At 37.4% G+C, this 144,179-nt stretch overlaps 1 protein-coding gene and 1 pseudogene across 1 annotated transcript; one reads left to right on the forward strand and one right to left on the reverse strand.

Annotated features, from left to right (window-relative positions):
* Positions 1-14,234: 14,234 nt before the first annotated feature.
* MDFIC2 (MyoD family inhibitor domain containing 2) lies at positions 14,235-118,665 on the forward strand. The gene is made up of 4 exons (XM_023510719.1): positions 14,235-14,309; positions 14,894-14,981; positions 109,480-109,701; positions 118,406-118,665. The coding sequence occupies exons 2-4, from the start codon at positions 14,894-14,896 to the stop codon at positions 118,663-118,665; spliced, it is 570 nt and encodes a 189-aa protein (XP_023366487.1). The 5' UTR covers positions 14,235-14,309.
* On the reverse strand, positions 30,621-30,781 carry LOC111723755 (annotated as a pseudogene).
* Positions 118,666-144,179: the final 25,514 nt, after the last annotated feature.

Here is a 144,179-nt window from a genome sequence, read left to right on the forward strand (position 1 = left end):
TGTTAGGTCTATGCAGGCTAAGCCAAGGTGACAATAGTAGCCTGGTCGTTCAGTTAAGATTTTTCCTATACTTTAATAGAGATGTGATTTACAATCTAAAGTACTTAGTCTTTCCCTTTAAGTGCTAGCCTTTTGTTTCTATAAGCATCTATTATAACGGATAAAGGTTGATGTTATGTAGGTGTAATATTAGCCCTATACATTTTATTCCTTTGGAAGGAGGTGGTGGTGTGAGTTGAGAGACAGAGAGAAATTACAGAATTTGAAATGAGCAAATTGCAAAGGAAGACAATGTCTCCAAATTTCTCCCCCTATTAAGGGAACTACATTACTATTCTAATAAAATATTTTAATATATTTTTGGCTAGAGACAGCATTGGTTAGAGACTATTTTGAGTTGATTAGCTCCTCTTTTGAAATGTAAATGAACACTTGAAAGTTGAGCCTTATCCAATCTGCCTATAACAACTTTTGTCAGCTAATCAGATCCCTACCTGTCTGAGATACACACCCCATATGGGGAAAGTGACTGGAATGGAAAAGGAAATACACAGAATCCTGGAACTCATGGAACTGAGTACGATCAGCACAGTGTGTCTCAGCAAAGAGGCAACTCATTTGGGACGGGTCATTTCTTTATTGTGCAAGATCTAATTTGCAGAACAGGAAGTTTAACAGCCCAGGCTCAGTTCTTCAATACACCAGTAATGTTTCCCACTCATTACGCAACCCAAAGCACTCTCTTTGAGACTCACTGCTTGCTTCACCAAGAAACCAGGTGCATCAAAAATAAACCGTGTCTACTTCACAACTGTGCTTGAGTTGGCCTTGTAGCAACTAATCTGCTACTGAAATATCTCATCTGCACGTCGACCCTGGAGTTAAGATACAAATGAAATGTGTGGACTGCCCTCAGCCTCGTGTTCTTCCATTTCACTCAAAGCTTCCATTTCACCTGGTTCTGATTTTCAATATTGAAATGTTATTGAAGGAAGAGGTCTGACTGCCTGTCACTGTCCAGCCCATAGGCAGAGGTGGGGACAGGTCCACCAAACTTTTATCTGTCAGAACCAGCAGTTCTTGAGAACCCCAAGAGTAGTTTCTCAAGGACTGTTGTGCCTCAGTTACAATTCTAATAATTTTTATAATGGGAATACAAAGAAACCACCCTAGAAAATTTCAACTTTATCTGACAGAAAACATCAAAGTAGTCTTTACGCTAACAATGCAAAATGTTTAAACAACATAAAGGTAATTTTCACTTTAACAAAGTGTCTAAGAGAACCATCAAATAAAACATCATATTATCAAAGTAACTTTTTATTCTACCAATATCACAACACCTCTTGTCCATGTGTGACTACCTCCTCAAGTCTCCTGAGACAAACATCCTCACGATCACGGTGCAGCCTTAACTAGACGATCAGAGCGGGTGTAGGGTGGAATGTGAGCTTAGCAGACTAAGTCAGCTGCACTAAGCAGCTTCTGAGACTCAATCTTGCAGACGGCTTTCCTGGCTTCACCATGTGTTTTCTTTCTGATCTTATTACAGGTTTTTTTTTTGTCCTTCACATACTCAACTTTCCACTCCTTCTAAGAGGAGAAAGGAATGGAGAGAGAGGGAAAGACGACCTCCCTCACCTCTTTACGGTGTTACATCACGGTGGGGCTATCCCCTGTGCCTTTTCTATGTCCGGTTGTGTTTTCTACCACTTGCCTTTTTCTGTGGTTTTAGATCTTCTGAAAAGCGCTGGAAGGAATTACACTGCACATCAGCAAGCATTGTTCTTCATTACATCCTTGTTATCACATTCTCTGGCTGCATTTAATTTTTGACTGGCTAAGTGAGATTTTAAGTTACATCAACTTGTACTTGGATAGCACTTAGGAAGGCTGAGAGTCAAATGCTCGATGACTGAGCTTATCAGAATGTATTCTAGGGTTTCTCGAAGTGTGTTTTGTTAGACCACTAGAAAGTGATTCCACAGTGAAATAAGTTTGGAGAAGTCTGGACTGAACAAATGACTGAGCACATCATTTCACAGAGCCTTGACTATATAAATATGTATCAGGCTCTCAGAGCAGTGATGGGGAATGGTTTCCATGTTTCCCAAATACATTTGACCATAGTATCAAATTTCCCCACCTATTGCTAGAACAATAAACAAGAAGCAAAAGATTCTAGTCTTCCTGATACTTAAGCTATGGTAATGCAGACCCTCGGGCTTGCTGGGGTGGCTCCTGGGCTGTACATAAGAGGGTGGTGCCCTCATATAAACTGAAGCCTGAATGTCTTCAACATAACGGGGCACTACATTGGTCATGGTTGAGTGACAGGAGCAGAACCACTAGAAGGTTATATGTGTGTGTACACATGTGTGTGCATAAAAGGATCTTTCACAGAGATTTGACCTCATACAATCCGAGGAGCTAGTTCAATAGTAGGCCCCTTGACATTTTAGTACCCCAGCATTTTTAGTGGCCAAAATAATGTAAAATTGGGCCAAGCCCTGGGTTGTTGCCACATGTTAACTGCTCACCTCCTGCCCACACCCCTTGTTCTCCCAGCAGTTATTAACCACTCATGTACTATTTCTTTGTCAAATAGGAGGAGATAACTCCAGTGTCAGAAGAACATAGGACCTTGTATTGCAGAAGGAATGAATGTCTCTAAAAAGCCGTGACGAGCTGTTGATGCCCAGGGGCCTGGTTACTGGACATACTGTGTGAGACTAACAGCAACCCAGACTTCCCCCTACCTCACCCTCACCCTGCAGGAAAGCTCACTGCCTCATCTCCGTGACAAGGCTGGTCTGAGAGGTTTCGCGCTCCTGCCTTCTCGCTTTGGCCAAATTTCTATCTCCAAGCATGTGCATCACAACATTTGGCTGTCGCTTCACATCTGGTGCACCAGCCTGAATTTAGGGTTCAGCAACAATCTTTGCAAAACTAGCATCTTTGTTTTGGACTCAGATGAGGGGATCAGAGAGGGAAGGACGTGTGTCAAGTGGTATGGGCCGAGGTTGAGCTGTCGGGGTTCTCACGCATAGAATGACTCTGACAAGCTGGAACAAGCTTAAACTGGAATGTAGGAGTTTGGACTGGGTCAAGCTCTCCGTCCTCCAGCCTGGATGAAGTGGGTGTCCTGCTGGAGAAGCAGATGCCGTCATCATGGAGCTGAACACACAGCCAGCCTCATGGGTGGAGAAGCTGAGGGAGGATCGAGGGAAGATGAACAGCCACAGATTGGCTGTTGCTTCACATCAAAAAGATGAGCCAGTGGATGAACAAAAATGGCCATCCTGGGAGTTACAAAAGCAGTGTTTCAGCCCTCCCAGTGTAATAACACAATGTCGCTGCTACTACAGCTATACCTATCTTTCAAATCTCCCACAAAAGTATGTGCTGTAGCCCTGCCTAACTTAGTTGAGCATAGCCAAGTTGCCTCATTCCAAAGCCACCTCACGCACTCTGGAGTTGTGCAGTATACAGCCTGTACCACCGCCTCTGGCACCTTGAAGACATAACCCCCTGCCACATTCTCACCTAGGTAAAGGCTGCAAGGAGGAGTAACATGCTGATGTAGGAGACCAACCTAGTGTCACTGCACAGTTGAGCAGTCAGCAATTGGGAGACAGCAGCTGGCAGTGTGGGAAATTTCCATTTTAATATTAACTTTAGGATTCCGGACTGCATGAAATCCCAGTCCTGCCACGTAGTACAAAATGAACACATTCATTTCACCTTTCACAATGACACGCACACACAAAAACATGGATTATGTTATTTTTGACTTCAAACAAGATTTGCGAGAGAAAGCACAGCTTTTCTTTTTCTTCTTCTTATGTCCTATGCATCTGAGAAGAGATTCACAATTCAAGAAAAAGAGCCTTGTACTTTTTATTTATTAGAGGAGCAAAGAAATGTCATTTTCAATCTCCTCTGTGAAAGGGTAAATTTCCCTTTTTATTTTCATCATTTTATCCTTTTCCCATATTAAACCATGCTTTTAAAAAAATCTTTGCCCACTAAAATTTTCTCCAGAAATCTCATTTTCTTGTCTTTAGAATTTGTATAACTTTAATACTTGTATATTTGCAGATTACTGTGGCACTACCTAAGTAGGACCTATGTGGTTTAATTTTATTAATTTCATAATTTAGGGACATACTGATATTCTTTTCCAATTAGTTTCTATGGCTCTTCAAAGAAGTATTTCATCTCAGATAACATCAAATAAAACTGCTTACAATTTTTTATTTGCTTTATAGTTCTTTAAAAGATACAAAGACATCATTTGTGAATAGCTGATCAAATGTTAGAATTTCCTTTTGGATCCAAAAGTCCTGTTAAACTCAGATTGTATTTGAAGTTCAATTTATTTAAATATCCTGCTTTAAGACTGACCCATGAGAGGTGGTCTAGAGAAAAGACAGATCAAGATAACATATTTTTTTTTCTTTCTCTTCTGGGTTAAAAAAAAAAAGTACTTCTGACTGATGTAGATGGAAGACTAAGTACTATATAAAAGAACTTATGGTGGTCTGTCCTACTTGGCAGAGAAGAAGTTGGAACTACAAAGCAAAGACAGAGGATGACACAAAACTTGACAATTAGGAGACTAAAACAAAAGGAAAATAACTATAAGCAGTCAAGATAGGCCCTTTCCCCAAAGAGAACATTTATAGATGTTAACATTTTAGACTAACTTTCACTGACATGTATGGATTAAAAAAATCTTTATTTTAGGCATCACTATATTATAGTCAATAATATCTATTGGTTTATATAATTATTTTACATAATTATTAAGAATTTTGCAAAAAGAGAGGGTGATTGGTGGGATCTCACCTAATGTCCACAAGGTGAAGGTATTCAGCATGCCCTCTGGGTAAGGGGCTTAACTACAACTTGAACTTTACCTTAGAAATGAAAATAATTAACCAGTTTGATGGAAGTGTTTCGGACTGTGTGTGAAAACCCCACACTATACCCCAGAAGTGCATTAACATACATAGTTACCATTCAATAAAAAAAAGAAAGAAAAAAAAAAGAAATGAAAATAATGTAACATAAACATTTTGTATCCTCAAGCTAATCTGAAATTTTAAAAAAGAATGTTACGAAAGGCACTAAAAATCTAATAAATTAATGTTTTCTTATTAATAAATAAGTAATTTATAATATAAATTCAGTGGAGCACATATATGAAGGGTGAACTTTTCATATTGCTGCAATTACTGTTGTGATTATTTTAAGTGAGAAAGCAGTGCTGCTATTCTATAATTTGTAAAGTAAAATAAACTTAGCTTGCAAATGTACTAAAAGTTGAATATCTTTAATGAAAATGATACTGTTCAAAGGAAGATAGTCTAATGGCCAACAAACACATGAAAATATGCTCAACATCTCTCATCATCATGGAAATGCAAATCAGAACGAAATGAGATAGCACTTAACTTCAAAAAGTCCCCAAACCACAAGTGCTGATGTAGATGGAGAGAGACAGAGAGAAAGGAACACTTACACACTGTTGGTGGGACTGCAAACTAGTACAGCCTCTGTAGGAAGTAGTATGGAGATACCAGAAAGAACTGCAGAAGACTTACCATTTGCTCCAGCAATTTTACTACCAGGTATGCACCCAGAAAAAAAAAAAAGACATGTTAGCATAAAGCTCTTACACTTGAATGTTTATAGCAGCACAATTCACAACTGCAAGGATGTGGAAACAACTCAAATGCCCATAAATACAGGACTGTATGAATAAAATGTGGTATTTGTGTACCATGGAGTACTACTCAACCATAAAAAAAAGTGATCTAGTATTTTTGGTAAGAATCTGGATGAATCTGGAGACCATTCTTCGAAGTGAAGTCAGAATGGAAAAACAAACATTATATGTACTCAATCCTATATTGGGACTAGTCAATCCACACTTAGGTGCACATAGGGAAGTAAAACTCAACAGGAATCAAGTAGGTGGGAGGGATAGGGTTGGGGTTAATTCATACCTAATGGGTACCAGGCACACTTTCTGGGTAAAGGGCACACGTACAATTTTCAACCTAAAATATACAACGCAAACTATGTAACTAAAACATGTGTACCCTGTAAGATTCTGGGAAAAAAAATAATACTGCACATTGACAGAGAGACAGTATTTTATCTCTACAATAGAATTTTGAGAGGTTAAGAAGTAATATCTAGCTTATTGTCTTGAATTTTATAAGCCATCTATTTTCCCCTGTAGAAAGTTTTCTAGCATATTTTAATTAAGCAAAGACCTTATCTAGTCAAATACTAAGAAAACTCCATCTGGATGTCAGCTAACTTTTTAAAGGTAAGATTTTATTCTCTAGGATAAAATTAACTCTACAAGATAATACAGACTATTTTTAAAACTGTATTTTCTTTTCTTTCTTTCTTTCTTTCTTCTTTTCTTTTTTTGAGACAGAGCCTCAAGCTGTCACCCTGGGTAGAGTGCTGTGGCATCATAGCTCACAACAACCTCCAACTCCTGGGCTCAAGTGATTCTCTTGCCTCCACCTCCCAAGTAGCTGGGACTACAGGCGCCTGCAACAATGCCCAGCTATTTTTTGGTTGCAGCCATCATTGTTGTTTGGCGGGTCCAGGCTGGATTCAAATCCACCAGCTTAGGTATATGTGGCTGGCGTCTTAGCTGCTTGAGCCACAGGTGAAAAGCCAAAACTATATTTTCTAATTGGTGGTATTTATTTCAGGATTGTTCTTATTTTTGCCCTTAAAATTTCTATTGAAAATTACTGAAACTATAAAAAGTAAAATGACAAACTTGTATACATACATTCATGAAATTTCATTTATCAAAGACATAATCAGAAACCATTTAAATATCCATTAACAAGTGAATGGATAAACAAATTGTGGCATAGCCATACAATTGAATGCAATAAAAATAAATGAACTATTGATACACACAATCATATGAATGAAACTCAAGATTATTGTCCTAAATAAAAAAGAAATTAGGCAGCAAGGACATATAATGCATGGCTCCATTTATGTTTAATATAAAAAATGCAAACAGGGAGGCTAACGTGGGAACATCACTTGAGCCAGGAGTTTGAGGCCAGCCTGGGCAACATAAGATCCTCGTCTCTAAATAAAAAGGAAACTAAGAAAAAATATTAAGTGTTAGAAAATGCAAATGAATTTACAAGGAGTGATATAGAAGATCATTGTTTAGGAATGTGGATGAAGGGAGGGTTAGATTACAAAGGGATGAGGAGACTTTTAGGGTTATGGTAATGTATATGTCATTTGTTGGACCAGAGCCAGTGTCAGCTGTACTTTACAGCTGTACTGTAAAGTTGCAAAAAAAAAAAAAATTACTCATAGTAAACATAATTGCTAAATTTTACTGAGTAACCCATGCCCAAGCTGTTTTTCAAGCTCTTTATATTTATTAATTTATTTAACACTATCCTCCTCCCAAACAACTCCTAAGTAGAGACCATTATTATTTCTACAGATGAAAAACTGACATTTTGCTCTCCCACAACTGAGTATTTTTGTCTACTTTCCTGCATCCAAATAGGCTATTCTAGCTGCCTAAGACCTCCAGTTAACCTAAGTTTCTAGATGCTAACTGATTAGATCCCAATTTCAAATTTTGAGAAAGAGGATTGGACTGGCCAACTTACATTACTCATATCTACTAGAATCTGTTGTGGACAAAGAGTAGGGTTGCCTGGTGGTCCCGAACCATCTCTGTGAGTGATGGTGGCCATTATCTGAGAAAGAAATAGTTCTAAATGGGCTTCTTTAGGTGCTGACTACACTGGTAAACTCATACTGTGGGTCTCCAGAGAGAAGGGACTGGAAATGGAAGAGCAAGGCTATGTGTTCAGGTCAACAAAATAGGTGATATCTTCATTTCTCCATAACCAATATTAACTTAGCATTTGAGCCCCAATTTCTGCTGATGGTGGAAAAAAAAAAACTTGCAAGTTCAAGTTAACTCAATCTCTTCCTGCATAAAAGAGAGGCTTTCAGGGGTCATATAATTCCCCCTTGCTATGCTCCTGGGTAGCACATCAAGTACATGCCAATTCTCTGTCATTGCGCATGGCCTTTACTTAGGTGGAGCACTTCCTGCCAACCTTCGGGACCATCTTTTTCCTCACCACTGCACTTTCTCACAATGTCTAAAACCCTGCATTGCCTTGAGCGTATGTCATCTCTGCAGTGTCCACTAGTAGCATCTCTTACTGTGATCAAGAGCCATGGTCCTTTTTGCTAGCCCTTCGTGCCTATCTTAAGTTTGAAGGGAGTTTAGAATTCTCCCTGGAGATTCTCATGCTACCTTGATCTCAAGTATTTCCACTTAGACGTCTCCATCTGCCACTGATGCTCAGATGCCCTATTAGATGCAGAGATTATCTATAAGTCTTGAAATACTCTCATGTATTTCTAGGAAACTGGGCAAAAATCTATTCTGTTCCAATACTCCCTAGATTATCTTAGGATAGTACTGTCCTAATCTTTCTAGGAGGCTAAGATAATAGGACATCAAGTCCCCTTTTAATGAACACCCAGCATCTAAACCATAGTCACAGATCTCCTTCAAGTCTCCTTCATACCTACTTGTGAAGATTTAATTTGGTAAAGTGGCTACCTCAGACACTATTTTTAGGGGAATTTAAATTCTTACCTAATATATGATTTATGGTTAAAATGGAATCTCAACTCTTTGGTACTTGTTATAAAAAAGATCTGCTTTCAAAACTACTGATTCTTCTATGAACAAAAAATAAAAGGAAATTTGAATCTCAAAGCTGAGCACCCTTTGTTCTAGGCTATCTTTGCCCTTCACAAGAGGACAATGAAAGAAAGCTATCTCTACTGTCTAACTGATTGGAAAGGTTGTGGTAAAGGGATTTAAGATATTTCTTCTGCTTTTGGTCATGATGAAATAAACTGGACTTATATTATTCATATAAGGTTATAAAGCAAAATATATGAAAAGCTATTTTCAGGGATAGGACAACTGGAGGAACAGGATTATAAGTTTTGAGAGTAAGGAAACTCAAAAGTTGAGCTACGTATTTCTTCCAGTTCCTAACATGGCAGCCCTGTCCCTACTGTAGTGTAGGGAAGCCGAAGTCTAATAGAATGTCAGCCTGGCTGAGCTTAGGAGGCAAAGACTAGAGGTTGGGCTGTTGAGGTGGCCAGAATTTGTGGTGCAGGGTTATGAAGAAGAGGGAACTTTGCTCAAGGTAGGGAAGAGGCAGGGTCATACACATACTGTTGGCTAATGACTGGGCTTTGCATGCAAAGGATAAGACTTAGACAAATCTTGTAAATAATAGCTTTTGTGAGACTGAGCACTGAATATGGGCACCACAGTTAATACAGCTCTAGAAGATACACTGGCCTAACTGGAGTCAATATATCTCCCTGAGCACTTTGGGCATTCAGTTGTCACCTAAAAAAGGACATGCCTTCAGCATAATAACCAAGTCCTAGAGCAGAGAGTATATCCCACGATAAGCAAAAAGTGGAATATGACCCACCATTGGAAAAAATAAAATCAAGTCTGACAAGATTAAAAGTAACACTAATAATTTAGCTATTTGCTGGGGGAAAATCTTAACACTCTTTAAAAAGAATATAGCATATGAGATCTGATGATTAAGTTCATAAACTCATCCTAGAAAAAGTGCTATGTTCCTCTTTGCTGAATATCACTACAGTCACCTTTGAAGTCCTCCCCTTGGGAAGCTGTGCACTGAAACTAGTCCCTATTCTACCCTTCAAAGCAATTTTGGAATTCTTTTTCTGGAATAGGTGTCAGAGCTGTTGTTGAACAGCACACAACAATAATGAATGCCGTTCAGCAAGACACTGCCACATATCAACACAAACACAACTGTGAGACTGTCTAGAGGTTGGGCTGTCATACCAAGCTTGGGCTGATATACTAAGATTATGAAACCTAATAGAGTTGTTTGTGTAATGCTGCTAATGTAAGTGTATGGTGGAAAGTTTGTGAACTTAATTGTCATACTTTCTATGGTAGCTCTGATGGTCATTCCAGAAGAAGAGTTCCAAAATTACTTTTAAGGATGGACTAGGTGCTGGTGTCCATGTATATCTTCCCAGATAGGAGTCCTTTGAAGGTAACTATAGTGATGTTTAGCAATGAGGTATGTAGCTCTTTTTCTAGGATGAGTTGGGGAACTTAATTGCCAGACCTAGTAGTCTATATTCTCTACAATGTATCATTTCCAATGTCCGGAAAACAATGAAAATATTAGACATATGAAGAATCAAGAAAACGTAAACCATTACCAAGAAAAGAAGCAGTCAACAGAAGATGAGATGTTTTAGTTGCCAGATAATGACTCTGAACTAGACATAATAAGTATCACCAAAAAATCAAAGGGAATAATGGTGATGATTTTTGGGAGTTCAATAATATTAGCAAAGAAATAGGAACTATACACACACACAAACATAAATTCTTAAACAAAAAGTATATCTAAAATGAAAAATATACTAGATTGCCTTAAGAGTAGACTAGGGACCTTGAATCAAATCTGTTGCAATTATTTTATCTGAAGAATGGAGAAAAGGGACTAAAAAAAAAAAGAGTTTAGGATCTGTGATGTACCTGAAAATATCAACTGTTGTAACATAGGTATAACTAGAATCCTAGAGACAGAATATATAGAGAATGGGACAGAAAAATAGTATTTGAATATATAATGAGGGCCCTAGTCTAGAAATTGTCGTCCCAAAATCCAATAATTTGAATTGGTGACATATCTACACATTGACCATGTTTCTACATCATACATATAATTTCATTGTTTTGCAAACAACATCAAGTGATAATGGATATTTTTAAGATAATCAAAAAGCTTAATATGATAGAACTTATTTGTTAAAATTCTCTAATTTAATGCATACAATTCTAACATAAACAAGAGCATGAAATGTATGATAATCTTACAGGTTTTTCTCCTGGCAAAGTATGCCTTCTGCTGGATAATTTGCCCTTATGGATTCTATTTCTGAATCAGACTTTGATTAGGAATTGAAAGTATTTAAGTTTTAAGTGAAAATAAAAAGGTTCAGAATTATTTTAAAAACAGAATACATTCATACTACCTCCAATTTAAAAAGAAGACAGAGTTTAAGAGGAAACCTTTACCTTTGAGACCAAATCCTTGGTTATAAATTGTTCAGCTCATTATTTAAATGGCCACGATGAACATTATTTGGAAAGGGGATTCTTTCAAAAGGATGTTCACTCTCCTTGGATTTTAATCAGACCTACCTAACTTCTGTGACTGGCCTGTTACTTTTAAACTTCTGGTTGGACCACACCAATCTGTCCTGCCTGTGGTCCATCATACTGGGGGTTCACCTCATTCATTCCAGAATCCAGCCCAGCTCAAGGCATTAAAATATTAGTTGATATTTTCAAGTAGGTCACAGATCCTCAGCTCATTTTTCTAATATGGTCCAAACCATACCCAGCTGGAGAATTCTGTGGCCCAAGGACATAGTTAGGTGGGTGACTAAATGGTCTGAAGTTTGGCATCAGTATGGAATACCCTTAATGCAATGTCCAACCAGTGAATTTTCAGGAAAAATCAACCATATGGCACTTGTCCAACTCAGTGCCTATTCTTATCTTTCTAATGAAATGGATAAAAAAATTGAACACTATACTTCTTAACACCCTTACCTCTCATAAGGAATAATTACAAATACTCATTAAGACAGCTATAGAATTCAAATTGGATTTGTCTAACTTTGAAAAATTGTGCGCTCAGAATGAAAGAAAATTCTACTTAGGAAATTCAAGTAACATCACATAGTCTTAAGAACAAAAGCCAGTTCAAAGGGCCAAAGCAAAACAAACAGCAGTGAAAGGCCAAGCAGAGAAAAGTGATAAGGCAAAAAATAGAAAGACTCCAAGGGTTAGGACTAACCACATATTTAAATTATATCAGCCAAAATTAAATATTATTTCCAAATTAGTTATGACATTATCATCAGAAAAATTCCTGCTCAGAATGAAACTACACAAAGATGTTAAAGGTTGCAATTTATTTAATATTGGGCCTCAAATATGCAATTATGGTAGTTGCAAAAGTTAAACAAGTGGAAAGCATATGTAAGTTAAGAATAATCAAAAGATAAACTGTAATCAAAGAATAATCCATAATTTCCAAGGTTAGAATTATGGATAAGGGTTTGAGTAATGAGTTGTCCTAGGATAAGAAATTGGAAAATAGTGAAGTTAAACATAAGTTTAAAATTTAGAAAAATGATCAAAGAATCTTACAAAAAAGTCAGAATGAGCCTCGAAGCATCACATGTTCATTGTTAGGAATGGGTTGTTTGTCTTAGAAAGTATCCAGAGAGAAGGAGTTATGTGATCTGTAATCTTACAAAGATCCAAATCCAACTATGAAAATTAAAAGCATAACAAGCATTTCCATTGAGCAAAGATATTAATAATCATGTGATCTAACACTAAAAGAGAGCTAAAAATAAATTAAGAGGAGTGATAGCGTCAATATGCCCCTGTCTCATTCATTCTCTCCCAGCGGCTAATTGCCTCTTCTAATCTAGATATTTTCATCTTAGATTTCCTTAGCTCCTGTGTGCTCATTGCTTTAAGATCACTGTGATTATTATTTATCAAATGTCTTTCTTGCCCCACTAAAACATAAAATTTCGATAATTTACTTCCCAAAAGACAGCGATTAAACTATCAAGAGAATAAGATCTGGTCTCCAAATGCATGAGGAAACGACATCAAACACCATCATTATGTATAGAAAAGAGACAAATTAAACGAATCTGGTTGTATTCTACAACCATGGAACAAACTAAAACACTATTATCTGGTTTTGATATGCTTGTTTAATTTATACAACAATTATTAATCTGTGATAATCATGTCAAGTACGGAGCAAGAGATATAAAATACAAAGATAGAGGCTGAGCCCTCAGAGGATCAAAAGTCTTGTCAGGAAGGAAAAAAACAGAAGACTAACACGAACGAGAGGGATCAGAGAAGGAAAAGATGGTTTCCAGATGAGCGAGATCAAGAAGCCTTCAAGGTAGGGGTGGAGACGGAATTTGAGGAAACATTTCTAGGAATGTTAATAACAGAAACAAGTCCGTTCAAGGAAGGGCACTAATGCCATTAGATGATAGCAAACAGTTTGGAACCTCTATGAAATCCAAAGACTTTGTGGGTCACAGTTTGAACATTAAGGTATAGAATATGACCACTCAAGGTCTTTCTTGGCTATCTAAGAAATCTGTAATTATTTTATTCATAATGGGTGAAATTGAAAACTATTTTAATGTGAGATTTGACGGATGGAGGTAGTATTTAAAAAATAATGATACTAGGAGCAAAGTACAAGGAGAAATGAAGTTGGGAAAGAAGGTGAAAGGGACACAAAGCCGTGAAATAATGAACAGCTGTCTAGTTAAGAACACTGCGGGGGGGTAAACTACTTTCGGACAAAAAATAAATATTATTTTTCATGATGAAAAAAATGACAATTTTTAGGAATGGTAATCTGTTTGTCAGCATGCATACACAAGGGTTATGGGGTTTTTTTTGTTTGTTTCTAACCTTCCAGTGAAAGTAGTATCATCCTTAACTAAGAATCTAATAATAAATCTTCTTTGGATTGTTATTCTGAACCCTCTTTGGAATATCTGTGGATGATCAAAAGAACTTGAAATGCTTCTTTGTTGCTTAGAAAATCTTAGGGGGGAAATTTGCTTTTCAAAATACCAGCTGCAGGGTGAACTTCCAGAAAATGTAGCTTTAAATGTTTCCCTTTCTTTCTTTGAACCCAAATAATCTGTGTATATTTTCACTACTTTTTGACATATACCTTTAATATTAACCATAAGGTGATGAATGGTGGGGAAGGAAGGAAGGGGAGGAAAGAAACTTTGTCCATGTGAAAAGAGTTCTTTTTTTTTCCCCCTCGATTTTGCAGAGTGTCATTTTAAATGAGTGCTAGCCTGGAGAAGGTTTTTATTGTTTTGAACCACAGGCTTTATATTACCTTAAAAAAAAAAAAAAAAAAAACTCTCAGCCGCAAGTTGGATGCTTCTGGCAGCAATACAAATGTAGCACCACCCAGGGAGGGAGTGTATTTGTTTCTTCGCTCACTTCTGTCATAGTTGAGGAATGCTGGACATCCCAAGATAAGGGAAGCCGCAACACGCTGCTCCCCAGCCCCACACCTCGGGCCTCCTCCTCCTGGAATACACAGGTGAGTACATTGCGGTGCTGCTGCTTCAAGCAGAACATCCTCTCCTTCATTGTGAGCAAGCCGGTGAAAGTCAAGTGCACTGCACTGAAGATGCAGAATGGGTCTCCTCCCGCCTTCCCGGAGCTCACCTTGGCCTGGCTTAGGTCATCAGGTTCTCACTCTACCCAATAAATTCCTGCAAAGGTCCTTTTGTGTTTTCTTGTTATTCATATCTTTGCAGATCACTTTGCAGCCTGTTTTTTCTATAGGCTATAAAAAAACAGGAAAACAGCCACTGATTGTTTGTTTGTTTGTTAGAAACCCATGGCTTTTTGTGAATCTATTGTTCTTTCACATTCAGAAGTTGTAACATAGCCATCTTTATTGTTGAACAATGAAATGTCATATGAAGTTTAGTTTTCAATTCAATATTTTAAAATAACACAAATGGATAAAATAGACGACTTAGCACAGGGCAGTGAACTGAGAAACGCTGGAAGTGAAATTTTCCCATAATGTGGCAGTAGTCTCTAAATATAAAACTCAATGTTATAAATTTGGGTTCTTAATGAATTTTTTATATCACAAATTCTGCTTCCACTTAGATGTCAGAAACTGAGCTGGAAAAGATAAAAGTAAGAACAGCTGAGCATTTTGAAAATGATAAAAATAACATTTCTTGGTTGAAGGAAGGTAAGTTTTCTTGCTCTTGATTTTCTATTGGTGTGAAAAATTTGTTTTTGTTTGTAAGCAAGGAATAGCAGGGGGGATGAGGGAAATGCCCGGGCACTTCAAATGGTCTTGGTATTGCTGATCTGCATTAGTACTTAAGATTTGCCTTCCTTTTTTTTTCTTTTTTCTTTTTGTTAACACAGTTGGCCTAAGTGGTCGTTTGAGGATCTTTAATATTAGAATGCTTCTTATAGCCCTCATGTTTCAGGAAACATAGATTACTTTGTTGGTAAGACTTAACATGCATTTTCAATTTATATACGTATCATCTCTGAGATTCTCGTAGTGCTGTAGTTTTTTTTCCTTTATAGCCAAGAAGACTAAATAATTTGAGGACAAGTATTTTTAAATAATAATCACAGAAAGGGATGCATGCTGTAGGAAAATACGTCTACAAATAGAATCACCATTCACTGCAATTAGAGAAGCCACCTTCCCAGGGGAGAATGCTGTCAGCCAGGGGCACCGCATGCTTAAGAGGGTTACTTGAAATACACACTCAAATCAATATGTTCTCCTATGATGAGTACAAATTTGTGCACTTTCGAAATTACCTCTAAAACCATGATTATTTACTAGAAGGCTTGGTTTTATAATCTTTTGATTTTATGAACACCTTTATTGTCTCCTAAAGGAAACTGATTTGACATTTTTTCTAAATGAGTATGCTGTGCCTTTCGCCCCATTTTATGCATCTGTTAAATTGTAAAGGGACAACTCTTAAGTAGTTGAAATTTTTAAAAATTGTTTTACGAGGTCATGGGAAACGGTAATAAACATGTCGAGTACGTTATACAACACCAAAATAATAATAATTACACTAACCACATCTACAATGTGTATTGACATTTATTGATGATTATGCTTAGTCATCATGACAACTCTGTGAAGCACTTAACTAGCCCCAATTTACCCATAAGAAAACAGAGCCTTAAAGAAGTTTAAGTAACTTGCCTGCAATTACAAAATTAAGAAGTGCTGGAGCTGGGATTCAATTCCAGGTTATATGAGTCTACAGAAAGTGAACAGAACCACCACCTCATCATGTTCCAAAAAAATGTTTAAGTTACTTGTCAGAACATGATCTGTGCTCAAAAATGTTTTCCTACAGTGTTTAAATCAACACCTCCAACTTCATTGTACCTCATGCTCACACCCACTCTCTTCCTAAACCCCATCCTATCCCCACTTTCATTTTTTAAATGTTTACTTTTCTAAAAAAAAATCATTCCTTTTGCCCAATGGCCCAGACACCACATTTAATAGTGGGGGATAAAAGTTAATACAGACATGAAGTGTTCTCAGAATCATTTCCTTTAAAAAGCCACAGGGCTACAAACTTCTTTTTATTAAAACATCTTTTATATAGAATTCTTTAGAATCAAAGTAGAGGGAAAAAATTTCACTTACATAAAGTTCCCCCTGTGTTTTCTTACAAATCCCAAATCCATGAAGACAGAAATGTTCTTTATTACACTTATAAAGATTATATTATTTATTTTTACTTTAATTGCTGCATGCTATAGATGTCATATAGAAATTGATGGAATAATCAATTGTTTCCTGATGAGTTTTCTTTTTAAAAAAATCATGTCCGTTAAGTACAACTTGGGCATTGAATTCTTGTAATCTATAAAATCTAATTTCCCAGGTGACCTGTTTTATCTCATTTGGACACTTCATTTGAGCTACACTCAAATTATGTTTACTATATTTCATAAAAGGAAATTGAGCCAGATGCTAGATGACAACATCTTAATTGGGAATTATCAGGATGAGTTAGTTTTCAAACATAAATGTCTTTTGTTTTAAATGTTAAGAAAAAGTATATTGGTCGGTTTATTAAAAAAAAAAAAAAAAGATAAACTGGCTTAGGGGAAAGATCATGGCATTGGAAGTCAGGCAGGGATGGTTTATAAATCTCAGTTCAGCTACCTACTAGCTATGTGCAGTTAACTACACTTCCCTAAGCCGCAGTTTCATTAGCTGGGGACCAGAATACCAGCTTTATGTGGAGACTAAAATACCTGCTTTGTGAGACTATGAAAATGAGATTTCATTATTTCTGTTTCTTTTCCTCTTAAAATCAGGCTTCCCAATAGTAATGTTTTCTGAGAGTTTGGCTCATACTTTGAACAATCTGGAACAGCACTGTATATTTTTATAGCATTTTCAATACATTCCATCATTTGGTATCTACAACCACCAAATGTACAGTAGTCTTGTCCCCATTTTATAGATTAAAGGACTGAGGCTTAGAGACACTTTGGATCTTGTTGAAATTTACAGACCTGGTTAGCAGCAATTTGCATCTCAAAACCAGGTCCCCCAGTCCAAATTCTGTTCTTTTTATCAAATCCCTTTTTTAGTATATGACCTGCCCAACAGTTGTCAATCAGAATTTTAAATTTATCAACCTCCCCCTTCCTCTATCCTTGCTTTAAAAAAATTAAAATAAATGCTTTAACTTGTTCTAAAAATCCCCCCTATGAATAACAAAAGTGGTGGTTGCATCTCACATCTCAGTGTCTGTGTTGCCCCCTTTGGTGTGTCGTCTGAACACTCCTCATTGTTAACATAGGAACAGTCATGGCAACACCTTATTGCAGTTGGGGTAAGCATTTCACTCGAGTGATCTACACAAAGCACTGAGGGCAGCATGTGACCTCAGAGTGAGCTTTCAACCAATAGTAGTTGCCATCAGCATCACAATCACCATTCTAAGAACTGCTACTCTTCCTAGCTTCTCAGCCCCAAACATTTATCGACTTTGTCCAGTTCAATGTTTATTAATTGTGGCATGACTAGAGACAAGTTATGAGCATGACAGAGAAATATATATATATATATATGTATATATATATATTTTAAAAAGGACGCATACTCTTGTGCTCAAGGCACTTATTCTTCAATTAACTCATTCAATTTTTTTTGCTTTTTCCCGAAAGGCACCAAGGCTCTTATTTGCCCTCCACATTTATTCAGTTAGATTAGAGGGCTGTCAAAGTGATGGTAGAAGGCACTGGAGGACCTGAAACTGTGTTCATTCCGAAGTAAATTGAACCTTGTTCACCCCCTTCAAACCATTAGGCAATCTTCTGCCATTACTGGTCATGTTGTCTTTAAATTCTAGACGTCCTGAGTTTTAGATTCATCAGATTCCAAGTCCCAACTTAAGGGATATAGGAGACCATAGGTGGAGCCAAGGAATAAATGCTTAAAAATAAGAGGTGATTCTGAACTAAGATGTCTAAGGACCATAGTTGGGGAAATCCTGTCTTAGGAGAATCAGGAAAACAAGGTATGATTTTGAGATAAGCACCAGGTGAGATGAAATGCCTTGTGCAACTGCAGACTAAGGTGGGCTGGGAAGTCCAGTCCTGATGGCAGTCACAGTCTGAGCAGGTAAGGAGGAGGTAGTGCTGGGAGCTGGTATCACAGGCGGGAAGATGCCGAATTTGGTGGTAGGGAAATGGGCATATTGGCTGGTTGTTTGTGCATGAATAACACGAAACGGCAGGAGGGAAAGGATTGCGTGCTGACTACACATTCAGTAGATGGACTCTGGTTCTGTGTGTCACTTCAGGTCTGAGGGCAGCTTTGGGTGCAGAAATCTGTAAATCTGTAACAGGTGTGCAGAGTCAGGCAAGGCAGGGGGAGGCCAGGTTAAGGGAGGAGGGATGGTGATGATTAAGATAGCAATACATTCAGAGGCCCTGAAGGGAGAAAAACATGACCTGAATGAAAGTCATATCAAAGAGAGGAAGCAAATAGGCCCAAATGTGAAAAACTTTATGGAGGAAAAATTGATATAATATAGAAATTGGGAGAAAAAATTGCAGGTGGAATAGGATGGCATGTAATACCCCATTAAGCCAAGGAGTATTCTGGGTAAGCATTTCAGTGCTTGTAGCTTACACCATTTGATACGGAAGAGAAACAGCAAGATGAAGGGATGGAAGCCCTTAAATTGTTGTCATTTGCAGTTTAAAATCACAGCATCGCCAGCGATCGAAATGCACACAATTTCTTACAGTGTCTCCTGATTTTTCAGGAAATCTGAATTTCTGTATGAAATCTTCTGATTGGTAAAGGTTAGGTAATGATAATAATAATAACAACAACAATGACATGTCATTTGGGACAAAGGAAACCGGGTTCTATGGTCTATTTCGGCACATAGGCTGTTAGTTCGTAACTTGTGTTCTAGGAATGTGCATTTCCAAACAAAAGGCAATGCAATTTCCTGAAAATTGGTTTCTCAGAAACATTGCTGCATCAGTCTATCTCTGTCTATCTAACTATCTATCTATCTCTATCTCTCTACACACATCTACATATCTATATATCTGAGCAGAGTCAAGCAAAGCCAATGTGTATATACGTGAGTCACTCTTTATATAAAAGTCAAGACACTCATCATTTAACCTAAAAAATATGAAGTTAAGAATATTGAAATGAAACTCTTGTCCTTTAGGAGACCAGCTACCTGTAATTGTTTTAGTGGACTATTCTCCTCATGGTTATAACAAATAGTGCATAGCAAAAATCACCCCTAGTTATGAGTGTACCCTCAATGCACCAGAGGAGTAGTTTTGTAGTCTTACCAGGTGTTGGTGCTGTCCGATAACTTCAAGTTCAGTGGTACCACAGTGGGAAAATTCATGCTTACAGGGAAAAAAAAAAAATTGACCAAAAAATAAGAATGAAGGAAATAAAAAAGATTTTCACCTTCTATCAATGCTAAGAAAGGAGTATAGAAGATGAGAATTCTATAGTTACTTTGACCTAAGTATAGCATCTTTCTATAAACAGTCACATGGTGATCACAGTCTTTAGGAGTTTAAAAATCATTACTTAGGTTCATTACAGAGGACACTCACCTAAACTTACTACTGAAGTAGAGGAGTTGGGTTACCAATGACTTGGCACATTGAATTCCCTGGTTATCATTTAATCAAGATTAATAAATATTAGAGACTCATAATCCAAGATACTAGGAAAGAGTCTAGAGCTTCAAAAACCCAGGTTCCAAAATTTCTCTTTTCAATATAATGCAAAACCTGAAGTGCAAAACGCAAAAATCCTTTCTCATTCCTGAACTTCCAAGTTTGTTTTCAAATGAGATGGATTGAGAATCTTTCTCACATTCATTGACATTCACAAATTCCCTGGATTTCCTTTTAATTCTAAGTGAAGTCAACTTTACTTCATTTGCTCAAAAAAATAATTTCAGATTGTGAATATTAAAACAATTCCAAAGTACGCATTTTATTCAATTCAGCAACCACTTGGTGTGGCTCCTCTTGAACTTACAGACAACATTCAAGGCAAAGAAACAAAGATGCCCCCAAGGAAAGTGTCACAGCTCCTGCCCTCAAGGAACTCCTGTATACACGTGCTTAATTATAATGACTGAACATTAATCCATGCTAATTCGCTCACAGACAATTCTCATTTCTAAAAGGGCTATTTTTGTGTGTGTGTCTAGCTTAAAATTAACCCACACTAATGCCCATTTTAAATTGTTAATTTCCACAAATAGCTTATCTTGAGATTCTTTTTATAAGCAAACACAGAAAATGGAATCATTAGCTCTTATTTCTGAGTTTTCATTGACCTGAGAAAGTGTGTTACAAAATAACTAAAACAGGAGTGAAGAAAAGGTAATACCCAAATAGGGTGCTGTTTTGTTTTGCTTTAAAGATAGCCAGTAGGAAAAGTTAGATGTGAAAATGTGCCCTGGCAAGTCATATAAATAAGTAAAACAAGGACATGGAGAAGATAATTTCACAAGGGTAATTGTTCTGAAGTTTGGAAACAAGATGATGTGACAGAGCTTGGCGTGAGAACTATTATTTAGAATCAGCAGTTGAGGAAGTTCTCTCTAAGGGAAAGTCATTTGAGCTTGAGATTTAAATAACAAGAAAGAGCCAACCGTGCAAAAATCTGGGAAGAGCATTTGTTCCATCAGGGAGAAGAGGCTGTACAAAGAGAGCAGGTCTCAGGATGACTGGACAGGAAGGAGGACAAAAGGGGAGGGGGGGGAGGAAAAGGGACGTGTTTCAATTGGGGGAATAATGTAGGTCCTTGCTGGCCAATCAAAAGATTGAATATTCTTTTTCCTAATTGGAATTAGAAGCCACTAGCCATGCTAACCAGGGAATTATCAGCACTCCTTTAGGAGGAAAAGTGAAATAAACTAGAAGACAGTGGCAGCTCCCAAACAAAAGGTGATGATGGGGACAGGATGCAACTGTGAAGGTGGGTGGAGCAGAGGTAATTGGATTAGAAACAACAAAACTGTCTGGTGCCTTGGTATGGGGTGATAGAAAGAAAGGGGGACACTGCAAAGTTGTAATATTGAATGGAGGAGTGTGAGAGAAACCAGTTAGAAAAGGGAGAATCAGGAGATCTGGGTGGGGCTGGTTACATGTGAAATGCCTCCAAAATCGCCCCTTGAAAATTATCCATTAGACAATAGGATATAGGAGATTGGTTGATCTACTTGAAGGAATATAGACAAGGGAAGTCTTCCTGAGATTTTACTTAGACCTGAAGCATTAGAAGGCAGCTGATGAAGGGGCGAGTAACGGAAAGGAAATAAAATTTCTGGTAGAAGGAATGGCAAGTACAAAGGTACGGGGCAGGAAAGGAGGTGACATGCTCCAAGAAGTGAAAGAAAACAAGAGTGGCTGGAGCCTCTTACCCAACAGAAGGCTACATGAGTGAGAGGAGTCTGGCTGGGAACAGGCCCTGGGACTCTTTATAAACCCTGGTTGACATTTTGAATTTCAGTAGACACTTTGCTTTGGGAATACCTACTGAAGTTATGTTTTATGCTATGGTAGTAAAATGTATGTGTATCCCACTATATTTTATACTCCAAAGAATGTAAGGTGAAGAACTATCAAAGAATGGCACACATTACTTACAAAATGTAGCAACATCAAAAGGGGAGCTTTATCTGTTTTTGAGTAGAAAATAACAGACACTGATTCAAGCTTAATTAATGAAAAGGGAAATTATTGGAAGTCTTGGTGGAAGCTCACAGGAAAGGAAAGAAGGAAAACCGGGGTCCAGGAGAGGCAGGAAGTAATCCAGCTCAGGAGAGCCTGACAGCAGGACTTACTAATGCAAGGGCTTTCCAGAAAGTATTGAGTCGTGCATATCTCTAGTTTTGTATTATATGTCTAGACACTGTCTGGACAGCCCACTATGCTCAGGTAACACATCTGCAATAAATTAGGCTCATATAATCTTTCTGTTCTTGAATTTCCCCCCTCAAGACTCCAAGTCCACAGGAAGAAAACTCCATAGCTTTGGCTGTGAATCTACTTCCTGAATAAACAAGGCAGGGGACCTTGACCAATAGTGCCACAAGGTTACATACAATGACAGTTTCTAGTACCAGAATAAAGGGAGAATGGATGCTGTGTGGCCCCAGCATAATGTCTAACAGCCAGTACCTGTGATCCACACTTTTCTCCACAAGATATAAGAATCTGATACGTAATGCTGATAAAACACTGAACATTCAGGAAGGGCAGTACTTATTTGAAATGTACTGGCCTTCTACTGCAGTTCAAATGTCAGAATAATTTGATTCTCTGATAACCTTAATTTATGTTTAGAAAGATCAGTAAAAGATGAGATCGTCTGGTGTTCTCATAGGTCGACAAATTAAATTCCAGTGGCACATCCTAACGCTGATGTTTAAAATTTCTCTCCAACTAAGCCTATAAAGTAGTAAGTGCATTTCATATAAAATGATGATGTTGATTCCAATGGAATGGAGGGCTGAGAAGATGCCATGTCAGCCTTGAGACCATGACCACACGAATTAATCAGCACAAAGTTGCTATAAGTTGTTAAATTGCAGATTTAAAGACTCTCGCTCAATGATGATAGAGCAGTTCATCAAATCCAGAATGATCTTAGCTCACCATTATTAACTGCAATTTTATGAACTAGGAGTGAAGCAATCTGTAGAGACCAGGAACCAATCCCTCCTGCCTCAACAGGAATAAGAAAATTGTAGATAACTAGAAATTTCAAGAGATTTACACCTTGCAAGGGAGATTTTCAGTAGAATCATTCATTTTCCTAGACGTCACAACAGCTGTTGATGTGATACACTTAATCAACATTATTATAAAGAGCAATCTTCTACTGAGAGGGAAAACGTCTTTTATGTTCTATGCTTCAGGAATAAGGACATTCCATTTCTTGTAAATTCTACAAAGAGATACTTTACTTTTATATGATTATGGCCCATTTCTTTCAGCATAGGAACAGCATTTAGAGGGAATATACTCTCTAATAAAATGCACCTACACTAGATGTTCACCAGACCATTAGGATAAAAAAAAAAAAAAGAAAGAAAGAAAGAAAGAAAAAGAAGGGATTGTGAGTAGAGCAAATGAAGACATCACTCTACAGGCATAAATCACTTCATCCATTTTAGCCATTATTTAAGCCTGTCGAGAAGTAAATGTGCAGCAAAGATGAAAAGCAAGGGCAATGACAGTCCTTCTGCCAGTGTATAACTTCAAGAAAAAGCAGAGAGGACAACTCACAGAGGCGTAGTATTAAATAAGACATCAGGCGATTCTTCACCGTGAGCGAAATTTCCACTCCAACGTGGATCGCTCCACTGTAGAAGGTAAGAAAGGTGCTTCCCAGTGTCTGATCTCAAACCACAGAGAACGGGAGAGGAATCTCTGCATTCTAGCTCCTCTTCCACTTACCAAATTTAATTTCTTTTCTATTTAGAAATGTCAGCATCACAGATAAGGAAATCGTATTTCTTCTAACATTAGTAAAGGACATATGTTAATACTGAAACATATTCAATATGAATTTCATAAAAATATAAGATGTATATATTAAAAGATCTCCTGGAGAATAAAGAACATATATAAAATCTGTATTTGGACCAAATTCATAAAAAAGGATTTCACTGTTCACATGTGTCTTAAAACTAATTTATTAAACCCATTGGTAGAAATCCAGATCAATAAGAAAAACCACTCCTCCTTTAAAGAAGCATTTGTTTTACATAATAATATAAAATTAAGTAAACCAAATCAACAAATGTTTTCATTTCTTATAAGGCACAGACTTCCACAAGTAATATATACTAATTCCCATGCTCAGGGAACTTGATAATTCAGTTGGGGAAATAAAATATCAACAACATGTCCTGTTTAAAACCATAGGGTTCAGAAAAGCACAAGCTCTTCAGCTGTACTTGCAATACTGTAGAATATGCAAAAACAATTTGGATGGAAGTTTTCAGTATCAAAGCTCACACCCCCCAAACCCTATGAATACCTCCAATCCCTTAGATGCAGATTTATCTTAAAATTAAAACAGAAGGTTTTTGTTTGTTTTGTTTTTAATGGACTTAGCAGGTTTGTGTTAAAACAACTATATACCAAGGGGTTATTTGAAACAGGGTTAATTTAAAACAATTCGGTTAGATTTCTTAACGTATGTCTCTTAGAAGAAAAGACCTTTTGAATAAATATTCTTTATTGCTCAGGCTTTTTCTTTGAAGGGAAAAAGGAAAACAGCTGATATCCTCTTTTAAAATGAGGAAAAACTACACCATAAACAGACAGAGATACTTAATACACAGTTCACGTTTCCAAGGGAATTTCCTAAGTGAATCATTTATTTAGTAATGAAAGGAGGAGAAAATTACCTTGAGGATTTTTTTGACTTTTAAAACAACAACAACATAACATGGACACATAGTCCGAGGCATGAATACTTTGGAGTGTTCACATTCAGTATATCATTAAACCTCTAAACTATGTAGGTCAACACCCACTAATTAAAAACCAAAAAAAGTTTCTGATATGAGAGAAATCTAGCTCTGTGGAATTAGTCATTATAAGATAAGTTCTACATAAACAAACCACAAGAACTTAAGAGCTTAACCTGTTTACTTAAACAAGCTAGGGAAAGTTGAAATGGATAGAGGTTGTATGGTGCTTACTCTAGGCCACAAAAAGACTGGCTATCTTGGTGGAAATTAAGAGTTTAGATATTTGAGCTACTAGAAGGCTGTAATTAGAAAATGCAAATAGAAAAAAATTACTCTAAATCCCCACACCTGTATATAGCCACTGTGCGTGTTTTCTGTTCGATATTTGAACTTATATATGTATACAGGCACATAAATTTGTAGTTTTAATAAAATTTGATTATGCAATGTATTTATCACAGAACTTGATGACTCACAAACGACCACAAATACCTTTCCAAGGCAAAAAGTATAGACGTAAAGCATCATTTCAATGGCTATTCACGTGGTGTTCTGTGAAGGAACAAAATATATGTAACCAGTTACCCATTTGTAGATATTCAGGTTGTTCTATGTCTTTTGCTTTTAAATCTCAAAGAAATACATTAATAATACAATGTGTTCCAGAATTTTCTTATTCACTGACTAACCAAAACAACCTGTAAGGCCCTCACACCTAACCTTTGGTTTTTGTGCATCAGTTTAGAATCTACTCACATCAGTATTTCACCGTAGTTGCATAAACACCATATGCAGAAGGTCTTACCATACTTTTCTACAAATTAGGAAGTAGAGGTCAGGGATATTTAACTAATTTGGTCCAGAGTCACAGAGTACTAAACAAAAGGATTCCAAATCTCAAACCGGGTATTCTGATTCTAAATCCAGCGATTTCTCCATCACAGACTCTGCTTTGAAATATACTTGAAGATAGATAACCAATAGCCTCATTTGCACTCATTTGGACAAGTAAAATTAAAGAAGACTGGAAAATTGGGGGAAAGCTGATACACCTTTAAACCTGTGACTCATTTAGTTGTATCCTGTAACCACATATCTCTAGCACAGTCATGGCAATTTGAATGGGAAAGAAGACTTAGTTATAAAATTAAGCCAAGATTCTGAAGCCAACTTATCTATAGATTGCAGTGATTAAATAGTTGAGAGTAAATTACAACTTTGTAATATTGCTGCATTCATATTTGAGAGATAAAAGTTGGAGCTCAGCTCTCATAATATCCAGTCACTTAAGACACAAATGAATTATAAGAATGAATCATTTTAATATCTCCTCACAACGCTGGCTAAAGAAACAAAAACATGGCTACTGAGGGGAGGGAAGTGGAAATCTTATTTTGTTTGCTTATCTTTGTGAAACAAGCACTTGAAAATAAAACATATCATATCAAAGTGAGGGGAAAAAATAACTCCAGTGGCAGCATCACCTACGATCAGATTAAGAAATAGCAATATATTTTTGCATGGCTAATAAACAGATCAAAACCCTGAACACCTTAGGATATTTGGATGCCAGATCTAACTTTAATTTTCAAGTATGCCTATCTGGTCAAATTATCTCTCCAGTAATAAAATTATATTACATACAGCCACGTTTTCTCATATTTAGCAAGTAACACCCTTCCATCAATTTAGACAAGATCCTCCTGGTTTTCCTCGTTATATTTAGAATTTTCAAAAATTTGTCCCCTTAAATCGTTAAATAGCAGAAAGTAGCCAAGAATAAAATATACCACTGGGTAAAAGCTTTAAATCAGAAACAAACATAACATTTTTCAGGTAGCCGTCATGAATCCATTGGCGTTGATCATACTTTTCAATCACAAATTCAATTCAATTATATTTTGGGCATGAGAAGCCAATGAGTTTATGATAAAAAAAATTTTTAGTGAAAGCTTTTTTTTTTTTTGGTTAATCAAATACTAATTTACAAATTGCCTGATTTCTTAACACATAATCCACAAAAGGAAAAAAACAGTAACAAAATGAATTAAAGAGAAAATATTTTGAACTCCTCATTTTATGAAAGGAAACTAAATCAAATATTTTTCCACCCTTGAAGAAAGAATTTGATGCAGTTTAAAAAATCCTGATTGCACAAATGTACAAATTGCTCCACAGGGCACCCAGACATATGCCATAATAAGCATCTATGTTTGTGTTTAACCAATTGAAACTATTGAGATTACATGAATATGTCATTAGTAATAAAAAAAAAAACTAAATAAACAATTTGAGAGAAGTGCAGAAGTAGTCAAATTACAGCCTTTTATTGGCTGAAATATATAAACTCTTAATTTCCATTAAGATGTCGAGTCTTTTTTGTGATCTCGGGTAAGCATTGTACAACCTCGATACAGCCCACCTTTCCCTAGCTTATTAATTTAACTGGTAAGCTCTTGGATTCTTCTGCTTTGTTTATGTAGGAACTTGCTTTATAATAACTAGTTACCCAGAGCTAGGCAAAATAATTTGTACACTTATTTAAGTTGTCTAATATTAAATTTGACAAGCGAAGTATTTTGCTTAAATATAAATTTGCTTTGTTTTCTTTTTAAAAGTAAGCAAGTTTCAGAGAGAAATAGATTTCTATCTTGCTCTTGTGCAGGCTGGTCTCAAACTTCTAAACTCAGATGATCCTCCTGTCTTGGCCTCTCACAGTGCTAGGATTACAGGCATGAGCCCCCATGCCTCGTCTTTTGAGTTACTTTATTTGTGAAAGTATATTAAGCAACATCAAGGTGTTAGAGATGATGGGTTCTAGAAACTGGTGCTCAGTGTTTCTTGAACTTTGGTTACCTCCAACTAATCCATCATATTTCCTGGTAGGCTCTGGAAGCAACAGTTAATAGTAAGAAAGCATTATGTTTAGACTTTGTTTTGGTCTGTTACTCAGACCAAAAAACAATAAGCTGATTTGGAGAGTGAACAAAATACAGGATTTAAATGAAGTCTCGTGTTTCAAACTACAACTTATTTGGGAGCTGATCAGAAAAGGAAATCTATGGTTAGTAATGGGGTAGAACTGTGCCTTGTTACAAAGTGAGGACAATGGCTGTCCTCTTTTCCACCAGTAAAATTCTGCTTCTTTGAATAAAATATGAGTTATAAAAAAAAATCAGAATTCTGTTGATATCTCTAACAAGTTGATGCATACATTAGACCCAGTCATAGATGCCATAAAATAAGCAGTAAGGTTTACAAGTGGGGGTTGGTTCTATTTTGACCCATGGTTTTAGCTTTGTTGTTTCCATGAAGATTAAGGAATATAATAAGAAAGGAGGAGATAAAGTAGGGAGCACATTTTTATCAAACCATATTTGGTTTTGCAAACATAAAGTTCTACATGGATACCAAAAATGCAACATCTTTGCCTTACACGTTCAACATGAATCAGATGTCAACATACAACACGCTAAAATCCTTCCATTATAGTACCATTGGGAATGACACAGTTAGAAAGGCTGAGTCTTTGGGACTCGCAGACTATTACCGTATTTGATATCTGGATCTGCTAACTTATTAGATATTGATCATGGTAAAATCACTTAACATTATTGAAACTCAGTTTCAAATCTATAATTCAAAAATAATAATGGCTACTGCAGAAGGCACTGTTGGATTGCCTTCCTAATACCCTTATTTTTCTTAAGGACTCCTGATTTTGTTCAGGAATCTACCCAAGTTGGTGCAGTCATGCATTTTCAGGGAGGCTGGCCTCATCACTCATCTCATCAAGTGGGACAAATTCAGATTGTTCTAACCCAATTACAGTGATCCCATTGCCCTTGCCAGTGATCCTTTCAGGCAACAATTTAGGAAATAATTCTGGATAAAGAAACACGAAGGCCCATCTGCTAAGGGATTCAAGTAAAGGGTTTTACTTTGTTTTATCTTGTTGAAAGGGGAGGTTGGTTGCTTGGTTGTTTTATTTTGCTTTGTCTGGGGATGGAGGGGGTGGCTCCTAAGATAGTTCACAAGAAAAAATAGTCTCCTCTTTTGGGTACTGTCAAGTTGCTGTACGATGCTTGAAGTTGAGAAACCATCTTATCATAAGACCAGCAGCACTGAGCAAAAAGCCACATATCTAACCTAAAATGACCCAGAAAAAGTAAAGATAAAAAACCTGGGCTCTTAAAAGTGTTGTTGAGCCATTGATTTAATCAATCCTCAAGCTGCCCTACCTCTAAAATTGATATGTGAGTAATAAATTGCCTTATGTTTTAAGTTACTTTGAGTTGGAATTTTCTGTTATTTACAGCTGAAAGCATCCTAAATGACCCAGCTACCTTGCAGAAAGAGCAATAATGAATGACGAGCACTTAGTACCTAATAATAACTACTATTATTACCAGACCTTTCTTCTTATAGTTTTTTTTTTTTTTTTTTTTTTTTTTTTTTTTTGGTCTTTCTCTCCCTTTTCCTGACTTTCTGAACCAGCAGGGAACGTGTGATTTCTTAGTCCTTTCTATATTTCCCTACATACCTACAGCAGTGTCTAGCGACAGTAAGTGCTTATAAATATTTGTTAAATTGAAATTGAATTGAATCTAAATATCCTCAGATGTTATACTGCAAGGTCTATTGATGAGCTATGGTGGACAAGTTTCATTTGCAAAAATAGAGATATTTTATAAAGAATAATATTAGCAACATCAATGTAATTTTCATTCTAAACACTATGTTTTTCATTATAAAGAAAAATTAATTTCTAGACACTTATTTTTAAATACTCGAGCAGTATTATTTTGAACTGACATTTCTATAGTACTGAGAAAAAGAAAGTAAAATGATAAAACTTAAAACATGGCAATATCTTTTTAAAACCAAGTTGTGTCCTTAATAAACATTGTCAAATATTAAAAATTCATTCGACTGTTACCCAAGGTACATCCCAGATCCTCTGTTCGTATTCCTGAGTGATAGCTTCGACTTGTATTTATAGGCTCCCTCTTGCATCCGATAACTTTGCTCTTTTTCTTTTTTTCTAGTTCCACGAGTATCTTTAGGCCTCAATGTACAACACAAAAATAAAATAATAAAATAGAGAGGTACAGAAATTTTACCGATTAATAAATATAACCGGGCTCAGAAAAAGGTCCTTTTTTTCCTGACAATAAAAAGATGCTCATTATATTTTCCCTTAAGACTACCTGAATGAATATTAATGTAATTTTAAAAATCCTGTTACTTCTAATGTAATAGAAGGTTGTGCTAGAAAGAGGAAATGGGAAGCGAAGGAACGGCCCCACAGTAAAATCTCATCAGTGGCAAAACTAACCTAACCCCACCTCGGATCACTGAGTTAAAGTTCAGTTGTTTTGTTTTTCACAACTTCAAACTAAAATGCAAAATGTCTTCTAGTCAGAAATATAGGCAACCTTACCTAATACTGGCAACCTATAATAGTAGGATCAGCAACATCTGTGATTTTGTCACCAATAAAAACAAAAGGTATTTTGTATTAATTTTGTATTAGTTGCTGTTGACATTACAAAACACCATTTAGTTTCATCCCAAATTCAGTTCTATGACTTCCAGGTTGTATTGTTTAATGTATTTATTGATGAAGGGGCACATGTTACTACGTGACAATTTAAAAGATACCAGATAACCGTATGTAATTGTTTTTCTTTATAGTACTACATATGGTATTTAAGAGCATTATTTCTGAAAGGTGTTGGTAGGCTTCACCAAACTTACACAGGCACCTAAACTAATGGAATGCAAATGAACTTCATGCTCCTAGAAATCTAAAAATCCAGGAGTGTGGTTAACACTGATTTTCTTTCCTTGCTATCAAAGTTCTGCAAAGGCACCAGCTAGGAAAGCCTTTACTTCCTTCAAAAACTTAAAATCTTGAATTTGTCAGTAAGTAGTTGTATGTGTATTTCTACACTTGATCTTAGCCAAAAGACCGAGAAGCGATGTCGTTGCATATATATTTCTCTTGTTTAATAACAACATACATATTACTAAAAATTTATCTTGTTAGATCAGTTTGAATCTTAAATATTCTAAGCCTATAACTGAGATTTTACAGGATTTTTATCAATGTGAGTTTACCTTCAAAGACAAACATTTGAATAAAGTTGCTGTTTTTATTACAATTTTATTGTGTAATCATGAAAAGAAAATAATTATTTTCTCTCTATATACATGTTATGTACAAAGGTAGAATTTTATATATGTGTACATCATGAAAGAAGAAAACATTTGGAAATGAATCATTTTTTTGTCAAATTATTAGGAAGTTTAAAGGGCTTTTTTCCATAGGAAAAAAATGTATCCCAACATAAGACAGATACAAAACAGTCAGAGATAAAACATAATCATAAGTTCATGAACTTTCCTTTTTCTAGGAAACCAAAGGAGTAAGATACACGTGGCTTGACTTCCAGCTCTGTCTTTTCCATTGCTTTCTGGGTTCTCCTACATTACTATCACTAATAGTGGCATCATGATTAATAATATTATTATTACTAATAGTGGAATTGTGGTTAATAATACTGAGCAATGGCAGTTGAGTTTGCTGTGTGTTAGGCATGGTGGTTGAAGCTGGACTGTCACAGTCAATAAGTATCAGCTCTGCAAGACTCGTCTACAGGCAGATATCACATATTATATGATCAACTAAATACGATCATTAAATACAATTCTTATTGATATTATGGAAGAAAATCACAAAGTGTATTATGTCACTTTATCTTTACAAGAACTCTGTGAAATAAGTATTATCTCTGATTAGTCAAAGGCAGCATGAATTCAGAGACATGGGCTAATGTGCCCTGTGTCACATGACTGGAAGGAGTACAGAGGCACCAGTTTAACAAGAGAGGTCAAAATGCACAAAGCTAATCACAAAGAAATAGCTTTAATATTTCAGATAATGTTTACCTTCTCAAAGTCTATTCATCTTTAAAACCATCCCAGGTTATATATGCTAGATAAAGCTTAATTGAATAATGAATCTTTTTTTTTTATTTTATGTATATATATATTATATATGTACATATATATTTGGGGGAGTTATAGAGTCTCACTTTGTTGATCTGGGTAGTGCTGTGGCATCTTAGCTCACAGCAACCTCAGACTCTTGGGCTCAAGCAATTCTCTTGCCTCAGCCTCTTGAGTAGCTGGGACAGCACCCACCACAACACCCAGTTAGTTTTACTATTTTTAGTATAGACAGGTTCTCACTCTGACCCAGGCTGGTCTTGAACTCCTGAGATCAAGCAATCCACCCATCTAGGCTTCCCAGAGTGTTAGGATTACAGGTGTGAGCTGCCACACCCTGCCCAAATGAATGTAGAAATAAAAGCAGAATCAATGAAAAACATTGCACAAAATTTAAGAAAATAGTGAAAGACAAGAGAACAGAAAATATTAGACTCCAATAGTCTTCCAGGAGGACCAAAACAAGATCTACAGTTATACACCTTGGAAAAAAGGTATGAAAAAGGCAATATAGTATGTAAAGTTTAGTCAGCATCTAGTATACGGGGGACAGATACATGTCCTCTTGAATGGTCTATTTTCTATTTGTTGTCAGTGACTCCCAAAAGTACTGGTGAAAGAGTAGCAAGTCTGCCGTGTGTACCAGAAGGCTGAGTAAGAGCATGTGTACCAAGGATTTGCCATTCCTGGCCTCTGATGTTTCTGGCACTAGCTAAGGGTACTATTATTACAGGGAATATTGAGGGAATCTCAGAGTGTCATGATAAATAAGATCAAAAAACAGAAAAGGCAGAAAACACTGTTAAAAAGGCAAGAACAGCTATGTACAAGACTCTAGGTCCACCCAGAGATGGAAGTTAGGTGTTCTGCTTAGAGGAATTAGTAACACGATTTATTAGTTATAATAACAATAAAAGTGTTCACACAGCACTGTTCAAGCACTTCCATGCAGACATTCACTGAAGTCTCTCAGAAATCATTTGAGATGGCTGCTGTTATTATTCCCATTTTATAATCTACAGATGAGACAGCTGAGCTGTAGATCATGTAACCTGTTCAAAAATCCACTCCTGGTAGGTAGGGGAGCTGGTTTCAAATCCCAGACTAACCGGCTTCAGAGCCCTAGATGTTAACCATTACAATATGCCCCAAACACTTTTTCTGGCAAAACTGCTTTAAGGATATTCCTTCCCCTAGAAAAAAACAAGTAAGTCAAAACTACAATGGTAGGTTTAACCCACAATACTGTCAATGAAACTTCAGAAACTCATAGATCAGCTAAACTAACTCCATGTACTCTGATATTTGTTATTCTTCAAAGTCAGAAGTTGTTCATTTTTATGTTTCTGCTTTCTGTTTTTAGAAAGGTTAATAGAGTTTTATTGGAAACATATGAAGAGTCAAATGCAAATTTTGTTAGTTTATAGTTTGGAATTAGGCTAACTTCACTCTATTAAAATTATGGGGCAGGATTACAGAAATAAATTACAGGGATTAACAAGTACAAATATAGTATGTAAAATTAACAAGTACAGTAATTTTAACAAAATACTGTCAAATCACTGTTAACACGTTTCCTGCTAGTTAATGTTCATTAAGTCTCTCTAGTGAGATAAAACATAAATGAAAGATAACATGACCTTTGCTTTCATGGAAATTTAACTAAAACAAGGTAACAGTTTTAGGAGTTGCATTCATGAAAACGGGTCTAACTGAATTTTAAAACTAACTTCATTCCAGAATTTTTAAAAGCCAGTAGCCAGTATTTCTGCAACCCAAAGGCACAGACAGCCCTTTTGTCTGATAGTGGAGTACTGGAAGACTAGAGATCAGGGATCAGAAGTGAAGTGGAGCTAATAATCTTGTAAGATTATTAACAGTATGTATATTAGCTGATTGATTTTTGACATTTTACATATTCTTTCAAAAATATATTATGTAGTCACTATCCAGATTTAACAGATGTTAACATTTGGCCATATTTACCTTTTTCTTTTTCTTTCTTTTTTTTTCAAGAAGTGAGCATCACATACCCTTTATTCTGTCTTATTCTGTATAAACTCAAGATTCTAACTTGAAACTGTTTAGCCAGACCCTAACTGTTATGATAATAGGTACTAAGACCCTTATCCAACTATGGATCCCTTTAATTTGACCAAGCAGCAGGTAGGTGGGAATGCAAGCCCATTGTACAGATGAGCCAACAGAGGCCAGGGGAGGCTGAGAAACATGGGACTTGAACCCAGATACTTCTAATTCTGAGACCGATGACCTCTAATCTCAAAGTGGTTAAGTAACGTCACATGTGGGATTGAAACCCTGCTTTCAATGCCCCTTTACTTTGCTCAAATCTACAGTAGCTGAAAAAAAATGATGGTAGTCATCAGTAGGAACTGTGATCGTCCCGTTTCAGCTTCTGCTATTCCAGAACCTATTTATTCCGTCATTGCTGAGCATTTACTATCTACCAAGCACAGGACATTGAAAACGCTCCCCAGCCAAAAAACAATCCCTTGGTGGACTATACAAATTTACAAAGGTCCTGCAAATCTATTCCAGTGCCTGCCTTCCTAATAAAGTTGGAAGTCACAGGCATCTTCTGCCACAGGACTGCTGCACTCCCAGCCACCCGGTGCTGCTGTTGATGCCAAGATAAATACGTCCTATTATTTAATTATTAATCAACCAAAAGCCTTTTGTGGAGAAAATACACCACAGTCCCCAAGCCTCCAAGCCGGATGACCGGGATGTATTCAACTGCTTCCTCAGTCTCCCTCTCCACCTCGTCTCATTCCTGAAGTTAGCCTGGATGGCAGGTCTGTCTAGATACACAGTGGTTATAAAACTCATCTTTTATTCACCTGTAGCTAGCTAATCAAAGGAGAATCAGAGTCCAGCAGATCTGGCTTCAAATCTTAGTCCTACCATCCACTCTGAATGTGATCAAGGATGATTTGTTTGATCTCTAAGAGTCTTAGTTTCCTCCCTTCTGTAAAACGTAAAACAAATAATAATAAGTACTTTGCAGGGTTCTGACGAGACACTATGTGTCGAGCATTTGGCTCACAGCACTTGTTAAATAAACAGTCAGAATGGTACTTACTGTGGTCATTGCTGTCTATGGTGAGTGGGCAGAGGAAAGACTCCAGGGTGACATTCAGGAGCCTGACTTGGGCACCTGAGATGATGTGAGGGAGGCGAGAAAGCTTGCAAAGGAGAAAATCGGGTGCTGATTGGAAACTATGTATAAACAGATCTTTTCAGAGTAGCTTCATCATTTGGTGTGAATAGTATGAAGAGACAACTAGGGAGAAAATAAAGGAGTTACTCATCGAGACCCAGACACGTCAAACACTAGCCCCTGCTTTACATTTATGACTTCATAGGTCTTCACAACAACCCTTTGATCTGAGGTGGTTTTCTTTGCTTTATAGAAGAAAAATCTAAGGCTTGGAAAATAGAAGTGACGTTATTAAGGCCATCTGGTTATTAACCGGTAGAGTTAGAGGTGACAACCTAGATCTTTCTGATTCCACGGCCTGTGTTTCCACCGCCTCCAGAGACACCAGCATATTCATCACACAGGCTCCACTGCACATAAAAAAACCAAACCTATTTTCTTGAATTTTCTGTGCGCATCATATATAATGACATTCAAATATATTACAACAACATGACAACTTGACAGTGCCAAGTGATGGCAACAACATCCCTAACTGGAATTCTGATAATCTACTGATAGGTGTATAAATTGGAATCATTCTGAAAAGCTGCTAGGTGGTATCTACCTAAAGCTAAATATCTGCCCATCCTACAGCCCACCAATTCTCAGTCTGGGCTTATACCCAACAGAAACGGATGTATAAGACCACCAAATGTATAATAATATTCAAATCAGCTTTATTCATGATGGCTAATTACTGAGAATAGCCTGTATGTCCCCTAATAATGGAATGAATAAATAAATTATAGTGTAGAATAGAACACAAAAACATGATTAAAAATATAAACTACTGGTATACTAAAAAATGTAAATGAATCTTGCAGACACAGGTTGAAGAAAAAAATTAGATATAAAAGAATATACATTATATGAGCCCATTTATAAGGAGGACAGACAAAAGTAATCTGTTGTGATAGAAGAAGTTATTCTTGGGGCAGAGGTTCCGAATTGGGGGGAGTAGGGGCATCAAGGACCTGTCTAAGGTGCTGAAAACATTTTTATTTCAATGGGTTTTGGAAACGTAGGTGTACATAGATGTAAAAATTAACCGAGGTGTACATTTAAGGTTATGAACTTTATTCTATGTAAGTTATGCCTTAACATAAATTTAATTGAAAATATTGAATTTTGGGCTAACAGGCCAGTAGGCTCTCTAACATCGACCTCTGATTTAGACTGAGTTCCGTACTAATCACATCAGTCTCACTCTTGACTCTCCTGCACCTGGCGTTTACTAGGACCCAACAGGCATTTATGTAATGAAGGAGTACATGCCCCTGACATAGAGCAAGTCCCCCACCCATCCTCAAGCACATGCCTCCCTATTTCTTGGGTGAACCATGGATGGTGGCGGCATCGTGCCCACACCTCAGGAGGTGGTGAAACCCTCCCCATACCTGGCCGAGCTTTCATCAGAAGAAACAAACCATAAACCAAGCAGCAGTTTTGCAGTATGACACAGCAGTATTGCTTGCATTAGGCCAATTTTCCACTTATGACAGCAGTAATAGCACTAAAAGCCAATAAAAGCGGACTGTTCGTTCAGAGATCAGCTTTTATGGCTTATTCTAAATATTATCAAGTGAATCAAGAGCCATCATTAGAGTGTCTAAAAAAGCCTTCATACCTTGTAAGCAAACAGTGTGACTTTGACAAATAATCATTAGCGTGCCTGTGTGAGACCAGTGCTGGGGGAAAAAAGTCAAATAACAGATACTTCCATTTACATAAGTCTTAGGATAATGTTGATTAGCTTCAGAATAAACAAAATGGATTTCACATGTAAAATGATATACTATCACTTTCAACAACTCCAGCAATTTTTTTGTTTTTTGTATTTTATTTCCAAGCAGCCCAAGATACGGGCTACTTTAAGTTGTTCCAGCGTTCTCATTCCTTAGAAGCATGTGAAGAAAGTTTGATATAACTGCTCAGAGCTCAGACCATGGCACAGGCTCAGCCAATATTTCTCATGCCTCATTGAAAGTACATCTCAATAATTCTTATTTCACTCATTTCAAATTTGGTAATTATCCGAGCATGCCATGCTAAAAATGACTTATTTATAAGGAGTTCCTTAAGAAAAAATAAGTAAATCCCAAGGAAATCAAGACATTTCATTGTTTTAAGTTAAGAACATAAGCTTCCTAGAGTATAATTTGGCAAAATTACAATCTACTAGACCAAAGTTTTGGCATTTTTTTTCTATAATTGGGCAGATAGTGAATGTTTTTGGCTTTGTGTCTGTACAGCTATTCAATTCTACCATTACAGGGTGAGAACACAGACCGTACATAAGTCAACGAATGTGGTTATGTTCTAATAAAACTTGATTTACAAAAAAAGACTATAGGCTGCCGTTGGCCCCTGGGTGACAGTTTACCAACCTCTGCATTAGATTATTACAAGCATGATGTCAGGACTATGCATACTTCACTCACCAGGGTTCCCACAAGTGGGTGTCTAGCACAGAGCACATGTTAGGTATTTGGTAAGTATTTACTACATAAATATTGATTGAATCATAATTCTTTTTTTTTTTTTGGCTGGGTCTGGGTTTGAACCTGCCACCTCCAGCATATGAGGCCGGCACCATGCTCCTTTGAGCCACAGGTGCTGCCCTGAATCATAATTCTTAAAAATCCATAAAGTTCATTGGCCTGAAACTTCCAGGCATTAACTTAATAAAATAATCAGAGACATATGCAAAGATTTTGCTATGGGTTCTTGTTGCAATATTTGTTTATAACAGTAAGACAATAGAAGTAACGCAAGTGTCTAGGAAGAAAATATGGACATTCATAAAATGAAATCATGTGCAGTCATTAAAAATGATGACATAATATTGGAAGAATAATATTTAATGATTTTAAAATATATTCAAATATAGTAAGCTAAGGATTTTATTAGAAACAAGTATTGTTGACTATACACGTATTTATTAAACACCTACCATATACCAAGCATTATTCTTGACACCAGAATTGAGCAGGAACAAAACTGACAAAAATCATGCCCATACAGAGCCTATATTATCATATTATCTTAATCAAGTATAATTGTATTTTTGTTTAAAAGATTGTGTGTGTGTATATATATATAAAATATGTGTGTTTTTTGAAAGTTTGAAATGTTCTTCATCAAAATAATTTTAAAAGTTTATTGTGGGAGAATAAAATCATGGGTAATTTTATTTACTTCATTTTGACTAAGAATATTAATCAAAGCTGATTAGTTACCAAGATCTGCATCAATAATGAATGGTCCGATTTCAAGTTATTATTGCCTAATTAAACACTTACAGAGTAAGACATGGATTTTAAGAACTTTTTTTAACCAGAAAAGTTCTTTTTTCAAATGAAGTGTTTTTCTTTACCAGATCCTCATATAGTACTTACTGTATTTTGCTATGCATAATGGGCTCCTGTGTATAATATGCACCCACATTTTTGGCCCAAAGTTTTAGGAAAACACCCCTCAAGAAAGCGGTCAGCTCTTGGCCAGGAGAGACACATCTAAGGAGGGCTAACGCTGCCCTGATAAATGTACAAATTGCACTGTCCTCCTGCAACCACCCACTCTGAAGGCTGCCCCTTCCCTCTTTCCCAGGAGTCCTTCCCTCCTCACTTCCCCGGGGCCATAGTCACGATGGCCACGTGTGCGGCCAGTGGGGCAGAAGCTTCTGCAGGTAGCTGGGTTGTCCCTGGGGCCTACCCAGGGCTCCCAGTCCCCTCCAGGAGGCTGGGCCTCATATCTCAGCCCTTGCCCCACATGGCCACAGGCTGCCCTACCACTACCCTTCCCCTGATCGCAGTGCTTGGTGGAGACCACTCCAGCCTGTTCCTCCTGGATCCTGGCTCCTCTTGGACTGGAACCCTGTTTGCCTTGAGGGCCTAGGCAGGAAGGCATGGAAGCCCTGGGGGCGCCTGCTGGGCTCCCCCACTCCTGAGCTATATTACTGATGCATAATGTGCATCTATATTTTTCTCTGAAAATTTGGGCAAACAAATGTGAATTATACATAGCAAAATACAGTATTGCTAATAGATGCTACATACTAAGTACTTCATAATTATTAACTTCTCGAATCCTTGCAAGAACCCTATGACGTATTATTGTAATTATCCTTATTAACAGATGAGGACACTGAGGCATGGGGGTTAGGCAAATGACTTGCCCAAGGTCACAGCAGCAGCCAGTGGCAAGGCTAGGACTTAACCCAGGCATTGTAGTGCCCTAGGCCTGTGTCCTTAATCATGTGAATACTATTTGGAAGCACAATACCTAAAATAGGTAATAGTTTATTAACGTCAACTTTTTCATAAAATTATAACATTTGTGTAATTATAAGGTCAGTGAGAATGAGGAGAAGTCATTTCTGAGGATCATGGGAATTTCTGTTTGAAGGTTACAAGTGACAGCTGCAGGCTTACATCACCCTCAAGAGGCTACTTACTCCTGTAGTTTGCTTGGGGACACAACGAGTTAAGAATCTTCATTCTCACACATAAATAGTTTTAAATGGTAGAAAATTTGATAGAACTCATTTTGCAAAAATGGAAAAGATCTTTAATGGAACAAATGCAGAGTTTACAGGAAGAATAGTAGAACATTTGGGTTTTAAGGTGCACCACTAGCAGTACCTGGTAGTTTTTATAACATTCCTTATCACATATTCTATTTGAAGTTGCTAAGTTCTTCAGTCAGTTTAACGTTAACTATTTGGAGAGAAATACTCTTCAAATATATCTTATAACACTGAATTGATGGACAATGTCATTAAAAAATTATATACCAGTGCTCATTTCTGTCAGATACATACTCCATATTTAAAAAGAGTTAAGTTTACTTTGTTAATGTGATGACTCCTTTACTTTCCTAAGTGATAATTAATCTGCAGTGAAAAGCAGCAACATTTTACAATCAGAATTGCCTGGTTGATCTCTCTGAGATTATTCAAAAATATCAGTTGTTTCTTTTTCATTCTTTACACACAAGCACACACATACACACGCGCGCTCTTACCTCCCCTTACACACATATATGTGAAAGTACAGTTCGATAGTATTTTCTTTTTTCTTTTTTTTTTTTTTTTTGAGACAGAGCCTCAAGCTGTCCCCCTGGGTAGAGTGCCGTGGCATTACAGCTCACAGCAACCTCCAACTCCTGGGCTCAAGCGAGTCTCCTGCCTCCGCCTCCCAAGCAGCTGGGACCACAGGCGCCCACCACAGGCGCCCGCCACAGCGCCCAGCTATTTTTTGGTTGCAGCCGTCATTGTTGTTTGGCGGGTCCGGGCTGGGGATTCGAACCCGCCACCTTAGGTGTACGTGGCTGGCGCCTTAGCCGGCCGAGCTATAGGCGCCGAGCCTCGATATTATTTTCTAAAGGGATTTCTTCAGCATGGATGTGTGTGCACACACATGACAGCTATTTCTGTAACTTATAATACCAGTGCATTTAAATCGCACACGAACTTTATGTCCACCCTGTATTTATAGCAATACCTTTGGTTTTGAAAGGCCAGTACATTTCGGTATCAATAAAGCAAATTCTAGATCTCATTATAGATTTGACTACTGAACAAACCTAAATAAGCTACCCTTTAAAAACTGTGATTGATTAGTACTGCGTGCCGTTGGCACAGTACCAGGGAATGGCAGCATATGTGTGCCAAGCTCATCTGTACCTTGCCTTTTTCTCCTGTGACACTTCCAAAATGCTCTTGTAAATCAAAATTAAGACCTACATTTCTCTTTTTTTAAATGTTCTCATAGCTCAAACTTTTCACTAGGATTGACCTTATCCCAATTAGATAACATTACTGTATTATCTGGAGTTTACTGTTTTAGGGAGGATTTTTCTGGACCATCTCCTGGGTAATGGCAACAATCCCAAAATACTCCTGGCAAGAAACAATTCTGTGATCTCATCCTGAAGCTTTTAAGACTTCCCTTTGGATTAAAGGTCTTAGCATCTCATTTTTACGAAGAAAAAAGAGGTGATAAGTACTATATAAACACATATTTTCTTTAGAGTAGTCTCTAGAGAAATTGTTGAGTCAAGTAAGTTTTAATGAACTCTCTGGGCTTAGCACACTTGTTATTCCACCTCTGGGGACAAACATTCACATCTGCATGAAACCTCATGCATACCTTTCAAGTCTCACTGATTACTGGGCAAATCTTAGATTGGGCTTTCCTGTTAGATTGCATTTATCTTTCTTGTACAAATAGCCTCCTTAGACAAAACTCCCGTTACTGGCTGGACTTACTTTGGCAACAGGTAGGCAAGAGTGTGAGAAAAGTATGGAGAAACAAGGTGAAAAGGGAACATACTATTTGTCCTAAAGTCTAGGATGTCAATAAGAAGGCAATGGCTATGAATGATTCTTTGGAGTGTTTTTGCAGGATGTTTATGGCTAGCTGACTGTTTAGGTTTTTGTCTCAGTAATATCCTTTGCTCATTTTCATTTTCTTTCTTTTCTCAAATCTTGCTGAAAGAAAATTCTAACTCAGGGGCACAGGAAATAGGTATTCATTTATGCTTTTCAGTGGGAACCTAGAAAAAGAGCATGGGGAATAGAGGAAGGATAATAGGGTTTGAACATTCCAGCGATGCTATGTATTCTATCTGAACTCAAAATTCAAAATGCACCAGGCAGTTTAAAAAGTTAAATATACACTTACCATTCGACCTAGCAATTCTACCCCTAGGTATTTACCCAAGAGAAATGGAGACACATGTTCACATAAAAACCTGCATGGTGATGTTTATAGCAGCTTTATTCATATTAGCTCAAAACAGGAAACATCCAAATGTCCATCAAAAAAGAAAGAATAAACAAATGTGGTTTGTTCATACAATGGACCATGCCTCAGCATTACAAGTGATTGAACTCAGCAACATAGAGCTGAGTCCCAAAAACCTTTCGTTGAGGAAAAGAAGCCAGGGACGAGAAAGAGCATATTTTGTATAAAATCCTAGAAAAGGCAAATTTAATCTGTAGTGACAAAGTCTGGGATTAGCTGGTGAGGGTGTGGCAATTGCAAAGGAACTTGAGGGAGAATTTTGGGGACATGAAATTGTTCTGCATTTTTATCCTGGTGCTGTTTATGTTTGTTGAGACCCCACTGTTTGAGAATGAGCACATTTTATCATATGTAAATTATACTTCAATGAACTTGGACAAAATTAATGGGTTAAGTAATACTTAAATTGTGATGGAGATTCTGATTATTCATTTTGAAAAGTGTTTGGAAATATCACAGTTTTGGCCACTGTGATTTGGCGCTACCTTGTCACCCTTCTAAAGTTTACTTAGAAAGGTAATAGTTTATTAATGTCAGCTTTTTTGTAAAATTATAACATTTGTGTAAAATAAAAGTACCTTCTATTTTATTTTATTTTATTTTATTTTATTTTATTTTTTTGAGACAGAGTCTCACTGTGTCACCCCAGTTAGAGTGCTATGGTATTACAGCTCACAGAAACCTCCAACTCTTGGGCCTAAGTGATTCTCTTGCCTCAGCCTCCCAAGTAGCTGGGACTACAGGTGCCCACCACAATGCCTGGTTAACTCTTCTATACCTTTTTATAGAATTTTTATTGTAACACAGCTTTGGTAAGTGTGAGTTGAGATGCTGAGATATAAGGTTCAGTTTTGCCCCTGACTGTCTCTTTTTAGGTGAGTCAGTTACTTACTTGGGGCTGTTTTCTTGGCTGTAAGGTGAAGGTTATGGACTGGACTGGAATTTGCCAATTGGTGGCCTGTGGGTCATGGTTAGTCAATATTTGCAAGGCCAGGGAAATGTTCATTAAATATTTGAATCAGTTACCTTTAAAAATCATAAATTTTTCAAAGAAATTTAAGACTCCTGATTTCTCTAGAAAAACAAATATCTGACAATACTAGATCTGCATCCCAAATGACATCAGTTAGCTGGGAGTGATTAGCAGAGCTTGGGTTATTCATGTAGCATGCTCCATGAATAAAATCCAGCATCCTTTTCTAATTAGAACACTAAAGAAGATAGGCATAGTTGGCACATTTCTGAAACTGATCGAAGCTATGACAAACCCAAAGCTAATATTTTACTGAATGGAGTAAAACTGAAAGCTTTTCCTCTTAGAACTGGAACCAGAGAAGGCTGTCCTCTGTCACAATTATTATTCAACATAGTGCTGGAAGTTCTAGCCAATATAATCAGGCAAGAGAAGGAAATAAAGGGCATCCAAATGGGAGCAGAGGAGGTCAAACTCTCCCTCTTTGCTGATGATGTGATCTTATACTTAGAGAACCCCAAAGACTCAACCACAAGACTCCTGACAATCATCAAAAAATACACTAATGTCTCAGGATATAAAATCAATGTCCACAAGTCAGTTGCCTTTGTATACTCGAATAACAGTCAAGATGAGAGGCTAATTAAGGGCACAACTCCCTTCACCATAGCTTCAAAGAAAATGAAATACATAGGAATATACCTAATAAAGGAGGTGAAGGACCTCTATAAAGAAAATTATGAAATCCCACATGGAAAAAAAAAAAAGAAAGGAAATAGCAGAGGATACTAACAAATGGAAGAACATACCATGCTCATGGCTGGGAAGAATCAACATTGTTAAAATGTCTATACTTCCCAAAGCAATCAACCTATTCAAGGCCATCCCTATTAAAACACCAACATCGTGCTTTCAAAATTTGGAAAAAAATGATTCTGCATTTTGTATGGAATCAGAAAAAAACCCATATAGCTAAGGCAGTTCTTAGTAACAACAACAACAAAAAAGCTGGGGACATCACCATACCAGATTTTAGGATGGTACTACAAAGCCATAGTGGTCAAGACAGCATGGTACTGGCACAAAAATAGAGACATAGACATTTGGAATCAAATAGAAAACCAGGAGATGAAACTAACATCTCACAACCACCTAATCTTCAATAAACCAAACAAGAACTTCTTGGGTAGGGTGACCAGACATCCCAATTTTGGCGGGACAGTCTCGCTTTTCAACAATTTGTCCTTCGTCCTGCAGTGTTTTTAAAAAGTCCCGGTTTTTGGAAAGAATGCATGAATGAGCTGGAGAACAAGAAGGGAATATACAGTTTTCGGCCACCATATGGCTATTTCGCCAGAAATGAGTTTTATATTATTTTTGTTAATTTTATAATGTTAAACTGTAATAAATAATCACTGAGAAGTGATTATCGAGAACTGCTTATCAAAGTTTGCCTTGTTGTCAGGCCCTGCCCTGCGCCATCCCCTGCTCCGCGACCCCACTCCAGCCCCGTTTTGCCCCCACTCTGCCCCCCCATGTTATCCCGCCTTACAGATGTTAGAATCTGGTCACCCTATTCTTGGGGAAAAGACTCCCTATTCAATAAATGGTGCTGGGAGAACTGGATATCCACAAGTAAAAGACTGAAACAGGACCCACACCTTTTCGCAAAAATTGAATCAAGATGGATAAAAGACTTAAATTTAAGGCATGAAACAATACAAATCCTCAAAGAAAGCATAGAAAAAACACTGGAAGATATCAGCCTGGGGAAAGACTTCATGAAGAAGACTGCTTTGGCAATTGCAGCAACAAAAATAAATAAATGGGACTTAATTAAACTGAAAAGCTTCTGTACAGCTAAGGAAACTACAACCAAAGCAAATAGACAACCTACACAATGGGAAAGGATATTTGCATATTTTGAATCAGACAAAAGATTGATAACCAGGATCAATAGAGAACTCAAATTAATCCACATGAAAAAAGCCAACAACCCATATATCAATGAGTAAGACCCATGAATAGAACCTTCTCTAAAGAAGACAGATGAATGGCTAACAAACATGAAAAAATGCTAATCATCCCTAGTTATTAGAGAAATGCAAATCAAAACCACCCTGAGACACCATCTAACCCCAGCAAGAATGCCCATATCACAAAATTTCAAAACTGCAGATGCTGGCTTGGATGTGGAGAGAAGGGAATACTTTTACACCGCTAGTGGGATTGCAAACTAATACAACCTTTTTGGAAGGGAGTATGGACAACCTTAAAGAACTCAAGCTAGACCTCTCATTTGATCCTGCAATCCCATTACTGGGCACCTACCCAGAAGGAAAAAATCCTTTTATCATAAGAACACTTGCACTAGACTGTTTATTGCAGCTCAATTTACAATCACCAAGATGTGGAAACAGCCTAAATGCCCACCAACCCAGGAATGGATTAACAAGCTGTGGTATATGTATACCATGGAATACTATCTTTGTATTAACCTGGATGGAAGGGGAACACATTATTCTCAGTAAAACATCACAAGAATAGAGAAGCATGAATTGTATGTACTCAACTTTTACATAAGCACCATTAGTGACAATTAATGACATGGTGCGGGTGGGGGAAGGGGGAGAGGAGAGAGAAAGAAGGAGAGAGCCTTGGAGAAAGGAAGAGCAGAGAGAGGGAAGGAGGAAGGGTGCCCCCACACCTTTTGGGAGCAAGACATGATTGTAAGAGGGACTTTAATTAACAAATTTGATCAGTGTAACCTGGTTTCTTGTACCCTCAACGAATCCCTAACAATTTAAAAAAAAAAAAAAAATCAGTCCCAAGAAGTCACTCACTCACAGGTACATAGAGAAAGCACTGGCAAGCTGTGAAAGTTCAGCCAACCTTCTGCAAACCCTGAGCTTGGATTTGACCACATATGTGCTAGAGAAAGTTTCAACAATTATAGTAGCCTGGGACTTATGATATGAGTTCGCCACTGTCAACAAGTGAACGAAACACAAAACTTAGCCCACAAAGAGACACTGTATTTATATATGATTGGTCTGTGTTTATCTTTTCTTCTTCTTCTTTTTAAATTTAATATTAGTCTAGGGATCAAGGTTACATGTTCTTTATACAATTACTCTGAAAAATATTCTTATTTATTTTTCATGCTTTGAAATAGGAAAAATTAGATGTACCTTAGAAGCTTCAAAGAACTAACCTGTTAAATAAACTGGTCATTGAAACTTCAACCATTTTTTCCAAAGTTGTTAGTCGAATCTACTTGTCCATGTATTCCAAAGTTTAAAGTAATCCCAAATTTCTAATTTATTTGTATAATTCAGTGGTTCGCATTACTTGCTTTCTCAGAAGACTGTATTCTTAGTGCCCTTTCTTCACTGAAGGAAAAATAAACTTGTGGATTTATTTATGATGTGCTTTTGTCTAATTCTTTAATTTCTTCTTCAGCTCATTTTCTCTGGCTTCTCTTTACTTTAGGATCATTTTCTTTTTCCAGTTTCTCAAGTTAAACATTTATTTCAGTTATAGTCACTTAAGAATAGAAATTTTTCTAAGTTTTTATTTGACTCGTACCTCAAGTTCAAATATTTTGTATCATCGCTGCCTTTATTTTCTAAATTTGACATAATCTTGTTTTAATTTCTTCTTTGGCCTATTAGTAATTTGGAGAATAATATTTAAACTTCCAATTAACCATAACCATTTTAAAAATGCTTTTATTAATTTCTAGTTTTACCTCACTGTAGTAAGATATGACTGGCACCTTTTCTGTCTTTTGGAATTTATCGGTATCATCTTATGACCTCGTGTGATGGGTGGCTAATTATTATTTTTTATGTGATTACTGAATGTAAATATTCTAAATAAATATTCCATAGAACTTCAAAAGGACATGTATCTTCTGATATAATTCACCCTTATTAGTTATTATATATATAAGTTATATATCAATTCTTATTTATTTATATACACTTACTTTAAACTTACAATGGATTTTTATTTAATCTTTGTAATGCACAAAAAGCTGAAGACTTTTCTGGTTCAAAGGAGAGCACTATGTTTTAATTTTTCCCCACTGTTATTTATTAGTAGTGGGCATACATGGTATGTGCTCCAGAAAAAATAATTCTCATAGATGAAGATTATATAAATTTATTAATACCAAATATTGGATAATAACATAAGTTTAATTTGTGTAAATGAAAGGAAAATATTTTTGAAGCAAATAATTACCTAGAAAGTGGATCCTTCATTGACGTACTTCTATAAAGGAGCTGCCAAAATCAATAGATTTTAAGAAATACTTCTTAAAAATCAGCTGCGAAAAAGAGAGAATACTGAAAATTTAATGATTTAAAAAACAAAGCAGCATGTCATTATATATTTGTCTAAAACCGTAGAGTGTACAACATCGAGAACAAACCTTAATGTAAGCTGTGGACTTTGGGTAATTACGACGTGTTAGTGTAGGTTCATGGATTGCAACAAAAGCAATGCCCCGGTGGAGGCCACACATGTGTGGGGACAAGGGGAGATAGGAGGTAACTCAATATCTTCATATAAATTTGCTGTGAACCTAAAATTGCTCTAAAAAAATAAAATTCTTAAACACATATACATATAATATTCATATATATATATGTTTACATATATATATATCTGAAAAGAAGAGAAAATCAATGAAAAGGAAAAAAAACTAGCAAATCATAGCCACAGCTAAAATTTCCAAGTCCACTTTTCAGAAGGTAAACTAGTCCTCTAGATGTATTAATACTCAGGTTCTATTTTTATTTACAATTCATTTCTCACAAATAACTTAGCTCTCACCTGATGAAAGCCTTTCATTTTAAATTGTCTGCTGTGCAGCTGCCATAAGTACTATTTTTCAAAAATCTATAGAGAGTAGAGTCCATAATACTATGAAGTTAAGCCCCATGAAAAACTTTATATGTAGATCACATTGTTTTACAACAGGATAGAAATACTTTCTCAGGGCTAAGATTTATCCATCAGTTCTTGATTTTCTTCTTGGCTTGGTAAAAATGAAGCTCCCTTCTCTATATAAGGAAGAATTAAGCATAAAATCATTGCATAATTAATCAGAGAAAACTTATTAAAACAGAAGCTTAGCACTCCCAGCCCTCCTCCCCACCCACTCAGCCCACATTTTGGGGGAGAGACCTGACTTAATTAATTAACACAACATTACTCAAGAGGAGACTACAATTACTCATTCATCAGAACTTAAATGCAGAAAACCAGGAGGGGCAAATGCTGGCAGTATCCATCCAAACCTGTCCATTCGCAGACTCTTCTGCCAACATAGCACCAATGATTTAATCCCATCGCCACGCTGTGCCTCTTGTGGCAGGAGATAGATATGCTGAACCAATTCTCCCAAACTTCACCTCATGGTTTTTGCCATATCCTTGTACCATCTGGACTGATATTCACTAATTTGCTTTAAAACTGATTCTTTTTAAAATATTAAATATGTGTATTTTAAAAGAGAATTATATATCTCCATAATAAGTAGGAGGGCAAAGCAGTTACAGTTGCCCTAAAATGATTATATTTAATAATGATTGCAATTTAATCAACACAGCATTCAACAGTATAAATTAAAAATTTGACATTGAATATACACAATTAAATATAAGTAATAATACATTAAATCAATTTACAAAGGTGCATAGGTAAAAATAAGTTTCTCAATGAAAAGAACAGAACTGCTTGTAAGTGTTTTTAATGGAGTGATATTCTCCTTAAAAGCTACTAAATTGACAAGGATGTAATAACCAAAATAATAGAAGAGACTACTTGTTCAATAAACTTTTGGTTTTAAAGACAAAGAGGTATTACATTCTCTTTTCTGAATAAGCAAACTTATTTGGTAAGGTATGAAGCACACTGTGGAAAGAAAATGTTCCTTACATGCTTACTGTTGTCATTCATTCTGAAAAAATACTAATGAAGCATCTTGACAGCCAACATTACCCTAAGGGTCTAAGATGGCTAATGTGTGTTAGTGTGTGTATGCAGAAGGTATGGAGGTGGATGCAGTGGGGTTGGTGTGAGTTGGGAATTCATCAAATCCCAAAGTCAAAAGAGACTCCCTTTCTCTTCCTTCATATCTTCTCCAAAACCAGTTCCTTACCTGGTCTTCCCTATCATCAGCGAGAGAATATTACACCTTGGAGAATATTTCACTAGGTTAGTTTTGTGGATAATTATTTTTAATACTCAATTTAAATATGACTTTCCCAAGGAGTTTTAAGTGACCCTGGTGTATATTCTATACACACGTGTATACATGCCCGAGTGTTCTCATAACTCCCTCCATTTTCACAATCTCGAGATTCATTGCACTGCTGTTATTCTCTGTTTAACATTTGCCCAAGAACTCTGTTATCATGGGACTGCATCTTCCTTGTTCAGTGTGTTTAGCAAAGTAAGTCTTTAGCAAAGTGAATAGCATGTCTTAGGTGCTCAGTAAATATTTGTTAATTAGATGAATGACTGAGTGTATGGCCTGATGCCAGCAGCTACAGGTATTTGACCCATGTAACTCGCTTTGTTCCAATTTCATGCTCATCAATGAGTCTTCAGATTACAGGATGAGAACATGCTGGTCACATAGACTCAGGCACACTGATTCCTGGGATCTGTAAACTGGCAAATTGGTTTTCAGTTCCTAAGTGTTCATTTGATCAACATGGTTGCTCTGAATTGGCCTCAAAAAAATAATTCCATTCTCAGAGGATTTCCAAACATGTAAAGATGTTAATAGTCTTCATGGTAGAAAATTGCCAAAATACACTCAACTAAGAAGACAACTGACAACATCAATGCCTTTTTTGGATCAGAAAAGTGAAGAGATGATCAAGCCATTACTATTGCCATTGTTTTCTCCTTAGGCAACCCATATGTTTTACAAAATGAAGAAATGCAAAATTTATGCTACATTTTAAATATATTTTCATCATTTACAAAGTAATGCTTCCTACCAAAATCTAAAATGCAACACGATTGTGCTAGTTGTAAAATAATTACAGAATTTTAAAGATAATAATACTTCAAAGTAAATTTAACTGCTTTCAGCCCTGAGGGAGTAGGAGGGTCTGAATCACCCTTACGATGTTAACAGCTAAAGAAATGGGACACAATATATTAGACAACTATTTTATACCTTGAACAACAGGAATTGCAGGACTGTGATCCCTGAGAGAAAGGTAACAAACAAGGTGAGCCCTACCATTGCCCAGGCCCTTTGTGTAGGGATAATTTCTGGGCTGTAGTATAGTAATGGATCCAAATAGAGCTAGGCAATGTTATTGAGATGAAGAAAAAGAGATTGAGGAGGCCAAAGAGGATAGAGAACACAGAGAACTCAAGAGGAGGGAGTAAATCATAAATTTGCATATGTGTGCCTTGAATCTTTTACTAATTACCATCTATATATGTCAAGTGAAATCCCATGAGGCTAGGCTTGACACAATATTTGGGGAAAAAAATTATAAGAGATCTGTTAGCCCACTGGTTCTCAACCTTCCTAATGCTGCCACCCTTTAATACAGTTCTTCATGTTGTAGTGACCCCCAATCATAAAATTATTTTTGTTGTTACTTCATAACTGTAATTTTTGCTGCTAAATCATAATGTAAATATCTGATATTAGGTGACACCTATGAAAGGAGGTTGAGAACCACTGTTTAGCTAAACATTTTACTGGAGATCATGTAGGGCTGATAATAACTTGAATTTCTACCAGCCAGAGTAGAGAAACCTTTGTGAATATGTGGGCATTGTGGGTCACACCTTCAGAATAGCAACATCATAGAAAAAGGGCTAAGTTAGCTCCAGAGCAACTATTACCACCCACTCTAAATGAGCTTTAAAATTGTCACTAGAGGGACGGCACTTGTGGCTCAAAGGAGTAGGGTGCTGGCCCCATATGTCAGAGGTGGGTGGGTTCAAACCCAGTCCCAGCCAAAAACTCCAAAAAAGAAAACAATTGTCACTAGAACAAAATATAATGTACTTTAAAAAAAATCCAGTACTCAATAACATAAAATCTATAATACCCAGCATAATTACAATAAAAATTTACTAAACATAGAAGATGTAGAAAAATGTGATCCATAACCAGAAGGAAAAATCAATTGATTAAAAACAGAACCATAAATGACAAATATGATGGAATTTGCAGTGAAGGGTGTCAAAACTATCATAAGTCTGTTTCATATGCTCAAAGATGTAAGAAAAAGACAAACATGATAAGGAAATTAATTACCTAAAAATAAATGAAATAAAACATTTAGAAAAATATAACACCTAAAGTAAAAGTTTCTCTGGATGGTATTAACAGTAGATTAGATACTGCAAAAGAGAAGATTAGTGAATGTGAAGAGACAGTGACAGAAATTATCCAAAGCAAAACATGAAGAAAAAAAATGTTGAAAAAATAGTTAAAAAGAAGAAAGCAAAAAAAACTAGCCTTATGACCTTTGGGATAATATCATACAATCTAACATAAGTATAATTGGAAGGAGAAGAGAGCAAACACAAAAAATAGTTGAAGAAATAACAACTATTTTATTTGTTGTTATTTTCCTAATTTGATGACCCCTGTGAACCCACAGACTCAAGAATCTCAAATAACCCCAAGTAGTAGAAACATGGTACATGAACAAATCCAGTTACACAACTCAAATAATTACTTGTTTTGACCCTCGCATTACATCTCTGTATATATGTTACCACTTCCCTTGAAAATGACTTTAAAATTCATTCATTTTGACAGTAAATACGGCCCACAGGAAATAGCTTTCCAGGGTCCTCAAGCCGTCTCCCATAACAAACACAAAAGCAGCTCTGCATTTACAATTAACTGGTCTTATTTCTACAGAAAGAGCATTGTTAAGAATGTTAATGCATCTTTGAAAAAACATTTATTGAAGTCATTATACATTACATTTTCCTCATCAAAACTTATTTTAGTAGATGGTAAGTCTTAACAATGCAGCATTTTCCATTTTGTTTTGGCTCCTAGGATTCACAGAGTTACATTTTGTTCTAAGCCCCAGGGCCTATTTTTCAGTCTAACCTTACTGGTATAACCATTTATTCATCCCCATCCTTTCCTGGTACAGCTTTTGTTCTTTCACTCTTATTCAGTGGTTCTAATGCATGTAGAAATTGTTAAAGCAAAGAAAGCTCATTCAGGAGTGTCAGGGAAAGCAATAAGACAGTACATATAGTATCCTGGAATTAGCAGTAATAGGGAAGTGAGTCATTACCACTGAAATTGAAATGTCAGTTACCAATCTGGACGTCCAGAATGAAGTAAGGAAAACACCACTATAAGCATTGAGAGAAGTCGCATCTGAAATGCTGGGTGGCTGCGGCTGGTGCAGAGAGAGTTTCAGATCAAGCATGTCCACACGAATTTCCTTTGAAGCACAGTTATTCAGGGTATGCTGAAGAAGGGACCACCCAACAGAGCAATAAGGGGAAAGACGTACTGTATTAACTCTATTAATTTAAAAGACGTCATTATGATTTTGATTTTAAGAATCCAGGATCAACTCTTGTGCATGATTCAAAGCTTTGGCTGCCTAATGTCTTTGAGTAAATTTCAAGTAGTGCATAAGGGAACTAAGCTGAAATACAATATTTTCTGCTAATGGACATCTGAATCTGATGTTTGTGCTTTTTCCAAAATTAATGGAATTAAACTTTAATTACACTTTGAAGTGTTTTTATTCTTACAACTTGAGTAATTTCTACAAAGTCTGCTTTGAAACCAAAGGAAAATTTTCAAGAGATCCTGAGTCTACAAATTCTGCAAATATTATGACCTTGAGGAAAAAACTTCTGTCTGGACTCAGTTTAGTATCTACTGGAGATATACTGACCAGAGTTACAGCAAGAAAAAGATGGCACATTCTCTAATAGGAGGAGACTTTTAAAAAAGGACCATTTTTTAAGTTGTGGGCAAATGTCAGAGGACCCAACTAGAGAGATAGTAATACATTGGAGCTGGCTAGTTGCCTGGACCTCAGTGGTGAGGGCGCCAGCCACATACACAGGGGCTGGTGGGTTCTAACCTGGCCCGGGCCTGCCATACTCCTTTCTAGAAAAATTGTGCTGGTTTCTAACAGTGTGTAAATATCTGATTTTTTTTCATAGTCTATGCTCTAATATATAGTACTGCTTTTCACCCTCAAACCTCTGAATTATTATGATTCTGACCAGATAGTCTCCCCACCATGAACCTTGCCTCCCTCTCCTTTACTCTGCCTTTTCACTGGGGTTTACAGAGGAGAGAAATTCTAATTCATTTCCTAGGGAGCTGAGATTGTATACTGAAGTTCCAAATATCTAGCTAAAGAGGTTTGTTTAAGCTTCTAGTGAAGACACAGGAGAAATGGCCCATCTACCTTGAATTACAATATTATGTTTAGAGAGCTCTTAATTTGGAAGTCAACGATCAATAGGGGAATTTCTGATTATCAGAATGAATTAGAAGACCAATAAATTCATTTGACACTTTCTGTTGCTTCTCCATAATGCTAGAAAGGGAGGTACACGTCTTACAGCTTTAGGCTTTGCTGGATAATGATGCATTGTTTATTTCACTTATGGGGCAGAAAGTGGGATAGGTTTTCTAATATTGTACTAATTTCTGTAAAGCAACTATATACAGCACTTAGGAAGAACTAATGCAACAACTGGGTCCCCAGATCCTCAAAGAGTTAATACACATATACTTCCCAAAATTAGAATTGAGATTATAAACTTTTATTAATTGCAATTTACAGTCATTTCATTTTAAAGAAATCTGAGAGATTAGTTTGTATAATGGATCACTATAGAGAAATTGATATAAAATCCAAACCATGTCTCTTAAATAAGTACATTTCTTTGTATGACTTAGACTGTAACAAAGATATAGGTTATACTGATTCCCAGAAAGTGGCTTTATTTTTAGTAGCAATAAGCACTTTATATGTGTTAATATAATTAATGTTCTAACATTTCCATGTGAATTAAAAGGATCCATTTTAAGGAATCATTCCTAACCACAGGGAAATTAATAGACAAAATTATTTGACTTTGTTGGTTCTTACTCCATCACCTAGAACACTAAATTCTCAGAATATGGTTACTATTTCTACTAAGAGAAAATTTGGGGTAGTATCATTAAACCTGTAAATTGGTTCATTTCTTGTGGGGAGAAAGGGAAGAGTAGATTCTACTTTTGTATTACATGTCATAAAATTTTTACTAATCCTCCATGTGATAAGGGCTATTTAAAATAAAACACTCAGGATTCACAATTTGCATCTAAGTAAGGAGTTAAGACATTGTCCAAAGTGATAGAGGCTTCCATCAACTTGTGTGCACAGCCCCTCAGTCTCCGACGTTCAGACAGTACATAAGACACTGTTGAAAGCTCCTTACAGGTCCCTGGCGCACAGAATCAATATGCTTATTCCATGTCAAGTTTGTTATAAACCAAATGTCGACAACATTCCAGGCTCATCTTAGGCCTTTTAATGACTATAAAATTACAAAAAGAATTTTAATAGAAATTTTGTTCTACAAAAAATTTGTCATTAGTCCAAACTGTTAACCCTATAATTTAGTGATAATTTAAACCTCTTTTACTCTTATTTATTTATTTAGACAAGAGTCTCACTCCGTTGCCCAAGCTATAGAGTGCGGTGGTATGAACCTAGCCCACAGCAACCTCAAACTCGCAGGGTCAACCCAATAGCTGGGACTGCAAGCACCCACCACAACACCCAGCTAATTTTTCTATTTTTAGTGGAGACGAGTCTCACTCTTGCTCAGGCTGGGATACAACTCCTGAGCTCAAGCAGTCCCCCCGCCTGGGTGTCCTGGAGTGTTTGGATTGCAGGTGTGAGCCACTGTGCCAGCTACTCTTGTTTTCTAAAAAGACATATCTCAAAATAACATCTTTGATATCAAAGGGTCAGCATGCTTTGAGAAGTTATTCACTGTTTGCGTTAGTCACGCTTTTTAGCCTTTAATGATCACAGCTTTCCCTTGCCCCTCTCTCTTCCCCAAGCCGACTCGCACCCTTTGCAATTACTCATTGCAAAAGTGATTATTATAAAATTGTAAGAAACTATCTAAATGTTCGGGTGGAAAAAAGAAATATGATTATGGTATATCATCCACTCAATTTTAATAAAATGCACAAATCGTGTAGAGAAACATACAAACTATGAACTGTTTACTAACGGGCAATGATAGACTCTCCGTACTGAGACAGAATGGTTGTGTGGGACTTCCACTTCTCAGCTTATAATTTTGAGAAAAACATTCTTTTTTTCCACGATGGTGATAAACTTAGGTAATAAACTTCTCAGGAACGCCTGGTTTCAGAGAGGGAAATTGTTTTCTACTTTTTGTTTTTTAAGCACGACTACCTCTGCCACCTCACCATTAGGGAAAATACACTTTTATTTATTATTCCAAAAGCTTTCTAAGTGAAAACTAATTTTCCCTAATGTTCAGGGTAAAGAAAGCCCAAAAGAACGTCTATTTTTGCTTCTCTATCCTTTGTATCTAAGACAGATTATGTTATTTCAGTTCATGCTCACATCTGTTTATAATAATGTAAAACTTGTACAAAAACAAAATAATAATTGAGAATAATTGCACAGATTGAATAAAAATAAGCAATTTTAGAATGTTTGGGGTTGAGCTTTTTTAAAAAAAGGTTCTCTTAAGTAGTCTTAAAATATGACTTTAATTTATCCATTAAATTCAACAAAATTCAAATACAGACTTTACAGCTGTGAAATCTTGCAATTGACACTAATGTTTTATCATTACTAGTTAGCATACAATTTTTTTTTCTGGTAATTGGAACTTGGTTTTGTTATGTACAATTGCCCCCAAATTTTACTGTTCTGAAAAGAATATTAAAAGTACGAATATGCCTACTAAATAACTGTTATTTGAATCAAGCTGTACAGATTCATAATTAATCTTATCTCTGCATTTATTAACCCTTTTTATTTTTATTCTACTGAACTAGCTATATTGTGCCAGTGACCATAATACAAAAGCTCTGGGTTTTCTTTTGGGGTGTGATTGTAGGCTTTTAATATATTTAAACATTTTTATCTCCCAGAACAGAATTTTTTTTACTTCACTTTATTTGATACAAGAATTTAAAGGTGTCTAAACAGGTGATAGCATAGTCTGCTTGGTGTTTATTATGTTCAGGGTTCAAGGTTTGAAGGAAACACTTTTCAGTGTAAAAACAAGGTGCCCCGCCTAAGCAGCCAAGGCTTTGGGCACCTAAAACGCTTTGTCCGCTCTCTCCTGTGTCCTTCAGCCCCTTCCACCCTGACCTTGCCCTTGGACTTTACGCACATGCACACTCCTGCCTTTGTGTTTTTTGTACTTGCCTTTCCCCATGAATGAAATGGCCTTCTGTCATCCAGGTGGCTCCCTCTCCTACTTCACTCAGCTCTTGACTAAGAAGGTACTTCTCAGTAAGAACCGACACTACACCCTTTTTAAAATGTCCATTCTCACTTACCTAATGTATTTTTTCTCTCCTTAGCACTTAGCACATTGTAAAATACTTTTTATTTTCTTTAGTTGGTTTCATTATGGTTTTGTTCACCGTTGTGTCTACAAAACCGGAATAGTTCCTGGCATGTTGTTGGTGTTCAAAACTGTTTTTAATAAATAAAAAACAATACAATACCTGCATGACAAAACCAGTCAGAGCCAAGTATCTCCACATATGGGCAGTTTACCATGAATGTCTCACTCCCATTATCTGGCCCACTTGATTGATTTGTGTTGTTTCCCTGGCCTGCTTAGCTTTTGAAATTGTAATCTGAGATATGTTTCTAACCTATTATTCTCTCTAACCCATCTTAATTGAATCACTTAGCTCAAAAAACCATCAATAGTTATAACTACAGTAGCTCATATCCTTGGTTGAGACCCACTCGCCAACACCAAACCAGCAAAAAAAAAAAAGAAGAAGAAGAAGAAGAAGAAATCATACATTGATGTAAATGAGGTTACACCATAAGAAGTTTATGGGACGCTGCTATTCCATACCATAAGCAAATGGGAAATCACAACATATAATACATATACTTTAAGCCTAAGTAATACATGGGGTAAGAATTCCACTGAGACTACGAGCTTGTGAAACTCCTCCATTTTGTTCACTTTTACCAACTAACAGGTTTACAGCATTAATCAATAGACATGACTCAATTTATTAAAGCTTTTCAGATCTATATGAGCTGAAGTCAAAATGCAGCTTCTGAGCTTGTGCAGAATTAAAAGACGTACTATCCAAGGAGGTAACTCCTTTTACCTCCTCATCTATGCAGATGCCATTTTGAAGACACTGGTTAAGATACTAAAATTGGGCACACTCCATCAGTTATATTTTGCCATAATACCACTATGTTACAAAACATCCCAAATTTCTACGGCAAATGAAAATAAGTATTTATTTCTCGCTTGCATGTCTATGAGTCAGCTATAGTTTGGTTAACCTGAGCAAGGTGTGTCTAGATCTGTTCTCCATGTTCCTCTTTCCTTTGGATTAACAAACACTATGGCACATTATTCTCTATACAAAAGCAGAAATCCCACATTGCAAGTTTATTGCCCTCATTTTATCCTCTTCCTTGGCTAAATAATGTCACTGAGCCCTCCAAAAAGGAATAAGAATGTAAACCCCACCATCACGAGGCCAGAGCAAGGGTGTGTATGCAACATACTAATTAAGGGAGTGAAACATTTGGAACAATCAATCAATCCAGTGTACACCCATCATCATACAAGTAGGCCAACAACCTGGACTGGTGTATCGTAGACTTCTGGATACATAGTCAGATAAAGAAAGTTCAGATGGTACTCTTATTATGGCACAGATATACAATAAACATAGAACTTGAAGACTGTGACAAAACTCTTTACCTTCTGGACATTAAGCTCTAAGACGTCAGATGTTAGAATTCAAACTACGAAACAGTGGCATCTCGAAATCCTGAGACAGTGATAACTACAGAACTCAAGGAGCCACTTTGTTTCCAGAGATGTGGGCAGAAACCACCTTTCTGCAAATTTCTCTAATGGAATTACAATTAACCACAGGCTTGTTGTGGAATAAGGCTCCACTGGGTATTACAAGGTTGGCTTAATGAACACAATTCAACAGTGTACAACATATTCTCTGAGTCTCTCTGAAAAGGCGTTTAAATGGTGATTTCACAAAATATTACTTTTAATCAAATCACATTGGGATATCATTATTTAATAGTTTATCTTACTCTAAATAGATCAAGTTTTATTGAAGATCACCTTTTTTTATTAGAATATGCTGTATAGTTTTGAAGTCTTCTTACTATTTGATAGGTTGCCCATTAAACCTGGCTTCCCCTGAAAAGAACTGTGTGCTGACGAAGAAATACATATATTTATGTCTATAAATCCAAAGGGAACACAATATTTTTTCAGTTCCAAATTGTGCGATGCTTCCAGAACAAACAAAGGAATTGCCAGTAGAAACTTTGGATATTAGTATTTGAAGTGTTTTAGGGAAACTGGAAATTTTTGTTAAATAAAAACATACAGTAATTTGAAATTACACACATTCACTGGACAAACTTTTGCCAAACTGGCTACTCAAAGACTATTTTTCCACCCAAATAGTTTAATGGTTTTTCTTTTAAGTATTAGCTGAAAATATTTACCTACAAGCTCAAAGAAATGTCCTGGAGGTGATTTAAATCTGGTTGGAAAACATTCAGTGTTTTTTTAAAAAATGATTCATTATGAAGAAAAATGCAGAATATTGTCAATAACAATAAAAGGTCCCGAATCATAGGGTGTGGCTTCTTTGCAATTACCTAAAAAATGTTACTGACAGCAATAAAATTATCAGCAATTTCTAAATTATACACTAAGAAAGTAGAATTAATAAGGAGAATGAGATTTAGTGCTTTAGTGACACCAGATGAGAAGAATTAAGAGGCCCAAGTCCAGAAGTTGCAAGAAAACAGTAAAAAGTCCAAATCCCCCAAAACATTCATGAACAGAGAAGAGAAATTCCCTGGCTTAAGCCACTAAATAAAAGGAACATAAAATTTGCACAACCGCACCACACCCTTTATTTAAAAACAATAACTTAACAAACAACTTGAAGCCAGAACGTCTCTCTAGATTTTAGGACAAAATAGCTCAACATCAGCTAGACTAGTGGATCTAATTATGTGCTATAACATAGGCCATTTGGCATACTGTTCATTTTTTTGCCAGAAAATTCCCTCACCCCCTCAAGAATTTTTTTTTATTAGAGTTAGCAAATAAAGGAATTTCAGTACTTTATTTTATGATCACTGGCATTGGTGGCTACAATATGAAATAACTACCGTATCTTAGCAACTCTAATCTTAGCTAAATAAATACAGCAAGGAGCAAACAGGCTTCTCGCCATCGTAATGTCTCATCAGCATCCAAAAAAGGGAAAGGGAGAAAGAAATGGAGGATGACTCTCACCATGCTGGTGCTGTGAAATTGGCAGCTTCCCCATGACCAAAAACATCACCTTTTTTTTTCTTCCATTTTTCACAGCATGGGCACCTGCAAAGATATATCTTAAGAAAATAATTTACTTAGACCCACAGACACAAAGTTTGGGGTGGGAAGAAGTGAGGATGATTAACCAAGGAGAGGAAGATGTGAGGGAGAAAAATCAAAACTAAACATTTTCTCCTTTTTCTCCTGTGATATGGAGGCCACAGCAATAGAAGCATCTGTTAGTTGTCTCCTAAGTTGCATCCAAATTGGTGTTCATCCTTGCACAGTAAAAGTTCCTTCTCTTCTTAGACACTAGAACCTGAGGTAGCTCCAGATTATAAGTACAGGAAGAAACTACATAAATCTTAAATGAGTCAGTGAATGAATGAATACAATTTTGTCCCCTCGAACTGGTTGGAAAATTGTAAAAACACAAAGCTCTTTAACTTCTTCATGTTTTTGGATAGATCACTAAAAGTGTCCCTGATGTAGAATTAAATCCTTGTGCAACTTGGCCCAAGCACACACATTCATGGTGATCAAAAGTAGACCTCAGGACTTAGAGGAAAGATGAGGACTTTGTGGTCAGAAGGACTTGAGTGAGGACCTTCCCTTCATCATTTCCTAGCTCTGTGAGCTTGTAATATGTTTATCATCTCTGAGTGTTAGATTCTTCTTCAGCCAAATGGAATAATCTCCCTAGGAAAAAAAAGATGATGGTTGAATTGTCAATTAGAAGAATGTCTGTAAAGCTACCTGGCCCATTTCCTGGTAAGTAGATCTACCAGTAACTAAATTGATTCATTTCCCTTGTCATGACTTCCTCTCACCTCATGTAGGCAACCATTAGCAAACATATCATACATGGCAGCTCACTCAATGCCACCTAATTTTATACTAACCAGGTTTATCACCACTCCCCTAAATGTTGAACTGTTGAGTCCTTTATTTCATGAACTCTTTAATCTGTTATAGCTTGTCCATTTCAAATTGCAAATTAACATTTTGTTTAAGTCTTCATTACTGCCCAAACATTGCTCTTCCAGTCTAATCTTGTCTTTTCCAATCTGTTGCCCAGTATTCTCTTCCTAAATTTGACTATGTATTTTCCTGCTTTAAATTCTTCTTTCTATGATATACAGGGCCTCCAAGTTCTGAGCTATGCCTACTTCCTAAGCCCCATATGCTGAAATTCTGTCTACCCTAAACCCTACACTCTGGTTCAAACAGTCTGCTTCTTAATGCTGTTTTACCACTCGACATTTTAGCAATGGTGCTCTCAATATAAAAATGCCGTCTTGACATTTTTCCCCAGTTAATAAACTCCTTCAGAACTCAACTCAAGCATTATCTCTCTTCTGAAGGTATTCCTAAAATCTCTGTAGAAGGTTGATAGCATTCTGCACAGTATCATATCTGTATAGTATACTATGTCTTCAAAGGGCTTCATTATGATGCTTTGCAATCACTTAACTTGCTTGTGTGTCTCTCACATTAAACTGTGAGTCAGAGAGTCAGCAACTTTCGGTCAGAGTGTTCTCATTGCTTAGCACAGTACCTGAATTAGTAGGTGCTCAGGAAATGTTAGGCCCATGTCCTCTACCACTCTCCTCCTTACCCTTTAAATAGTAAAAAGATAGATTGAATGACTTGTTTAAAATAATAAAAAGATGGATTGAACTGACTTGTTTAGACTTTTATTTTGATCATCTTAACTCCAAGTTCCACTTCATTTGTTAATATGATGTTTAGTCTAATCTAAAAGAAAAGTATGTCTCTCTTTGTCATAGAAAAATAAACTTAGAAAAAGAATTATGATATTATTTTTGTGTTTCATGAATATTTTTAGTTTCTATGCTTCCTTGATGGCCATAATCCTCTTTTATGTGTTTATAACCTTGAATCTTTCTTTAGGCTTTACCTCACTCTCCTTGATACCTTCATCTCACATGCTTTTTATTTTGTTGGCAAATGCTCATAGCATGTGTGTTGTAGAAACAAAAGGAATGATAAGGATGATGGAGACAAAAAGACTTACCTTTTGCAATTAAAGAGTCAAAAATTCTGAATTTTAAAAGAAGCCTAAGGTTATTTATTAAGATTCTGATAGAATGGAGTTGCAGCTTGGGTAACCTTATACAGTGCCTAAGATAAAATTCCATATATTTAAAGTCTTCTAGAAAATTCTCAACTCATTCACACAATAGATAATATATATTTCATCATAAAGAATACATATGAAGTGCTCAAGAGCACAGTTAAATTTCTATAATATAGCTTTTCTAGTGGACTTAAATAAAAATACTTCTCTAATCCTTCCCATCTCCAGGAGATTTATCCTCAACCACCCAGAATTTCTGTTTCTGTTTCCTGACAAATACTGTGAGAGAAATGCTGCCTATATCTTACTACTAGAAAGGTTTCAAATTTCACCCTGTGTATGCTAAAGAATATCTCAAAACAGAAATGAAACCACAGAGGGAGCATTATTATTATGCCTTAAAAAAGAGGAAAATGACAAAATGTTAGAAGAGAGGAGAAAATATCAAGAACAAAAGTGACAAAGATTGATCTTCTACCATGAGCTTTGTACAATCTCTGGAATTCAGAAAAATAAACTAAAAGAAAAAAAATAACTTTCATGGCAGTTAAGGAAAGAGATCACCCAGAGATTATTATGTTTTGAGCCTTGCATTAATCAAGAATATTCTATCTAGGAGCTATAATAATGAATTACTAAAAAAAGAGTTATGTCTAAATATATCAGTTTCTATTCTATGAGGAGGACAACAGATTTACAAATATTTAAGATGGTAGAGTTGTTTTGAGAATAACAAAAAAATTAAGTTCAATTGTTTTTTTCCTGTAAAAATTTTATTTACCTCAATTATAATTTACTTCATAAAGAGTATATGAAGCCTAGGTTTTGTGGTTAGGATTGCCAGATTAAATACAGAATTTCCAGTAAAATTTAAATTTCAGATATATCATGCTCAGTTTTTCAGTGTTAACTGTGTCCCACATAGAGTTACATAAATGCAGCTTGTTGTCAGTTTCAGAATTAAGTATGTCCCACATATTACACGGGACACTCTTATGTTAATACTAAGAACTTTCATGACCTTTAACTGAAGCTCAAATGTAACTGAGTACCTATATTTTTATTTACTAAATCATAGTAAATGATTTTCATAGTGGCATCCCTGCAATGATAAGGCTTTTCACTTTGAGTTCACTGGATGATCTTTTAATGGATCAGCAGACTGAACAATGACTCAGCCTGGTGTCCACCCCAGCAGCATTTTCCAAGAGTGTAGACTTAGACACTTTCTTTCCAGCTTACTTTCCTAACTGCTTCTGGTTCGTTGCCCAAGTAACAAAGTGTGACCTTTATCTTTTCCTCCACATGAAGAAAACAGAAATTTTCTAAGGGGATAAAATTATCAAAAATTAAAAATGATGATATACTATTTCAAGAACCTTAAGCCTGTCAATACTTTATGCTTTTAAATAGTTGCTATGGTTCACCCTAGAATCATCTGCACATCTATCTGTGGTTTTTTTCATGGTGTGTAGTGAACTTTGATATCTTTGGGAATAAAAGAACTCTCTATCTGTCTATCTACACATATATATTTAACAATGCAAGTTATTGTTATATAAATGTAGGCTGTTGTCAATTTCAGTTCCCTGCCATATCAAAAGAACAAAGCAGGCAGGAAGAGCAAGAGGATGATCTAATATGCCTACGCTAATAACAAAGCCGGCGTCCTAAATTGGCAATGGCAGCCCTCTTCTGTGGAGATTGTTTTTAACACCATCAGTAGACATTCAAAAAAATTGGATAGTGACAGGAAGAGCACATTTTAAATTGTCAACCTTCATGATGTCCTTTTGAAGAACAGCAATTACATAACTCAGGCATTTGAAAAAAACACACATATATATACATATATATAAAGCAGTTTGCAAAATGTTATGCAAGACTCCATATTCTGAATTCTTTGTAGAAATCAGTTGCTTATTTTTGACTGTCATCTTTTTTCCTTTTATTACCCAGTTAGTAGCTAAGATTGGCATCAATATTAAGTAGTACAGAATTAAAACTCTTTTCTATTTAAATTGTTAACAAATTCATTTAAAGAGGCCACAACCACATACTATTTCTGAATCATATTTAAAGTCCAGTTTGTAAGTTTCCAAGTCATGCACTTTTTTCATCTATATAGCATTAAAACACGAAGGGAGTTTGCTATTATTCTAAGGTTTTATTGAAGTTTTAAGTTGTTTTCTCTAGGCAACAAGAGAGGAAAATGTTATCCCAAAGTAATTTTATCTCACCAAAATTTCATTTGGTCTCTTTTTCCCCTTTAATTCTCATCTCCTTTTGAAATAATTTTAGAAAAACTCTTTTTAAAATGCAGACTTAATGCCAAGAAGTACGAGCATTGCAAGTACCCTAAATAGTTAATGTATTTTCTAAATGAATGATTTAAAATAGCTATTAAAGGAGAGGAAATGAGCTTAGGTTTCTAGTAATGACTTCTCCTCTTCAAAATGAAATCTGTAAATCCCTGATTGCAATTCCAAATCCCCAAAGGACTAGCAGTTCTGGGACCAGGTCTCACTGGCTTTATGTCTAATAGTACCAGATAAGTAGTATGATTTTTATATAAGTAATTTGGGAGAATATTCAGAATTTATAGTCCTGGAGACAATTTATGAATGAATTTCCTTTTTAAAGCACATTATTCTGAAAATCAACTTTTCCAACCAAATTGTAAGCAGAGCACATAGGAATGTGAAAGGCAGGATATATACGTACAGAGACATATGTGTGCGTATTTATATATTCATGCACACACGTGCACAAAATATAAGTACCATTTTATTCATAAGAGCATAATGATTCAGCCTGTGATTGTTAATAAAAATGCATTTCTAACCATCAAATTTGAGTCTATTATTCTAAGTTAATTGCATTTGCCCTAAAGAGACTTACAGCTGGCTGTCAGCCTGTTTGTGTCAGTTTCATTTTATTCATCAGTCAATCTTGTCTCTTCTTCCTTTTACATCCCATATATTGATCAAATAGGTTTGTTAGCCTACCTCCACAGCTTTCACAGCGTCAAAAAAAGTGAAAAACAATTTTGTTATTCTCATCAACTACATCTGATTACTTCATTCGTTTGCATGCTATTTTAATTGATATCTTAGTAGCAACGAGAATGCCCTTTTGACAGGCCCCTAAGACTGCCATTAAATATAATAGAAGTAACTCATTCAAAGAGGCTTTGAGAAAAAGTTAAACATGAAAAAGTCTACTCCTCAGCAGTCGGCAGGATTTCAGCTTTTCAGTTGAAACCAAGAATACTCATCATGGTAAACATTAGTTCATAACTGGAGTGCATTACAGAGTTAGAAAGCGTCTTGTTAAAATTGGTCTGCAGAAGAGTGTGTACTAATAGGTGGTGAGATGGATTAAAGAAATAAATGGGCACCTTGTTCCCATTTGAGCCACAGAAACCAGTGGGGGAAACAGAAGAGTGAGGAGGTTAGGGTAGGAATGTAGTTAAGGTGGGAAGTCTGGGAAGAATTAGAATCTTCCTTATGTGAGTCAAGTTGCATGGAAGGGAGATGAAAGGCATCACAGGGTGAGGAGATAATTAGCAGATCAGAAGCAGAGCAGTTAAAAGGTGACCCTTACCTCCGCTGTTACTCTGTCTAGGAAACTATAGACAATTATTACAGTATTTTCTCCAGGGATGTGTGATACAGTTCCTCCACGGATCCTTCAAGACACAAAGCTCTCTCAGCATTGTCATTGCCTTGCCTGAGTTCAGGGCTTTTTATGGAAATTCCTCTACCTCACAACAGCCTTTGTCTTTCAACCTTGCTTTAGCTCAGTGATTCCCAAGGGGGAGTGATTTCACCCCCAGGGGGCCTTAGGGATACCTGGAGGACTTTGGAGAAAGTGCTGCTAGCCTCGTGTGGGTAGAGGCCAGGGATGCTGTTACCCATCCCCCAACGCACAACATAGCTCCCGACAACAAAGAATTCTCCAGCTCCAAAGGACAATAGTGCCCAAGTTAAGAGACCCTCCTTTAGATGGATGGCGGAAATACACTTAAAGCTAAAAAATGAAAACTGTATCACAGTTCAGCAGCGGTGCAGTGAGTGGGATTTAAGCAACTCTGAGAGACAGAGAGCAGTGCAGCTGCTGCACACAGGATTTCACACTCACCTGTTAAATAATGCAGTTCATTACCTAGACCCCAGGAACAGTCGAGCCAAATACAACCCCAATTTTGAGGAGAACAAAGAAAAATGAAAATCATTGCTTGATAGAAGACATTTCAAAGACCTTCAAGACAAACCAGCTGAAAAATCCCCAATGAAAAGACTCAGCAAGAAAATTGTGTCACAGCCCCTAATCCTCAACAGACCTTAACAAGATGTTCACAAGCCAAAGGCTCATGTCTGCAGAAGACAAAAGACACAGGAAACAATATCGTCTAGAGAAGGATTATCGTTAGGAGGCAGGAGAAAGATAAAACAGATTCTTCAACCTTACAATTAGAACTTCTAAAAAGAATAACCAGAAACGTGCTAAAAACCATGTCACAATAACTGTTATATCATTCTGCTCTTGGGAAATTAATATTTAGATTAGGCCTGAAGCAATATTTTTAAAACCATTTTTGATGGATGCTTCTTACCCACCTGACTAGACACCCTTGCCACCAAACCACTCCCTGGCACAGATGGCCAAGACATTTGCTTTTTCAAATACTCCATATTTCCACAGCCACCCACCAGACAAAAATTAGATTACCAATGCTTGTGTAAACTTTCCAAGCTCTGACACAATAAGATTCCAGGAAATGTACATGCACAGCTAAAAGCAGCATTATACATAATGCACTGTAATTCCAACAGACAAGTTGCTATCTTCGATAGATATACACATTTTCCATGCCAAACACATGAACGTCAATACATTTTTCTCAAGTTAAAATGGAAACCATTTAACAGATATAATGGGCACAATGAATTTCATTTTGCATTACTAAGGAGGGAAGTTTTGGAAAGGATTGCAATGAGGCCAAGAAAAACAGGAAACCACTTAGAAGCTATCACACTCGTCCAAGCTATTGCCCCAAAGCATGGTCATGGAACCCACAGGCCGCTGAAATTTCATATGCTCAAAAATCTCATTCCACAAAAACAAGTTTTCTACAACTGGGGGAAAAGTTTAAAAATGGACAAAATGATAGTTGTGTTTTTGCAAAAAGGATCAAGAGGGTGACACTGTGTGTTTTTCCCACTGTTATCATTGCCAACTTGATATTAGGGGAGATTAATTGGAGGCAAATGAATTAAATGATGTGTTATGGAAAAGAGGTTAGGAACATATTCCAGAAGTCCATTTCCCAGCCCCTGCTTTACTACTGGAAATGCATATCCTCCACGACTCCTTTTCATCACTGTTATAAATATGTCAGGAGCAGCAGTACACATTGCTGGCTCTTACACTTACCAGGAAATTGTCTCAAGTCACTCCAGCATCAAAGATCATGTATTCGGTCATTGCACACTGAAGAACTGTGTGAGTGCCATTTCTTAGGCTTAGATGATGAACCCTAGAACCCTAACCAATATTATTACACAGTTTACAATGAAGGTTTTGAGCACAGGGTAATTGGCACCAGGCAGCACTTGGTTCTAAGCCCATCTCCCCTACTTACAAACTGTGAGTCTGAGCAAATTGTTTTTATCAGTGTTTTGGTTTCTCCATCTGTAAAATAGGTACAGTGGTCCCTACATTCATGGTTTTATGAAGGATTAAATGGGGTCATGTTTGCAAAATATTAGGTACATTAATATCTGCAATGCCTAGGAGCAGGGAACATCTGATGGTGCTCTCTGGCCTTCCCTGGTTCAAGTTCATGCTTCCACCACTTCCTGACTCTGACCATAGGTAAGGCATTTAGCATCACTAAATTTCAGTGTCCTCAGTTCTAAAATGGGGATAGTTCTCATAGTGATACCTTTAGGATTGTTGTGAGGATTTAAGTGAGAGAATAAAAATAAAGGGCCTAACAATTTCTACTAAATAATTCATTCCATTTTAGGCCTAATCATACATGCTATCATATTTACAAATGGCACCAAAATAACTAGCAAAACCATATCAAAATGTCCACACACAGATAGACATAGGCTTAAAAAGTAAACAAATGGAGAAGCATAACCCATTCTTCATTATGTTTGCCCTGGGTTCCAACAACAATTTGGACTTCTTTGATTTGAGTTTTGCCCTAGAAGAGAAAAACATACCACTACATAGTGCAGTTTTAAAAGTAGAGATATGATAATATTCATGAAGATCAATCCTAGAAATTTCCAAGATATCCCCACTCCCAGGCCTTGATGATTTGGTTCACATGCCATTTGTGGTGCCCCATCCAAACACAGAAGTCCATATCGCCACAGTCACATCACCACCTAAAATTAGGACCAGCAAATTGGATACGAGGCACAAAAAATAGTGGACCCCCAAAATGAAGAATATCTTTGACTGTGAAAGGTCAAGATGAGTTAGTACACTATTAACTTCCCTCATTTATCAAGTGATAAATCAACTTTTATGAGGAATATTCAGTGTTTTCAAACTGCTTATCAAAGATCCTAATTTAGTCATCTTACGGGCCTACATTACTGAAATTTTCAGAATACCACTTAATATCTTAATTGTTACATTATAGTGATGTGCCCTGGAGTCTGAAAATAACTCAAACATGTAGCTTGTTTCTATCTTTCCATGCAGGATACACTTTTCAAAAAGAGGGGTTTCTAATGTGCACCATGTTTAGCCAGATGAAAAATAAACCAGATTGGTACCATAGTCGGCAACAGAAAGAAAAACAAATTAAGTACTTATAATTGAAGCTTGAGGAATGAAAGAATTCACACTTTCTTAGAGCTATTATTTCAGACAGTCTGGTGTCAGAATTAAAAGCCAACCAGTGCATCTGTTTATATTGCCAAGGATTTTCACAGTAAGAAGGGCTAGGAAACACATATTTTTTAATTAGGGTCCAAATTCCAAAGAACACCAGAAAATAGGATGTCAAAAATATGTGTTCTTGTGATTTTTATTGTCCAATGTCTAAACAAAGACAAAAAACCACGTTGCTTACTTCTCTTTCACGAACACAAGTAACAGGATTTTTTAAAAAAGTTAATTCTGTTCTTTGGCCATGGACTCTTTTTGTTGTTGTTGTTGTTATCCTGCTTGTTTCTGGCTTAACTACTGCTGCTTTTCTTTCCCAGGATGAAATAATACAGAAAAAGCTGATTAAGGAAGGTTTTATTCACACAGAAAGTTCATGAGGATGGCTCTGTTACCAAGTTTTAAAAGTTGAATTACAGTGGCTATCTAAAATAACTATTTTACACTTTAAAATACATCTCTTATTTTTAAAATTGCATTAACTCCTTGTTTATCTTGAGCTTCCAGTTAAAGGAAAGTCCTATTGAAAATCCACACTGATATATAGAATCCTGAAGCTGCACATCTATCATTAACCTATTTTTACTTCTCACCAACAAAATTGGAGGCATATTCTGCAATTTCAAAATTACTGCTTTGGTCAGTGAAAGCAAAAAAATAATAATAATAATATTCAAACAAAATAAAAAGTGATATTTTGTACATTGCCTCTTTTATTTATTCACCAAATATTAAGTTAAGACAAGACATCACTATAGCCAGCAAATATTTATAACACAGGGCAATATGATCTCTCACAGAGGAAGTATAGGGTGCTACTTCTAAGTAGAAAAATGTTGGAATAGACTTAGAGATGATCCAAATCTACCTTTACGCCCTTTATTTGACCAAAGAAGAAACTAAGATCTAGAAAAGTTAAGCCTTATAATCATGAAACTCTTTTGTAAAAATAGAATAGAAGTAGGACTGGAATTCATGTCTTCAAATTCAACTCTTTTACTCTCTGCTTAGCAATATACCTCTCTCTAGAAAATGATTGGTTCTGTTTTTCCCCAGCAAAATAATGATCAAGCCATGAACTTCAAGACAGTTGACTAAGGTTGGAAATGTACAGTAAGAACAGGGTCCATATCCAACTAATTGCATAGCATCCTGGATGTTGGGAGGAAGGAGTTGAGAAATCAGACACAGCAGGGTTCTAATCTTCCATCTATTATTCTACATAATTGTTAGATGACTTTGGATAACAATGAAACTCTGAAAATTATTTGTTTTTAAAAAATTGTTCAATCAGAGTAATAATATCTAAACAACATGAGTAAATTTCATGACATAGTTGGACTCAGTAGGTACTCAACATGCGTGAATTCCCATTCCCCTTCCTCATTCTTGTAAATTGAATAGAACTGATGAAAGACCAGGTCAGCAGAAACCACATCACAGTTTCTTCCTTCCTTACCATTCATTTTAGCATAAGATTCTGCCTCCAATTTTAAGCCATTTTTGTAGATCATTTTTGGCATACCTTCACAAAATTAAACATTTCCACTCTGTGAATATTTTGGGAGTTAGAAAGCAGAGATTAAACAATTAGATTTAGAGAATTTAATCAGCATACATCCTCTAAAAAGAGATGGGGAGAAAATAGAGTCAGAAGAAATATATAAAATTAATTAAACCTCCCACACAAGCCTGTGAGTCTCCTTCCATTACAGGTCATAGAAACCCAACCAGTTTAGATTTAAAAAAGAAATTAGTGGAAGACTCACATCTCTAGGATGTCCTGAAGAAGATAAGCTTCAGGAACAAGTCAATCCAGGGACCCAAACAGTGAATTTGGAATTTGTCCCTGAAAAGAAGGTAAAGCTCTTTACCTGACTTGCTTTCCTCAGCTGTTTGGCCCCCTACAGGGCTTTATTCTTATACAGACTTTGTGTGCTTGATGGGAAAAATGTTTTCTGCCCATCCAAGCCCACATTATCTTTACACCTCACATGGGAGGAGGCAAGTGTCACTAATTTTATTTTCACAGAATACCTTGATTGGTACTATGGGAGTCTTATAACCATTATAGAATCAACTGTTGTGACAGGGAGATAGAAGACACTTGGCTACCATGTGTCTGTGCATGAAGAAGGAGAGGGAAAGCTATTCCCATTCAAGTTGTTAGGATAGGGTCTCTCCTGGGATGGATATCTCTTTCTTCTGAAAAAAAGGTGGAAAGTGTCCTGGGTAGACAAACACAATGGATATTATTAAATCCTCATTCCCTGCCCCTCCTTCTTTTAGGATTATTCAACTCAATTCTAAATCCTCTGACATCCTGGTAAATTCATCCTTTCTTTGTGGTAGTGTCCTGTATTGACTCAGAGGCACTTTTGGTGCACCATAAGGAAGGAACTCCAACTTTGTCCATCTTCACAAATGACTGCCATTGCACTAGCCTACAAAGCATCACATATGTCATCATTCCAAGCATGAAGTACAATTTTACCTTGGAGATGCTTATAACCTATGTAGTTAGATAACTAAAGGCTAAAAAATGTTTCCCCATTTAGGCAATAAATGGATTCAGAGTTTACTATAGATAGGATACTATGTTCAGCTCTGTGACAGTTCAAACAGCTCAATCTCTATCCTTGAATGATTGAGGAAGAAGAGGAAAAGGTGTAAGATATGACTTTCAGCATGGTACCAAGGAATCCACGTGTAAGTTAACTTCTGAGCTGGGTTTTGGAGGATAAATAGAAGTTTCTCTGCAAAGAATAGGAGAAGAATTGCATGCACAAAGAGGGCAAGGCAAAAAAGTTTGAAATATGCTTTTTTACTTGGTTAAAAGATTCCATATGTGAAAGTGATGGGAAATGACCTTAACAAGGTAGAGGGTGCACATTTGGTGAAAACTTGTCCATATTATGGCTCATCTGCCTGGGGAATACCACGCAGTGGCTCTGTAAGATGAAGCAGCCCTGAATGAACTCATCTCTAAGATATAGTCAAGAGGAGGAAAAGTCCAGCTCCACATTAATAAATACAGCATGGCCCCATTTACATTATGGAAAATCAAATATGCAAATGTTCATGAATATATGTAAGAAGTCTGGAAAAGCTTCATCCTGAGCTGATAATAGAAATCAAATAAATTTATCAAATAAAGACTAGTGAGAACAGGGCAAGCAGCAGTGATGTGCAAAATTTCTCTTTACTTCAACACATCTGTGTCGCATCTTGTGCTATTTTTCACAATCATAACTTACCCACATGTTGCTTGCTCAATAAAGGAACAATTATTTTAAAGGAACAATATTTTAAAATTGTTTATTTATAAATAAAGAAAGTGACTTGTTAAAATAAAGGTCAAGTTACTGGTAGGATAAAGAGGGTAGACTTTTTAAAAATTATTATTGTTATTATTTTGGTTATCCGTGTGGAGGTAGCTAATAGAGTAAGCTGAATGTTAGGGAGAACAGCATGTTCCAAGTAGGATTGTCTTAGAGCCAATAAACAAATAAGCAGGTAGAAGTGTTTGAAGGTCATTCCAAACATACATGTACTACAAAGTAACATATGGAGTAAGTGAATATATATGAGTAAAAAAGATGAAGGGAGAGAATAGATTTTTGTTGTTAGTTTGTTTTTGTTGTTGTTGTTTAAGAATGGAGTTTGGCCAGGTGTATGCCAGTAATCTTAGCATTCTGGGAGGCCAAGGTGGGCAGATGGCTTGAGCTCAGGAATTGAAGACCAGCCTGAGCAAGAATAAGATAACGTTTCTACTAAAAATAGAAAAACTAGCCATCCATCATGGCAGGCACCTATAATCCCAGCTAGCAGGGAGGCTGAGGCAGAAGGATTGCTTGAATCCAGGAGTTTGAGGTTGCTGTGAGCCTTGATGATGGCACAGCCAGCACTCAACCCCAGGGTGACAGAGTGGTCTCTGTCTCAAAATAAATAAATAAATAAAGAGAGAGAGAGAGAGAGAGAGTGTTTAAGGTATCAAAGTGATGTCTTTGGGACTTTTCTGTTGGGAAGTATCTAAAAGACAACAAATCTGGAACTGGAGACCCCAAGAGGCTGACCCAGTTTTAGTTTAGATTTGCAGTTATCCACATGAAGATAGCTAAAGATAGAATCGTTATGGAAAAAAGAGGTCAGCAAAAGAAAGAGGGAAGAAAGATAAAGCCAAGGCCATGAAAAAGATCATCCATGAAAAGAAGGGGAACAATACATTATGTCATTTATTCAGCACTAACATTTTAAAAGCACCTAGTGCCAAATACTGTGAAAGTTTTGAGGACGGGATCACAGTGGTGGAAAAATGGCCTGGTGATGGCCCACAGGAAGCTTACATTTACTGGAACACTAATACTCACTAACATTTACTGAGCTTTTATCTTTTTTGCAATGGAACTTAAGTATCACATAAAGCTTTAAAACATGCTGTAATTATCTCCTTTTTGTGGATAAAGAAATGAGGTTTGTTGAGGTGGGACAATTTGTTCTATGTTATAGGACATATAAGGGCCTGATATGAATGCCAAGTTGGTCTGTCCTAGAACCCCTAAACATTTTGCAACATAGCCTCCTAAAGAGGGACAAGCAAAGAGCTAATGGGGAATCATTTGGAAAAGAGAAGTAAAACAGAATTCTACCTTAAGGAAGATAAGGACAGACTCATGAGCCTGACTGACCATAGATCAAGGAGGACAGGAAATAATGAAAGATCACTGATAGGGTGACCAGAATGAGTCATGTATTCATGTGCTATCCATTCATTCAACAAATATTTATTAAACCCCTAGCATATATTATTGCTTGAGCTTTGAAAGATCATTTTCATTTGTGTGGGGATGAAAGTCAATTGTGAGAGATTAAAGAGTGAATGGGTAATGAAATAGTACAGGTTAAAGTCTCTCCTGAGGAACTTGATGATGGAAAAATCAGTGCAGAGAAGATTTATAGGCTCTGGTACACCTAAGCATGCATTCAGAGAAAGGAAGGAGTCAGTAGAGGAAGACTGAAAATACAAGAAGAGAGAGTAATGATTGATAAAGGCACATCTTGTGGATGGTACACCAGATAAGGATGTAAAACCCTAATGCCAAGGTTCACCCCTAAAAGAAGGAGGGTCCTTCCCCTGTGAGAGGGGATAGAAGAAAATGTTAAGGAACAGAGAAATTTCATAGTGAAGTACAATCATAGGAAACTATGCCTATAAAATCACTCTCAGACCATGGTTCTCAACCTTACTGCACATTGGAATCATCTTTGCAGTTGTTACAAATCGTAATACCCAGACTGCACTGCAGACAAAACAAATCAGAAAACCTTGAGGGTTCTGTAGGTTGAAGATGTTTAAAGTAGGATTTAAAAAGTTGCTGGTAATCTTCTCTCAGCCTTTTGGCTAAGATCAAGTGTACAAGTTGGTGGCAAGGTTTGACTAGATGAAGAGAAAAGGGAACATTCTATGTGATAAAAGCTTGAATAAAATCTAAAAAACTAGAAGCCAGTAAAGAAATTAATTTACCTAAAACAAAGAAACCCAGGAAGAAGTGAGGGAGAAAATAGAAAAGCTGGTCTGTGGGTAGATCACAAAAGATCCTTACAGGTTGTCAATTGCTGTAAGTGGACACTCCTTCCATGTACCCTGTTAGTTATGGACACTAGGATCTTGGTGTTCACTTTTGTATCCCAGTCCTCATTGGATTTCCGGGGACAGAGCAGTTGTCTAATAAACAGGTGAACGATTAGCTTCATAAATGAAGAAATGTACAACTCAAGTGATAGCTCTCTCTTTTAAGTCTCTGAAATACAGTAGAACCTCTGTAAGTTGACCACTCAAGGGACTGTGACAAACTGGTCAACATCCAGAGGTGGTCAACATAAGGAACTAGGCCAACTGTACTGATACATACATGTAGTACATGTCTGGTCTATGAAAATTAGGTCAACTGAAGGAAGTGGTCAATGTAGGGAGGTGGTTAACTGTGAGAAAAATGGAAGTGTCCCATACCTGATCCCAAGTCACACCTTGCAAGTACTTGTCCACATTCCACTCTGATATTCCTGGGTTTTCCACTGGTTTCACTAGAGATGATGCCAATCTCTATCTTCTTAATACTTAATGTGTGGATCTCATATTTATAAAACTTTGTCAAAAAAGAGAAAACAATGGGAAAGATGCACGCCTACGCTATGACTCAGCATTTTATTCCTACAGTTTTCCACAAGGGAAATGTCTACACAACGACTTGTACAACATTTTCACAACAGCTTTATTTGTAATAGCCAACAACTAAAAACAACACGAATGTCCTTCAACAAGTTAATGGATAAACTAAATTAAGGTAAATTTATGCAACTGACCATTAACTCAGCAAAAATCCCCACAAACTGATTGTTTACATATTCAACAATCTGAACAAATTTCAACATAATTGCGCTGTGTGAAAACTTGACAGAAACAGTACAAACCGAGGGATTTGGTTTATGTGAAATTGTAGAAGTTAGATCCATCTGTAATAAGAGACAATAATCAGAGGTTGCTACTGAAGGAGGTGGATTGACAGATGGATTACAAAGGGACACGTGGAAACCAAGTAGGAGGCAGAACGGAAATGTTTGCTGTCTAGATTGCGGTGATGGTTTCAGGGAGCACAATGTGTCAAAGGTCATCAAATTTTATACTTGTCAATGATTGCATGTGATATATCTTAAAGCTCTAAAAATGTTTTAAAAACAATGATAAAGGAGACTTTATCATCAAAGCAACAGCCAGCAAGTGATTTAAAATTAGATGTTAGATATCTGCCATTCTCAATGGCTATCACACCTGCCTCCTGCCATCTTGCTGCACTCCTATTTCCCTCAAGAGTCACCTGTGCCATCCATCTCATAAATTTCAGCTTGTATTTTATATAGAATGATTTAACTAGGGACTCTTTCCTACATCATGGTTTGGGGGAGAACCCCAAACTTGACCAGAAATTCTTTTGCCAAACCAAAGTTCAGCTATTACCCCCATCCCTTTTAAGGTTCCAAACTTTTATAGTTAATTATGATTTTCAACAGTAATTGTTTTCTTTCTCTATCTCTATACAAAGGAATGAATCAAGCTGGGAAGATGAGTGAAAAATCTTCAACCCTATAGGAAGTGAGGCCCCATAAGGGAATGAACATTCATTACTGGTAGTGCACAAAACAATATGTATTCACATTATTGTTGTGAATAATCCTTACCCTCCTTGTTGGGGAGTTTCAAAACCATTGTCTTCATCCTAAAACATCATCACTGTATCCATCCCAGGAGCTGTGGTATGAACACAGTGGGCACTCAACACAAGCACACTAATCATAAAGATCAAGGGTAAAGGTGAGACACTCGCTGAGATTTTATCTTATAATAATGATAGCAATAAATGCTACTTTGTACGTCCAAAGCTGTTTAAAAGCATTCACATTTCACACGGCACACATCCGCATAGAGCGGATCAATGTTTATTCCTCCAAGTGTGTTGAGTATACAGTTGGGGCGCCTGGAGGTGACAATGTCACCCTGCCAGTGTCATCGTGTCAGCCTCAGAACTTGGCAAGCACATCTCCCAGTTCATTATGTCAGAAAAACAAAGTGACCCTTGTCAGTTAAACATATGTATTAATGGTCAGGGGGGAGAGGGGTGAAGACGCAGACAGTAATGCTTTGGGGGCTGGCAACACTAAATAGCAGTGGGGAACACAGGACTGTTATTTAGTGTAGTATCCATTTGGAAGGGAAAAAGACACGCGCGCGCACACACACACACACACAGCAAGCATGTTAGTCATTCCAGATGAGAATTTATTTTCATGAATCTCAGTCCAGGGACAGGAGTGGGACTTTGTTTCGTCTCCTTTCTTCTCTTTCTGAGTCTATGTGTCTCTGTATGTCCCGTCCCGTCCCCCCCCCGCCCCCCCGTTAGCGTGTGTTTCACTGATTAAGCAAATCAACCTTCCTTAGTAACAAACCAGGGAAGGACACAAGCACCCAGCCTGTCCTCCAGGCCCATTAAGGGGTAATCATCCAGCGCCACTAGCAGATCACTCAGACCAGACTTTTGGAATGCGACTCTTTTGTTCTGTCAGTTTGAAGAGTAGGGCAGCACTTGTGATGCAATTTAGAAGGGAGCTCTTTCAGAGCTTTCAGTCAGGAAGGTGTCTTTGGGAGCTCTGGGGGTAGAGCTTAGCTCAGAAAGAGAGAAAAAAATTCAAGTTTGCATTGACAGCTGGATCCCTGAGAGAGACGCGGGCTGCTTGTCTAGCGGGTCCTCCGGGTGCGGATGAGGCAGGGCAGGAGCGTCGTCTTCTGCGTGCCACCGACGGTAAAGGAACAATTACCTGCCTTGTAGCTCCTCGCTGTGTGCAATTGCTGTTTCCTTCAATAAAACCTCTTTTCACTCGCCAATTTAAGGCTGTCAGGCAGTAATATTTTTCGTATACAATACACACACTAACACGCCCTTTTGTGTGTATAATACATTTGCGGGTGATAACGGGACTGTTTTATCAGCGAGGGTAGGGAAGTATCTGATATGTCGCACAGCAATGGTAAGACACGAGGCAAAAAGCAAAATGGGAACAGGTTGTGCTCTTTTCATTAAAATTGCAGTTCACTTTTTTAGTAAAGAGCTGTGTTTATTCCAACCTGGGAGGAAGAGGACAAAACAGGCAGTGCGGCAGGGGATGAAGCATCCTTATACAGCCGAATCTCCATAGTTGACCAGCTCCCTACACTGACCACCTCCTTGGTCAACATAATTTCTATAGACCAGACATGCACCACTTGCATATATCAGTACAGTAGGCCTAGTTCTTGAGGTTGACCACCTCTGTATGTTGACCAGTTTGTTACAATCCCTTGGGTGGTCAACTTATTTTTTTTTTTCTTATTAGCTTGAAATAAGCCTAAGGACTTATGTGAGACCTATACAAAGACAATTGTAATTAAAGGTAATCTAAATCAATACTAGCAACACTAATATGACAAAATGATTCCAACGTTTATGTATTAAAATAAACATATGAGGGCAGTTAGAAAACTCCAAGGGAAAAAATACTGATTGAGTGGAGAGGGGAACTAGTCCTTCTTCCCAGGTAACACACAGTGTTGTGAAACCTCCAGTTGTTGAATACTGATACTGAAATAGATTAGTGAAACTGAATGGAGATTTCAGTTAAAAAATATCTATAATTGCATTTTGTATATGTTAAAGTTTATTTTTCAGTTCAGTGGAGGAAAGGAAGATTATTTTACAACATGCAGGGATAACTGGTTAGTAATTTGGATAAATATAAAACCATTTTTTACATTTTATAAGAATAAAATTGTGAGTAGATCAAATATGTAAATATTAAAAATAAAATTAAAAAAGCATAGAAAACATCAGCATATTTTCAAAATGATTGTGGTTTAGGAAAGTCCTTTCTAAATATATTGCAAGTTTTGTTTTTTATTTTTATTATTGTTGGGGATTCCTTGAGGGTATAAAGGACCAGAGTACAGTGATTGCATTTATTAGGTAAAGTCCTTCTTATAATTATGCAGAATACTATATTTGAATACACATTTGGCTTTGGTTTCATTGTGGAGTCTTGCCGTCAAAACTCAAGAATAAAGGGATGGGATAAATTATTTCATAAACAAACCACCATTTAGAAGAGCTATCCACCAATCACAGCTTAAATTTTTGTTGCTGTTGTTAAATGAAACTGGATATTAAATAATACACCATAAATGGACTGACTTCTGTCGGCTAATTTCTAGATGGTTTCCTATTATTCCAACACACACTTGGCTAGGGCTTAAAAAAGTATTTGTATGTATGATTCATCTGTTATTTTCCTGGTGGTAACAATGACTCGCTAGAGGTTCTATCTAGCTGTCAAAAATAAAGGTTTGACACCAGCCCACAAATAACTATTGAAGTTTTTGAAAGGATGTACTGGTAAAAGAATGTCTATTGCTATGTTAAGAGTGAAACGGGTTTCCTACGTAAGTCTATAAAATGAAAAGACCTCTACTGGGTGTTATTAAACTTTGTTTACCTTCATGAAAAAATATTAGTTGTCCATCATAAACTGTAGTACCCACCAGTGAGAGACAGTATATAGTTAAACAGACAGCTCTTGTATCTGACAGCATGGATTCAAATTCTGGCCTCATTAGTTTTAATTCTATAATCCTAAGTAAATGTCTCCAACTTCCGGAACTACAGTTTCTTAACTACCATAACAGGGAGGACAGTAATAGCATCCACCACATAGCATTTATTACAGGATAAAGTTAGATAATTAATATATTATATTTTGTACAAATCCTAGAACTGAATAAATATTAAATATTGTTATCACTGTAATTCCATAATAAATGCCAGACATATTTATCAATTAGTTCACATATAAGTTACATTCCACATGAACATGTGATTAGCCACATTGACTGACAAGAGCTCCTACAAATGACAGCTCCCAAATTCTAGCGGCCTAGTTTAATAAAAGCTAATTCTTCCCCGACAAACACTCAAGGCAGATGGATATCCCTGGGTTGCTCTCAACCATGTGGTAACACAAAGATCCAGGTTTTTTCTGTCTTGTGGCTTCACCTTAGAATTTTCTACCATATTCTCTAATGGCCCAATCAGCTGAGAAAAATATGGAAAAATCACGTGGCATATTTCAGGGGCCAAACATGAGAACAGGGCATATCCTTTTGGCTAGAACTATTTGTATGACTCCTCCTAGATGCAAAAGGGACATAAAATGTAGTTTAATGGTGCCCAAAAGAGGATGCAGGCTCTGCTAGATATGCCTTTAGCCAATTTCTGTCATCAGCATAAATCTTTATGAGCTAAAAGATTAGTATCCATAAGACATCTTCTTTGTCTATATTTGAAGAATTTGATATGCCAGTACATGCAATTAAGGAGCATTCTGAACATACAATATTCCTAATATATACCCTAACACTGTTAAGCACTGAATTCTTTCACACACTCACCTTCCATGGCTGTCTCTGGGTTATTCTCTTACTACCCAAACATTCCTCCTCAGACTCCTTTCCTTTTCTCACATGTGTGTGAGATGCTGATAATTAAAAATAATAAAATTCACAAAAAGTTTAAAGCTTTTTACAAAATAGAAGGTGCATCTTTCCTACTCTTCCTCAAGGTCCAGCTCTTGGTCTGTCTCCTCTGGGAACACCTTGTTCGTTACGGAAGCTAAGCGGGGTATCCCACATTGATCTCACCGCTGGACTTGGCTGTTGGACTGGAAGCTATTTGAAGGCTGACTTACGTCTTTTATCTGAGTTTCTCCTCACGTAGTGTAGTATCTGCCACTCAGTAAGCACTCAATAGCATTTGTTGAAAATTAGGGAATTTTGAGGGAAATATCTTAATAGGTAAAGAAAACTAGAAAATAAATGACACTTGAGTGTCATCAGTCAAAAACTAAATGATTCATGAAAAAATTAATGTATACTTACATACATATGAATTCTCCTTTCTAATAGTATAAAAACTCCTGTTTTTGTTTTCGTTTTTTTTTTTTTACAATTTTCAACATTTAGTAGCATATTTTTTAAAAATAAGAAGGAACTATCCTTAAATGTTCCACCAGATTCTTGTTATTGACTTTGGAAACATTTTCTTTCATATAGGTAATCTAGATGGCAGAAAAAGGATAAACAACTTAGAATAAGAATATCAGAGGTATTCCTCCCAAAACTTTGTACTATGTTAAAATGGTCTACCTCTAAATCTCTATCCATGAAGCAGTCTACCATCACTTACAAGACAATTTCTTCTGAAAGTTAGGAAAGAATAGTTATCCTAAAGATAGGTTAATTTTCAAATTAAACTTTGATTAAAGAATGATTTTTTTGGTCAATATTTTCCATTCACAATGAAACACAAAATATGCATAAGTGATACAAGATTATGTTTTCTTTAGCGTTTTGGTGTTATTAATAATACATTAGTTTGTATAGAGGATATTTAGCCCCAACTTCTCCTTCTAAACTTCTAAACTGTCTATCAAAACTTCTAAAAATTAAGGATACTAAAATCTACTGTAAGCATCTTATACAGTCATAAATACTGAATTATAAAGAATCTCCATAGTTGGGCACCTCCCTACATGGACTACTTTCTTAAATTGACCTAATTTTCATAGACCAGACACGTGCCACAAATACATATCAGTACATTAGGCCTGGTTCCTTATGTTGACCATCTCCATATGTTGGCTGGTTTTACAGTCCTTGGAGTGGTCAACAAAGATTCTACTGTACTTAGCACATGTTGTGCTATTAATGGTAACCCATTCAATCCAATGTTAAGGTTCTCCTGTGCCTAAGATTTACATTGCTGACTATGTTGTTATTATAATATTACTATATTATCAATGTTAATACTGTAATAGTTCATTATAGCACACCTACTATGAAGGTTATTTACTCTTTACTGTATTTATTAAATGTACTTTATTAGAAATAGTGCACCAGGGTAGTTAAAATTTCGTGCTCTTTTTGGAACCAGACTTCCTGTGTTCAAATCCCAACTCTGTTACTTTCTCTCTGTGAATACAATTCACAATTTATACTACTTTTCCATGTCTCAGCCTCCTCCTCTGTAAAATGCAGATGTTGATAGGGCTTAGACGATCGAGTTAGTGTGAGGATTTTAGAAGCTTACACATAAAAAGCCTCAGAACACTATGTGGCATATAAAAGCCTGCAGAAATAGTTAGCTATTACGACCTATTAAAGAGTAATCAGTATTCAACATTTACCCTTTTTTGTTTTTGTTTTCCTTCCATCAGCCCACTTAATCTGTTTTAGCCTTGCCTCCCTACTGGAATTGTTTTAGTAAAGGTCTCTGATGGCATCCAAATGGCCAAAGTCAGGAATTTGTTTTCGGTCCCAGAGTTTCTTTGCCTTCTTTGCACATTTGGTCATCTTAATCACATTCTTTTCCTTGAAATGTTCTCATCCCTTGCACAAGGACAAGGGGAATGGAAAAAAACAAAAACAAATCAGAGAAACTGGTATTACAGTCGTCCAGGAAAAAAAACAGTATAAGGAGGAGGCTATAATTGGTTTATGGGTTAATTTGAATGAGAACAGACAAATAAGAATGACCAGAATCCAGCCTATTTCCTCTCTGATCATCCTCCACTGTGGCATGCCCAAGACAAAATATGATCTTGTTTTATTCCTACATAAACCCCGCATTTCAGACTCTAAAGAGGAGTAAGCGGAACTTGGATATAGTTTGTGTGTTGGGGGACCAAGGGTTGGGAATCTGTATTGTGTGTCTACATACATTGCATTTTTCCAGGGAGAAGATCCATGTGTTTCCTTGAGGTCCATCCTCTGCCAATCAAGAGCCACAGCTTTAATGCTCCTCTGCTATCTATCTACAGGCTAAAATTTTAAATCTATAGGTAAAGATAAAAAGCTTCACCACTTTCTCTTCTTTCCTCCTCTCTCCCCTATTTCTTACTAAATACCATTTTTGTGGGTTTCTTTTTTTTTTTTACATTTCCATACTTTATAAAATTTATCTTCTGGGAATTTTTTGCTTTTAACTGCCATGTGGAAATTGAACAAGAATTTTTTAAGATAGGTGAAAATTTTATCTCCTCTGAGATACTCTTCTGCCTTACACCAAGCAGAGCTGGCAATCCCTAGGCTTTGTACCCATGGAGCTGAGTACGCACCTCCATGACAGGGCTCATCACAGGCCTTTGAAAATGTCTGAGTGTTTGTCGCTCCACTGAAGAGTGAACTCTGAAAGCAGGACCAGGTCTTCCTCATCTTTATATTTGCCCCGGCTGCTGGTATATTGCCTGGCACTTTGGAAAGAGGGCATAATGCTTCCTGCTGTCTTGTTTCAAATTCATCTGTTAGGTGGGGTATTGCATGGTGTTCTCTGATCAACCCCTTTATGTTTTTTTTAAAAATGAATGTTGATTAATCAATCCATCTTGGAAAATGCCTACCACATTCTTCAAAAGAGAGGAATCAAGGGACAAGGCAATATGTTCTGGCCTCTCTACGTTGTTTTTCATCACGTAAACATTGTATCAGAAGACCACCCGGTAAAGGGTGATGAAACAAAGATCCAGTAACATGATTTTTAAGTCCTAGGAGGGAAGAACGCTTTCCAGTACCAATATTTGCCTAAATAGAGCTCATAGTCAAGTTATTTCAACAATAGCACCACCATAAAGCTTACACTGGAGAATGGGATTGTTTTTAAAAAAGACAACTCTCAACTGCTTTTGTTCTTATCACTAACATGTATTTCCATGCCATTGTTTCATCTTTGTGGGTTCAAGAAACACTAAACTGCTTTTGATCCAGAAGAGAAATAGAATTTTTTTGTGAATGTGCATAGAGAATGTGGAATGAGGCATTCTTCTGGCATCTTCGCTTTTATGGAGAAAAGAATTTTGAAGCAGGAAGAACATAAACAGTATACACTGACTCTTGACACACCGTCGCTTTCTTAAACTAGAATAATAAAAATTTGCAAATGAACAAAAGAGTGGGAGGCAGATATCTGATTTACAATGTTTTTGAGATAAAGAACACTATAAAAAAAGATCAATCTGAATAATAAAGCATTGTTAACTGAGTCGTGACATTTCTATTCTAGTGACGACTTGAACGGCAGAACTCTGCAAATGAGCACCTTGTGCCATGTTCAAAGTGGGAGGAAGACGTATAATTATAATTCTTACACTGACGAGAACTCAAAAAAATCTGGGGAAAAGTTTATTGAAAAACATATTGACATATCAGTATTATAAATTACTTTCTCTTATTAAAGCCAAAAAAAAAAAAAATGCCTTTTGTGGGCTAGTTCACCATGGCACAAAAGGTATTTCAAGAAAAGACATATCTGCCTCGAAAATTCTTTTCTTACATTGAAAAATATCTACCATATATTTATTCTGTAACTTTTCCAACAGCCAAGATATGTTAGAGAAATATATTTTGCAAACAGTTTTAACCCCCATTGTCTTGAGCACACGTTGTCAATATTGTCATGTCACCTATCCAAAATCCTCACGGAAACCGTGTGTTGAGTCAAAACTAATGAATCTGTTTTACGACACTTTGCAAAAGTAAAAGAAGATGTAATTTTACGTTTTCACTGAACATACATGTTCCGCCATCTCCTTGCTTTGTTGGATTGTTAAGGGGGGGAAGCAGCAAGAATTACAGAGATGTTATCAACGGCAGTGTGTTAATAGGGAACAGAATTGGAAACAGCGTTTTGCCGAGTGGATGTCTAAATGAGTCAAATAAAACACAGAGGGTGAATTTTCTCCTGGTATTTGACTCTGTTGGTCTCAGAAGGTGGATTCCCAAGTATGGAGGGAAGCTCTCAGGCTGACCCCATTACTGCCCCTGCCACTTGAGAAGGCAAAGGGGCAGTTGTAAAGTCAGACACTTAGTGAGCACTGCGGAAATTATAGCGTTGTGTTAAATGTATCCTCTGCGGGGTGCTTTCCTATCTTCAGAGAACACACTCATTAAGTGCTGCCAATAAGGGAATGAAGTGTTTTTCTTTATAAAAAGTGCCACCTTTTATACAACATCTGGAGCCCAGCCAAAGGGCTTCCCGAATAGACAGTAGAAGGTAATGAAGGACAGCAGCCCCGCCGTGGAGTTCGCACCAGCTCCTCAAGGAATCAGCCCTGCCACGTCCTGGGGGTCATTTATCCACCCTTCTAATGAGCTTGGAGGACTGAGGAAAATGCAACATGTCTGGTCCACGAAGAAAATCTTAACTGGGAATTAAAATCAGTCTACTTGCAAACTTGAACAGCAATCTATCTTGGCTTTTGCCAAAGTTTACTAATCCAGTTTCATCCCCATTCCATTATTTCCCCTGTATTTGTGAGTCATAAAGATCCACACAGGGGTTCGGTTTTTACATTAATCTGGTGCTTTTCACAATGTCATGGTAAGGTACACAGGGTAAGATAACATGGAGAAATATATAAAGACTACAGATACTGCATTCTTGTGTATTTCCAATGTAGATAGCGTATCAAGTTACGGTCAAGAAGGGGGGCAGGGTGAAGGATGCAAATATCAGATGGACAAAATGGAGGTAGACAAATAACAGAATAAAGGAGGAACGGAGATTAACTTAAAAGAGTCCTCATCCCCCCCCCCTTCTGAAAGGCAGGTATAAAGGTATCTGACTGTCATTGAGATAATTGGATTCTCCCTATCCACATGGTATTTGGAAATAAATATTTCCCTTCTTCAAAAAAAAAAAAAAAAATAAAGAAGATGCATATTTACCTCTGGTAAAAAACATTAAAGGAAGCTCAAAGCAGTTAACATTCACTTGATACGAACTAGTTTGATTGTGAGCAATCTTGGAGTTGACCTGGTCCTGTTCCAGGATGCTCTTAAAATTGGACTATTCATCAGGAAAATAAATTTTTCAGAGGTAAGTTTGGGGATGAACTTGGAAAAGGGAATGAGGAAACAGCCTGTAAGACTCATTATGACAGCACAAAGGACAATAATTTGCCAATAGAATTCTCATTTTCTAGGGGTAGAGAACTTGGACTTTTCAGAATTGAGGCACTGCACTGGTTTCCTAGAAATCTAGAAAAGTAACTTTTTCTCAGAAAGGAAAATATGGAAGGAATTACTCCTAACTGGAACTGAAATATCTTCTCAAACATATTTAGCCCAAATGATGAGATATAAGTGCTTAAGTCAGGGCACTGTACTTACCTCACTTGATTTTAAGGAACCTGTGCAGAGCTACGCAGTAGCAAGAGATAGGACTTCAACAGCACAACAAACTGGGTTGAGTCTTTACGTGACCTTGAAAAGTTGCTTCACCTCTCGAATTTCAGTTGCCTCATGACTCATAATAGGTGCACAATAAAAACTTTGGCAAAAGTTTGGCAGAAAGTATCATTTGCACATATTAATATCCTGCAGGAAATAAACTAAAGGGATAGTACAGAATACTGAGAACTGTATGAAGCAGGTGGCAGGATGTTGGCCACAAGACTCACCAGGTTATCCACATTTTCTGCTTAGTGTAATTTTATTAGAAATTTGAAGTCTGGTCCTAACTCAGACTTATAGAATCAAACATTTTGAGGGCATAATACAGAAATCCATGTTCGAGTAAGCACTCTAGGTGATCCTGGTGGATGCTGAAGTTTGAGGACCATTCTCCTAGGTATGATAGAACAAGATCAGGATGACTCATGTCAACATGATGTATAAGCTCTGCAGACAAGCGGATCACCTATAAATGCATTCCTCTGAGAATGACCTTGGCAACAATGAATGTCATTCTTAATTCTTCTAAAACATCAGCCATATCTTCTGGAGACTTGTGGAGTTCTCTTAAAGAAAAAAAACAAAACCAAAAAAACTTCTTTTCAGTCTACCACAATATTGAATTGGCGTTACCTGGCATATTTATATTTTTTGTATCACTGAAGGACAATTTCAAAGTATGACTGCTTCATTTGAGGTTGAAATATTTCTTCAACTAGCTGGGAAGGGACTTGGAGTAACCCAAAGGGCCTCTTCCATCGTATGTATTATTCCTTTAGAGTTTCTGTTACTGTTTTCATACTTTTGAGCTTCTACAAGCATATTTGGCGTTCAAGTCAAGTAATATTATTCCAAAGCAGATTTAGCAGTAGTAATGAGTCGCTTTGCTGAAAGCTTATCTATCCAAAGTACTAAATTGTAAGCATATAGACACAAACAAATCTGTAAATATTAATTATTTAAATTAATTTAAAATGCATAGTTTGTATAACTCATTTGATGAAAATAAAAATGTCAACGAGCTCTTAACAATGACTTAAAACGGCTAGTTTTGTCTTTGTGGTAACATAAAAGAATTTCAGAATTGCAGAGGACCTAGGATTTCAGAGTCTTCATTTCTAGTTACCAAGAACAACTCAGAATTTACCCAAACCTACAATTCCCCATGGGTCTGACTATTCCCCTACCTTAGACTTTCAGAGAAAAAGACCAAGAGACGTTGTTTGTCTGTGTAAGCCTGGAGAAGGGTGGAGGCTCTGGAACATAAAATCACCCAGAGAAAACTAAAGCATAAGGAGTGTATGTGGTAATGGTGAATATTGTTGTTATTTGCTAAAATGGGATTGAGCCAGAGCGCTCAACTATTCAGCACTTGGGATTTCAGCCAGGCTCACTTGTTCTTTGTCTATGACAACCTAATTGATTGAGGTTCTTAAGTGGGAATCAGATGATTAATCGACCCACCTGATGGGATAAGGACCAACACTCATCATCTAATTTAGCAAAACCTTATAAATACAAAGACTGCCTTAACAAGAAAGCTTGAAATAATCAGGGTCCCAAGGATCAGGGCAAGAGCCAATTGCCTTATCTCCTATCATAAAAGATCTATCTCACAGTCCTTTCTCCCTCTTCATTTGAACCTTGGCCTCATTGGGGAATTCTGACCAGTCATTAGTCATTAAAGAGAATTATGTTGGTTTACAAAAATCAAGTTAGAGATGGCACAGAAGGAATGCCTGTGGGCAATCTTTCTGTTACCATGTTTGTCTCCTTTAAATAGGTCACAAAGTCCCCAAAGGCACAACCAGGCCTCACTTATCTTCGCATCTCATGCAGATAGCACAGTGATTAAGGGGAAAGACTCTAACCTCCAAATGCCTAAACTCAAATTCTTACTCAAATCTTTACTAGTTTAGCAACACAACACGAGTAGGGCATAGCTCTCTTCTAAGATGGATTTCCTCAGGAGGAAGACTGAACTTAGAATAGCGTCCTCACCAGGTTACTATGAAGATTAAATGAAAATTCATTTGAAGCACTTCGCCAAACATTCTCATGGTGTGGAGGAATGTTAACTGTCATTATTTTTGTTATAGCAGACACTAACATGTAAGTGAATGGATGCATGGGTGTGGAAATCAACTGACATCACTGGTTTATTCCACATCTAAAATTCTATAATTCTATCACGTTTGCAAACTTTTTACCAAAATGTATTTCGCTGGCACTGGCTATTATTGTGCCTGTTTTACATGCATATAGGAGCAGCAGCCTGAACACCAGAACTGAAAACATTACACTATGCTAGTCAAGGAAGGCCTCGGAGAGGCTGAAATCTCCAAAATGGCAGGAAGTGGGTTTTATTCATCCCCATATTCCCAGTGTCTGGAAGAGTTTCCAAACACAGTAGCAGTTGACAAATATTTGCTGAATAAATAAAGTACCAGTTTCCCTAAGTTTTGAGCGATGATTCGTTCAGTAAGAGGAAGCATGAAGAAAGCAATTATAAGGAGACAAAATGACTACTGAAAAGGGCATTCACAAAATTTGGAGGCACAAATATTGGGGGTGCTTTGGGGCGGGTGTAGTGAGCAGAGAAATGCAGACCACATGGGGCTAGGAAAGCATCACATGAACTGAAAACACTCTATAGCTGTGTTATTATGGGGCATGTTGCCTCCCCGTCCTGATGCTTTGGCATCCCAGCTGGCCCAAGATTGATCCCTCATCAAAACACTCAGAAGTTCCAATATCCTCTCCAAAATGCCTTTTATCTTCCTTCTTCTTTCTGGAAAAATGTTTAAAACATCATCAAAGAATCGAGATACATAATACTTGGCTTGATCACTCCTTTTATTAAACAAAAGAAATCCTTATAAAACTTTCTAAAGAATAAAATTATCAGTGTGTGCGCACTGACCACTGCAGCCACGAGGGCTGCTACTTGCCGGCCTTGGCTCCTCACCCACGTCATCCCTTTAACACTTCATAGTACTCGCTTTAAAGATTCCTATTTTTAATTTGTCATGTTGAAAAGGAATATTTCTTCAATGAAGAAATATTTTTCTTAGTTTTTATCAAAGCCTTCTGCATTGAAATGCTCATTTTAAAACTTGGAAAATTTAGAAAACGTGGAAAACTCATGCTTAGTAAGAACATTTAGAAGACTTAAAAAACACTTTGGTGGGTGGAGGTTTTATCAGAGAATTTGTCTTACGTACATATATAATTTCTAAGTTATTGCCAACGAAGAATAAAAATTAATGATTAAAAGTATTCCTTACACGTTTCCTCCCATTCCAAAGGAAGACCAAACACCTCCACGTACTTCCTGGTTCCTGACTATGTTGCGTCCAATCAGGGTGAGTTTTTATGTTGAAATTCACCTTGGTGCTTTTGTCGTAAGTTCAGTTTCACACCAATTACCAGCTCCTCTCTTGTTATAGCTTCTCGAAACTTGAGTCCCAAATTTTTGTTCTTTCATTCAGTGCAAATATGACTTTAATTTTTTTCAAGAACATTTTTTTGTTTTGTTTTATTTTGGATGTTTTTCCCCCCCTCTGGCCAGAGAAGCAGGGTCACAGTACAGTAGCATCATCATAGCTCACTGCAGCCTCAAACTCCAGGGCTCAAGTGATCCATTCTCCTGCTTCAGCTTCCTGAATAGCCGAAACTACAAGGCCGCCATGCCTGGCTAATTTTTCTAATTTTTGGTAGAGACAGCATCTAGCTATTGGCCTGGCTGGTCTCAAAATCTTGGCCTCAAGCAATCTACCTAATTTAGCCTAAGGAAGTTTTTTTAAGATGGTACATTTTCTTCTGATAATACAGAAAAGACAAACGAAGAACTGACTTTTGTAATTTGACCTTATTCTCTCAAAATGTTTAATATGTCACACCACATTTTCTGGCATTTAATTCCACCCAAGAACAACACACGTGGAAGGCCAGCCTTCGGACAGTTCTTTCTTACATAATCTAGTTTTATTTGCATGGGTGCTTGAAGAATCTTTATTTTTATAATTCAAAATTGCTTTTAGGATCCAGGGTCTCTTTGTACTAAATTTTAGGCAGTGGGGCACACTTTAAAAATTGTTTCTGCTCAGGACACACATTTCAAAATTATCTGTGAACAAAGCTTATATTTAGATTGTTTAGATATCTTCTTTAGGAAACTGTGTTATCTCTTAGGGGAGGTCTGCAAGCTCTGACCTCTGTATTTAACACCATTTTGCCATTGTAACTTTAATTCTTCATCCTTCACGTTTGAACTGTGGGAGCATGCTTCCAATTTCTTCTCTCTCTCTACATCGCTAATGATATTTTCTGCAGCATCAGTTCTGTATTTTACTGCTTCTGACACAGATGTGAATTCTGTAATCGCAGTTCTGACTTCTTCAGGGTCTCTCCTATGTCACACACGCCCCCTTTGGTTCTATCACATTGGCTTTTGATCCCAATTTCTTTCCTCCTTAAGACTATTTCTCTTTTTTACAAACTTCTTCCTTGCAACCTAAAGGTAGAGTCTTGTACAGTTTTTGAAAATGTTGTTCTGTTTATTATAACAAATTATTTCTGGCTTGGTTAGGGTGACAAAGAGCTATAGCATTTTTGGGGGTCATATCAAAAAAGCAATACTTCTTTAAGAGACATGATTTAAAAGCCCAGTTTTCCGGTTGACATAAAACTCAGTTTCTGAACCAGGATCATGCAGAAAATAAAGTAGTTCATTTTATTTCCAGGAGAGCCAGGATAAGAAGAGACTGATTGGGTTCCCCACTTCAATTCTAGTGTGAATGTTTCCCAGGACTATCAAACCCAAATTTTGTGAATGTGGGCATTATTCTTTTTCTATATTTTTAGAGGTATTTTAGCAGCAAACTAGGAGAGGATCTATTAAGGAATGCATGGCAGATAACACCTTAAACCTAGAAGCCTTGACTGCAATGACTATTCGACCTTTAGGAATAATGTTTTAAATCTGTCATTATTAATAAATGGAACAAATGAACACTGTGTTTTAAGGGAGAGTTTTTTTTTTTCTTGAAATGGCCCTTTATAAAATTGTCCTGTTATTTTTAAGACCTGAAATTTTAAACTAACTTTGTGGTAGCTTATTTTAACACTCTAAAATACATTCAGAATAGTTCACCTCAACATGCTTGGATGCTGAATATTTTATGCTTGGACAAAGAGCAAACTGTAGGTCTTTCGCCAAGCGCAGTCAATGCACTTGAGTATGGGTTACCAAAAATGCTGAAGAATTTTTTTTCTATTTATTGTTATAGCTCAAATCCTTGTGTCTCTTGTAGGCTTTAAGTGACATAAATATGCATTTCCATCTGCACATCCTTGTCAGGAATAGTTCTGCTGGGAGGTGTTATGCCACCCAAGTACTTCCAGAATAGAGTCTGTTAATCCGGTTACCACTATAGAAACTCAGAGGAAAAGTCTACTCAGGCCACTACACTACTGTAGCTGCTGTGGCTGTAAATGTTCCAGCAACCACACCCTGGGTACCAAAAGGAAGCAAAGGAAAACTGAATTCCTTCAATAGGAGAGGGGTGTAGAGTGCTGACCTCAGTCTATTCCTTAGGTCACTGGTCTCCAAACCTTTTATTGTAAACCTTTATCATTTAAAAAAAAAAAAAGGGAAGAAATAGCAAGCCCACCTAAGCACACATATGCACACACAGAGGGTGTCAAAAAAAGTATACACATTTTGAGAAAGGAAAAATCTGTATTAAAATTGTAATACTCAATATATCCCGGTAACAAAAGATGACTACAAGTCACCACGTTAACTTCTGCAATTGTAAGAGGTTCTCAGAGTGGTTTCCAACAGCCTCTAAGCCCTTCTGATTACAGTGACCTTGAGTAGATCCTACCGGATCTGCCCTTGTGGACATCACACACAGTATGATGCCTCTCAGACTTAAGATGAATGCATGCAGTTGTTAGGGGCCTCCATTGTTATTGCCCTTCCACAACATTCTGAATTTCAAATGCCACTTCAAAATGGTCTTGTGCTCCCTGAAGGACAACCACGCTTCCACCATTTTCTTTGACTGTCCTGCCTATTGCATGGTGACACTAGCATTCATCCATTAACGCCATCTTTTGAGCAAACATCATACAACCCATTGCTACTGTAATTCAATTCAACTTAGAAAAGCAGTACATAAATAACATCTCTTAAAATGTGCATACATTTTTGACACCCCCTGTGTATCCACACATATACACACACAATGCATGCACATGCTACTATGTTACCTGTAATATATAAAAAAATAAATTAAATTAAATATGCAAAATAGCTATTATATTAGGGTTTTAGAAAATAGAAATAGGTGCTCTAAGCCCATTGGATAGACTTGCACCTCCTCATAATACACATTTGCCTCTTTGGAGACCATTAGACAAACTCCCACCAGGTGGACCATCAGGAAAATAGGTCTTAAATCATCAATTAGGTCTTTTGATAGATTCTGTGACTCACCAGGCACACATAGGGGGCAGAAGGAGTTACGGTTGAGCATGTGGTTATTCTCCTCCACCCTCTCCCTCCTAATCTTCTTGCCCTTCTGCCAGCATGGCTTGCTGGCCTCCTCCACACCTCTGTATAGATCTTATTTCTATTCAACATTTACACATCATAGATGGATACTAACCTTTCAAGGTCTCCATGCTGTTAGAGAGTCTGCTAAGTTCATCAACTGATATATCACTTTCAAACCCTCTTCACTCAAAGACAAGAATAAACTAGCTGAATTAACCAAACCCAATCATCAATCATTCAGCCAATATTTTTCAACAAGAACTTATTGATCTATAAATATACAATGAGTGTCTTTAACTCCCCAATTCCACATAATGCAAGAGATTTCAGAATTACTCATGCATCTAGTGGCAAAAAAATTTCCACTGGAAAGGAGTAGATGTAAAAACCCCTCTACCTCTTATAGTAAAGGACTGTTTTTTCAGCTATAGGAAATTGAACATTCAAGTCAAAGTTTCTTTCAAACTGATAAAAATAAATTATTTTAATGGTAAAACCACTAGTTGGTCAGAAAACAGCAGACAAACTTCTCCCAATTGCTGTTGGGGCAAATATAAATTGACTGGAAGGCAATTAAACCATTAATTCAAGAAGTCCATTCCTATGAATTCAACCTACACATATAAAAAGATATTTAAACAGATCCATGAAAATGATGTTTATCTCAAAAGTATTTAAGTAAAAGGTAAATTGTTGAGTAGTTTATGATTTATCATGCAAGAAATGCTATGCATGCCTTGATGCCCCATGTACTGAGCACCTACTGAGTCCTGGGTTCTCTTCTTGAATATGACAATTAATTAATACAGGCAAAGCTCTCAAAGGTGGTAATTTAGTCAAGAGTGGGAAATACAGACACAAAATAAGCAATAAAACAAATATGAAAATATTTTTAAAATATTGAAAAAAATATGAAGGAAATGAAATGATGACGTGGTAGAAATGGTGAGTGGTGAGGGATATGGGATTACTTTATAAAAATACTTTTCAACCTTGGTACCATTCACATTTAAATCCACATTCTTTATGGGTTTTGGTGATGGGAGAGGGATTCAAGTGCAAAGTAGAATGCTTAGCAGAATCTCTGGCGTGTATTCAACAAATGCTAGTAGGTAGCATCCCAGTGAACAGTTTGCAGATTTTGCCAAATATCCTCTTTGGGAGCAAACTCTGCCCCAGTTGAGAAGCACTGTTTTAGATTTAGTGTAAGTGACAGCCTCTTCAAGCAGGTGACATTTGAATTGAGGCCTGAGTATGTTGTTTAATATTCTTTTAAGATGTAGGGAAATGTTTATAACAGAAGTATAACATATTTAATATATTATATTCCATAAAATTTCAATATTACTTTAAAAATCTCTCACTAGACAGATAGTATAGTATATTAGTGAAGAGCTTGGACTGGGGCCAGGCTGCCTTAGATTAAACTCTCAGCTCCATCACTTGCTGGAGCAGTGCAACCTTGAGCAAGTTATTTTAGATCCCTGTACTCCTGTGCCCTCATGTGAAAAATAGAGATGATGCTAATACTTTCTCTCACCTAGAGTTGCCGGGGATAGTAAATGGGTTAATATGCGAAAATCTGACAATTAAGTTCATGAACTCATCCTGGGAGAGGTGCTACGTGCCTCATTGCCTGTGGTCACCTTCAAAGTGCTCCTCTGGGGAATCTGTGCAGCAAGAGCTGTGCCTACTCCACCCTTTAAAACAACAGTGGAGGGCAGTGCCTGTGGCTCAAAAGGGTAGGGCACTGGGCCCATATGCCAGAGGTGACGGGTTCAAACCCAGCCCCAGCCAGAAAATGCAAAACAAAATGGTGGAACTCTTTCTCTGGAATGACTGTCACCGTTTTACCATGGATGTCCTGAATGTCATCAAAATGTTTTCTTTTCAATATTTCTTTTATCTTTGGGTAAAGAAGAAAGTCACTAGGGGTCAGATCAGATGAGGAGGGAGAATGTTTTCATAGAGTTTGTTTGCTGATTACAAACTCCCTCAGACAGTGCGAGAGCTGGTGCAGTGACTTGATGCAAGGGCCCATTTTTGCACACACCTTTCTTAGGCCGAGATTTTCAGTTAAGATATCCTGTTTCTCTATTGATGTTTACTTGGTCTGCTATGCTTCTCACAGTTAGTCAATGATTTTCGCACACAATTAGATGAATTTTTGCAGTGTTTTCATCAGTTCTGATCATTACTGACTGCCCTGACCTCTCTTCATCAGTTAGGCTTTCTCTCCATAAGCAACTCTTTCTCTCCCCGTAGAAAAACACTTAATCCATTTGTCCACTGCTGTTACCCCCTTAGACTTGGACTAACATGTCCCTGATTTTTTACTTCCTCTCTTGCCAAGTTTAACAAGAAGCATATTGTTCATTCCTTACAGTAATTCTAGCTGCAACATTTTTGCAAAGGCACACAAAAACAGTCAACAATAGTGAATGCCACTCAAGATGACACCACCACATGTCAACATGAACACTGATGGGAGACACTGATATACCAAAATTAGGAAACCTTACCGAGTTGTTTGCACAGGGCTGCCAACAGAAGTGCATGGTGGAAAGTTCATGAACTTAACTGTCAGACCCCATATGCAAAACTCTAAGAGGAGTGACACATCTGGGAGGCACTATGTATTTTATATATATTTGTATTTATTATTAATCAGAAGTAGAATATAAAATATTAACTAGCTATTCTAATATAGAGTAATGTGCATGTGTTAATGTTTAACTATGCTTTAACATATTCTAATTATATATTAATGTATATATAAATTAGAATCGGAACAGGTGTTCTGATTCTAATTAATATATACATAAATATAAGTATAAATATATACATATAACAGATACTCCATTTTTGTGAAACAAATACAACAATGTGTTAAAAATGGTAGAATTGTAGGGGATTTTATTTTTGTTGGGTCTTTTTATATTCTTCACAGTTTTATAGATATAAATGCAAATGTTGCATTCAAATCAAAATAAAAATCAAGATGTATTTTAGCTCAAAAGAGAGAAATCTGTAGACTTCCACCAGGATCAATGGGCACAGCAAGAGTAGGGGAGGGAGACCAGTGGGATGTATGAAGGAGACCTCTCCTGGGGATAAGTCCATTGTCCGCTGAGAGCTGAGACACCCCACCGCATCTGTCCATCAGTCCATCAGTCCATCAGTCGCCTAAAGTTTATTTAACATTTTATGTTAACTACCAGACACAACGCTAGATTTGGACAAATCAAAGGCAAATGGAACGTGCATTTCTTCAAAGAGTTCACATAATAAAGGGGAAAAAAAATACACCCACCAATAATCACAGTACAATAAACTAAAAAAGTAAGAGCTCTAGTGAAGGCATCAATCTAGACCTCCAGGACCTCCCAAAAGAAACAGTTAATTTCTAATAGAGTTAGGGGGCCAGGCAGTTGTAGAAACCTCTGAGGTGTAAGTTTGGAAAAATGCAATCATTAGTTATCAAATGGAACATACACCTAAAGCACCTCCTAATCAAATACCAGGAAAACATTAACCTGGAGAGAGGAAATTTAGAAGGTACAAAGGAGTTATACCTCAAAAAAAAATCTCAGTTTCCTATCAGAGTGCCTGATTTCTAAAGCAGTTTGGAAATGCAAAGTTTGACTGCCATAGGAAGTAGGTGTCATAAATTCAAGTACTAGCTCTGCCCCTTCCCAGCCGGGTAATCTTGGGCAAACCACTGAAATCTCTGACCTTCCATCACTTTCTCATTCGTGCAATAGTGATAATAATGCTTTGGAAATCAGCTGTGAGCTTCAACTGTGATAACGCACGGGAGAGACTTTAAGTGACATTCAGATAGATGGCATGAATAAATTGTGACGGTTTTACTATGACAGAGGATATTTTGAATAATTATAGTTTATTTCATAACATTTATATTTAAACGCCGATAGTAAAAAACATCAACTGTATATACGATATCAATTATGCATGAGTTTATAGCCTGATTGGCTTCATTTATTTTTTCAGAGCCCTAAACTTATTACTAATCCAAGCGCATCTAACCATAAAAACTGCTAACTAATATTTTTTTTCTCAAATAACATAATCTTTATTTCTTGAGACACTTTTTACAAACATTAAACTGAAGGTAACTGCATAAAAATGAAATGGAGACTCATAATTGCAAACTGCTTTTGTGTCTGAAGAAGATTCAACCATCTCTTAGCAGTCAATTGTTCCTTGTTACCAGCTTATGATGTAGCTATAAAAGTAGATCACTGAGCCTGGGTCTGTCTCCAGGTGCAAGGAAAGTAGTGAAGAGAACGCTGAGGTAATTAGCTAGGATAGATGGGGAAATACCCCGCTCAGCCCCCAAAGCTGAAAGTTGTTTGCCGGAGTAGAGGAAATAAAGGGAAGTTCAACCTTCTTCACTTGGGTCTTTTTTACCATTTAATCCTTTTCACCTTGAACACTCGCCACTATTATTTTTGGAGAAATAATGTACTTTTGCTTTTTCTCTCTTTTCAAAAAAGATTTACTAAGGCTGATTGAAAAGGCTTAAAATGTCCTCTTGTCATAGCCCTTGATAAACATTTCATCTAAAGTTTTTGGAGGCAGAGTTTTAGCTGAAGAGCTACGGAAGACAAATCAAAACAATGATTTATACAACTGCTACTTTAGCCTGAAAGTCTTTAAAGGACACCTTCCAACCGGAGCTGGAATTTGCATTGTTTTTAATGTCAAATACATTTATCTTATTTATGTGCCCCCTAAATTAGGTTTAATAAATTCAAGTTTTTCTCATATCCAACAGAATAGGATATAGCAATTGAATACTCACTCCATGAATTACTTATTCTCATTTATTTCAAAGGGGGGAGGATATTTTAGAAAGCCTTCACCTCTCAACTAGAGAAAATTTCCCACTCGACTTTATAACTCAGCTTCTAAAGAAGAAAATATGGTTTTCTTAAAAACAGGCCTTCTGTGGGTATCAGCCACCGTGATTAGGCTTCTGTCAGTGCCATGGAATCCTTATCTTCCTAATTTTTTTCTGTCTTCAGCCATAATATGTTTTCAAATTTTACTCAATATAAGAATAATAGTGATCTGCACATCTAGAAAAGGGGATTCTAACCCTTTCTAATAATTTCAACATGTTGAAATGATTTTGGTCATGTTGAATGATTTCCTGTATTTTGCATATTGTGTTATTACCCACTAAGCTGTGGAGAATATAACCACATAATCTAACAACAACAACAAAAATAATGTCTGACATTTGTGTGAGCGTAACAAAATTCTCACACAAAGGAGAAACTATTTTTTTTTCTCTACAGTGTCACTTCAACTAAATACTTTCACTAACCAGAATAATCTATCAATGATTTGGTAACTTATGCCTCAAAATGTCACTTGTCTGTTTTGACCTGATTTCAACCATGGATAATTTCAGTACTAAATGTTAAGCTAGGATACAGTTCAAACATAAGGGAAAATGTAATTCACCATTCCAGCTTTAAAAAAATGGTCGATACATTTGAAATACACACTCACTTTAAATATTTTGTTCTAAAACTAAAACTAAAATCACCCTGCCTTAACGTTTTATCTAATAAACATTATATAGGTTTCTGGAGTTCACTGCCTACCAAAAAGAACCTTAGCAACAAGCTACTTGTTTCAAAAAGCAACTTGGAAATAGAATGGGTAGATTACATGAGAACAAAAGAACAAGAAAATATTCAGCTAGTAGTGAGCCATTAATGTTTTTGCGCATGTGCATGTATGATTATGTGTTTCTTTTTATGAGGAATACACGTGTAACCAGAAGAATAGTGTTCGAAACATTTTGATAATTGTGTATAAGCTTTCATGAAAAGAGCTGTCACTATAGTCTAGACCAGTGACCAAAGCTGAGCCACTCGGAAGGCCGATGTAGGAGGTTTACTTAAGCTCAGGACTTTGTGAGTCCAGCCTGGGCAACATAGTGAGACCACCGTCTTACAGGAAAAAAAGAAAAAAGTAACTTAAAAAATTTTAAAACAAACCAGTGACTTCTGAAATAGTCCAGATTTGAAGGCATGGAGGATGAAACCTGAATGGACTTGAGGGATATTTAGAAGGAAGAATAAATAAGAACTGGTAAATAATTGGATGGAGGGATGGAGAAGTGCAAGAATAGTTTTAAACCTAAGGAACTGAAAAAGAAACGACAATACAATGAAGAGAAACCCAAGAGGAATGTGGAACTCAATAGAAAGAGACATCATAATTGAAAGGGTTTATCTGTTAACCCAAACAAATTATCTAATCGTCAGATTCCAGTGTGAGGCTGCAGTTTGACTGTGGACTTCTCCAGGACCAAGACCTCTGTCATTCTTCTTTAAATTCTCTAGTGGTTAGCATAGGGCCAAGCAAGGAGTTTATGCATGGTAAATATGGCATGTATCGCTGGTTGGCTGGCTGCATAAAAATTTAGGGGCCAACTTGACAAAGGAAACAATGAAGTTGTGAGTGTGAATGAACAAGACATTGAAAGGTAGGGTAGAAAGAAACCAAAAGGACAAAGTCTTAAGGATTAAATATATTGAAGGAGCCAGAGTGGGGCAAAAGACAAGTATAGGGACAGAGCAAGTCAATCAGAGAATTAAGTAAAGAGAGAGAAAGGAAAAGAGAAAAGAGAATAAACAAGAATAGAATCAGAGGAGCTAGGGAAGAAGAGGTGCTACTGATTCATAATTCAAATGCTTAGATCTAGAAAGATTGAAAGAGAGACCACATTGACACAAAAATTACAAAGTCGTATATAGTGAGCAAACCCAAAAATCATTAAAATGTTTTCTTAATGACATAAAGTAAATAAATTAATAGCTCCTGTCACATTGATTCATCTATTGCATGTGTGTACTCAATAAATGTTAATTGAATTAAATTAATAACATTTGCTCAACGGTAATAAAAAATTAATTAACTGACTATCTTTTCTGTTAGTTGAGTTTATGCCTATTGGTTCCTGTAATTACTTTAAATCCAAACATGAATTTTCTATTTCACTGACTTATAAGATACACTTTAACTTTTTTTCTAAGAAACAGAGATGAAGTTCTAATTTTCATCCTAACTCTGATTTTTTTTTCTGTTGAAAGAAATAATTTTCTCTAATGTCAAGGACTATGCATAACATCCCAAATATAGTTTTATGAGTTCTTTATTTAATTCTCAAATAGTTTCCTCTGCAGAAGATGTATGTGACACCACTTTTAAAGTGTTTCTTCTTTGAGCTTTTGCTACTTTATAAAACTCTGGGTGCAATGTCAAATAATCCCGTAAAGCAAGGAATATGAGGAAATTATTGTTAGCATTCCCTCTGTAAAAGATGGAAGATGTCAGGAAAATTCACCCCCAAATTGTGACTCACTTCAGATGTCAGAATTCTGGGTTGAACAGACTGGGTTCTCAAATGTGTGTATGTCAGATGATTTTCTAATGAGCAACAGATAGTCCCACTGGGGAATGAAAAAAATAAAAATATAAACAGAGATATAGAATTAAAATAACTTTATGAATGGCAGTTTAACTTCTCCATAAAATTCTCTCAGCACAAGCCTAGTGTGCTCCAAATGGTTGCTTAATGTAGCACACCACTTACATTCAAAATGCTATACTTAAAATTGTCACAAAATTAAAAAGAGAATCGTATACCACTTGGCTGTATATCGTATTCTCCGCATGTTCTTACATTCCAGTAACCTCTATCCAACTTTTTTTTGTTACTGAATTACTTTGTGCAAAAGCAATTTAAATTACATGCAGCCTGACTACGTGTGATCATTTGAACTGATTGTTAATTAATTCTGTTAAGTAAATAGCTGCTGCAATCTCTGTACTCATCAAGGATTCGTTATCTATCAGCTCTGTCTGAGTTGCTCTCTAATGTACAGTATAAGGCAGCTGGAACCGAGCAGGCAGGATTCCCTGAGTATGCAAGAAGGTAGTTTGACTTTGCAAAGGCCGCTCAAAAAAAGGCAGGTCTGTACAACCAAGTTGTTTAAAAGGCTTGATTTTAGGCAGGTGACACATCATGGGATTTCAGGTGAAGAAGGTTTTGCTGATGTGCAGTCTCAACAGTGAGGTAGGAAGTAGAGATAAAAGCTAAGAATAAATCAGAGAAAATGCTGTATAATACAAAAAGGACACGGATGAGAGCAAAGCTTTTGGAAACCCACAGGCCTATGTTTGAATCTGAAGTCTAACATTGACTCATGAGGAGGCCCTGGACAACTTAAATTAAATAAACTCCTGAAGTTTATTTAGGTAAGTCACCTTCATTCATCTGTTAACTGGAGATGCCCATTCATACATTTCCCATCTGTTCGAGGAGCCTAACAATATCTACCTCCTAGAGTCTTTGTAATGCTTAAGTTCAATAAGGTATGTTAGTGGCAACTGTGAGAGTATGTGTGCCTGCACATGGGCCTGTGTGCAAAGCAGTAGTTTTCAACCTGAGTGTTTTTGGCCCATAGGGGAAACTTGTCAATGTCTGCAAACATTTTTGATTACCATGACCTAAAGTGACAAGGTGCCTAGCTTCTAGTGGGTAGAGGACTGGGATACTGCTAAACACCCTATGATCTTTCCAGTAAAGCTCTTCGCACTCTGAGGCATAATTTGAATGCTCATTGTTTCTGACATTAGCTGATACAGGATGCTTTGATATCTAAGTAAGAATAATAAACTAATTCTTTTCATCGCATCATTATATCAACTTGGTGAATACCTCTTGGATTAGAGGAAGCCTAGAGTTTCCTAGTTTTGTTGAACCAATTCTATTTCAATATTCAATATTCCATTAATTATTGTAAACAATACATGTTTTCCTAAAGCCTTATTTCTGCCAATTCTTTTTAGGGTGGATCAAACCACACCAGGAGACTTAGAGCCAGCACATAAATGGAAGGGGCTAAAAATTAAACATTGTTGAAAACTAAAGCTGTTTGAAGGATCAGAAATAAACCAGAATGACCTAATTCAATTGTGTATACCAGAGTATTATCTCTGATACCAGTTGGGAGCCCTCAGAGAGAAATCATCCCATGATTGGTTTCTGACAATCACTGGTGCACAAATCAGTGGGCTGTTCACTCCCTTTCCTCCACTCTCAAAAGGAAAAGGTCCCCACCCACAGTGGTTCTCAAAGTAGTCTGCATGTTGGAATCACCTGGGGAGCTTCAAAAATGCTTCACAAATTGTGATTTAATTGGTCTGCTGAGGAATCATCTTCCAAGATGATTCTACTGTGCAAAAAAGTCTGGAAACCACTGCCTTTGAAGGTAGGATCAAGTAGAGATTTCCATCTGCCCCAAATGAAAAAACAGTTTTGGAGAGGACAATGAAGAGGAACTTGGCAAAAATATATTTCTTGCACTGTGCCACATAAGCATGTAAGATCAAACGAGGGTACCCATTGTATTAATCTCAAGGTACTCAATGAGCATTATTGAAGCAACCGGGCATTGGGCTAGTAATGGGAATGCAATTCCCCAGAAGGCATCTACCACAATCCAATAGTGTTGCCACATTGCCATAACTGTCCCTGAGAATCAGCCTGTCTGTGCATTTGAGAATAATGTCTTCTGTTAACTCTTTCCTTGATCTTAGGACTCTGCTTAATGGGTGTAGTTAAGTTATAAATTAACTACACTGTTACCCAGTCCGGTCCTTTCTCTAACATGATCTCATGGCATGTATCTCTTCCATACACTCCTAAATAATGCAATTTCAGCTGTTATTTCTTTGCTCACTTGTTTGATAATCATAAAGGCCAAGGACCATGCATGTCTTAGTCTCCAGTCTCCAGCTCATCCTTGCTACAGAGCAGATCCCCAGTCATGGGTGGAAGGAGTGAATGAATATTGTCATCTCTCCATATAGAGAGGGATTGTTTCTAGGACTCCCCTTGGATACCAAAACAATCAGATGCTGATACTGAGTATAAAATGGTATAGGATTTGCATATCCTCCCTCAGACTTTATCATCTCCAGGTTGCTTATAAAATCTAATACAGGGCAGTGCCTGTGGCTCAAAGGAGTAGGGCACCAGCCCCACGTGGTGGAGGTGGCAGGTTCAAGTCCAGCCCCGGCCAAAAACTGCAAAAAAAAAAAAAAAAAAAACCGAATACAATGTAAATGCTATAGAAATATTTGGTCTTTTAGTTTATATTTTTTGTTGTTACATTATTATTTTGGGTTTTTTGTAAACATCTACTTTTGTATTTGAGTAATACTTGTGAATTTTGTTACCTGTATATAATGCATAATGATCAAGTCAGGGTACTGAGGGTATACATCACCTGAGTACAACCCGTTTTAGTTAAGTATAGTCACCCTACTTTGCTATCAAACATTGAATTTATTATTTCTAACTTACCTTAAAGGGTACATTTATTTCCTTTAACCTACTTCTTTTGATATTCACCCCTGACTCCACTCACCGTGCATAGTCTCTGTTATCTTTCCATCTCTAAGTGGTCAAATTTTTTTAGCTTCCATGTGTAAGTTTTGTTGTTGTTGTTTGTTTGTTTGTTTTGCCTGGCTTATCTCACACAGGATAATGATTACCAGTTGCTGCAAATGACATGATTTCATTCTTTTATATGGCCTAATAGCATTCCATTGTGTCTATTTTTACCAGTTCATCCATTGATAGTCATTTAGCTTGATTTCATATCTTTGTTGTTGTGAATAGAGCTGTGATAAACATGCAATTGTAGGAATTGCTTTAACCTATCAATTTCTTTGCCTTTGGGTATATACTCAGTAGTGGGATTGTTGGATTGAATGGCAATTCTCTTTTCAGGTTTTTTTTGTTGTTGTTGTAGTTGTTTCGAAATATCTCCTTACTATTTTCTGTAGGGCTGTACTAGTTTACATTGTCACCAACATTATATGAGATTTCTGCATCAATCATCTATTTTCATATATATATAATAGTCATTCTGACTATGGTAAGGTAATATCTCATTGTGCTTTTGATTTGAATTTCTCTGATTGATTTGAGACTCTGGCGATCTTGAGCATTTTATCATACGCCTATAGCCATTTCATGTCTTCTTTTGAGAATTATCCATTCATGACTTTGCCCCCCTATTAATGGAACTAGTTGTTTTTTTCCTATTGTTTGGGTTCCCTATACATTCTGGAAGTTAGTCTGCTATCAGATGAAATTCAACAGGTTGTCTCTTCACTCTGTTAATCATTCCTTTGGTTGTGCAGAAGCTTCGTAGTTTAATTAAGTGCCAATTGTCTATTTTAGTTTTTGTTGCCTATGCTTTTGATATCTTAGTCATAAATTACTTGCCTAGATCAATGTCCAGGAGAGTTTTCTCTAAGTTTTCTTCTAGTATTTTTATAATTTCAGGTATTATGTTTAAGTCCTTAATCCATTTTGGGTTGATTTTTTTTTTTTTAATATAGTGAGATAGAGACAGGGATTCTGTTTCATTCTTCCATATGTGGCTATTCAATTTCCCCGGTACCACATTGTGAAAGGGTGTCCTTTCCTCAATGTAAGTTGTTGTCCAATTTGTAAAAGATGAGTAGCTTGAAAATATGTGGCTTTATTTCTTCATTTTCTACTCTGTTCCATTAGTTTTTGTGTCTATCATATACTGATTCCAGGCTGTTTTGTTTGTTATCACCTTGTAATTTATTTTGAAGTCAGGTAATGACCTCCAGCTTTGTTCTTTTTGTTCAGGATTGCTTTGGCTATGTGGATTCTTTTTTGAAATTTTAGAATTGTGTTTTCTAATTCTGTGAAGAATAGTATTGGTATTTTTCAACAGGAATTGCATTGAATTTATAGATTACTTTGGAAATATGGTCATTCTAATGATATTAATTCTTCTGACCTATGAGCATGGGATTTCTTTATCAGCACTTTGTAGTTTTCCTTATAGAGATCGTTCACCTCAGTTTAATTTATTCCTATGAGGTTGAGTTTTTTTGTTTGTTTGTTTGGTTAGGTTTTTTTTTTTTTTCTTTTTTTTTTGGTAGCTATTGTAAATGGGAGTGCCTTCTTGATTTCTCTCTCAGCTACCTATAGGTTTATAGAATGCTATTAATTTTTGCCCACTGCAAACATTTTTGCAAATTTATTGAATGCTTTTATGAAATCTAAGAGTTTTTTAGTAGAGTCTTCAGACTTTACTAGGCATAAGACCATCTGATCAGCATATAACATAATGCAATACAATACAATATAATTTCTTGTCTTCCTATCTGAATACCTTTTATTTTTTCTTTTACCTGACTTCTGTGGCTAGGACTTTTACTACCATGTTGAATAGGAGTGTTGAAAGTGGGAATAAGGCAGCGCCTGTGGCTCAGTGAGTAGGGTGTTGGCCCCATATGCCGAGGGAACCCCATTAGGACCCCACCCTGGCTAACTGCAACAAAAAAAATAGCTGGGCATTGTGGCTGGTGCCTGTAGTCCCAGTTACTGGGGAGGTTGCGGCAAGAGAATTGCTTAAGCCAAAGAGCTGGAAGTTGCTGTGAGTTGTGATGCCTTTGCACTCTACTGAGGACAACAAAATGAGACTCTGCCTCTAAAGAAAAAAAGAAAGTGGGAATCATTGTCTTATTCTACTTCTTAGAGGAAAATATTTCAGTTTTCTCCCATTCAGTGCAATGTTAGCTGTGAGTTTGTCATAGATGGCCTTATTGTGTTTGTTCTGCACTCAGTTTGTTGAGAACTTTTATCACAAAGGGACGTTGTATTTTATCAAGTGATTTCTCTGCATCTATTGTGTTGGTCATATGGTTTTTGTCCTTCATTCTGCTGATGTGATGTATCACATGTATTGATTTGCACATGTTAAACCATCCTTTCTTCCCTGCTATAAATCTCGCTTGATCATGATATATTATCTTTTTCAGATGCTGTTGGATTAGATATGCTAGAGTTTTGTTGAATATTTTTATGTCTATGTTCATCAGGGATATTGATGTATAATTCTCTTTTTTTGTTGTGTCCTTGTCTGGTTTTTTGGTATCAAGGTAATGATGGCATTGCAGAATGAATTGGGAGAATTCCATCTTCTTTGATTTTTTGGAATGATTTTATGAGAATTGTTCTTCTTGGTTTGTTCGATACAATTCAGTTGTGAATCCCTTTGGTCTTGGGCTTTTCTTTGTTGGGGGATTTTTTTGTTACTGATCTGATATCACTACTCATTATTGGTCTCTTTAGGTGTTCTTTTTCTTCTTGATTCAATATTGGTATGTTGTATGTTTCCAAGAGTTTATTCATTTAACTATGTTTTCCAGGTTTTCAATGTATAGTTATTCAAAGCAATCTCTGATTATCTTTTGTATTTCTGTAGTATCAGTAGTAATGACTCCTTTTTAATTTATGATTTTATTTGGGTCTTTTCTTGGCTAGTCTAGCTAGTGGTTTATTAATGTTATTTACCTTTTTAAAGAACTTTTGAAAGGTTTGTTGCATTGACCCTTTGTAAGGTTTTTGGTTCTATTTCATTTAGCTCTACCCTTTATTACTTCTGTCTTCCTAATAATTTGGGATTTGATTTATTCTTGCTTTTCCAATTACTTGAAGTACACCATTAGATTTTTAATTTGTAATCGTTCCACTTTTTTGGTGTAGGGATTTATTGCTATAAATGTCCCTTTTAACTCTGCTTTTGCTCTATTCCACAGGTTTGTGTATGTTGTGTTTTCATTTCATTTTCCATTAGTTTAAGAAATTTTTTAATTTCTGTCTTAATTTTTTTATTGACCCAATGGTCCTTCAGGAGCATGTTGTTTAATTACTATGCCTTTGTCAAGTTTCCAAATTCTTATTGGTATTGATTTCTAGCTTTTGTCCACTGTGATCTGAGAAGATACTTGATATGACACATAGTCTTTTTTTAAATTTGTTGAGACTCATTTTGTGGCCTAACATATGGTCTATCCTGGAGAATGTTCTATGTGCTGATGAAAAGAATGTATATTCTGTACTTTTTGGGTAAAATGTTCTGTGAAAGTCTATTAGGTGCATTTGGTCTAAAGCCCAGCTTAAATCCAATATTTCTTTGTTGACATTCTGTCTAGAATTTAATTCTGCTGAGAGTATTATAGTCCCTTATTGTTATTGTATTTCAGTCTATCTCTCTTTTTAGATCTAGCAATATTTGCTTTATGAATCCAGGGTGCTCGAGTGTTGGGTGCATATATATGTAGAGTTGCTATATCCTTCAGCTGGATTAACCCCTTTATCATTATATAATGACCTTATTTGTCTTGTTTTACTGTTTTTGGCTTAAAGTCAAAACATTAACTTAAAGATAAAACATTATCTGATTTATGTATAGCTACTCCTGCTTACTTTTGGTTTCCATTTGTGTGGAACATCTTTTTGCATATGTTATTTTCAGTCTACATGTGTTTTTATAGTAAGGTGAATTTCTAGTATGTGCATGTAGTTGGATCATGTTGTTTTATCCATTTAACAATTCTATATCTTTTAAGTGGATAATTTAATCTCTTTATATTCAAGATTATTATTGATATGTGAGGCTTTGTTCCTTGTCATATTATTGTTTTCTAATTATTTATATTCTTTGTTCCTTTCTTTTTCTTATTGTTTGTCCTTGTGGTCTGGTATATTTTTGTAGTAGTATCGACTGAGTCCTTTCTCTTCCTCCTTTGTATGATTGCTTTACTAGTGAGTTTTATACTTTCATGTGTTTTCATGATGAGAAATGTTGTACTTTTGTTTGTAGGTTCACTTCCGAGACGTCCTGGAGCATTTCTTATAAGTCCTTTCTTGTGATAACAAATTCCCTCAGCATTTGGTTATCTGGGAAATACTTTATTTCTCCTTCATTTATGAAGGATAATTTTTGCTGAATATAGTATTCTCAACTAGTGGTTTTCTTTATCTTTACTTTTAGCACTTTGCATATGTCATTCCATTCTCTTCTGGCCTTAAGTTTTCTGCTGGGAAATCCACTGTTAGTCTGATAGGATTTTCTTTATGGATGACTAGATACTTTTCTCTTGCTATTTTTAAAACTCACTATTTATCTTTGACTTTAGACAGTCTGATTATAATATGCTGTGAAGAAGCCCTTTCTGCATTGTATATTCCTGGGGATTGTTGAGCCTCCCGTTTCTGAATATCTAAATCTCTTGCGAGACTTCAAAAGTTATCATCTATTATTTTATTAAATAGATTTTCTAATACTTTGATTTTCTTTTCATCCTCAAAGATACTGATAATTTATATATTTGGTTGCTTTATGTGTCCGAAATGTCATGAAGGCTTTGCTCACTATTTTTTGTTCTTTCTCTCCTTATTTTTATCTGACCAGTTATTCCCAATTATAGGCAGTTCCCAGGTTATTTATGAGATAGGTTTGTTCTTAAGTTGAATTTGTATGTAAGTTGGAACAGATACATTTACCTGTAATAGCCTTCTTTCATAAGCACAAGTTATATATCAGTTGTATGTTTATAATTCAGAGACTTACTGTAATAGCTTCCATTTGTAAGTACAAGTTGTACATAAGTTGGATGTCTGTAACTAAGGAACTGCCTACAATCAAACATCAAGTTCTGAGATTCTTTCTTTTGCCTGATCTAGTCTGTCAGTGAAGTTTCCAAATGTATTTGCATTTCCTTCAATAAGTTCTTCAGTTTCAGAATTTCTGGTTTTTCCTTTTTCAGAATAATAATCTTTTTGGCAAATATCTTATTCATATCCTCAATTGTTTCTCTGATTTCTTTGTATCATTTTTCAGAATTCTCTTATAGTTTACTTCTTTAAAATCAGTATTTTGAATTTTTCTATGGAATTTTGAAAATTCCTTTTTGATTGAAATCTATTGCAGGAGAATTATTGCATCCCATTGGCAGTGTCATAGTTCCTTGTTTTTTTTATGTTTCCTGTATCCTTACATTGATGTCTGCACATCTGGTATAGTATAACATTTGTTACTTTCTATTTTTGAATTTACTCTTATAGGGGAGAGGTTTGTCCTGAAGATGTATCTGTGGTGTTGGTTGGCTAGGGCACTTTGCCTTTGAATTGGGTGTGTACACTAGGGCAATCTCTGTCTGATTTCCTTGGGTATAAACAGCATTAGTTCTTTTTGTGATTTCCTCAGATGGTTAATGTGTAGTTATAAGTAAAGCTAGGTTGAAGTTGTTCTGGGGAATGAGAAAATAGGAAGCCAGTAAGCTAGTCTTCAGTCTGCATTAGTGACATTGGTGGATTGTGTATATATCTGAGGGCTGTGTACACTGACAACTGTTTCCTTGGTTAACAGTGGTCTCATTGTTGGGCTTCTGGGTAGCTTGCTTGGGTATAGGTAGTGACAGTGGTAGGCTGGGCAGGTGAATGAGTTCCCCTGGTAGGCTGGTGTGGTTTGGTGATGGTGGTAGCTGTGGTGGTATGATCCCCTGAGTCACAAGTGGTATATAGGCTGGTACTGGCAGTGGTTACAATGCAAGTGTGCCCTTAATAGCCCCAAACACTCTGTTTTCAGGCTCTCCTGGTTTCTGAAACATCAGTGCCACTGTGCCACAAAAAGAGGGGAGAGACCCCACCTTCACATGCAGGCCTGGCCTTGGAGGCCATGATGCCAGTAGGGTTGCAGTCACCACTCACCATCCCAGTGGCAGTAGGAGTGGATATGCACAGGGAGGATAGGGTAGCTCTATATGAGAACTGAGCACAGAGACCATTCTGCTGATGGAAGGGCCTGAATATTTTCTACATGAGGTTGGTTGAATACAGGAATGCACAGCCCACAAGTATAGAGGGCCAACTCTATGGGAGATATAAAACATGAAGCACCTGGGCCCTCTCACCTTTGTTTATGCCTCTTCAAACCAGAATCTCACTCAAGGATTTTTTTTGGAAATTCCCTAAACATCTCTAACAATTGTGCCAGGTGGTTATGTGGAAATAGCATGTTTCCAAATATTACACTCTTAAAGCCCTATAGATGACCACCTGAAAACGGACTCAACAAATCTCTGTGCAGAGAAAAGGTAGCAACTGACATGTTTTGAGGACAGGGGTAGGAATGCGCTTATAGGCTATTCACCTATACCTATTTTTATTTTGCAGAGGAGGAAACTAACTTTTGTAGAAATAAAGAAATAAAATGAGTTGATGGAGACCCGGTAAATTAATCAGTGGTACTGCCCAGCATATAAAGCCCTTTCCCGGCTTCTGCAATCCATGATACACTATAATAGTTCACTGATGACATACTATGAGATTTTGTTGATCCTCATGAATAAATATAAATTCCTTGATTCTCTCTACTCAATACACAAAAACTAGTAGAAATAAGTGTTAGAAATAACTAGGATGAGTGAAACTTGTAATGTATATAAAGTTCGATTAGAATGTTTATACTCTTCTTTTCTTACAGTTTTATTCGTAATTATCCCACTCAATAATATTATACTTCATTCTTTTTAATGAGATTTTATTCTTATAAAAGTCTAGAATGTGTCATTTTCTGTAAGTGTCTATTGTTAGATCAGTAGGTCATGTAAACTATAGCAGGTTTGTATATGTTTTTTTTTCTTTTTTTGTCTAGATATGCAACTGACAAATGAAAAACATGCAGACGAGAGACCCATTAATGCTATCGTTATAAATTCAGTATCCGAATTCAATATCACAGATGGACCAGCCAAGGAAACCCCCAATGAGAAAAAACTGTCAGAATCCAGCACATCACTGTCCTCCCTTGAAGAATGCCAAACGAAATTTTCTTACCTCCAAACTGATACTTCAGTTCATGAGAGAGACACTGATGGTATGTTTCTCAGAATTCAACCCATCTCTAAATAAAGCTCCCCAACCCCCAGCCCCTGTAAAATCATCGCATATGCTGTTAGGAAAAAAAAAAGTCTTTATGAATATTAAACAGGAAGACTTCAATTTGCAAACCCTGGTGAATGACACATGTCAAGGTCACTTTGCAGTTATGAGGTGCTTGGCAGATTGTTTGTTCTCAAAGCTGGGAATCAGAGGCAACATGTTTTAAATAGCTGGAGTAGGACATCATCATTCTTGCTATGGGGCTAGGAAGTGGATAAAGAAAAATGGAAAACTTCTTTCTCGTCTCAGATATGGGACTACTCAACCTGTGTCTCTAGGCATAGACAAGGTAAAAAAGCTAGAGTAGAATGGTATTAAAATTCTGGAAAATACAAACATAAGTAGTATCAAATATTAAGATGCTTATACATTAGCAATCTATGGAAAAGGATTGTTTTCTCTAGGTTCACTTCCTAAACATCCTCATTAGTGCAAACCTACACCAGACCATCCTTGTATGTGATAATAAAGGTATATTCCATTTGTAAAGCCAATTTCAAATCAATTTGGTGCTAAGTGATCAGCACAATCAAGTTCAAATTCGTAAACTCCACACCAAGACATGGAATTTTACTCTAGTTGACTTTGAAGTGACCTTCACAGGAGACATAAACCATTCAATATTATAGTGTTCCCTATCATCCATGTTTGCACTTACGAAAAGCCTGGAATTTCTTAAAACTGTAACAGGGTATTGCTTCTAGTCTATATTTAAATTCATACTTACTTTTTGAAAATAAGAAAAAAGTAAATAAACTTTTGGAATCGTATCAGTTTAACCCCTGCCTCTAAAGTTTATTAACTATCTAACACTGGACAAGTTTCTCTGCCATCTCTCAACCAGTCTCTCAGTAATATAATGGGGCTAGGAACACATCTTGGGGTATTTTGAGGATGAAATAAAATAACATGTGAAAAGCACTTAGTACAAAAGCAGACACATAGAAGCTTCAGCTTTCGTTATGATTACAGTTTTAGAAAGCAAAAGGAGAGAAGATTTCTAACACTCGTTTTACATATATGTGGTACCTTATGCACAAGTAGTCACGGACGCTTTCGAGCAGAAACTGCAGACTGGATTGCCCGTGCTGGCCACGAGAGAGTGTGAATAGTGAAGTCAATGGAAGTAGATGGGGGATTTGAGAGGACTGTAGCCAGCTGAAGAGCATATGCCTCATCTACAGGTCACTACCTTGACTCAGCCCCAGTTGTTTGTGGCAGAAGGAAACGTAGGCCCAGAGTTGCAAGAGTTTGAAATTGTCCAAGAAAGCAAGAGACCAGGAGTGTTATGTTCAATTTCTGTGTTCCACTGTTGATCACTAGTTTGATTTATTATAGGAAGCCCAAGACACTCCCAGCAACACATCTTTGAGCCAAGTTCGGCCTGCAGACTGTCGGGTCATGGCATTGAATTCGGGCTGGTGCTCAGTTCTCTAGCTTTGGTGGAGGGGAATGCCAGTCAGGGGACCAGGTAATTCAGGAGAGTTCTCTTCAAATGCATTTTAATGCAAGAGCATCTTATCAAATTGTACCAGGGATGCATGGATGTTGCTTATATTTAGGTGAACAGTCCCAGAATTAGGAATTGTTGTACATATGAGGTTGGAAAATTAACTTCACAAATTCATCCTAGAGAAAAGGCTACATGCCTCATTGCTAAATATCACTACGGTAACCTTCAAAGTATTCCTTTTGGCCATCTGGTGACCTTAGTGCTAGTTAGCAATGAGGTGTGTAGCACTTTTTCTAGGAGTTCATATACCTAATTGTCCAACGGCATATCCACACAGTAAACATAGGGTCCCCGCAGAACCCCTGTGATCTGTCCTATCAGTAATACTGGGACAATGAGGAGGGCCAGCCAACCAGCATGACGCCTGAACCCTGTATTCTCAGGGAAGGGCCAAGATGACTGCTCCATTCAAATGGCACTGATACTAATAAAGAGCCTAGTGTAAAAAGGGTCTTTTTGTTAAATAGCAGAACACTCTTTGTTCAAAGAGCAAAGGACATTCATGAGGATAACTGAACTGGGCTGTTATTCTGAAAGACTTAGCGGAGGCCACCATGACCAGGAAGTTCAGGTTGTCAGCTGATGGCGTAGGTAATAGGCCATCCTTACTTCACCACCACCCTCGTGTGAAAAGTCTCCCCAGTGAAGCAAGAGCTTTTGGTACCTGGGTAAAAAAGAAAGTAAAACCCCAGACTAAGACCCACAGAGAGTGATAAGAAGCTCTCGTTACCCTAAACAGCAAACATCAAGGAAATCAAGAGTTAAGTCAGACTCACTTCATTTTAGAGAATTCTTAGATAGTAATTAATTTAAGGATGCAGAAATTGAGAGTGGGGTCATTGTTCGTACTGAGATAAATACAGAAATATCTTTCAGGAACAGCAGGGAAAACAGAAGGGGAAAAAGAAGATTGCATCCACTTTCATGTAGTTTGTGGTTAATTTATTTTCAAATGTATAAATGAGTGCATAGGAATGGATGCTTAATTGCTAATATCTATTATTTATATACATTGCCCCACTTAAAACAGGATGGAAAAGCCTCACACATGCAGATTTTGTAAAATGTGTTACATCCATTAGCACAGTTCATGGTGTGTGCTCTGATGGGAATTTAAAAGGATCTTTACTGCACATCACACACTATGTGCTACAACATTACTTTATTATTAAATTGTGGTTCATCGTGTGTGGTCTCTTTCCTGAAGAAAATGGTAAAAGTCCAGAGAAGGATGTGTGTCCTGCTTCTATTTCTACCACATTTGATTTCAAAAGCATCCATGGATAAGGAAATCAGGAATACACATGATATGAGAAAACAGGCCCCTTAAAAAAACAATCCCCAGAATGTATCTAATTGACGTATAATTTTGAATTTGAGACATCTCATCCAGGTGGAAGAGGAAATCATAAATAGAAGATATCTCAAAAGAATAGTCTTAATTACACCATGGACTACTGAATAAAATGATTACATTTTCTACACTGTAAATTTCATACAATTAAATGCAGGAGTGTCACCTTATAAAATGTTTCAATTTTATAATTATTTCAGTTCATTTGCTCAGAAAAAAACATAAGCACAAATTTACTAAGTATCACCCAAATCTAGTCATTCTAGTTCTAAAGAACTGACTTGAATGTTAGTTGTGCTTGTCTGAACTTAAATAGATCTTGACATATTTAAGTAGCTATTAAAATTGATAGCATCAGAGATGATACCCCAGGTAGAGAAAGGCATTCAGTCACACATTATTTATTCCCATTCTACATTACAGACATATTTTTAAGAACTTAATGTAGGGAGAGTAGGAGCCAGTTTTTATACTTCCAAGCAAAAAACTTTTAGTAATCAGTCTGAGCCATCATGTCGTGAATCTCGTGATGTCAAATCTCTGTAATAGCCCATTAACTCATTAAAATACTAGGTTTGGGCCAGGGTTTATTTTGCCTCTTTTTTTTTTTTCTTAATTTGTTTTGGCGGGGGCGGGGGTGTGTGTGGTTTATGTGGGATCACTTAGGATAATGATCCCCAAGTTAGCAGGAGGTGTGTTTCTGGAGCCAGGTGATGCCCTCTCCTCTGTCCTATTTCCTAATCACGGGCGCCAAGGTGGCCAGCAAAACGGGAGGGCAGAGGCAGGGAGTCCAGCACCCTGACCATGAGGCCACCCTCAGGCTCACCTGTGGAACCTTCTTGCTGTGATGACCTTTCCACCACAATTAAAATGATCCTTTCTAGTGAGACAGATGCTTCCTCTTAATTAGACAATTCCCAGTTGCACATTTAGCACCTCTGGAAGCTGCCTTAATTCGTCAGTGTCATTAGGATGTCAGTTAGCACATTGCAGCCTAGATGTCCTAAAGGTACTGACGGGGGAGAAAAGGAGATGAAACAAGTAAGAGGATTCTGTGGTGGCTTCCTGCTCACAGCCAAATGCCACCATGGGCTGGGTGATCTGCAGGGCTGTGATCCCTCTTCAACCTTCCTTCACCAGGTTGAAGGAGTGGGAGAGCCACGTGGGCACTCTGATAGTGGTGCGTAGAGCCTATGCTGGATGCCAGGTGGTCCCATAGAGAAGATTTAACATGTTCACAGGTTCTTACAAAGCAGTGGTTCTCAACCTTCCTAATGCCACAACCCTTTAATACAGTTGCTGTGGGTCTCGACCCACAGGTTGAGAACCACTGTGAAAGGTATCAGAAGAGCAGAGAAGCCAAATTCAGTGAACAGTGAGGCACCCAGAATTATCAGCACAAAGCAACCTCTCCCATCTCCACCCTTTGTCCCCTGACACTAGAAGACACTTGTAACTAATCATTATTTAGGCTACTAGTCACTGGCATGAGCCAGAGCCCCAGACAGAAGAGCTGTTCAGAGAGGCATAAAAACAAGGAGATGCCACCACTATCTAAGACCCAACCCACGCAGAGGGAGGGGAGCAGAAGCACCTGAGCCTTCCCTTCCTCCCCTCCCCCTGCTTCCTCCTGATGCCTCCTATTGGCTGGATGCAGCCACAGGCCCAAAGGGCGTGTGGAAAACACTTTGCCAGTCTCAGAACCATAATAGCAAAGAGCAGGATGGGAGGTGACGGTGGAGAGGGAAGTGATAGAAAGAAAGGAAGAGTGTTCTGGAGGGCAGGTCCTCTGTGTAGTTAAAAGCCCTGGAGCAGCTGGTCTGGGTTTACATTATAGCCCCCATGACACCCCATGTTTCCTGGGAATGTCTCTTAAACTTTCCAACACAGTTTCCTCAGCTATTAACAGGAATAAGAATAGCAGTCACCACAGGGTCATTGCAGGATGCACCGAAAATGTAGAGGGCTATAGATTGATTTTAGGTGCAGCAGTTTGCACATTACAATGGTAGGATCAAGAGTCAGGCTTTGGATCCAGAAAGACCTAGATTTGAATCCCTGCCCTCCTTACCTTATGGTTGGGAGGACTTAGGACAGGCAGTAGCAATCTCTTTCCAAACTTTAGTCCTTTCATGTGAAAAATCGGGATCTTAGTATTTACTTCTCAGATTCATTCATTATTGACTTATTCAACAAAAGATATGGTTTTCTTCCCTCCTACAACTTACAGTCTAGTAGGAGGGGATAAGAAACTAATTGATTTAAAAACATTGATTTAATGCTTTTCTGTGGTCAGTGAGGTGAAGGGAAAAACAGGATGCTGTGAAGATTTCTGTGAGATATGATTTTACAGAGACGATGTTTTTAAGCTAAACACCTACAAATTTAAATAGGAGTTGCATCAGGTTAAATAGGGGTGGGGGACGGTGGAGGCAAAAGGCACAGCATATGCAAAGGCCCTGAGCCAGGTGTCTTCCACATACTGAAGTTTAGCCATTGTCTCTGAAGTGTTGTGTGTAAGGAGTAAGATGGATCCAGAAGTCAGAAAAATAGATAAGAACCCAATTATGCAGGAGATGGCAGGCTATGGCAAGGATTTGGGATTTGAAAGGGAGAGGAACTTGTTCAAATTTAGGATTAAAAATATCTCGAGAGCAGGTGAATTTGAAGTGGATTCACATGGAACCAAAGTGTCCTAGACACTGTTGACCTGGTGACGGTTGATGGTGTCCAGGACTAAGACAGAGCCACTGGAGGTCAGTAGAGGTTGCAGATTTCAAATGCAAATATGGGGAGGAGTCAGCAGGATTCAGCAATGAACTGGATAAGGAGGAAATGTGGAGGAAGAGAGAAACAACAAAGAATGATTCCCAGATCTCTGGCAAATTCATCTGGGTGCTCAGGAGCCATTCATAGGAGGAAAATGGCGGAGGGTCAGGTTTATGGGATGGAGAAACAGAGAGAGCCAGAATGCAGAAGAGACACCAACCTCGAAATTGGAGACAAGTCATATTCTTTTGGATGTGCCAGGAGAAGGGATGCTAATCATGGGATATGAGTTTGAATATCATGTTTACTAAACGTTAAATGCCAGGAAACAGTATAGCCAAGGAAAAACAGACTCATTCAAGAGAAGGCGGAGTCCGAGCTCTTTTCAAACAGTTACAAATTTTCCCCTGAACTGCTTGTGTTACTTTTGTGCAAACAAAAACTGACCATATGCAAAACGATTTTGCCTGCTCATGTAGAATCATTTAATACGCCTTTTAGGAAAAGTGTGGGGCACACTTGAAAGTTTGGAAAAATCTGTTTTCAATTCATTAACGTTACCATGTATTTTTTGGGCAAGAGGCTCTGCCTTTTAAAGCCAAATAAAAAGGACTGACTTAGAAACAGAAAAAAAGAAAGAAAAAGGCTTCTATTCTCAAGTGCAAAATAGGGAGGTGGATGGAAGTAAATGCCAATTTGGCCAAAGGATTAAGCCAAAACGTAAAAAAAAAAAAAAAAAAAAAAAAAAATCTATGGTATCCGTCAGAAGTGGAGACCTCCACGGTCTGCCAACTCAAGGAAATACTGGCAAGATGAACTGACCCAGAAGGTTATATGCCCTCAGAAAGCTATAAGGTCATTTTACAGACAAGTTCTTCATACTCTGATAGGGGAACACCAGCTCTTATCCTCAAAGTCACCTGCACCCTACCCTGCTTTCCTCCAAACCAAGCTTTCAACCTGGCGTGTATCAAGGAGAGGATCTAGCAGGGTCATTTTTCTATTATTACAAGCCTAAGTCTCTTGAGTCTCCAGCCTGCGAGGTCACAGATGTTTGTTTGGAATATTTTGTACTGAACACCTCCTCTCGTAGCTGTCTTGGTGTTGGTAAGAGTTGGTGAAGCTGTACATCCCGTGTCTCTGAGCCACAACACCCTCTCTTTGCCTCGGCAAAATAGAGTCTAGGTACTGTTACTAACTTCCCCCTGCATCTGTTGTGGGTGGTTTGTGGTGACTTGTGAGATATGAGTGAGTTGGCCAAATGCTAGAAGCTGGCTCTAAGGGAATAAACATACACCAAGTTTGGTGAAGAGAGGAGTGTGTGCAGCAGAGAGGCCCTGTGATTATAAATACTGAGTAATGGCCACAGCACCTGCAACTCTGCGTGGCAATTACAGTGTTCATTAAAGTCGCTGTGTGGTTCCTCACCACCACCTTTCTGGGAGGAAAAGAAGAGCAGAGTCAGAGGAGAGAGACAGAATCAGAGAGAGGAAGGAAAATGTCTATTTTCCCACATTCAGGACTCAGCTTAGAACGTTATGTAGTGTTTTTTACAAGATATTGAACTTGTTTTCTTTAAACTATTTGTTCCTTTTCAGAACATGTTTCCGTGTTTTTCTTTCTCTTAAAGATTAATAAGTATATAAACAATGACAGAAAAAGCATTTTCCAGAAAATATTGTTTGAAGTGAATGGAAGGGCTAGGAAAACACTTAGACCAGCGGTTCTCAACCTGCGGGTCATGACCCCTTTGGACTGTAGTAAAGGGCTGCAGCAGTAGGAAGGTTGAGAACCACTGACTTAGACCATCACATTTGAGGCAGAGGGAAAAATCTCTTCCGTAGGCTTCTATAGACTCCAACTCCTTTGACTAAAGTCTGCAAACCAAAACGTCATCAGAGTCCTCACTGTGAAAAAAGTAGATCCTTGTGACACTCAACTATAATCAATTGATAGACCATCTGGAGGGGAAACTTTTCCCAACTCATCCTCAAATGGTACTTTCAATCATCAACAATCTCCAGATTACTGATTTTAATTAATTGGATACTATATCACAGGAACACATACCCCCTCTTTTATGAAACACTCACACATTTGCGAGACTTTAACTTAAAGAAAGAGAGAAAAGTTATAATTTTAACAAGAGAACTGCTACATCTTCTAACTAATTCCCTTTATGGAAACAAAAAATATAATAATCTATAACCCATCACAGCTGTTTGGCTAGAATTACCAATTACCTTTTAGGCCTTAGAGATACTTTCCAGACTTTTACAAGTCTGCATAGTAAATTTTTAAACCAATTTTCTTAAAGAGAATTGATAAGATTTAAAACCTCTTAGGCATGTGATGACGTATTTCACTTAAACAACTTGATATAAAATCGAGGCTTTACATAACTGGAAGAAAACGGAAACAGGGATTAAAAATAAAACACAACCCCAAAGCTGTGATTATTTTAAAAAGCATTTATATTAAGTTTTGAAATGTGCTTTTCGCTTGCATCTGAATGTGGGCGTGGCGGATTTATGGGAATCCATGGCGAACAAATAACAAAGCCTGGTGACGAGAAGCAGGGCATTTGTGCCCATCTCTCCCTGGCCCCAGCTCTAATTGCTCCTAAGCCTCCTGCATTTGGAGAAGCCCTGTTATTTTTCAGATGGTCGTACGGTTTCCAGAGAGGCAGCTAATTGTGTGGCTTCCCAGCACCTCTGTAAGCAAAGTAAATAAGGGAGTTTAGAAAAGTGACAGCACTTTAAATAACCAGATTATGTCGAATCAATAGGAAATGCTCAGGAAGTTAATAAAGCAATTACTTAAGCAGAGCGAGTACTGGCCTGGGGGTGGGGGAGGTGGAGAGAACGGTGTACATCACCCCTAATGCGGATAAATAATTAAGGACTGGGCTCTCAAGTTATCAGGTACGCCCCACACGTGCTTGCCCTTCACAGATGCCCCCAGATGTGCCACTATTAATCGTCTTTCTGCTTTCTTGAACAGAGGCGTGTGCCTCCCTTATCCTCACCTGTCTGTTTTGTCAGTTCTGGGACTGTCTTCTGATGCTCCCCGACACGTGTGAAACAGTCTGTACCAAGCTGTGTTGTCCTTCCCACCGGTACCACCACACTGCAGACGAAAACCACTCTCGGAATGATTGCAACTGCAACTGTGACATGGACTGCAGCCTTTTTGAATCTTGCCATGAGACCAGCGAGTGTCTGGAGCTGGCCATGGAGATTTCAGAAATCTGTTACCGCTAGCACAATGAAGTAACCACGTTCCACAGTCCTTTTGGCCACAGTGGGAAATTCCATTACGACAAGGCTGTGTTTCCATGTGCTGAAATGTAAGGACTGTACACATTTCTTGGATGCTCTAGGCCATTTTATTCTGCACCTGTCTGGGAAAGCTAGTATTGTCAATTCAACGATCTTAGTCCAAATTTCACAACCGCATGGCTCGCTGAAAAATAAGATTCCTGATCCCGTGGATGAACAAATCTTAAATACCTCTTAAATGCCATAGGTACAAGATGTTTCTTAACTCTCAAATAGCATGTTAAACCACTCTGTGTTACTGCATTCATCGGCTCGCCTCATGGATCCAACCCCATTCACAAATTCAGGACAAATTAGTGCATTTGTTTAGCATTGACATACATTAGCTCATCTTTCTAATGGACTCATGCATAAACATTATGCATTGTTGGTTATTATTAATAATGCATTGTAGAACATCATTTTGTAATTAAAAATTTATTTATACAGTCTCTTAAAATTCACTTATAGGTACAGTTTAGGTAGGAAAGGGAATTAAATGAATTAGAAACCATGTTCCTGTAATTACAACAGATGTCTCTAAAATATCTCCAGTGAATTTTGAATATGGTGTACTTCAAGAGAGTACTATAATTCTAAACCGCATTATTATATGTCTATGGCTATGTCATAACAGGTTACGCATATTCTTAATTTCTTACTGAAAGGCTCTTCTTTATTCTAATAAGCACAAATGGGAATTATGTGACCTCAGATAATCAATTCTTCATTTTCCTCCTTTCTGTTTGTCAGGTACAGTAAGAAACAGGATATTAAAACAGAATCAGTTCATTTTACTCAACTATCATTTCTGTGGATGCCCCTAAGACCCATGCAGGCACTTAGTCAACCCCGAATTTCCTAACACTGTATATGCTTCATGAACCGTACCTTTTCTTTTCCTAATAATTAAAGTAATTAATAATTAAGTCGAGCACTTCTTTCGACCCCATTAAAAAAAGATGTGCTATACAATGGAAAATGATTTTTAACTCAAATAAGTGAAAACAAACATTTTGTGAGGAAAACACATCTCGGTTGAAGTTATTTTGGAATCCTTTTTGCTTCCTGTAGGCATGGTTCCATAGTCAAATCCATCATTGCTCATTAATTTGTGTTCATACATTTGCATGGATGTATCTCCGTATACTCACTGAATGTAAAAAAGCATAAGGTACCAATAACAAAACAAAAAACAGAAAAAAGAAGTGGGAAACTAAGGATCTAGGGCAAGAGAAACAATAGAAAACTCCAAACTCCCTGTTAATTTGAGGCAAAAGCAAAGTTTGTTTTATTTCTGTAGTAAACAAAAATATTGTTCTAATGCAATATAAATTCTCCAGAATATTGAAAACTACTAGTCTTAAAGAATACATTTTTAAGCTGCTTCTAAAAAGGTATTTAACTGCTCTTGACTTGCTTCTGATGGCACAGCACCTCCATGGCGAATGCCGGCTTCATTCCTGCTGGCTGAGCACAGCGTTCACAAACCACAGAGCTTGAGCGCACCCCGCACCCTCTCTGAAACGTTTCCGTCTCTCTGCTTTCCAGAAGCTCAAAGGGACAGTGCTGTTATACTCTCTGCATAGAACTTATAGATCATAGAGAAGAGAAAAAGTACATTCTTAGAATAGGAAGAGAACCGAGGGCTGCTCTCCTCCAACATTCTCATGTTTCATAAGAGAAAACAGAGGCCCCAAGAACTGACTTATCCAAGACCACACAGGGAGTTAACGGCAGGGTGAGGAGCTCCAGTGCAGGGTCTAATTCTCTGACTACACCACACTGCTCCACAGTCCTCCCCTTCTTAGTCCAGCTGGTACACAGCGGTCCAGCTGTTCCAATTGTTAAAATACTAAAATACTACCAGACTGGCTCTTAAACACTTGTAGCCTTGGAGCTCTTTGGTGCCTCCTTCATGTCCTAGCCACCCTAGCTCCCTCTCTGAGGACCCTGCTAATGGTCTAGTGACCCACAGTTGAACACCTGGCCCTGCAGATGTCTCTAGAAGGCTATCCCGGTACTATGGTGCCTGGTGTCATCGGTCAGCCCATGCCATACTGAGGTTAAATATTTTGACCATCATTCCCTCATTCTTTTTAATCTACATACCCTTAAATTATGTAAAGATTGTACATCTCAAATGTGAATGAATGCTTACCAATTAGAAACATAAAAATCACCGGTCTTATTTTATAATGTGGTCAGAATATTACAAGATCTTTCTGTGGCCGTGCTTTCCACGGTTTGTTAACTCTGTTCCTCACTTTCAGAATTCACCGTGCTATACCAGAAAGGGTCGGTTATACAAAGTGTGAAATTTCTTTTCTTTATAACCAATAATAAAACATCATCCTTTCTGCAAACATGAATGGCTCTTTCAATTGAATTCTTACACAATAAAACATGTGCAGCCGGGAAAATACAATTGCAGGGGTAAGGCAGATCAAAAGGGATGTGGTTATTGATTAAATACAAATATCAGAATCTGAGAAGGCTCAGGTATTTTCTGCAATGATGAAGGCCTGTGATTACAAATAAAGGTAACGTTGTTCTTTAAGGTGGGACTTCTTAGGGATCGGCGTGTTCTGATTTAAGGAAGCATGCTAAACTAAAGGAGATTTGAGAACACACAACCTTTATAGAAAACGGAGAACAGAGGTTTGTCTTTCCCTACAGCAATATCACCACATGGCTACATCATCTTTGCTTTGCTCAATGGAACTTTTATAAAACCTTTGCTTCTCTAAAAGCTGACAAAATATGGAAAGCAATGAAGAAACAAAGTTACATTTAACTGGCTAATGAAATTTCCCTACTACAGGAGCCGATAGGCCTACAAAACTAATTATCAGTGCTGGACAATCAAAGTTAATAGAGCGAAAAGTCGCTTCAGTTTTTTTCCAAGGGAGTAAGAAAACATATTCAGGCAGGGGAACTTTACAAATAGGAAACATCGTGGGAGGGGAGATCAGCATTTTTTTTTTCCAGGATAAATGTGTAGGTGGAAGTGTTTGATAGACAGAATTCATCTCCCAGTGTTTCTAATTTTTTCCCTCTACAAGATGAAGAAAAGGAATAATATGTACATTTAAGTAAGGTGCTTTGACTATTTGAGTTCTATTTATCTAATTTTAGGTTCCCCAAGGTCACACAAACTGATGGCCTATGATAAAATGTAAATATTTAGTTTAATAATTTGTTGGCTGTTCTTTGAAGAATGGATGTGCCTTCTCAAAGCCTAAATGGTTGGCACGTATAACTTTAGGTAAGCTGTGTGGAAAGGCAAAATGAACAGAGAGAGAGTCGAATGATTCTCCAGTGACTTTAATCACCATAGGACTACAACTGCATTATGGGGCTTCTCAAACAGAGGTCTGGACAGCTTCTAACCCCACAGAGAAGGATTCCAGAATGTGGGGAGAGGGTGGCGAATGGAAGTAGCATCATTATTTGCATAAAAGTGCTACTTGTGCTCGACCATCTTGATTTGCTTCACAGTTTTGTTTTGCCACCACGTTTAAAGAAGTGATTCTCAACTGCCCTCACCCCCCCCAATTTGGCAAAGTCTTTTTGTTTTTAATAGGGTCTCTCTCTGTCATCCACGCTGGAGAGTAGTGGCAAGGTCATAGCTCACTGTAACGTCAAACTCCTGGACTCCAGTGCTCCTCCCACCTCAATCACTAATGTATTTTTTTTTAATTTTTTGTAGACAAGAGGTCTCACTATGTTGCCCAGGCTAGTCTTGGCTTCCTGGCCTCAAAAGATCCTCACACCTTGGCCACTCAAATTGGTAGGATTACAAGCATGAGGCACCACACCCTGCCTCCAATTTGGTAAAATCTTGAGACATAATTGGTGTCACATGGAAGGGAAGTGATTTCTACTAACTTCTAGTGAGTAGAAGCCAAGAATGCTGCCAAATATTCTACGGTATATAGGATGGGCCCTCACAATAAATATCAAAATGTCAACAGTATTTCTCTAAAGCCTTTCTCAATTTGCCATCACCAAATTACCTTAAAATCTGGTGAAAACATGTTTGCTAGATGAAACACGGGATGCCTAGTTAACTTTGAAATTTCAGAAAAACAACACATAAGCATATCCCAAATATTTCATGTGACCTACTTATACTACAAACGTGGCTCCCCCTTTACCTGAGAAATAAGTATATTTCCATTTGTTAAGTGTGGCAACCCCACTTCTAAAGACTCCACATTTTGGAATGGATCTACAGAAATGATGATTCTTCAACTCTCTCCCAGCCTCCAAGAAAGAAGAGGTTGTTCATCTCTTCAGTGGGAGGCCTGAACATTCACGCTACATTTTACAAAGTAGAGTAATTTTTCTTTTTTTTTTTCTTCTTTTTTTCTTGGAGACTGAGTCTCCCTCTATCATCCTGGGTAGAGTGCTGTGGCTCAAACTCTTGGGCTCAAGCAACCCTGGAAGCCTCAGCCTTGTAGGTAGCTGGGACTACAGGCATGTTCCACCATGCTTGGCTAGTTTTTCTATTTTTAGTAGAGATGAAGGTCTCACTTTTGCACAGGCGGGTCTCAAACTCGTGAGCTCAGGCAATCCACCCATCTTGTCTCCCAGAGTGCTCGGATTACAGGCTGGAGCCACTGCGCCCGGCCCAGAGTGCTGTAATTTAAGACAGGTTGGGGGAATCTGGCTTAAAGATGGTTCCACAGTGTTTTCCTTACCCGGCACTCCCAGGTACACAGGGCCCACTGCCTCAGGCTAAGCTGTCCAGGTCTCCTTCTCTGCTTCCAGGAGCCATCTTGATACAAGAGGTAGGAACCAGAAGTCCACTCTTACAACATGGAGATTGCATCACATTTTCTGATTCAGTCCTTGTCCAAAAAGACTCATCTTAGAGGTGCTTGCACAGCTAAAAGAGAGTATTTTCTCCTGTGCAGCTATCTTTCCTCTCATATAGGTCTGTTAGTGAGGGAAAAGAAGCCATAGGGAAAAGAAGTGAGGAGGAGGAGATGGAGGAATTCCTTAGTTGTGGATTGCAGTATCAGCTATTATACTAACACCCCAACTTCACCAAGCTCTCATCGAATATAGTTAGGCGTGGACCAGTGAGGCTGATGTGTTCTTTCCCCTATATTTATTTCTACTTTTATTGATCTCTTTAATAGACAAGGAAAAAATCTCATAGAAAATATTTGATTAAGTATTTTGTATACATCATCCCATCTCTAAACAGTTTTGTGAAATAAGTTCTATTGTTATCTCTATTGTTCTCAGGGAAACAGAGACTTAAAGAGATTAAGTAACTTGTCCAGGGTCACATAACAAATAAGCAATTGTCACAAGGTTTGAACTTAGGTCTATTAATTTCAAAACCCATGTTTTTTGTGTTTTGTTTTGTTTTGTTTTTAGGGAAATACTATCTTATTTTATTTTTGTATTATTATTATTTTTTATTATTGTAGGTGATATCTCAGGGTGCAAAGCCCATGCTTTTGATCACTGAAGCTGACAGTTATATGTGTAAAAGATGCTTAGACTAAGATAAACTATTTGCTTTTAAAACAATTTGAAAAACATAATGGGGCTAGGCATGGTGGCTCATTCCTGTGATCCTAGGACTTTGGGAGGTCGAGGTGGGAGCATTGCTTGGGGCAGGAGTTCGAGACCAGCCTGAACAACATAGCAAGTCTCTTTGCTACAATAAAATTTAAAAATTAGCTGGGCTTGTGGCATCCCAAATACTTGGAAGGCTGAGGTAGGAGGATATCTGAGTTTGCTGTGAGCTATGATAATATCACCGCACTCTAGCCTGGGCAGCAAAGCAAGATAAAAAAAAAAAAAAAAGAAGAAAGAAAGAAAAATATAATATCTCTATTCAAAGAAAATCATCTCACTGATAGCAAATGGTTTAAAGGTTATTCTTCTGTTCAATGAGTAGAATTTGGAGCATCTTCAAAATGCTTTTAAGATACATACCCAATAAGTAATAAATGCAAAGTCAATGTAGTACAATTTAATCCCGGTGTCAGTAGCTCTTCCTCATTCATCCGCGGTTACAAAGACTTACCTTTTAGTGTTCCATTTTAGCAAAGCAACTTGGATCTTTGTGCCGAGACCAGTCCCTCATCAGCATTCCACCAGAGGGTTCTAGGAGCATGAGTTGTTTTTAATCAGTCAACAACACTACAGTCAAACAAATGCATTCTGATACTTAGACCTTTTATCTCAAAAGCTATACAGAATCCAAGGTCACGGTAACCTCTTTTATGGTTTATTGTTCCTCAAATGTACTTAGAGTGAATTTACAAAGCCACAACTTATTTTGCGGAGACAGAGCTTTCATTAGGTGCAGCACGCCCCAACATAGTCTTTGTTTCCTCTTTCAGCACTTTCTGTCTATGGTTCTTCATTTAATATCGAGTTCCCGTAAAATTAAAAAATAAAATAAAACAAGAACATTGAACAGGATTTTCTCAGTAGCTGAACTGCCCATCATTTGTAATTGAGGCACTCCAGAAAGCTGCATTAAGACTTCCAATCACTGCTGTATAGTTTCGCAATACTCGGTGCAGGCCCCTGCAATTGGAGAGGACAGTGCCAGAGTCACCGCTCTGCCAACACTGAGATTCCTTTGTTACCCATGTGGGTGTCACAGTAAGCTACCTGGCACATGAGGAGAGTTTGTGGAACTGTCCCCTGGGAGGAAAACTGGAGATGAGGTTCTGAGTGCTATAGAAAGAAAGGCCCTAAGAGATCCACACACCCCAAGAAGTTATCTCTTTGCTCACTTTTTTGCTAACTCTCATTCTAGGTAGTAATGTACATGGCTTCACAGCTTGATCTTTATAATGTGTTAGTGCTGTATTAGAAGTAATTTTGTACAGAAAAGTATGTGTGTGGCATCAAAGATCATCCTGCGTGTTACTGATGGTACTTGGGTGATATTCTGGGAAACACTAGGTTAAATCAAAGCAAGGGAGAGACCATTAGGGGACCAGTTAGAGGCTATAGCTCAACTCCAGGGAAGACTTCCTAGGGGCCTGGACAGAGTGGGTGGTTATGAAGTGAGTTTGCAGCTTACTAAGAAGCAGATGAAAAAAACACTGAAGAATGACAGGGGATTATATGATTAAGGTGGTGGAGGAGGAAGATTGGCCACGTGGCAATGTGCAGAACAGATTAAAGCAAAGAGACCTGCAGACTGAGGAAGGTGCCACTGCAAGGCATGGGGTGATGACGGCTTGAAATAGGATGGTGACAGGGGAACAGGAGGGAAAAGATGGATGGGAAAGAAATTAGAAAAGGACCATTAGTCCTTTCTCAAACTCTTCTTATTTTAGGACTCAAATATTCCCCACTGTCTATCACATATATGAGTCATGAAGCCATTATTTTCATTAGGGAAGGAACGGGTTGGGGAGGGGGAGTTCTATTCCAAGTGGAAAGTCAGGTATATTTTTAGCTACATTAAGCTAGCCTTCTGCTGCTCTGCACACTGATGTAATTCCAACATAAAACATAATCTATAATATTCCAGGGGAACAAATCCAATTCGTGGTCATATAAATTTTCATATAAGTCCATCACAATTCATTCCCAAAACATCTCATTCTCTTTGAAAGCTGGAGCTGCAGCAAGTGATCAAAAAGAGTAGTTTAAAATTGCTCTGGAATTTCCAGAGACGCTAAATCTAACCTGCCTCCAGTGCAGGACCAATCCCCCAAACTTTAAATCAGAGGTAAAGCATTTTATGTTTTAAAAGATATATTCCTCAAAGTTTATCATCGTGTATTAAAGTCAAATGTGAGTTATTACTTACCAAATCTGGAGCTGATGTCTCTCCTTGATTACCCTAGGTAGGCGAGAATAAGTATCTTCCAACCAACATATTTTTTACCTTTTCATCTGCCTCTTGCTATTTACAATGGAGTGAAAAATAATAGCCAAGGAGTGACTTTGCTGGACAAAGTGCAAATCCCATCTCACTATACTCTAAATTATATTCCAGGTCCCTGGCAAGTTCTGCTTCATGAAGAAGAATGCTAAAACTGACTTCTCGCTAGCTGAGTTGGTTATGTAGGAATAATCAGTGAAAACTCATCTGATGAACTTTCAGCATATTTGCATAGCTTAGAACTGTACACATACACAGAGGGTGGCAAAAAATGTATACACATTTTAAGAAAGGATAAAATTGTCTGGGAGGCTGAGGCAGGTGGATCGCTTGAGCTCATGAGTTTGAAACCAGCCTGAGCAAAAGACTCTGTCTCTACTAAAAATGAAAACTTGAGGCAGGAGGATCACTTGGGCCTAAGAGTTTGAGATTGCTGTGGGCTATGACACCACGGCACTCTACCCAGGGTGACAGAGTGAGATTCTGTCTAAACAAAAAAAAAAAAAAAAAAAAAGGAAAAAGCTGTATTAAAATTACAATACTCAAGTTACAATTAACTTGTGCAATTACAAGAGGTGCTCAAACATGACTTATATTCATCTATTGTCATCAGTATATATCAAGTATTACATTATATATATACATAAGAGTCTCTAGATATATAGATAGATAGACATAGGGTCATTCCTGAAATTTACTTCTCTGGCCTTCTGCATGAGAAAGACAGCTACACTATGATCAGAATGATCATGTAAAACTCCAGAACAAGGAGAAACTTTCATAACTACTATCACTCATACTAAAAAACAAAACCCTGCCAATTTTCCTAGCTTTATGCATTATAAAAATAGCAATTAGTAATTCAAGATTCCGCCTATGGGCTGAAGCAAGTGGGAGAGCAGAGGCCATCCTTTGGTGTAACTTTGGAAGAGTGACACTTCTCTGTGCTGGGGACAGAATATACCCAGGCCTCTGAATTAGAGGAGCACCCTAAAGGGTCACAGACCAGACCGCCCCCTCCTCTGGTCTTTTGGGGTATTTGGGCTGTTAGGAGATCCCCGCTCCAAAATGCCCTGAGATAATGCAAATATATTCCCTGGAAAGGTGTTTTGTGTTAGCCACATAACAGCACATAAGAAGGTTGAGGTCCAATCCTGCCACCACCATTTACCAGTCAAATGCATTGGTTAGTAACTAAACCTCTCTGAGCCTCAGGTTCCTCATCCATAAAATGGGGTTAATGACACCTATCCCTCTGGGTCACTGCAAGGAGTAGAGGAGATAATCCAGCAAAGCCCAGTTAGGTTTATTACAAATAGTACACTCACTACATTTCAGCAATAATTATTATTTTTGTGAAATATTATATATATTAAATATATCGAGTGATTGATTTATTTTTTATTTTTTCCTTTTATTACGTCATAGATACATATTAATTTGTAACACATGAGAGATCTCTATGCTTTATTTTGTAATACCACACATATTATCAATCTTTGAGACTCATTACATATACTACCTTTCCGTTATTCCCACTCACTCCTTCAGGAAATGAGTGTTTCAAATTTTTGTATCTCTTTATTTTTCCTTCTCCATAAAGAAGAAATACTGTCCACTTTTCTCCCAAGATTAGGATAATACTTACTACACTAGGTAGCTTTCATAAGCACTTACTATGTGCCAATCACTGTATTAACAGTCACTAGTGCATTCACTCTTTGAATAGCCTCGACAATCTCCCAAAAAAGCATATGATCCCATGTTGCTGATGAGGAAAAGTGAAGCTTGGAGAGTTCAATTAACTTTCAAACACCAAGGTGACACAGGGCGGAGTGGAGATTTGAACTTTGGAGTTTTGACTTTAAACCCATGTTCTTAATCACTTTACTATGGAGATAACAGAGAGGGCTGTCACATGGCTAAAGGCAGGGTTGGCCAGTTCACCACTTTAAGAATTTCAAATGGTAGGGTAGTGGGAAACAGATAAGAGGAGTTTATAGAGGGAAGAGCCTGCTCTGCCATGCTTCCCTGGGGAGTGTCGGGGCTGCCTTCCTCCTTGATGGAGTGAGACGGGCAGCGAGTTGAGCGGTGAGGGCTTTCTGTGTGCTCTTTTTGTATGGGGACCAGGCTGACTGCATTGACTCCCACCCATGAAATCAGAGGCGGGAGCTGCTTTGGCAGCAGAGTGAGGGAGAGTTGGCCTTTGCCCAGAGAAAGCACCCCACACCATACAGTGAGCACAGCAAGACCTGCAGTGTGACAGTCTACCCAGGGGTGGGCCACCTGGGAGACAGAACTGCAGTGTGACAGTCTACCCAGGGGTCGCCAGGGAAACAGCGAGCCCAAGAGCTACCTCATTCCTGGTCTCAAGGCCCGCCTGAAGTGTCAGTGTGACTTCAGCAGAAAGAAACTGGGTGTGCAACCCAAGTGCTAAGGAAATAGAATTCATTTCCCAGAGTCAAAGGAACACAGAAGGGAAACCATTCTCCATGATGTTCACGGTGGAGATGATGAGGAACCCTCAGAAGGCACAATAAATAAAACTAGCACATTAAACATACGTCATGTGCAAAAAATATGCCACCACCTTATAAGGGTATCGGTCAAATTAGGAGCTTCTACCCTCTTGCCCCTGTTCGCCCTCCCTAGCCCATTCAGCCTTGGTGGTGTCAGAAGCCTCCGTGCTGGTGGAGGAGGGAAAATGGTAGCTGGAGAAAGAGAAAAGGCCCACAGACCTTTCCTTCAGCAGCCAGTCCTCACAGGAGGGCCCAGCTGGGATAGGAGAAGGTGGGGACAGAATCAAATTCAGAACTAGTCATTAGCACCAAAGCGAGCTTAGAACTGAGACCATATTTACAACTTAAAGGCTGCCTCTAGCTGGACAGTAAACAGAAACGTCCTGAGTCCTCCCTGACTTTACATCCGAGGGCTAGGGAAGGACTCCCCCGATGAATAGATAGAAAAGAACGAGAGAAAAAGGGAAAGTTGCCTTTTGGATGGCACTCCACGGTGCTGGACGGAGTGCTCAACGTACTGCTGACAGCGGTTTCTCATCACTCTGTGGAAGCTCCTTTGGGGCTTCTCCATCAGCCAAGAAAGCGCCAAGAGATTTCTGATCGCTGTCTAATCACTGAATCCCCCTTCCTGGACTCACTGCTGCCAATTTATCTCTTTCTGACTATTAGGTGACCTTTTGAAATTAAAATCCCATTATTGAAACTGAAAAGATTATTAAGATTTTATTTTTTTAATGTTTGTGATATATGGTCATACAAAGAAAATTATAATTTTAAAGATCCCTTTGGTTCTTAGAGTGTACAAACCTTTGAGTGCCAAAAGTTCTCCGTTTTTCAAGTGGGGGTGCTGAGGTTATAATGGAATGGATGGCTCTTCAAAGGTAAGTGCAAGCTCCTGGCACTAGTGGGTTTTTCCCACCCACTTCTAGGCAGAGGATCAATGGCCCCACATGGAGTATCTGGATATTGGATATGCTCTACAGGGTAAGAGAAAGCATCTACAGCATCATTTCTTCAAATGTCCCAGGGAAGAGTTTAAAATACAAGGTGGAAGTTCACTGTAGGTGGTACATTCAGGATCTGACAAACTTGGGGGTGATTGCTTGATCCTTTTACTCTCCCTCAAAAGGGAGTTTCCAAAGAGCAATTGCCAGAGAGCCCAAGGGTTACCTGTGCTCTCTGTTACCCTGCAGAGCTTATCCATCTCCAGATGCTCCATGCGGGGCTTTCAATCCTCTGCCTAGAAGTGGGTGGGAAAATTCCATCCCGGGAGAGTTCTGGGCCTCAGATCTGGCATGACCCCCTGACAATATGGAAGAAAAGACAGAATGGACCCAGCTTCAGCTGAGCACCCGTGTGAAACTTTCAGGTGAACATTTCAGCATGAAGAAAGGGTTTTCTAAACCTTTTCTATTATTTCCCCGGGATAAGGTGTGTGCCGTGGGTGAAGTTTTATGTGCCCTCTCCTTTTGTAGCAAAATCCCACTAAGCCTTTCTTTGGGGATGGGGACACTTCCACATGTTGTGGGGCTTGATGCTTAAAACTTAAGAGGATTTCTTATAAGAATCAAGACTGCAAAAATATCTTAATTTAGCAATTTTACAAAAACATATGAATATGTTGAAAGGGGCTCAGCACACATGAGAGCCCTTGAATGTTAAATTTCACTAGTTTTAAGGTGAATCTTCCAGGCACAGCTTCAAGCTTCCGTGTGGGATACAATAAAGCAAGTTTCCCTGCAACCTACTGAGGGGGACCAAGACATAAAAAGGACCAGCAATATTACACCTAATCAGAGAGCTGCACGCCTCCATTCTGCTTGGCGTCAGTAGTCCTGTCTTATAAGAAAAGGGCACAGCAAATGTAGCCCATGATATTTGAGAAAGTATGCAATCCACGAGGCTCGCGTGACAACCTGAGAAGAAAACACCGTTGCCAAGAGGCAACTCAGGCTCCGTTTCAGGATCCTTTCCTAGGAGCCACCAGGAAGGTGACCAAACTGCCTGGAGCTGTTCCAGCAAGAGCTTACAAGGAAACACTGGAGTGGGAGCTGAGACTCCAAATTTCATGTGACTTTTCCTAGTGTTTTATTTTCTTCTTTTCCATCTCCAATTTCTGATTGTGTAAGAATCGAACTAGTTATTAATCTTTAGGAATTTGTCCTACAAGCATGATAAGAAACCAAAGAGGATTAAATAGAGGAGTTAAGTGTTGAAATCCATTCATAATGAACTTCTATGTAAGTGGAGGCTTAGCCACAACCTCTCTAAATAGGCTGACAGGGTAGCACACCCTTCTTCAGCTAAGCAAAAGGAAAAAAACAATTGTGTTTCCGCATTTCCCTAAGGCTGTTTGGCAGCACAGTAGTCCCCAGCAGATGCTTTATGGAAACAGCATTTTAAGATCAAATGATGTAATATTACTCCTTGGAGACTCACAGGGCATATTAAAGGCCCTGAGAAGTTCTGCAGAAATAAAAAACAAAACTGTCCATATGTTTACCTCAGCATTTCCCAAAAATATATTAACCAAAGGACTCTGTGTAATGTATTTGAAATGTGGTTTTAGCGTTTATTTAACATTTTTGAAGCATCGCAGATGATGCATTTCATTGAGTATTAGAAATTCTTTTAGACGTTTACCCAAGACTGTTTTGCAGATAAAATCAAATGACCCAAACCCCATCTTTACAAGTATACTGCTTCAAATAGGAATCTGTACCAACATGGAGCACCCATCTGCTTTAGCTCACAGAGCTAAGAATTGGGAATCTTTTCAACATGACATCCAAAAGAGGATTGCAACTCTGCCATGGGGAAGCAGTGACACGCTCTCTCTTCTTATCTCTTTGTTTCATGGCGTGCAACTTGCTCTCTCCTTCTCTGTCTGGCCAGCCTTCTAAATATATATCTGTGCTCTCATTATTTTTTTCTTCTAACTGCTCTCAGTTTACGAACTGAGAAAGTGCTCATTTATTTATTGAATTGGTTCATCAGGATGGAAAAGAGGCACAAATTTGAGGGGGTCATCGCTCTTGTTATGCCACGTGCATGATGACTAGCTTATTTCAAGCTGGGTCTACCTTTTTGTCACAATTTGGACTCCTGGGGGGATACTGCGTATTTGCCTGCTTTCATGGAAAGCTGTTCTCCAAATAATAAAGAATCTGTAACTTCCATATTAACTAACTGGTTAAGTCAGAGGTTTGATTGCATATGCACCAGCTCCTCTGTTTAAAAAAAAAAGAACTATTTTCAGGGTCTGCTGTTTGGAGCATCAGGATTATCTTTAACACAATTCCAGGACAAACCATTTCACAGGAGCCACTGAGAAGAGACGTGCAGCAATTGCTTTGGGAATTGGGTATATTTTGTTCTTCATGGTTCCTGAAAACTGAAAAGAACCGAACAAATAAATCCATAATGTACATTCATAACAATCTCTTTGGGAAAGTCACTGAAATTTTCTAAGCCTCAATTTCCTCCTCTGGAACATAGAAATCATAGTCATATCTCATAGTCACAGTGAAGGTAAAATGAGAAAATTCATGGAAGGCGTCTAGGGTAACAGGTAACACACAGCAAGTGTTCCACTTAAATCCGAGGGCCTAAGGAGGACTTTGTATCAAAATTGTCAGAGGATGAGGGACTTTTCAAAGCTCAAATTTCAGTTTTGATTAACTCTCTTTTGCATCATTAATACACAGGTACCAAAAAATCTAATTAGTTATTAGTCCTTTGAAATTATGAGCCATAAGATAAGAAACCAAAAGGGCAACAAAGAAGAGAAAGACAAATAGTTAACTATTAAATAAACGTTCATTCACAATGAACATCCATGTAGGTGGGAGCTAAGCCACAATTGCCCGAAATTAGTAGGAAGTTTACATCACGGAGAACGATTCTGCCATTTCCATTACTTGGAACTGTTAGATTTATGTTTGAGTCAAATTGAGCTAAATTGGGTTAAAGTCACATTTGGGGGCCTCACTATAAATTAGCCCGTGATATCATCTAGATTGAGGTAAAATTTCCAAAAGTGTCGGTCTTTAGGGGGAAAATGAACAGACCAACAATTCCTTAGCATTAGCTCCACCCTACCCCAATCTGTTACTTTTACGTCCAAAGTCAAAGGCAAGCTCGCCTCATTCCAATTGTACCCTGAACACTCTTCCCCATAAAATGTGGTTTAAAGGCCAGCTGCAGTGTGGAGCCTTTTCTCAGAGCCTACAGTTTCAAACAAACGACTGGGCAGAAGCCAGAATCTATATGGGCTCACGAAGACTGTAAAACATTTGGTGCCGAGTGGAAAACGACGTCTGTGAGCTCTGCCAGACGTTTTCAGCTTTCTTGCACCTGTGCCAAGTGTTTTTCAGCTCCCCCACCCTTTCCTTCCGAAGGTGGGGGCGGGGGTTGGGGAGATAAGCAAGCTTTCTGAGGGCATATGCCATGGGAATTAAAAACCTCCTTACCACCATTAGACAGTCGCGTCCTACCCAGTCCCCTCTGTGAAGGCAAAATGAGGAACTCCAGCCAACCTCCGTACCGGAATTCAGAGCGCTCGAGTATCCTTGCCATTGATGTCATCCTATCATGCACCATAGGATGCCGAATCCTATGATTCCAAAGATCACCCCCTCCCCACCACCTTCCCCTGCAGTCTGTCCGAATCGCTTCCTTGAACTTTCAGGTGACTCACCCCTGCCCATCACTGATACCAAATTGCCAATTATTTCAAGGAAATAATTTGCACGTTGACAAAGTTGGTTACATGCAAAAATATGTGTGGAAGAAAGTATATGTTTCTTAAAGGAAGAACACCCAAAATGTTTTCAGATGAAAGTGTGAAAATGTCTAAACATAGATGACATGATACAGATCATGAGAAAGTCAACTTGAAATTACCCTGGAATCTTGTGATAATGTTTTCAAAAGGAGGAAAATTCAGGGAAAGGAGGTCCTTTACCAACCCTGCACAGTAGGATTTAATATAAACAATCCCACAGTGCTGTAATTATTCTCGTACACTATGTCACTCAATTCAACAAGCCTATAAGGTGACAACTCTCAATTTTCCCCATTTACAGATAAGGAAACAGAAGGTTAAGAAAATGAAGTATAAAGCTGAGTGTGGTGGCTCACACCTGTAATCCTAACACTCTGGGAGGCCAAGATGGTGGCTTGCTTGAGTTTAAAAGTTCAAGACCAGTCTAAGCCAAGAGTGAGACCCCCCCATCTCTACTAAAAGTAGCTGGACCTTGTGGTAGGTGTCTGTAGTCCCAGCTATTCGGGAGGCTGAGGTAAGAGGATTGCTTGATCCTAGGAGTTTGAGGTTGCTGTGAGCTACGATGCCACAGCACTCTATCCAGAGTGAAAAAGTAAAGCTCTGTCTGAAAGAAAAAAAAAGGGGGAGGTGGTGCCTGAGGTTCAAAGGAGTAGGGCGCTGGCCCCATATACCAGAGGTGACAGATTCAAACTTGGCCCCAGCCAAAAACTGTAAAAAACAAAAAGTAAATTAAAAATAAATTTAAAAAAATAACGGAATGGAAATGAAGTCTAAAATCAAGTCACACTCCTGGGAAGCAAAGCTCAGACTTGATTCCTGGTCTGCTAAGTTGGAGCTCTCAAACACTGTGCTTCTCCAAGAGAAACCCCTTCAGCTCTTAGGGTGGTGGATGCAAGAAAAATCGCACTTAAAGATTCATTCATTGCCTTAAAACTTGAACCACTGTTAAGATATAAATGTCTTCTCAAGACAAAATATAAAGCTTCATCTTCCACTTTTGCCTTCTCAGGAGTGAGAAAATTGAATCCTTTTCTATGGGTATGTTTCGCTCAAAAGGAGGGCAGAAGCATCACAGGTAGGAAGATAATGCTGAAGAAGTCATTAAAGATGAATCTATGAATATAAACTGAATCTAGTCACTTTCTTTTTTTTTTTTTGCAGTTTTTGGCTTGGGGCTGGGTTTGAACCTCCCACCTCCAGCACATGGGGCCAGCACCCTACTCCAGGCGTCCTTAAACAATGGCCTGCGGGTCACATGCGGCCCGCCGAGGACATTTATCTGGCCCACCGGGTGTTTTTGCCAGGACTGCCTGTCCTGCTTAGCAGCAGACTCGTCCCGGGGCCCTCAATCGGGCCCTCCAAGGGTCTGAGGGACAGTGAACTGGCCCCCTGTTTAAAAAGTTTGAGGGCCCCTGCCAGGCTCCACTCTCTAGTCACTTTCTTACTATCCTCACTGTTCTCCTCCCCCCAAATTCCAAGCTCCTGATGATGACTTACAGGGCCAGGAAGATCTGACCATTGCACAAAGCCTCCAGACCTGGCAGGAACCTCCGTTAGTTGGCCCTCGCCCCACAGAAAGGAGCCCTTTTCTACCAAAGGTCGTTCAGCTAGGGCCTAAAGTTCTGTTCCCTTTTCCCCTTGAAACCTCAGTTTAAATTAGGGGGCCATGTTCGTTTCTGATTCTTGTCTTTCCTTTCACAGCACTTAATTGAATTTGCAACTTTCTAGGAAGGGAAAGTACAGACTGTCCGGTGTGCACCACTATAAACCCCACAACTCCCATAGTTTCTGGTCCGTGGTTGGCACAATCAAATATTTGAAAAAGAAGGAATGAATATGGGAGTCTACCTCGGTAGCCCCTGATTGTTTGATGAGCTCTAGCATATCTGAAAGCTCCACAGAGCTTTTGCCTGATTGACCACTAATGAGATTAAAGAAGATTCTGGTTTATGTAGGTATATAAGAAAGACCAGGCTCATAAAAAGTTTTCAGGACTTAGATTTCTATTTCCTAAAGCCTAGATTTTTTTGCATACATATATGGGTACATATACACCTATATAAATACATATTAGGTGTTTTATATACTATATAAACATAATTTATTTAAGCAGTATATATGATATGCATATATATGAATAACTATCAACATGATTAATTTTTATTATTGTTGTTGTTATTATTGGAGTCACCCACATTGGCCTGAAAACTTACTATGTATTAGGCACTAGCCAAAGAAATGTGTGCATGTTATTTAGTTCAATCTTTCCCCACATAAAAAGATATTACTATCCTCATTTTACCTATGAAATAGTAAGACTTAAGGATCAGTAAGTTATCTGCCTGAGATTTCTCAGACCTAACATAAGAACATAAGTTGATTCAAAATCATTTATCTTCAAGGACAACTGAATTTCAGTTCATATTCCATCACTCAAAAACTTAGAACAAACTCCTTTCACCTGCCTTTTCTCTTTTTACACACACACATACACACACCCCAAACTTAGTAAAACAAGAAAAATCGAGCTCATGATGACGGGGGGAAAAAGGAGAATGAAGGTTATAACTGTCCACTGAGCATCATACCTCATATGTCCACCCACTCAAGAGATACTCTTATGAGTTGAGCTTTTCCCTACAGACTTTACACCTTTCACTATAATCTGAGTTCAAGCGGAAGTCCAGTGACCCCACTCATGATAGAGCTGAAGCTAGTCCAACACACAGTAAGCAGGTAAATGAACTCTAAGTTCTCTTCTAACTCGTAGGACTCAGTCATTCTCATGTACAAGTAGTTACTTGCTTAGACCAAAGCATTGGGCTAGAAGATAAAGAAGCTGGTTTTAACACCCAGCTGTGCCATAAAGAGGCTTACTAACTTTCAACAAGTAAGGAAGCCTCAATAAAATGAGATCTTGGACTCCACCGGGTGGTACTCAGCATGGCACTTGGTCAGGTTGGTGGCCACTCTGCTGCTATCTGTTATGGGTTGTGTGATCCCAGGTAAAATGCCATTTAAACTCATCTGTCATGCACTCAACACATACCAAATAAAAAAATTGATGGAGGATTGAGTACCATGTTCCAGGCAACATTTAAGTGCCAAAATTTTCACTTCTAAAAAGAAGGGGATCAAGAGCTTAAGAAAAGAGAGGTAGAAAAAGAGAAAGGAAGAAAAGGCAGAGAGAGAGTCAGGGCAGAGAATCATTCTGAGACCTTTTGTAACGTCACCATCCTAGTCTCAATTTTCACATCTTTAAAATGGGACTAATTATCCTGCCTCTCACATGAGGTTGTTATGTTGTCAGAGGCAAAATTATAAGATGAAACAGCTCTATCCATTGTAAAGTTCTTGTTATTGCTCCCTGAGCACTTCAAAAATTATATTTCCTAATAGGGATGCTAGTTATTTCTCATGGCCCAAATACAGAAAAATTCTAAATGCCTCCCCAATGGCATTTGCAGAGTTAGACACTCCCGGCAAATCCCTCCCTTCACAGTGCCATGCCACCCCAGTTGCAAAACATTAGTCCCGTCTCAATTTAACGCATTTTCTTGGGTTGCAGTGGCTCTTCCTCTAACAGACAGAGGTGCATTAGTGGGAGATTTATGCTAATATCTCAGCACTGGAAATCCTGAGGCTCACTATATTCTCATTCAGTCCGAGACAAGCGGCCAGGGGATGTCCTTTAACAGGATTTCCAGGAAGGATACTGCAGCTTAAGAAATGCTGATTTGCTGGCATTTATATATTCCAGGAAGAGAGCTGTCTTAAGTGTATCAGTGCCTAGAGCAGAAAATTATTTAATGCCCCCTCCTCCCTCCACACAGCCACAGTATAGGAGAAAATATTCACTGGCTACAGAAATGCTGGCATTAGAGAGGAACCTGGAACTGTTTGGAAGACCCTTCATCAGACAATAGGACAATGCTCCTGGGGAAGGGGGTGGTATGCACCCCAGCAACTGCTCCTCGGATGGCCTTGCCAGCATGTGTAGCGGCCAACTGGTTCATCTTGCTAACTATAACGCTCGGCATATGGGGAGGGAGTGTTTATAGATATATACATACACCATACATTTTCACAGCAAGTACATATAGAGAACATCCAACTGTATATTTTGCAGACATACAAACACGCACATATATTGTCCATATGTTCGAACAATTTTTAAACTATATCATGAACCAATAAGGATCTCCTCACAGTGAAAGTTGCTGGAGGCACTATCGTGGACACTTTAGAACACATATTGCAAAGACGGACAGAAACAAGTTTGAATTCAGTTTTTCCCTTTCCAGCTGTGTGATCTCTCCTAGTACATGGGGACAACACTGAGATCTTCATTGGGAGATAACTGTGAGTACTACATGGGATTGTACATATCAAGCAATCAGCACATTGTCTTGTGCAAGGTAAATTCTCAATAAATATTAGTATCATTCATACCAGGTGCCATACTAGGTTGTGACCAACCAAAGGTCTTCCAAGAGAGGTCAAAATGGATGGCGGGAAATTATACAGTGCCCATCTAGAGCCTTCAACAACTTAATGTCCCTCCTCTGCTTCCTACAACACCCCAGACGTACAACTGTCATTGTACTTACCCTCTTGTACTTCTCTCCCTTCATTGGCCTATGTCCTTGATGTCTGGGAGAGCATTTATTATCTTTGGTTCTCAGCTTCTGGATCAGAGACTGATACATGGAAGGTGCTCAATAAATATTGATAGAACAGACTATTGTGAATGAGTGACATACCCTTTGCAAATATTTCTGCCCACAAGGAAGCATCAGATTTGGTCATGCAGGGGTATGTACAAATGTAAATGACCACAGTAAAGGCTCATCTCTTAAAGACGTCCAGATAAAGCAAAGGAGCATTTAAAAGGACATATAGTTTCTTTAAACATCTTCTTTCACTTAGAATATATAGATGTACATATGTGCCGTAATCTTTCAGGTTAACACCAAAAGATAAGTAGATGGCCAATAATCAATGTCTTGCATCACTTTTCGTGTATATACCAACTCCTTCATGAATAATCTAAAGTTATATCTTTAGCTCTGAAAGCAAAGATCTTAGAGAGCCTTAAGAAAAATCCATGTAAGCAATTCTAAACCCCTCTGACTTTTACAGTCCTCTTTTCCACCTAATCAGAGAGAAAATTTAAATTTAAACCTTTTTTCAAGTCTTTCCATAATACATAAATTAGTTTTCAGAAAAAAATCAATTATTTTTTCATATTCTTATTTAATCAATTTATATAACACTTAATCAGCAATGTATATTAAAAGGACACTAGGCATTAACATATTTGGAAACATAGTTGACTGATATTGTCAGATTACAAATTAATGATAGGTGTAGTAGAGTAGTTTTCTCACCGCAAGTAATCAGAGTATGTCTTCTGGTGGAAATAGAGAATTAGTAGTCTGGAAAGTTGCTTAAGTGGGGGTTGAATATTAAAGCTTTTATTGAATTATCTTTATAACAACTTATCAAATATCACTTTTGGTGGAGAGACTGGAGAATGAAGAAAATTCCAAATTTTACCTTACAAAGTGTTTTTAAAAATCCATGTCAGGCCAAGACATTAATGCACAGTTGATGAGGTTAAACTCTCAGAAGCAATGTTATCTAATGTGTCTGTCACCCACAGGAGCTACTGCTGCTTTTCTTCCTCCTCTAATTATTTGGGTATAACTGAGCTTAAGGGGTTTCCTTCCAGTAAATTTCTTGAGTTTCCCCTGAGCAATCAGAATTCTACCAAATGACTTCCTATAGGTATATCCCTGTGAACTGCAAATAAAGAGTATCTCTATCCCCCAATCCCATCTCCATGATTTGCCAAATCCTAAATCACACCAAAGGAAATATATTAATACCATGTGCAAAAATGTTTTGGTGGCTCAAAGTGAAGAACAACTTTGAAAGGTCGGGACACTCCATCTTCCAACTAGCCTTCCCCTAGGGGAGTCCAGGACCCAACTTTTACCATGATCTGAGAGAAGTTTTATGCTAGGAATGTCTTCTTATAATGTAGTAGTCCTGAGAAGCCCACCATATTAAATTATTCTAAGCCATTATCACTTATCAGGAATTCATTATCTAATCACTTGACAGAAGTTCTGAAGGAAATAGAATAAGAGAAAGGATAACTCCAACTTCTCAAATATTACCTACAAAATCTCAGAACACTTTTTGTCCAAGCACAGTAGATTTGTGGTCTTGGGTCAGCTCACACATGTTCATTTCTATAAGACAGAATCTCTGAGTTGTCTATCTAGAGCTATTTCTTCTGCTTCTCTCCTTATAGAACTCTAATTTCAATCCTATGCCTCCTCTCATGTAACTCAAGTGATTCATGACACTTAGGTGAAGCTTCTAAGATGGAGCTTGATGAGAATAAATCAGTGGAAGACATTTTCTTGGTAACTCTGATTGGTCTAAAGGTGGCGCCATGACCTAAACTGACCCAATCAGATTGAAAGGAAGAATGTACATATTAGCCTAGGGGGAGAGGTACTCTCTCTTTTATTTGGCATGATCAAGAAAGTAAAGTGTCTTGGTTACTGTTGGTAGCCAACTTACAGCCATGATTAAATCAATGCCATATCTATATTCATATCATTGCCAGAGAAGAGCTGTAAAGAACTAAAGTCTCTAATACACTTAAATCACTAAGTCAATCAGAAAGGAAACCTGTTCACCTGAAGACTTTCTATTAATTAAGATAAAAATATTTCCTATTACTTAAAGCCAACTGAATACTGGCCTTTGTGATATAAAAGAAACACTACCTCATTAAGTGCCCATATTGATTTTAAGATGTATTTCAATTTGAAAACATTTAAATGTATGTGGGGAAGTTGGGGGGGAGTACTTATTAGAATTTGGGAAATAAGCTATAATCCAAAAAATATGTTAGAATTGGCTTGGTTCATGATTTTGAAATTAGATTGTCCACTTAGGATTTATGACCTATAATTAGAAGTTCCAGTTCAGTGGCTACTCCTTCATAGATGGTAGCCTAGAAAGCCCTGGACCTCATTGATACTAATTGAATAGATAATGAAAGGATAGAAGATTAACCTCTTCTAGAATTTTTTCATTTGTAAGCATATGAATACAATAAAGCTAGATTCTATAAGAAAAATAGATATAATTGAGAAACATTGAAAAAAAAATTCTTCTTAGACACCATGAAGGATTAATACTGCTCCCACAGGTATATATTTTTTTCTTATAACTAATGGCAATTTACCTATATTTGGCAATAAATCTATAGTTACTAAATACTTGTAACCACTTCTAGGACTCTTTATGTCACAACTTGTTTAGCTCCTCTCCTCTGAGTAGCTTGATGTACCCTCTGTTTTGGTGTGACTCTGGGCCTGGGTTTTAGGTACAACTGCTTCAAGAAGCAATACTTGTCTTTCTCCCTTCAACTACTTATACTCTTTGAAGCATGTTTTAAAAGACATCACCATGTAATTAAATTCATCATCTAGATTTTTTCCAAAATATGAAATAGTACGGCTTCCTAGCACAGTTTCTATTCTCACCATGTTTAGCATCTTAATAAACACTCAGATGTAAGGGTGTTTGGTTTAAACTTGAGAATGAACACAAAGCAATATAATAATTCCAAAATATAAAATTCTGGTCTAAAACCAGAATCTTCATGACCAAAGAATTATATAAGAAATTAAGCTGCACAGGATACCATATAAAAAGAATGCCCAAATAATGAAAAGTAGGAAGTAACTTAGGAATTATCAACTTCAGGAACTCTCATGGGGGATTTTTCACTTTTGGAGCTTTTTAAACTAATTACACTGACTTCCAGACATTTTACATTTCCCAAATGCGGAACTTTGAAACTCAGTAACAAGTTTTGATACATCCATATTATTTCCCTAAAACTTAAATACATGAAACTGTCCCTTATGCTGAAAATTAAGAACATGCCACCTCAAGGAGAAAACTCCATGAACATTAAGGCTGCTACTAACCTTATTTTTTACTATCTCTAGAAAAAAAATTAAATTGAGATGTGATTTTTTTACCAGGCTGATATCAACAATACCGTAAAAACACAGTATACAAAATGTTAAGAAGTATTAATTTTAAGGGGAAAATGTTTTAAAATATTTTTTTCAAAATTCATACATTTTGACCATATATAAATTCTCCTATTTGTGAAAAGCACACGCAATAGTAAAGACAGGGCAGGGGAGGTGGGGATCAAGGATAACATAATTCTGATACCAGTGACTTAAAACGTAAGATATGTATTTGATTTTTTAAAGTAGATTTTGTTTTTTACTGCTGTAAAATTTTGAACAAATTTCATATCATTGTTTGCAATATTCAGAAGCTATTTTTAAAAATGGATTTTGGAAAGCTATGGAAAATACTGGCTATTCAATAAATGTTTTTAATAAACTGAATTGAATAATTGAGCACCTCCCCCCACCAGTTGCTCCAACAAACAGAACAGACTATTTTAAATGGAATTCATGCTGAAAAATAAATGGTTGAAAAAAATACCTTGTATTACAATCTATTAAACTCTGAAGGCATCGATAGGATAGAACAATAATTTCTCTATCAGTATAAATTTAGACTACATATATTTATCCAAGAAGAAAAATATAATAAGCTGTTAGTGCTTAAGTATGTTAGCAATACCTCTGTAATTACATATCTTTCTAATCCCTACACAGAACAGGATCACCTAAGGAGGAGACAACCAATATGAGGATGTGATGAGGCAAACTTAACTAAAAGTAGAAAATTCTTACACAGTGTAAGTTCTAATAAAGAAAAAATAACAAGTGTAAAACTGACATTTGACCTGAGCTATTTATTAGAGATAAACAGATCAATTACTATAGAAAATGTCTCTCCCAAATATCATTCCCTTCTTTAAGTTAAGAACTCAGGGTATTTTTCAGCATAGTAAGTGTACCCAGCCAAAATCTTGAATTTCCCAGGCTCTCTTTTGGCTGTGAAAATAAATAGTTCTATTCAATGAGCACCTAGGGAACAGGTGGCTGTCTTCATAGAGACAGATTCTGAAGACATGTACCTTTTGTCTCTAGCACTTCCACTTTTGTTGTGTTGTAGACACTCTTATGTGAGTGCTCTTACCTGCAGCAAAAGCAATCCATAACCCACATGTGGGTCTGACATCTTCTGAGTGATCTATTATCAAATAGACTAGCTCTTCAAATAATATAAACATAAAACCATCATTTATAAGCAAACTAGTGCAATGAACTTTTTACCCCTTTAAATAACACCAGAGAGCTAGCAGTAGCAGTTTCTTAACGGCATGGAATTTCCAAGGACTTAAAACTGAAGGTTTGTTTTCTCTTTCTCATGGATACAGGTGGGACCATAAACTCTTTCTAGCATGACGCAGAGAGCGCCCCATAGCCAACTTGAGTCTGTCACCTAAAAAAAAAAAGACCACTAATGAAACAAAAGTAACAACTCAGGGGGAAAATCTGTTTGGGTTCCAATAACTAACTAGCCTATAAGGAATTTTAAAATATTTTACCTGGCCTGTGGTTGCTTATTGAATAAAGGCAAAAAAAAAAAAAAAAAGTAAAAACTGAAACTTAATTGAACAAAGCTTATTTAAAAGTTCCCTGTAATAGAAATAAATTTCTGGTGGCTCAGATCAATTGTCTAGATTAAAACACTGTAGTTTAGCAGATTCTCCATAGATAGCCTCTCTTTTCAGGTTACCGTACAAAGATAAACAACTGAACCACCACTTACTTTTCAAATTACTTATCTCCACAGCCAAATCACCCCACTATTGCCTTAAAATACAGAAACCTGAAACTTGAAGCTTCAACTTCATTCTGTACCTCTCCTTGTCTAATATACTGGGTGTCTTCCTGAAATACATGGTACGTGTGGGAGATTCATTCATTTTTGAATATCCAGTGATTCTTGTTTTGATTTTTTAAGATAATGCTTATGCCCTTTCAAAAGAGTAAATAAGATTTAAGGATAAAAAGTATATTTCTAAATACATCACATAAAGCAAAAGAATATAAACATCTTTTATGTTTTCTTTAATGAAAATAATTTGTATCTGAGTAAAAACTGGGAGTCAGACTCCCCCAAAAGACTGTGCCTTTTAAGTTAAATCAATGTCCATTTTTTTTGTGCTTTTCAAAATTATTTCAGCCAAAACTATACTCAGATTTTCTATTTCTTGCAGTGCTCAGTTTGAAAATGTATTTTT

The sequence above is a fragment of the Otolemur garnettii genome, unplaced genomic scaffold, assembly GCF_000181295.1.
Source record: "Otolemur garnettii isolate 467f Iridium unplaced genomic scaffold, OtoGar3 scaffold00015, whole genome shotgun sequence".
Lineage (NCBI taxonomy): Eukaryota > Metazoa > Chordata > Mammalia > Primates > Galagidae > Otolemur > Otolemur garnettii.

Bases quoted from the DNA above. Each gene is read 5' to 3' on its own strand.
- MDFIC2 (XM_023510719.1), top strand. From the start codon at position 14,894: ATGTCAGAAACTGAGCTGGAAAAGATAAAAGTAAGAACAGCTGAGCAT. The intron at 14,982-109,479 runs GTAAGTTTTCTT...TTTTTTGTCTAG, and splicing joins CATTTCTTGGTTGAAGGAAG to ATATGCAACTGACAAATGAA. The intron at 109,702-118,405 runs GTATGTTTCTCA...TTTCTTGAACAG, and splicing joins TCATGAGAGAGACACTGATG to AGGCGTGTGCCTCCCTTATC.